General features: G+C 39.1%; 3 protein-coding genes across 6 annotated transcripts; 1 reads left to right on the top strand and 2 right to left on the bottom strand.

Annotated features, from left to right (window-relative positions):
* Positions 1-12954: 12954 nt before the first annotated feature.
* On the top strand, positions 12955-50751 carry ITGB3BP (integrin subunit beta 3 binding protein). Of its 2 annotated transcripts, XM_087960406.1 has the most exons (10): positions 13413-13533; positions 21717-21759; positions 24212-24347; positions 25917-25955; positions 29185-29260; positions 31172-31250; positions 32898-32991; positions 34900-34959; positions 44744-44797; positions 48383-50751. In XM_087960406.1, the coding sequence occupies exons 1-9, from the start codon at positions 13526-13528 to the stop codon at positions 44794-44796; spliced, it is 588 nt and encodes a 195-aa protein (XP_087816532.1). In that variant the 5' UTR covers positions 13413-13525; the 3' UTR covers position 44797; positions 48383-50751. The 2 variants fall into 2 exon arrangements, with proteins under 2 accessions (XP_087816531.1, XP_087816532.1); XM_087960405.1 differs by lacking the exon at positions 25917-25955 and having other exon boundaries at positions 12955-13533.
* A 1769-nt stretch (positions 50752-52520) lies between these two features.
* Positions 52521-81195, bottom strand: ALG6 (ALG6 alpha-1,3-glucosyltransferase). 3 transcript variants are annotated; one of them, XM_087960401.1, is made up of 16 exons: positions 81124-81195; positions 77610-77711; positions 72887-72971; positions 69470-69559; positions 66868-66956; positions 63344-63426; positions 61775-61839; positions 61282-61467; positions 60636-60771; positions 58966-59051; positions 58511-58595; positions 56228-56298; positions 55684-55752; positions 55353-55551; positions 54808-54831; positions 52521-54359 (listed from the first exon to the last, which is right to left on the bottom strand). In XM_087960401.1, exons 1-16 carry the CDS (start codon positions 81179-81181, stop codon positions 54186-54188), a joined length of 1602 nt encoding a protein of 533 aa, XP_087816527.1. In that variant the 5' UTR covers positions 81182-81195; the 3' UTR covers positions 52521-54185. The 3 variants fall into 3 exon arrangements, with proteins under 3 accessions (XP_087816527.1, XP_087816528.1, XP_087816530.1); XM_087960402.1 differs by lacking the exons at positions 77610-77711; positions 81124-81195 and adding exons at positions 70934-71047; positions 72109-72186; XM_087960404.1 differs by lacking the exons at positions 77610-77711; positions 81124-81195 and adding an exon at positions 70934-71047.
* Positions 81196-94785: 13590 nt separating this feature from the next.
* Positions 94786-97339, bottom strand: FOXD3 (forkhead box D3). The gene has a single exon (XM_087960400.1). It carries the CDS (start codon positions 96857-96859, stop codon positions 95528-95530), a length of 1332 nt encoding a protein of 443 aa, XP_087816526.1. The 5' UTR covers positions 96860-97339; the 3' UTR covers positions 94786-95527.
* Positions 97340-121759: the final 24420 nt, after the last annotated feature.

The raw sequence follows: 121759 nt of genomic DNA, 5'->3' as shown, positions 1-121759 counted from the left end.
AAGTATAATCTGAATGCTGCTAAGTTTCCAGCATAGTTTGTGAGAAGACTTCAGTTATGGAGGGAAAAAATCCTCTAAAGGCCTGACAGCATTTATATCTACTTTCCACTGTTCATATTTTGCGATTAACCATTACATGGTATTTTTTTTGCTATATGGATATTTTACTTACCTGAAGAGGTTGCTTAGCTTCCTTCTTTGACACAATGTTCATTAAAAAAAAAAACCTGGGGAAACCCCAACTCTCTAGAAAGATACTGTAAAATTCTGTTACCTGCATATTATTTGTACTTCCTGGGAACTATACTTTCTGTGAAATGCTAACTTGCCTCCAAAGACTTTTAAAACAAGGTCTTTTACATTACTCTTTAAATGTACTTGTAAAGAACAGTTGGATGCCAGTAAATGCCTTGAGACATTTTCACCTAGTTCATAACCTATTTCAGCAAGTAGTTACAATTCATTTATGTACCTCTATTTGAAGAATATTGAAAGTTTGGTGTGGTGGATAAGGCATCAGTCTAGAAACTGGGATCCTGGACCCTTTTAAAAGTTGAGTGACCTTGGGCTAGTCAATCCTAGGAAGGAAATTATGGCAAACCATTTCTGAAAAACCTTGCCAAGAAAAATGCAGAAATTTGTCCAGGTAGTCTCAGAGAATCAGACGTGATTGAACGGGGGAAAAGAATTGAAGCATACCAGTTATACATGTTATAAATTATAAAGCAGAATTTATTTATCCACCATCATGTATTCTATCGATTCTCGTAATTTGACTCCTTATTGGTAATTTAATATAAACTAAAAGATGTTCTTCAGACATTTCTAATTATATAAAAAGCTTGAACTCAATACTGTCTGTACTGTATAGATCTTCAAATGAGCATTGGCAAATGTTTGTCATGTGATCAAGGGTGTTGTGGACAAAGATGAAAGAAACATCAGAGAAACATTCACACCATTCATCTTTAATATGCAGATTACCTAATGCTGATATTTGACAACTATTAAGTGTAAAAGCCACAAATACCTACCAAGTAAGGAGAATACAAAAGAACTTTTGACAAAAAGCTATTTTTTTGTATACTGGATAAATATGCCAAAAATTAAAAAATATGTATTTCTTGTTTGTTATACATCAATTTCTTGCAAACTCAGCATGTTCTTATAAATGAGGGATAGACAACTTATGACCCCAAAAAACTGTAGGAATACCATATGCCAATTTGATTAGTGATTTGCAATGATTTGTGATTTGTAGAAAATGACTAATTTGGGGCAATTTTTTCTCCCCCCACGGTTTTAAAATGAAATAATCCACAGGTGTATTAACCATATAATGGGCTTAATGCATTTATTTATATTGTCCTCTGCATGGGGCATATCTAGCACTTGGTTGGATGGGGAAGCAGAAAGTAAACATCATCTGAAAAAGGGTTCTCTTCCTCTTTGGATCATTATGTTTATCATAATTAATCCTTCCCAATGTGCTCCTGATAACTCACACTTAAGATCCACCAACACTGTATAATAACAATGGAGAGCAGATAAGACAGAGGCTGATGATCCAAAATATGCTACAATGGTTTCAAAGTATGAATCTATGTTTCCCAGATATAATATAAAATGATGAATTAAACACTCACATGCTATCCACCACTGATACACGGGTGTCAAACTTGCCGTGTCACATTGCCGTCACGTGACATTTTGTGACGTTTTTCTCATTTGCGGAGCTGGAATGGGTGTGGTCTGTGTGTGACTTATCCGACCTGTGGGCCGCCAGTTTGACAGCTCTGTTAAACACATTAATATTTACATTTAAAAACACCTACATACAGCTGTTCTTTTGATTCAGTTTTCCAAGCTATTCATAGAGAAAGCTAAAAAAGCTTCTCTGTAATCTTTATAAAACATTTCCTCTTCATAACGCTGAATTTTTTTTTTTTTTACTTCAGAATTTTTAGAGAATGGCATTTGCTTACAGTATGGCAATGTAGTGCTCTTCTGACTAAGTCGCCAGATATCCTGTGAATAATGCAAACATATTTAGAGCCCATTTCTTTTATTTGGAAGCTTCACTACATATCACCATCTGTCCATCCCCTCTGGTTATGGGAAATACATTAAAAAATTAGCCATTGTACTTCCGTTTCTGTAAAAAGAAATCTTCACAAACTTCTATGTATATTTATAGTTCCATACAAAAGTGCAACATTAGTATACTGCTATTAAACCACAGTGGTTCTTGAACAGTTCATTAGTATCAAACTCGTAGGTCAATCAGTCTGCCAAAACCCAGATTTTAGGTGCAATTCCAAAATGAATTTCATTAAGATAAATCACAGTGTCATGATAACATGCAAAAATGAAAATCCATGTAATTGGTACAAGATAATGTTATACACTGAATTGTTAAGTCTCCCAAGACAGAAACCTGAAGGTACCAAACTCTCTGTCTCCTGGGGACTTTACACACACACTTGCTTTGGAGTAATACATAGGTAATTCCTGCTGCAACCATGGTCATTAAAGCAATCATTGCAATTGTTAAGTGAATCTGGCTTGCCCCATTGACTTTGCTGATCAGAAGCCAGTTGGGAAGGTTGCAAATGGTGATCATGTGATCCTGGAATGCTGCAACCGCTGTAAATACATGCCAGTTGTCAAGCAAGCAATATTTTATTATATGATTTCCAGAACACTACAATCGTCGCAAGTCTGAGGACCACTCATGTTTTTCAGCACTACCATAATTTTGAATGGTTGCTAATTATATGTCAAGGACTATCTGTACCTCACTGATATAATTTCCCTAATCTGAGTGTATGAGAGGTAGCGCTCACACACTGCACTACCTTTCTGAAGACTAAACAGCCAGAATGCAAAAATTAAATACATTTCAATTGTGCCAACTTCTGGTCATGTAGCACAGATTCCTGGAGATTAGAAGCTTCTACTCTTCTTCTCTACCACAATGTTCCATTGGCAAAATAGAAACAGAATGCCGTCCAAAGTAGTAACTACTATTGACAAACAACTGCTAGGTTTCATTCTCTCACTGTCTAGATTTACATATTATGCTAAATCATGACTTCTTCTGACCATGGATTGAATAAGCCCCAGTTTTTGGATCTGCATAACCTAAATTGGAAACCATAACTGACAAGCTACCATGGTAAGCTTTACATGCTAAGACCAAAACAAAATACTTTATAATTCTTTACAATCTAATTTAATGTATTTAATTAATAATACAAACTCCACTACACTGAATGGAATTTGCCTTTTAGAAAGAATGTTTAAGCGTGCAGTTCTTTTTCATCTAGAACTGGCCCAGATGTTGTGGCCCGCCAGCTGCCAGTGGAGCTAGCGGCAGACTCGGACAATGAGAAGGTTGGGGAGGAACTTGGGCCAGTCCTGGAGTCTGGGGAAGGCTCTGATGGGTGCTCTGCATCGGAAGCACAGATAGGGCCAGGGCCATCTGACATTTCCCAGCTGCCTACGGAATTGGAGATAAGTGGGGAAGAAGAACAACTGGAGCCTGTTCCAGATGCGCGTATGCGCAGAGCTGCCAGGAGAGGAGAACAACTAAGGAACAGGGGTCAACTCGGAAAGAAAGGCACATGTAGATGCTGAATGGCTCCTCCCTGGGAAATAAATAGAAGCAAAAGGGGAGTGGTGATTTCAGGAGACAATTAGTTTGCTTATTATTATGAAGATTTGCTTATCGTAGTTCATGCCTCCAAGACTCTTTGCCAGGAATTAATTTACAGCTTTGCAACAGGAAGCTCTGGCCTGGCAATTATCCAAGGGCTGATAAGGTCTGTTCTTCCACTTAACCCTTGGAAGAATTATCGCCGTGTGTGAAAATTATTTTCTGTGTGTGAATGCCATGAATTCACAGTAACTAAATAAAGACGGAGTTTGGGGGACAAGGAGTCTGTTTCTTGGTTCTGCTAAGCCTGGGTCAGAATACCAGATTCAAATTCCCAAACAGCTATGATTTTGGATCACTTACTATACTTCTCCTACAATATTATTTAAGTAAGAAATTCTCTAGAATTCTTCAGAGGAAAGATGAAATATAAAAATAACTGTAACACCTGAATGGGAATTTTTGTGGTACATTTGCTCCAGTAGATCAGTGAACCCCAACCTTTTATAGTTTGGCAGCCCAGTCGGGGGAGGGAGAAAGGAACAGGAATGCACAAGTGGCAGCCCGCCATGCACACTTGCGTGCAGGCCTGCGCTCATGCAAACTGAGCTGCGTGCACACCAGCCTGCCACTTGTGGAAGTCGAGCTGCGAGCATGCACACTGGCCTGCTGTTTGCACAAGATGAGATGAGCATGTGCGTTGGCCAGCTAGTCGCGCGGCCCAGATGCAAACAGTCCAAGGCCAGTAATGGACCATAGTCCAGGGTTTAGGGACCCTGATGTACATTATTGAATTGCTAAGCATGCATCAATGAAAATAGGTTTTGTTAAAATTATTGTAAAAGTTCAGCTAATTCTTGCCAGAATTTGATTACCTTTGGTGCAGAGTTAGTTGTGGTTTCTTTTTTCCAAAAAAAGAGTCAAGTGAATGTAAATTCAGTAGGTCTATGGAAAACAGCAGTATATCATCTACTACAAGTGACTACCATTACAGCATTTCTTTTTAAACAGTTATAATTGAGCAAGTTTTTTTCTCGTGTATAACTAGTAGAAGTCGAGTGTTATTTTCTTTTTTTAACCAAAAGTGATTTAAGATTTTAGAAGACCATCACAAAGTACATTAAACTGTAGCATACTGTATTGTCGATAGAACAGCCTGTAAAATCATTTTATCCAGGAGTGACTTTTTTTTTGTAAGTTTTATTTGAGTTTTCACAAAAAGAAACAAGTAAAACATCTTTTTTGAAAGCAGCATAATCCCGGGTTACATCTCTTCGTACAGACACAAATTCAAGTTCATGCTCATTTTTATATTCCATTTCATACCTTATTACTATTCTACATTTTCTACATAGCTTCTCCCCTCTTTTAATTTTCTTAATTTTATTTTATTTATTTCATCTCAATTCAAATCATTGTACTTATATTCTTTGTCTGTCCTATTTCAACTGTCTACTATCTTTTCTCATTACACAAAATTTCTCCTGTAATCACTGATTGGAGTATGACGCCTTTATATCTTTCCCCTAAAATTATAACACTTAATATAATACATAACTTCCTTTCCAATTTTCTAAAATTATTTCTATTACAAATATAACAATACAATCTTATGTACCTTCACAGAATCCCTTTTTCAGTTAGATTTTTCACCCATTATCTATAAATAGGTCCTGTTTCTTTACATCTTACTCCAAACCTTTGTAACTTCTCTTCCTTTCCTTCTTCCCTCTCTTCTTCTCTCTCCCCTTTTTACCCCCCTGTCTCTCCACCTCCATTTCCCTCTTCTGTATTCCCCTTTTCTGTTGCTTTCCAACATTATATCCACTTTTCAAATTATTTTTCCCTTCTTTGGCTGTTTTTTTAGGTCTTAAATTCTCCATTCTCTTTCCCCACCCTTTCCCCTTTCTTCCCCACATAGAGTTACTTGTTCATTAAAGATGGCTTCTTCTTTGTCCCAGTCTTCTTGTTTTGTAGTCTTTTCTTGTTGTTTCTCATAGTTGCAGATCTCCATTTCTAAGAATTGAAAAACAAAGCCAAAAGAGCCCTTCCCTTCTTGTGCATCTTCTTTGTATTTTTTAAGTTCCATTTTCAATTCATCCAGAAGTGGTGCCATTGTAAAAAAATTTAAACAACCACCCAATTGATTATAGTCATTCAAATATAATAACCAAAAGTCCAAAAGTCACCAGACAGTCCAAATACACACAGCTGTTTCTTTTTACACTTTCTTTTTTTTCCACTTTCTCTTCCTGGGGTTACTATTTAGTTGCAAAATCTCAGTTAAAATGTATCTTTTAGAAGTCATGTTGAAGTTTTACTTTAGATTCTTTTGAAATCCAGGCAGCCTCCTCCCTCCAGATCCTGCCCTTATTCTTTTCCTCTCCCTTCCTGCTTATAAAAGAAAGAGTTTTTAATGTCCAGAAATCTTTATTGTCCCTTTGGCATTTAGTTATATTTTCAGCTCAATTGCCTATTGATGCCAAAGCGGATTTTTCTAATTTCTTATTCCAATCTCTTAGTTGTCAATGTAAGGAAGGAGAGAGAAGAAAAAAAAACCTTTCCCTTTTCACTTTCTTTCGCTGCTTCCAACCTTCTTTGGGAGCGATGTTATCTTTTATAAAATTTTAATTCCAGGATACCTTGATTGTTGTTTTTTCAGCTTAACCCAGTCAGCCAAAACTTTCACTTCTTATCTTCCTCCTGCACTTTCTTTTCCGGTTGAGTTCTTCTTTGAGGCGGCCATTTCTGACCGCCGCTCCTACCGCCTTTGGGAAAGGGAGTTTGGCCAGCTGAGGAGGAGAGATGCGGCTCTCCTCGACCCTGCTGGCAGTCTCCCCCTTCTTCACCACCTCTACGGGGTGGCTTTGCCCTGAAGCCAACCGGCTCAGGGCGCTCCAGCGGCGAGCCCAGGCAGAAACCGCACACGATCACGGATTCCTGTCTGTCGCCGAAGCCCTTCAAACCGGAAGTCCCCAGGAGTGACTTCTGAAAAATATATTCTGGTATAATAAATTGAATGCATCAAGTTCAGTAAGAAGACAACAGTAGGTAGGGACCCTTTCAGGACTTACTGGAGCCTTATTTGAGAGGCCTAAATCACTAGCAACTTTTTGAATTATATAGGGCTTTTGCACTTGGGAAAGAAAGATAATAATCACTTATCATGGATAAAGTATCCTATTTATAACAACTGTTTGCCTTGCTTGACAGTTTCATACTATAGTGGCCAAGGAGGACCCCAGGGATACAGTCCAGTTACTGCAAACTTATGTCACTATAATAATTAAGAACCAGTGTTAGCACACACAAAGGACAGTGAGTTCTAGCCAATGAGTGAACAAAAGAATGTTAATTTTACAGCCATCCACTCCATCAAGTATGAACATGTGTCTCTGCTCATGACCTCTGTCATTATTTAGCCATTTATAATTTGGGCAGTTATATAGTATGCAGATTATTTAAGTGGAAGAAAGCTTTTTTCACTATGGTTATTCAAATAAAAGCTGCATTGAAAGCTCAATAAAAAATATTGCTAGAGATAATTTTGGCGAGGCTAATATGGTGTGAAGCCAGATGTGGAATTTTCAAAGTCTAATTCCTATTATTTCTCCAGAGTAATTATCTCATATTTACACTTAAAACTATTTCCCCTTCATACTGCTTTTCTGAGTAATTTATTTATTTATTTATTTATTTTATTTATTTATTTGATTTGCCAATTGTTTACAAGATAATAAGTATAAATGTATACATAGTTGTGAATACATGAAATGGGTACATATAAGAAAAATAAAAGAATAAGAGAAACAATAGGACAGGGACGGTAGGCACGTTGGTGCGCTTATGCACGCCCCCTACAGACCTCTTAGGAAAGGGGTGAGGTCAATAGTAGACAGTCTAAGGTTAAAGTTTTGGGGTTTGGGGAAGAAACTACAGAGTCGGGTAGAGTATTCCAGACATTGACCACTCTATTGCTGAAGTCGTATTTCCTGCAATCAAGTTTGGTGCGGTTTACTTTGAGTTTGTATCTATTGTGTGCTCTTGTGTTGTTATGGTTGAAGCTGAAGTATTCATTGACAGGTAGGACATTGCAATGTATGATTTTATATACCATGCTTAAGTCAGACCCGAAGACGGCGTAATTCAAGGTTTTCAAGTTCTAGAATTTCAAGTCTGGTGGCATAAGGTATTCTACAACGAGTAGAGGAGTGGAGAACTCTTCTTGTGAAATATTTCTGGACTTTCTCAATTGTGCTAATATCAGATACGTAGTGTGGGTTCCAGACTGATGAACTGTATTCGAGTATTGGTCTAGCAAATGTTTTGTATGCTCTGGTTAGTAGTGTGATATTACCAGAGAAAAAGCTACGTAGGATTAGGTTAACAACTCTTAATGCCTTTTTGGCTATGTAGTTGCAGTGGGCTCTAGCACTTAGATCATTAGAGGTGAGTATTCCAAGGTCCTTTACAGAGATTGGGTCATCAACAAGATCTTGACTATTCAGCTTGTATTTTATTTTCTGATTTTTTTTGCCAATATGTAAGACAGAGCATTTGTTTGTTGAGATTTGAAGTTGCCATTTGTTTGACCACTCTGATACATAGTCAAGATCTTTTTGTAGGGTAGCAGTATTGTCTGTGGTATTGAACAGCTTTACATCATCAGTGAAAAGAACGCAGTTGCTCTTAATATGATCACAGAGGTCGTTTATGTAGAGTATGAAGAGAGTTGGTCCTAGAACACTGCCTTGGGGAACACCACTATTGACAGGTACTGGATTTGATAGTACGCTCCCGATTTTGACCATTTGTTGTCTGTTTGACAGGAATGCTTCTATCCAGTTATTCAGTTGTCCAGAGATACCATAGGATTTTATTTTTAGGAGTAGTTTGTCGTGTACCACTGAATCAAAGGCTTTACAGAAGTCTATGTAGATTGCGTCTATTGCTTTGCCCTGGTCGAGTTGTGTCGTCCATATGTTTTTGCAGTGTAAGAGTTGCAGATTACAGGATAGTTTTTCTGAAACCAAATTGTTTATTGGAGAGTAGGTTATTTGTCTCTAAGTGAAGGATGATGGATTGGTTAATAATTGATTCCATGACTTTACAGGTGACGCAGCATAAGGAGATTGGCCTGTAATTTTCAACTAGGCTTGGCTCTCCCTTTTTGAAGATGGGGATGACTGTGGCTTGTGACCATAGGTTAGGCAAGGAGCTGGTTCTGAAAGATTTTTCAAAGATTATGCTTAGAGGTTTGGCTATGGCAGTGGATAGCTTTCTTAAGAAGTAGGCACATATTCCATCCGGTCCAATAGATAGAGATGGTTTTAGGTTGCGTAGTGCTTTTTCAACATTGTCTTCTGTGAAATCGATATGTATTAGATCATTGTTGTTATCTGTGAGTACGGCTAGGAAATACTGGGCATGATCCATTGCTGTTTACAAATACTGAGCGAAGAATGTGTTAAAGATGTTGGCTTTAATGGTGTCGTTGTTGCAGTCTTTACCATCAGGTCCTATCAAGGGAGGGATGGACCTTGAGTCTTTAGTTTGTTGTTTACAAAATTGTAAAAGCACGGGTGGAATTGGTGCTTAGAAGGTTTTCCTCTTGTTTAATGTGATAATTGGTGCATTCGGTCTTTATCTGGTGGCATAAATTTTTGTATCGGTTTTTGAAATTGGCAACGTGACCAGATTTGTTTTTCCGCCAGAGTGATCTCTTTTTGGATTGAAGTTTCCTTATTGATATGGGTAATCTGCTTTTTTGTTTTGTTTTGGGAGTTGTTGTTGGTACATATAGTTTGATGACTCTTTTGACTTCAAGTAAAAATATGTTGTAATGGTCTTCAACAGTATTGCATCCAGTGAATAGAGATTGCCAATCAAGGAATGAGAGATCGTTGTGTATAAGATCATAGTTGCCTTTTTGAAGTTACAATTGGGAATTACATCATTGTGGTGATTTTTGTGTGGGCGTATGTTGAGACAAAAGTCAATCATATTGTGGTCGCTACTGGAAAAGGGTTCTTTAGTTTGTATTCCGTAAATTAAATTCAAACTATTGCAGAAGATGAGATCGAGGCAGTTGTTTAGTCTAGTGTTGTTGGTTACTAGTTGTTCCAGTCCTAGATTTGTAGTAGCGTTGTAGAAGGTTGTGTGTATGATTTCAGTTGTACAATCATTTAGGGTCCAGTCAATATGAGGTAGATTGAAATCACCAAGAAAGATAAAAGGGTATGGGCAGGATGCAGCCCATGTTAGTAATGTATTTAGCTTGTTTACATGTTCGATGTCATAATCAGGTGCTCTGTAACATAGTAAGAATCGAATTGTGATATTTAAGGATAGTTCACAGATGATGGTCTCAGGAAGAGCAAGCTCCTGGGTAACTTGGATATTTTTTAGATGTAAGGATTTTTATAGAAGATAGCAACACCACCTCCTCGACGATTTTCACGATCTGATCGGTAAACATGATAGTCTCTTACTGTGGTAATGGAGTCGGGAGAGATGCATTGAGCCATGTTTCACAGACAAATATAATGTCAAAGTTAGCCATATTTAGGAGGATGAGAAATTCAGGTATTTTATTCACGAGGCTTCTTGCATTGAGTAGTTTGCATTTAAGGCCGGCAGTAGTTGGAATTGAGGTAGTTGGGCGTGCGTGCCTAGTCTTGGGTGATGGTGGATCGGTTGAGGTAGGGTTGTGGTTGAGGGTAAAAGCTGAGTATTGGGTTGCGTGGCTTACTTTTGATACAGTCAGCATGGTAGTCAATGTACAGGTCCTTCTCTCCATTGTCTAGACGGTTTTGAGTTCAATGCGGAGTACGGGGCGGGCACGTTGCTGTATGGTTAGGTCAGGGCGGCAACGGAGGTTCTTATGGTTGGTGTTGGTTTTGGCGAGTGAGTTTATAGTATAAATGAATTTACGTTTGCTTGTTTCATTTTTGCAAATGACTCTGCACAGGCGTGGGGCTACAGAGCCGTCACTGTTATTGAGCTCTCGGCCAATGCGTGAAATGTCAAGTATTTCATCAGCGGAGATGGTTGATGCTTGATAATCCCTGATGATGTTTAGGACAGTTGTGATGTCATCATTGTTATTGGTGACCTCTAGACCAAATAAGATGGCGTTTGGACGTTTCCGTTCACGCTCAACAGCTTCTCTGATGAGGATTGGGATATCAATATTTGTCTGGGTTGTGTTTATTTGTTTATTAATTTATTTATCTATCAGCAAGACTAGAACACAACCATGCACATCTAATAATTCATATTGAATATTCTGCCATATAGTCCTCCCAAGATGTTATTGATGTCATCTTGATATACTAGGGTAGTAAATCTGTTTTGTACTAAAGGAAACTCTGTTAGTTCCTATAGTTCCTACACTTGTTCATTCTGCACAGTTGAGGTGTTGCAGGATTAGGGAGTAGTTGCTATTCAACTCTCTCAGATACTACCTACAATATGGCTACAAGTGAATGAAAATGGCAAACAATGTAAACATGATTCTGTTATGCTTCAGATTATACCACAAGCCTGCAGTCTAATGAAGATCTATGCTTGCAAGTATATTGATTGGAAGCTGTCCAGAATTGGCAAAAGATGGGCAGCTATATAAATGTTTTAAATAAACCTCAATAAAAGAAATCAATTGCATCTGACAAAAATATTACTCAAAAATGATGATAATTGATAGCCGGGGGAGAGGGAAAACCAATGTTTATTCCATAGTGTATAAGAGAGATGAGTGAATCACAGGCTCATTGAAGGAAAAGGATAGTTGGAAGTTTGCTGAGTTGCTTTAATGAGAACTCTCTTGATATTAGCGGAGAACTAATTTTATGAATTGAGAATCAGTAATGGGATGCGTTGGCTCAGTGGCTAAGACATCGATCAGAAAGGTCGGCAGTTTGGCGGTTCGAATCCCTAGCGCCGCATAATTCAGTGAGCTCCTGTTACTTGTCCCAGCTTATGCCAACCTAGCAGTTCGAAAGCATGTAAAAATGCAAGTAGGAAAATAGGGACTACCTTGGTGGGAAGGTAACAGTGTTCCGTGTGCCTTCAGTGTTTAATCATGACTATGGAGACATGACCATGGAGACGTCTTTGGACAGCTTTGGCTCTTTGGCTTTGTAATGGAGATGAGCACGACTCCCTAGAGCCAGAAACAACTAGCACGTTTGTGCGAGGGGAATTTTTACCTTTTACCTTTAATGTCGTATTACTGCATAGAAATGTTGATGTGCTCAATAGGTAGCCAGAAATAGGTAAGGCTGTGTAGGCTCAGATGTAATGACTCATTTAACATTTAATTATACCTTAAGTTTACATATAATTGAGAGCCAATGTGGTATAGCGAATCATTCTGGACAGCAAGATGGGTAGGAAGGAAGGTTATCTCTCAATCTGCAATGATCCAGTGTGGCTGATGACATTCTATAACAGGGGGGGTCAAACTCATGGCCCGCGGGCTGGACAAGGGCTATCTTAACGCATGGGCCTGATGGGAACCTGTGGGCCCCACGAGCATAAGGCCCTATACTAATCTGTGTATGTTAACCCTTCAATGCACCTTGTATCATATCAATACAGCAACATATTTATTACATATTTATTTGTTGGAAATGCCAATAAAATAAATATATTTTATTTTATTGACATTTACATTTTTATTCCAGTGAGTACTTTCCATAGGGCCTCTGGTATACTGCTTTGCCCAGAGCCAATAATACTATTAAGATAGCCCTGGGCTGGATGCGTTATGTGCTGGCCACACCCATGACTGGTTTAGCAAAGGTGGAAAAAGTTGCAATACATCATGTGATGCTGCTTTGACACTGCAAGTTTGACACCCATCATTGAATGAAGAGGGTTTTGTTCTGCTGTGCATTGATTCAGGGCAGCACTAACATATGATTATTATTACAAGCAACTATTCTTGTAGATTCTTTGGCCATTAGCCACAGTGCCATTCTTGAAAACTTATACCAAATCCCATTGGGGAAACTGCAAATTCTTAATCTTTGTTAGAAAACAATTCCAACCCCCCCCCCCCCTTTTTAATACAAAATTAGTATTTACACTTGGAACTGGCAGAGTAAGTCTAAACATTTCAAGGCACGTATAGAGTTTTTTTTCTTTCCAGAACATAAGCATGACTATCCTTAGGATATCTGAGATAACATTCACTTTTTATTTACTACAGTATTTTCCCACAACTGGAAAAAATATAATTTTCCTTTGTTGTTCATGATGTTATTTAAACCTTTGTTGGTGCGCCCACGTGTGTATAAGAGTAATGCAATAAATGCTCAACTGAGAACTGAATATTTGCAGAGTGCGCTGGTCTTCTAGGAACTTTAAAAAAAAATAGAGAATGAAAGGAGAAAGATATTGAAATACCAGACAGCAGCCTTAATTTCATCTGTGAAACACCAAAGGACCTAAGACACTGCAATTCTTTTCAGGAAAACGTATAGCTTGGCAGAATTCGTCTTAACCACTGAAGGAAAAATATCAACCCAAGTCTGGTTATTTTCATTGATCTTTCCTAAAAATAAAATCCAGAGTTTTAGGACTGCCTCTTTTCTCTTTCTTGCCACTGCTCGCCTGCAAATAACTACGGGGAATTTTATCTTGGTGAGAATCTGATGGTATTCGGAAAAGGGCAAGAGGAGAGCAAAAGAAAAGGAAAACGATAAAGAGCCTCGGCCGCTCACGCGAAGCCAAGCAAAAGGGAACGCTGTTTTTAGGCTTAGGGTTGGTGTTCCCGCCCGGCCACTTTTGAGCGTTGCACCGTTCGGACTTGGGGCGGGAGTCTCAGCTTCGCTGCCGAGGAAAAGCTTGGAGGTGGTCCTGATGCCGCGGTAAGAGGGAAATTAGGCGGGGGAAGGGGCAGCGGAGGGGCACCATTGCAGGCGGGTTGGCTGGCAGCGCAGGGCCGAGGTTAGGTTTGCTAGTCGCATTTCAATGGAAGCATGTTCTGAGAATCCTGTTCGCTAGGTCTTGCGAACACAGCCGAAGACCAACGGGTTCTGATGGTGCCAGTGTCAGTTAAGAGTGTAAGTTAGCCGGAGAGCGGACAGAGACCTCTCCACCTATTGCAGAGGTCTCCAAACTTGGCAACTTTCAGACTTGTGGACTTCAACTCCCAGAATTCTCCAGCTAGCATAGCTGGCTGGAGAATTCTGGGAGTTGAAGTCCACAAGTCTGAAAGTTGCCAAGTTTGGGGGACCCCTGCCCTATTGCATTAATAACTGTCTTCCACTACACTGACAGAAGAGTGTAGGTGCTGTTGTTGTAGGTGTTGAGATGTTGAGACTCTAGAAAGAGTGCAGAGAAGAGAAACAAAGATGATTACGGGACTGGAAACTAAAACATATAAAGAACGGTTGCTGGAATTGGGTATGTCTAGTTTAATGGGAAAAAAGGAGTAGGGGTGACATGATAGCAGTCTTCCAATATCTCAGGGGTTGCCAGAAAGAAGAAGGAGTCAAGCTATTCTCCAAAGCACAAGAAAGACAGGACAAGAAGTAATAATGGATGGAAACTAATCAAGGAGAGAAGCAACCTAGAACTAAGGAGAAATTTCTTGACAGAACAATTAGTGATACAACTTGCCTCCAGAAGTTGTGAATGTTCCAACACTGGAAGTTTGTAAGAAGAGATTGCACAACCATTTGTCTGAAATGATATAGAGTTTCCTGCTTGAGCAGGAGTTGGACTTGAAGACCTCCAAGGTCCCTTCCAACTCTATTATTCTATTCTAGGTAAGGTGCTAATTTTTGCATGCGTTTGCCAAGTTAGTTTTTCACTCTTGGCAGTGCCTGGAAAAATCCCTGCAGTTTTCTTGACAAGGTGTTTCAGAAGTGGTTTGCCATTGCCTGTTGCTTAGATCTAAAGAGCAACTGACCCCAAGGCCAGTCCATTGGCTTTGTGCCTAAGGTAGGACTAGAACTCATGATCTCCTGCTTTTTAGCCTGATGTCTCAACCATTACACTAAGCTGCCACTCAGAGTGCTATTAATGCAGGAATAACTATGGCACTAGTGCTTTGGAATTATGTACAGCCTATGAATTTCCTCTCACCCGTCATAATTAATATTTCTAACAGTGAAGAGCCTCCACCTATCTGGTGTCCTCCAAATGTTAGCAGCCCAATCATTTCAAGCCCAAGTGACACCGGCTTTTCTATCTGGAAATGATAAGAAAAGGGAACTAGATTGTGAAAAACTTCCATGAATATATAGGATAAATATTCAGATGAAAAGTGATTTCCACCTGCTTGTTAGAGAGCCAAATGGGCTTTAACTTGATAAATTAGGAAAAAGTCCTGCTGAGATTTATAATGATTAGGTTGAGGATTTGCCTTTTTTGTGTACTTGAAAAGGTAATAAATACAGCACATATACCTCATTTTGTTTCCTAGTATGAAATGAAGCATTCTTTTCCACCTCTCTTCATTTGATAGTACTTTAGCATTGATGAAAATTCCCATTTAAATGCTTGTCTTAAACACTTACTTTTGAGACTTTATATTGTTTCAGAAAAGTTTATATATTTAGCATAATAAAGGATATATGAGGTTACTCCTGTTTTTTGGGTTCACACATCTCATTAAATCACGGTGGCTTAGCTCAATGTTATTAGGATCTTCAGCAACCTATGATTAAATATATGATTTCAATTATTTAAAGTTTTTATTTTTGAACCAAGCATTCCTCTTGACAGCTGCTGCTGCTGCTGGAAATTACACAATAATGATGATCCATTGAGTAAACATAACTTATTCATAATTTTCACTGACCATTAACTATCAGAGTTGGATTCATACCACATACTAAACTATAGTTTATGGTTTAGGCAAATGTACAATAGATAGTGCTATCTTAGTAAGATGTGCAATTAAAGTAAAAAGTGAGCAACATCAAACTTTGAGTTTATACAAAATGCTAGACCATAATTTATTTGACAATTTGGTTGATTTTAGCTTTAAATATTATGTGAACCCAGCCATAATCAGCATATGTATTCATTAGCAAGAGCTCTAAAAATGATCAGGCACATGTACATGTGTGAGCTGACATATATGTGATGGACTTCTATTAATTCTCCAAGTAGTTTATTTTTGGTTAGTGGAAGTTCTACTTAATATGATGGAGGAGAGCTGAGGACTAAATTCTGAACTAATAAGGCAAAATTGCTCCATTACGCAGATAAATAAGATTTTTTTTTATTTGGACCTGATACTGTGAGGAGTTTTTACTTTTAAACTATGCTAGGTCTATTTCAGGATTTGCTGTACATTTTTATAGTTCTTTAAAATCAGAGAGAAAATGTGGCCCAAAATCTGCAAAATTGTGCACCAAAAGGCAAGACAAGAAGCGATGGTTGGAAAATAACCAAGGAGAGAAGCAACCTAGAACTAAAAAGACGTTTTCTAACTTGAGAGCAATCAACCAATGGAATGGCTTGCCTTCAGAAGTTGTGGGTGCTCCATCACTGGAGGCTCAAAAAAGAGATTGGACAACCATTTATTTAAAAAGGGATAAAAAAAAAAGAAGCAATTATCCCCCCCTTTTGCCCCCCCCCCCCTCCCCCCCCCAGCATGGCTTTTCTGGCGTTGAAGTCCATTTATCTGAAATGGTATAGGGTCTCCTGCTCAAGCAGGGACCTGGACTAGAAGACCTCCAGGGTCCCATCCAACTCTACTATTCTATATTCTATGTTGTGTAGGTGACTCATTAATATTTCAGATTTCCCCAGAATGACTTGGATCAAATTCTAGATCTTGTATTTCCATTGCTGAGGGATTATGAGGTGTGCAGTATAATGGATTTCTGAAGTATTTCAGAAGCTTAATGTATCCATAGAAATGGTGATAGTAATAATTTATTATGGTTGACCAGAATTCTCAGAGTTATTCACATAATTACTTTCTATTTTGAATAAAACCAAGAACATAAAATTATAACTAGGTCACTGAGGCAATCAGGGCATATTTAATTTATAGACAGGGTAACAAAATCTTAACTACATTCAAAGAACTAAAATTTACAGGTATGATCAAAGCAACTGTACCAAAAATAATTCAAAATTGTCTGGATACTTTGCAAACTAGGAAATTATGAAACAAGCCCTTGAGTGCTTATAGATGTCCTTAAACTATAGGCCATGAGCTATAGTTTCAGTGGATCCTTTCCCACAAGGGTACAATCTCAACTTGTAAGAGTTTTTTTTTTTTTGTAGAATATTTGCCTTGAGATTAGCTTTTGAAAGAGCATTGAAATATGTTAATGTTCTTTTGGATTTAGGGACCCTTATTTGGTTTAAATATCTTGCTGGTTCAAAAAAGGCAGTTGAGTACTCAGAAACACTTTCTTGTGTAGGGCAGATTGATATGATTGGGCTTCTGATTTTGTAGCACTTTAAAACTATATGATCGTAGAAATATGAATTCTAGCTGCTTTTCATGTAATGCAGATTATACATATTTTTCATGTTGATATAACATTGGTAGATTCCTTGAGGTTAAATGAGCAGAACAGCTATACTATATGTTGCTGTTTTGGATTGCTGATTCTCAAGATGGCCAAAAAATAAATATACCATGATTCATAACATAATATGTTTCACACTGCTAAGAAGGTTATAGGATTTTGTTCAGAGGAAAAAAAAAAGACTATTGCTGGAATAGGTGACTTGGTGCCTTAAGATATAAAGGGACGCAGTGGCTCAGTGGCTAAGACACTGGGCTTGTTGATCAGAAAGGTCAGCAATTCGGCAGTTCGAATCCCTAGCACCACATAACAGAGTGAGCTCCTGTTACTTGTCCCAGCTTCTACCAACCCAGCAGTTCGAAAGAATGTAAAAATGCAAGTAGAAAAATAGGGACCAGACTATTGCTGGAATAGGTGACTTGGTGCCTTAAGTTAGAAGTTAACTGTCTCCAGTCTTGCTGCTGAGACATGATGATGGAAAAGCTATTCAAAATATGCCAAATTTCAAATATTATGTTGTCATGCTGGCTTTAATGAATGGGTTTATGTGCACCTTATCTCATAAGAACACAAGAATTCCATGTCACAATTGAGCCTATGCTCAAAAGACAGAAAGTGGTTCCAAGGCTTGTTAATCGTTTATAACAGGTTCCGCTGAAATCATCTGAGCAAGAGTGTGATGACTTTCACATCACTGGATTTCTTGGGAAAATAAATTTAATTTAAACAGGAGTATGTATTTTTACAGGCTCTATATTTACGGGGACCTGTATTTAAAAAGGGAACATGTTGCTGAGAATTTTGTGAAATTGTTTTAGCTTCACCAAGAGAAGAAAATATATGTAGCTTAAGGTTGAATAGTGGAGTCCTTGGTGCTCTCTGAGCTTAGTTGTTTGATCATAGATGTTTCATTACCTGATTAGGTACTATCATTGATACTAGTGAGTGTGGTGTTTGCTTTGGGTTTTCTCCTTAGTACCCTGATCCTGATGGTCTGTGAAGAATTAAGGAAGTCAAGGAATAATACTGTAATCAAAGGAAGTATGATTGAGAAAACAATTCCCCCACCAACTATGGCAAAGCAAGTTTCTGTTTATAAACAGGGAGCAAACACCACACTCAGTACCACTGATGAGTGTGTACTCTGTACACTGTACCTAGTCAGGTAATGAAATATCTGCAAGCAAACAAGCTCAGAGAAAGACTCAGCTGTTCAGCTTTGATTGTCCCTTGGCAAGAATACAAGTGGCTCTTACCATGAAAACATAAATACCATATAATTTAGCTTATTCTTTTAATACACAATTTTTTTTTCAGTAATCCATTTTCAAAATAATCCTAAAATCAAAACCAGTAATATAAAGTCATGCTTCGAAGATGTCCTTAAACTTTTCTCATTATATTTCATCTCAAGAGAATAAAGTAAAAATATTTTGTTGACAGCTCGAGTGTTGGCCTTGCTTGTATATTTTTACATGGAAACATGTCTCATTGCATGCATAAGACTTAACTTTTGAGAAGGTGAGAATAAGCTACCTCCAACTAGTAGGCAGCATTAGCCAAAGCACATCTTGTACACTGTTATACATTTAATTGATTCACTGTCCCATTTGGCTATTTGATCTGAATGATAAACCAGTCCTGCTTAAATAAAATGTATTTTCTCCTCCTATAACTATGATATAGAACAGGGGTGGGCAAACTTTTTGGCTCGGGGGCCGCATTGACTTTTAAAATTTGACAGACGGGCCGGGTCAGCACAAGATTTTTTGGGAATCCCCCCCTCCCCCCTCTTCTCCTCCTTCCCCTCCCCTCGGAGGCCCCCTGAGTCAGGAGTTGCTACCGCCGGCGCGGCTCCGTGGGCTCCAGTCCCGCATTGCCTCGGGAAGGAAAGGCAAAAAGGAAGAGCCGCGGCGGTGCTTTGCAACGGAGCAGCGGCACCGGAGGCTCAGGCTCAGCGGCTCCTGGTTTTGCCTTTTCCTTCCCAAGGCAATGCGGGACTGGAGCCGCACGAAGCTGCGCCGGCGGTAGCAACTCCTCACAGCCCCAGCCAGACACCTGAGCGGAGCCCGGGCGAAACTGCCTGTTGCTGCTGCCGGAGCACCGCCGGTCGCCTCCTCCAAGCAGCTCGCCTGCCCGCCGGCTTCCTCTGCCCGCGCGCTCAGGGCCAGGCGCGCGCCGAGTTAAAAGGAAGCCGAAAGTTGCTGGGAAGTTGCTCGGGTGCTGGGAGCAGGCTTTAAAGTGCCGCCCGAGCAAAGTTTAAGCAGCCGCCTGCCCGCTGGGCGGAACCCTTCCTGCTCCTCGGCGGGAAGACGCTCCAGCCTGCAAGCTTTGCCTTTGCAAAGTTTAAGCCTGGAAGCCCCGGAAAAAGGGGGGATCGGTGGGGACTCACCTTCGGAGAGGTCGCACTCGAAGGTGATTTCGAACTCCCAGCCGAGGCCTTTGCAAATTTCTTTTCTTTCCTACCCCTAGATCGCTCCGCACTGTTTTGCAGCTTTGGGGCCACGCCACACCCAGCGATTTTTTTCAGGGCGGGCCGCATTGGACAGACCAATGGCAGTGATTTTTTTCAGGGGCATTGGACAGACCAACGGGCCGGATGTGGCCCCGGGCCGTAGTTTGCCCACCCCTGACATAGAAGAACGATACAAAAGAAACATAATAAATGCTTCTCAGATTATGCTTTCTTTTTCACAATATAGCCTTGAATTGATGCTCCTTCACTTTCCCATTTAAGAAATGTCATTCCTTAAATCTGTAAAGGTCTTTGCAACTGTTGAGTTTTACTACTATTGCATAGGGGAAATATGTACCTAAAATAATTGTGTAACAGAAATGTGGCAACACGAATTTTCTTCTCCTGGTAAAGTGGTAATTTCTTGAACTGTGAATGGCTAATGAGTTCAATTATTTCCAAGTTTTCAGCATCTCCACAGGCAGAGGAAAGAAAATTTGGGTATGCTGTAACTCTGCTGCCACCCAAAGTCTCTGACAGATTTTAAATAGCATACTGCTTGGCCAGTCTAACGTTTTTCCTAGATTTCCGCCCCCCAGTTTGCTATAGTTTAATGGGATTTTCATGTAGTTTGCCATTTATCCTAATCATAAAGCTATCTTGAGTGCAGATTCCACTGTACTTTTGCTTCCAGCTTTCTTTGAAGTCCACCATAAAAACTTCCATCATAACATGCCTTAGTGTCGAATGCAAATACATGCCCCCTGCAGCATCTTTGCAGAGAGAATGTATTAATGTACACAGTGTTTCCTTGCTGCTACTGAGATACAGAAGATATAATGGAGTCTACATTCTTTAAGAAATACAGGGCACTATGTATTAAAAAGAACATTCCTTTAGGAATTTTGTCAAATTCTTTCAGCTTTGACTGTATCTTGCCAAGAATGCTTTTAACATGCAAATACCATATAGCGTTACTTGTTTGTTTTAAAGACAAAAATGGTTTTCATTTTCATTTTAAGCGAGCAATATAAAGTCATACTTCAAAGATGTCCTTAAACTTTTCTCATATGTTTCATCTCAAAAAAATAAAGTAAAAATATTTTTTGGGAGATTAGTTTGGGCTTTGGCATTGCACTCAAGTGCCGTTTATGCAGGTAATTTTTTGTGAGGTTTACTCTTTCTAGCGCTGTGGTTGTTTGGAAACAGTAAAATGGCCTGTTTCCAATGTGATACCTGTAATGTTCTTTTCTGAAATGAAAACCCTCTGCAAACGTTGTTTAATATAAAATTATCTTCTGATGCATTTATTAAATGATTCTTAGTTCCTTTACAGGGAAAAAAGGCCGTTTAAATATTGTTAAGATTTAAGAAGGTACATTGGAGTTGTCTCTGGGAACAGTAGTCTTAATTTATATTGATCTTTCTTTCTTTAAAATATTTAGTCTGCATTCAATAAAATTCTGATGACTGCTCTTTAGAAGACAGCTGTACAATCTAAAATCTAAAATATTATAAATATTCAGCTTTTCATTTCTAGTATTGCCATTAACAGCTGGGCATCCACTTCAGGAAAACAGATTTTAGAGAGGAAGCTGGCACATTCCTGAATCAGTACAGTGAAGAATGCGAGAAAATATTGTCTTATGGTTTAGGGACCTGTAAAGTCATAGAGCATCTGTTCCTTAATTCAGTCGTAGTCTAGCAGCACTGAATCATGTTAAGAGCGGAAATATAAGAATTGCTTTTTTCACCTTGAAAAATAACGAGGTAAGTTACTATGCAGTTCCATGAACAATGTTCATTATTACCGGTAGTACTTTGTAGTTAATATATATTTTGGGTAATCTGATATTGGTATTCTAATCAAAGTGTTTATTCCAGTTGTATGCCACATGTGAGAAAACAGCACAAATGTGATCAGTTTTCAGAGCAGTATTACCAACTTGTTCAATGTATACCTGTATGAGGTTAGTTCTTACTGTAAGAAAATGTTGTTTGCATGTGGTTAGGGTTAGTTAATGGGGATTATTACTAGCTACCAGTAAAGGATGTTCTTAGATTAACATTTTCCTTTGCTTTCCATCTTTTATAGTGCTAAAAGAGCTTTGAAGCTGGAAAATCTTATTCCAGAAAAAGTAAGATTTTTGTTTTTCTGTCCTGTATTTAAATTATTTTTAGGAAATTTTTGATGTGTGTAAATGAACAAGATTTCAGAGAAATTATAAACAATTTAATAATCAATGATACTGTATATCTGAATGTATAGAAGTGATTACTAGAGATCTTTGAAGGCAATGTTATTTTATATAATATTCTGACTTTGCATGAAACAATTGACTATAACTAAGGAAATATACTGCTGTTCTTTGTTTTGTTTTATTAAAATCTCTCTCCAGCACCAAATGTTTTTATGACATTGTTTATTAGAAATTAGTTTTATAATTGGTGAAGCAAATGCACTGCTATCTGAATGTACATATAACAATATGCAATTATGATAATACTATAATCTGCATATTATAAACTGCAAAATTGAAAGCCAAATGAAGGCATTTTATGATGAGAATGTAATTAGCTGAGAAAAGTAATTCAGCATAATATACTGTAACATTGTAATAAATTACACATTCAGTTATCACAATAAAAATGAAATTATATTGTTTCTGTGTTTCTCTTTTGTTCTCTCTCATTGGTAAAATGTGGCACTGTGTGTTTCTAGACCCATTGTGCCATGACATATACTAGTTTATTTTCTTCCAATACTGATTATGGGTGTTTCTGTGAAGCTAAACCAGGTAGCTTGTGGGAGAGAAGAAATAATAGGAAAATATATCAAAATGTAAATAAAATGATTTTTTGTCTGCATGTGCCATTTTATTTTATAGAAGATTTGCTATAGCTTAGCTAAACTGAAAATTTGACCGTTCTAAAATATGTATATTTCTCTTTGTTTGGATTGAAACAAAATTCAAGCCAAACAAATAACAATCATTAGCAATGTAATTTGCAATTTCATTTTCTATTATTCATTATGTGCTGTAAATACAGCTGTGACTGTAATTTTGCATCTGCTTTCTAGGTCAGAAGGGTGTTTTTGGAAACAAGTGATCCAGCTTGAAATTATTTTATTCCACCCTAAAGTTGCTTTTTCTTCTGAAATGGAAATTTCAAAGGGGGAAAATGTTTATTTTAAGAATAATTATTTGGCATGTTTGCTCAGTCAGATCTCTTGCTGCAGGTTTATAATTTCATTACTTTTTCAAAAATCAGAGGTAAAATTAATCATGAAAATTAGAAGAACTACCTTTTTGCTGAGGGTGAAAACTGCATTCCTAAATGTTGCAAGAAAGTGTTCAAATTACAAGACTGCTAAAATATATCTCATCCAGTAGCTTCTGTGGTCTGTTTTGAGAATCTATGTAGGTGATGGAAACTTTAATTTGTAATCTTAAGAATTAAATCCTGAGTGTTCTTTATTTCTTATTTCATTCTACTTTTCCTCCCTTCCCTCCACTTTTCCATAAATTTGGAGTAGCAAAACTGGAGTTAGAAATGTCTTGCTCTTTATATGGCATTTAATAAATATTAGGTTAATAATCATAATAAAAATCTGCAGCTATCAGGCCCAAGTCTAAGGTTTAGACAGCAAAATCCAATTGACTCCAATCCTTTATTTGCTTATACCTACTAGACAGATTTTGCCAGATTAAAACTATAACCTTCTAACGTAATAGAAGTACCCCTAGAGATTATAGGAGGTTGCTTCTTGAATTTCTTCCTCTCTCTCCCATCCAGTTCAGAACTGTGCAGTCTCTTATTTTGAGTTTTTTTCTGGAGTGCACTGTCGCTTCCCTAGTAAACCATAGTGCTTTTGCCAAAATCCTCCCCCTACACCTTCTCCAAAGTTGTACATTCTATTACAGATGTCATGATTCCGAGTAATGAACCCAACTGAATCAGGACTCTGAGACTTCAGTCAGGCTCAAAAGACCTTTTATTGAGTACATCATGTCAGCACGTAGAAAGTTGAAGCTAGCTCTAAGTAATTCCCATGCCTTAGGGTAGTTAAAAGAATAGAAACTTCCCACCCACCCCCCCTCAGGTGTCTTAGGTCATGTTAACCAATCAGTTCGTCAGCAGCTTCCCTCTCGATCTCAGCAGGTGTTCGTTGCCATGACTTTGGTTCTTACGCTGATTCTGGTCGATATTTTGTCTAGAAGGTTAGGGCACCACATTCCAATACCTTTTGACTCCCACCCCCCAAGAGTGGCAACTGAGAAATGAAACAAAAGTAAGCATGGCCAAAGTCGTTTTGAGGGTTGACACACTTAAGATCAACTATATTTTTCTGTTGTGACACCCATAACTTAGATCACCCTCTTGCAAAATTACCTGAGTTGACTTTGATGTAACACAGAATTATGCTGAAAATATTAAAACATATGTAACTCTGGATCGCAAGATAGGTAGATTATAACTATTTTAAATAATAAGTATATCGGCATTGAAAGGGAGAATATGACAAGTGCTTTTTTACTGCATTATCCTAACATACAAAATGCTTTTTGTTGTTTTTTGTTGGTCCAGGTGCCAGCAACATCGCCAGTAAAAGGAAAGAAAAGCGGCCTTCTTTTTTCACCAACAACAGGAACATGTCTAATAAGTCCATTTTCAAGTCCCAGGAGTGATCATGCCAAAGAACAGAGAAATGACCTATCAAATGGTTAGTTGAATATTTTATTCCACTTACTGTGGAACTTTTCTGGTTATTGATCAAGTCAGATTCTTGATTTAGTCATTTATGTCTATAGTTACATAAATAGCTATAATTTTTTAATTTTTTTTCTCCTCCCTACCCCCGGTAAAATTGGATTATGAGAGCCAATATTTTTACAACTTTTACAAGCATGTTTAAACCATTTTCAATGGGGAGAATCAAAAACTTGCCAGATTTTGTGCCACTTCTTTACTGTACAATGAATATTTGTAAACTCCTTTGACTGACTTCCTTCAGAAATCTGTAGGAATTTTATTTTATCCTCTGTGCATTACTCATTTAAATGTGCAACAAAACTCAAGGCATTGTTTTAAAATATACATTGCAGTTAATTAACTGCAAAACAATTTCATGCCTTTGTTAATTAATGGAGTGTAACATACAACCTAACGATTTAGAATTCTTGATTAAAAACAAGTTCTGGAAGCTCTAAACATAGAAGCCAACAGTGGTAGAGACATTTCTGAGGCAGAATGTTCTCAAATGAACACAGAGCTCTGTAAATTCAGCCATGAATAATTGGTTGCATTCCTTCACATTTAAAACTCAGATGGGAAAATTCAGATGAGAAACTCCTAAAGGGGAAAAATAATTGATCAACTAGATTTCCTTGATAGCCTTAACTTAGAAAAAGTCCTGTGACATCTGTTTAGCTGTGGTACTGAAAATTGTATATCTTCTGAAATAGCTATTGCCGAAAGATCTTAATATACGGTAAAAAGAGAGGGTATCTCTCAGATCTGCTCACTATTTTACTCAAGTCGATTTGCAAATATTAGGTTGTTAAAAATAATAAACATAGAACAAAAGGCTAGAAACTTGAAAAAAGTCTCAGAAAAATGCAGTGGCAAAAATTAAAAAATTCTGCGTGGACCAGGAGTTAAGCTAACTTTGAAGAAGCCTTTGTTTTGTTGGTCAAGTACAGAAAGAAAATATCATTTGGAAATGTATGGCTTACTATGGACCAATTAAAATAAGGAAAATCGGTACTCTTTGTACGTCATATTGCAAGTTAGAGCTCCTTTGTAATAAAACAATTATACAAATTGAAGAATTTATATTCACTCAGTAATTCCCGTCTTCTCAATTGAATATTAATAATAGATTTATCTATATTCATAATCTATAGTGTAACCCTAACCCTAACCTAACTTCAAAACTCCAAACACTGGGTTTCCTGAATGAATCTTTCATTGACAGTATACAAAGTATTGGCTTTTGACAAATCTATGATTTTTAGTTTGTGTAGCACATATGTATATGGCCTATAGATTGACTGCATTTTTCATATGCCTGTACTCTGAGTGGGGAAAAAAGGAGAAATGCCTGAAGTAAAATCCCTGAACATTAAGTATCAAAGGCAAAAGTGAGTGTGTGCTATATTTCCATGCTGTAATTAAGTACGGGCATAAGGGAACAGTCCGTTGGCACATAAAAGAAGGAATCACATGTTCACAGCTGACATTTAGATGGATAATTATATAGTAAAGCCTCAATAGCTTTCCCTTTTTTTAGTTCTACCAGGCTGCAGAAATAATGGCAAAGAATCAGATGGTAAGCTGTTTTTTTTAAATTCTACTCTTAATTTTTAAATTTAATTTCCTAGAAATAGTGTGAGCACAAGTAAGCTTTATGTGTGTATTATGATAAAGATGTCATAATGCATAGTTGGACATTGAAACGGATATTTTAAAAATCCTAAATGATATTCTCTTCAGTGTCTCTGTATCATCTCTGTTTTGACATGTTACCTGCTTTAAGGCAAGATTTTAAATAAAAAGCCCTTATTGTTCCACATGCCTTTTTAATGCATGTTACACGACAGGAAGTCCTCATATAACAACTGCAGTTGGGACCAACAACTCCATTGTTAAATGGCATGGCTGTTAAGTGAAACTTCAGATGATTGCGCCAGACTTTGTACATCTTAGTTCTGCTGATATAAATGAATCAACTGCTGTTTTTTAAGCACAATGTCACATGAGCACAATTTGCAGCTTACTAACAGCTTCTCCATTGATTGCTTGTTGGAAGTTGGTTGTGAAGCTCGCAAATTGTGGTTTTGTGTTGCAGGATTGTAAATGTGTGCCATTTATGAAACACCCAAATTGTGGTCCCATGACCATGGATACACCATGATACTTGTAAGTTTGAGGACCAGTTATAAAGCTACTTTTTCAGCACCATAATAAATTTGAATGGTTGCTAAAAGAGGGAAGCCATTAACCTGTATTTTCTATAGCTGATCCCACACAGACTCTAAAAATTAGATTCCCCCTAATATCCCTTAGTTCCCATCCTGATGACATTCAAGAAGGCCTTAAATAATTGGCTGATCTCCCAGGCCTTGTGCTAGGGTGGCCAGTGGGTTAGTCTTTGGTTCTTATTTTTTTTATCACTTTCTTACTTTTTTTTATAACTGTTATATTTTGTAACTGTTATATTGTGTTTTCTATTCTATTTTGTTTTATTATGCATCTCCCAAAGTCAGTTTAGAGCTGGCCGGTGCATAAATTGAATAAATTAAAACAAAATAAAATAAATTAATATATGATCCCATAGCTAGTATTCTGTCTATATTAGCATGAGATAATAAACAACAGGTCATTTTACTAATTTAATTAGATTTCTAAGCATTAATGTTTTAAAAATTGATTTTAATCCTTACAAATCCTTTAATGGCTATACATAAATGCGGAAATCCATGAGTGCCAAATTCAGTGACCAAACAGAAAGATAATTAATATACTTTGATGAGAGAAAGCTTCATTTCTGTATCAAGTATGGGAAAGTACCAGGTTTCTCAGGCTAATAATAGTTATTCAGGAGCCAGGAGGACACACTTTGCAAATGTTCAAGAGCATTTTTTTGAGGATGCTCAGGGCATTCAGTGTAAAAGCCACTGTGTTGTTCATGAATCAAACATAAGGTCCATCTGATCGTGTTTAGAACACAATTTAAATTTGGGAATGGGACATTATTTGTTGTAATCTGCCGAGAGGTTGTAATCTGAAGAGATCCTGCAGCCTTTTTCTACTTGAGTTCTGCACTTAAGCTATATTCCTGAAGGAGTAAAATAACAGTGTTATCCACTGTAAATTTTAAGTCATGACTTTTGACATTGCATATAATCTTTAGATCCAGTGCACTGCAGGGAAACACTTCTAGTGATATTCACATGGTACTTTAATCATCTCCAACCTCTTTTGCTTTCAGGTAGCCTTTTCCCTTAGCTGGAATCATTTGGTGTCACAAGACTTGAGAGCAAGCTGTGCTCAGTGGATCGCCACCTCCTACTTGTGCCCTATGCTAAGCACTAATTCTGTTGCCTCTTCTTTTAAGTCCAGTCCATCTTGTCTCCCAGAGGGAGGCGACATAGACCACACAGTGAATATCTCTCGTGTTTGGTTAGAGAGGGCAGGAGAGAAAAAATAATTGAACCAAGCAGGCTCCACGATGGAGAGATCACATGGGCCCAGTCATGTTGTCTGTATTATCCCTTCCTGTTAATTTGAACACAAAGCAGGTTATGACATTTTACTTTTCTGAACACAACTGTGTTGTGATTCTTTTGAATGAATGGTCATTAAGCTTCATTCACGTGTGAGTGAATGCTTGTTGCTTGCTTTTGGCTTGATCTGCACATCCTGTGTTAAGATATGGGCATCTACTTCATATTCAATTTGCCATCGAGACAGACTGTAAGGATAATATTTGGCCAGAAGATCAACAGCAGCTATTTAGTTACTTGGATTTTTATGCCTATCCTCTCATGACACTCTCTCTGGGCAGCTTCTATAAATAAAAAGATAATGCCGTAATCCTTAAAAACAACCATGTGCAGAGTGCATTACAGTAACCTAAGAATGAGGTCATGAGGGCATGAGTAACCATTGCCAGAGCATCAGCTCCAAGAACAAACTGGTGCACTAGTCAAAACTGAACACGAGCATACCGAACCTTTTCACACTGCACGTGTGTTTGTTTCCAAATCCCCTTAAGAAAAGAATTGGTTTAAAACTAATCAGAGAGTAAGGCAATAAAGAGAGGGGTGTAAAGAACCCCTACAATGTTCTTTATTGCTTTCTTGCTTCACGGATGGCCTTTGGGGTTTTGAGGACAGAAAATCCCCATCTCTTTGATGCAAAATGTTTTCGTTCTCTACAATGTTGAATTCCTTTTTCAGATCCTTTGAACTTTTTCTGGATAGAGAAGGAAAATACATTCCTAACTTAAAAGCCACTGTTTGGCAATTTAAACCTCTCTCCTCTAGAAAATGTTTGCCTATCTTACCCAGCTATTGCAATGAGAGTGACTGCTAAAAAGTCTTATGGTCGCTAAACATTGACTTGCATAGGGTTTTCTCCATTTTGGGGTGATATTGCATATACTAGATGATGCAGTGACATTGAATTAAAATCAAAGTTGTGTACTGTTTCTTTTCAACAGATGCAGGAGGAAGAACATTGCTGGTTTGCTCTCTCTCTTTCTCTCCCTCCCTCCCTCTTTCTCTCTCTCTCTCTCCCTCTCCTCATTATTGAAGTAATTTGTATGTATATATGTATGCATGTATCTGTATATGTCTGTCTGTCTATGTGTGTATATTAGATATTAGATATAGGCAGTATATTAGATAGACAGACAGACATATACAGATACATGCATACATATATACATACAAATTACTTCAATAATGAGGAGTTTCTATTGATCAGAAAAATGGGAAATGTTCTTTATTGAGAAAATAAATAATTTATTCCTACTTCTTTAATTATCTTTCTAGAAATGAGAGAGTCTTCCATAGTCTTGCCAATCCAATCCAATAGAAAGGAGCAACATCAAATGAAAAACAATGACAAGTAAGATTTTCTATTGGAGTAATTATCATGAAGTTCCAACTCCAGGTGATTTGGGAGTGTTCAAAGCATTAGCACTTCTAGATGCCATATATACAAATACTTTTTAGTACTAATATTTCCTGTGCATTTCCATGTTTTAATGTTTTGAATGACACATTCATCCAAGGGATTGGAAAGAGAGATTAAGACCCATACTTTATCATGCTTGCCATATTTTTTCTTGGTATTTTATGTTTTATTGGGTTTTTTAAACTTGTTGTGAGCTGTCCAGAGTCATTGAAAGTTGTGAACTGTGTTAAAATAATTTATTTGTACAGGTAGTCCTTGGCTAGTGATTGGAACCGGAATTTCCATCCCTAAGTGACGTGGTCGGAAAGCATTACTTAGTGACAGAAATCTCAGCAATCCCCCTTGGTTTTGTTAATTGAATTATCCTGGTGCGGACTCACTCCAACCCAAGCCATTACTGACTTGCTTCCTCCCTGCCCTGAGTTTCAATAAGATAAGGGACTTTCTCCTTTTGAAGTCCCTCCGTCTGCCTAGCTCCCCATACTGTTCTTTTGGCCACCCGGGATTGTGACATCCTTCAGCAGCAGTGGTAGCTCTGGGACTGGAGTAAAAATCCAGTACCTTCAGTAGATTCTACTGGCTGTGGCTGCCTTGGGCCTCTATTTCAGCCCCAGCACAGCCAGCACCATTGCAGAGTGTTGCCTCAAGCTCCATGCTGCAGTCAGCAACCCAGCACTGCAACACAAAGCCCCGGCTGCCCCCACCACCTAGTATCTATTGTATCTTATGCTCCACCAACCCTACTGCACTTAGGTGACATTTGCTGTCTTCTCCCTCCCTCTGCTACTGAGGCATCTCTGGCCTGGCCCTATGCAAGGCGGCCACTGGCCACCCCAGCCTTCTTCCTTTTTTACAAATTGCATCTACTGTTCTCTAAATTGCATATGTCCTTCTCACGATTCTTTGGAAGGCCTCTACTTCAGCCCCAGTGCAGCTGGCACTACGATCTCGCTGAAGCAGCACTCAGGCAGAGGTGGGGCCACTGGAAGAGTCCCTGAGGCCATTAGTCTTGTTAGTGTGAGTGAACTACCATGCCTGAATTTTGATCATGTGACCACCACTGTGCTGCATCAGCCATAACTTCGGGGGGGGGGGGCAGGCATAAATACTATTCAAATGGTTTTTGAATAATTTCAACAATTATACAGGATTACCTGTATAATAGGTGGCCTAATTCTGCAAGAAACTGTTATTCCTTCCAATGTTGTTGAACTGGATTTGGCAGCAATGCCATCCAATATGGTTGATGATGAGAGAGTTTAAGAGTTGCAGTTTAGCAACATCTGTGGAATCCTCATCTTTATCCTATAATATCAGTTTGGTTGTTTCAGCTGTTCGGAGCAAGCAATTGCTACTTGAGCTTTTACTTAATGTATTTGTGCAGTGTAGTCCTTCTCTCAAATAGCGACCTTCTAATGGCCTTCAGAATAGTGCTGGGGTTTCCATTGTTCTTTTTTCTCTGTTCTTATATCCACTGTTTACTTTCTCCTTGATCTTGAACAACCACAAATTTGGAATGTGGCTTGGTTGGAATTCTAATGTACAGTTCTAACACTGGGATATCTGGGTAAGTAGATACTAAATTAGTTCACTGAAGCATGTTTGCAATCTTAATGCAACCAGGAAGAAACCTGAAGAACTAGAAATATTTTTCAGATGCATGCCATAATGTAAATAGTTGCAACTTTATATGGCTGTTGTTTTAACCTTAATTGGGATCGGGAGAAGTTGTTTGCTAAAAGCACAGCCTTACATGGAAGCTCTAGATTTTCCTTGTTTCTATTTTGCTTATTCTTGTTTCAAGTATTGTGCCATTAATGTTGTATTTGTCTTTTTACACAGACTCTTGGTATTGCAGTCTGAAGTTGAACATTCCGTGGAAAGATTCCTGCAAACCCGGAAAAAACTAACCAATTTGAAGGTCCATCATTATTCTTTTCCACTTTATCAAATTAATTCAATTCTCTTGATTTCCCCCTCCCTTTATTACAGCTTAGTCCTTAGGTTCTTCTTTTTCTCATTGTGAATTGAGTTTGTTAGGAATCTGTCCACCAATTAGTTGGGTTGGCAATATATAAACCAACAATGTATGTTTGTAGCTTTAAGACAAAATCACTGTAATGATTTATACTATATTCCGATTGGTTGATTATATTGCAAATTACCATAAGAGGAAGCTAGAGATCATAGCTTGCTCTCTCTGACATTCTGTTGCTATCTAAGGTTCTCTGTTGTATTTATGCTGTGCTTATACTTTGATATTTTTGTTTACTGTAAATGACAAAGGCAACCGGTAAGAAGACTTTGTAATTGGATATTCTTTGGACTGTAAAACGTATATGACCTGGACCGTTTATTGGACTGTGCTATTTCTTAAAGTAAACTTTGACTCAATTTAGTGTATCTGTGTGTGGCTGAATAATTATTCATAACTACTCTCATAATAACAGAGTTCAGTAGAAATACTAAGTATTCCATAGATGCATATGTATGCTTGTGCCATCGCTTCAAGGTAAACCAGACTAAGGAACCAAAGTCATGCACACTAATGCTACATTTATTATAAGTTTATATGAACAGAATGTTGCAAGTCTGAGTGCATTTCCTTGCTCTCTTCCTTTGTCTTTGTGAGAACTAGAGAAGGTCTTTTTCTGAGATGCTTGCCTAGGCTACAGTTTGCTCTGAATTTAGATTTCTTTTCTGACTATAGTCTTGGTTATGGATCTTCATCCTGTTCTTCAAGGTGACTCTTTTTTCCCATTACATCTTTGTAGGAGGTCTGAAACAACTCTCTACATTCTCACAAATTCTTTGCTAATGCTGCCACTTTCTACATTCACCTGCTACTTTCACTGTCTGAGAGGTGTATATGTGTAAGAGGACTTGGGGGTGGCTTTGCTTATACTTTTAATTTTGTTCAAAGTTAGTAATAATTGAAAAATATGGGGATTCCTGTCAGTGAATATTTAAAATGTAACAGTGGAATAATTGAATTATAAGTAAGTAATAGTACAACTTCTTTAAAATATGTAAGTAATCCTATTCTTTTGCAGTGCAACCTCTGATATGCTTTTTAAAAGTCTGATGTTTCCCTTAGCCTTAAAAATGTTTGAATCTTGATATAGTGGCTAAATATGAATTTGGACTGGGGATATCTGAGTTAAAATCACTGTCCAACCATCCCTGCATTTTCATTGGGAAATGTTGGTGCATGATATTAAGACAGTGTTATGGGAAACTCTTCATTTTATCTGATTAGCTCTAGGAGAGATAGTGAAATAATCCAAAGAATACCACAACAGGCAATCTTCAATTCATATCCAAAATGGAATTCCTGGTTTTCTCGGTTCTCCAACCTATCAAATATAGCCAGGAAATTAACTTTCAACTTCATGAGGCTGATCCTATTGGGCATATTTCTAATATTACATGCTAGTAACATGGTATGTTTGTGTAGCCATTATGAATTGTGGAAAAAAATGGAAGGCTTAAGGAATGTTGTTTTTAGGTTAAAAACCTTAGCACTGATACTGACTTTTTAAAATAAATAAATAAATCTGTTTTTCAGGCTTTAGAGGGCACCAGAGAGCTGGAAAATATTCTGGGCACTTCAAACAAGTCTGGTAACTTAAAAATGGAAGTGAAAAAATCCAGGAAACTGAGTAAGAAGGATTTTATCTCATTCCAGTTCTTTTGACAGAATTTAAAGTTTACATTTTGTAGCAGGGTTTGGAGCTATAATTGTATTATGTACTATCTTCCCTTCATTGGTTTATTTTTTATAACTTTTGAAGGCTCTTAAGACACTTTACATGGAACAAAACAATTACAAAGATAAGTGGCAAGATATATATATATATATATGTGTATGTATGTATGTATGTATGTATGTATGTATGTATGTATAATTTAAGGGAACACAGCTCAATTCTGTGTTTATCTAGTTAAATACAGTATAAAAATTTAGTGAACTCTTATGCAAATAGGATTATACCCATAAATTAAAGTGTTTTGTTGAGGAAGTTAAAAAGTAACCTGATGAAAGCAACCTTCACAGATGAAACGATCAAGTTTGGCATCCTATCTGTACTTTTCAACTTACTAACCCATTCATACATAAGACTTTCTGGGTTTTAATTTAGACAATATTAATATTATGGCTATTAGTTGCATATTTTCTTCTAATACTTGTCCTTTATCGGTTCTTGTAATATTAGAATTTTGTTTAGAAACTTTTTAGTGTATCCTAATATCCTTATTACTCATGTGTGTAGTAATATATACTATATGTAAGATTAATTGTGTGTGTGGGTATTTCCATATGTTAAATTAAGTTATATTACTGCCATTTATATGGAAATTTACTAAGATTCTATTTGCTGCTTTTCTTTTTTGGGTAATATAGAAGTGTTATAAGGTCTAAGGGAAGGGTGATTTCCCTTCTCATTTCCTTAACTAAGACGAGAACATTTAAAAAGCGTAGAAACTGTCATAAAATATAATTCGAATAAAAATTGCAATAGTGAAAATAACTTTTCAAAACACACAGACTGGATTATTAAGGTCTATTAAACAAAATCTCTGAAACCTTGATTAGTATTTAAAATTTGATTTTTATGTCTGCAGCTGGTCATGTAAATAAAATGGCTTGATTTCCTGTCTACCTGGAACCATCTTTTATCATTCCTGATCAGGGGTGGGATTCAAATTTTTTAACAACCAGTTCTGTGGGCGAGGCTAGGTGAGCGCGGCTAGGTGGCCTTGACCATGTGACTGGGTGGGCATGGCTTTTTTTGGGTAGCACACCCCCACCCCCATTTTGGCACCTTCTGGGCCTCAGGGAAACCTCCTGGGGGGCATTTTTGCTCCCAGAAGGCTTCCCTGGGGCTCAGGAAGGAAAAAAATGGAGCGGGGGTGCATAGCACCTTCCATGCTCTATTTTGGGGCCTTCTGGGCCTCAGGGAAGCCTCCTAGGGGAGCGTTTTTGCTCCCAGGAAACTTCCTGGGGGCCCAGGAAGACAAAAATGGAGCAGGGTTGAGTGGGGTGCTGTGTGCCCCCTCCATTTTGCCTTCCTGGGCCTCAGGGAAGCCTCCTGGGTGAAGCAGTAAGACAGCAAGAGGAATCTTGGCACAGCTGATCATGGGAACAGCTGATTGTCGGGAGGGGAAAAAAAGAAATACCTTAAGGAGTGACTGGGCAGGGAAGAACACAGTCAGCAATGTTGGGCTTCCACGCGATGTTGCGCATGTGCGATGAGAACTGACTGGGTGGGGAGGGGAGGCACAGGCAGAGAGGGGCAGGGTGGGGCCAGCCAGGGGCATGATTTGCTGGTTCTCCGAACTAAGCAGAATCATAACAACCGGTTCTATAGAACCGGTCCGAACCGGTAGAATCCCACCCCTGTTCCTGATGCTTTCTTAGAAAACATTCAATCTGTGAGTAGAAATCTGCATCCAATTTAGCAGTTTTTAATATAATGATTTCATTGGGTGTTCTTTAACCACCATTTTATATATTAGAATCACACAAGTAGAGTTCTCATTATATCCAAATATTGTTTCTTCTCCAGTTGAGCAAGTCAGAAAGAGAAACCTGCGAAAACCGGGTGCTGTTAGATTTTCTACTCAAGGTGAGGTTTTTATTCCTTAATATTGTACAACATTTGCTTTGATGGCTAACTTACTAGGGAACTCCATTTCGTGACACTCTGTTTCGCAATGCGCCATCCCGCTCCCAAGCAGTATAATGTAACGTTCTTCTCTTTCCCAAGTTCTTAAGCAGATAATATAAAGACACATTGTCACATATAAGGGTCTAACTCGAGGTGTCCAACCTTGGCAACTTTAAGAACTGTGGAGTTCAACTACCAGAGTTCCCCAGCCTGCCATGTTTACAGGTCTTAATATTGCCAAGGTTGGACACTCTTGTCTAACCAAAGTGATATGGTTTAAGGAGCCATGTTTGGTATTAGTTATTTTGTAGTTTATCAAAGACCAAGAAGCTACTTACATTGGACTGCAGTTTCATTTTAAAAACTGTAAATGGAACATTGAATATGCTTATTTACATACTTTCCCCCTCTGGCTAGCGAGGTAAAAGAAACATATTGCTGGTGAACTGGAAAAACTTCATTCCCATTTTTTCACTCTAATAACAAGCTTCCCCAATTGGCGCTCTCTCCATCAACACCCACCAATATACTTGGTGGGTGTTGATGGAGAGAGCGCCAATTGGGGAAGCTTGTTGCGATATGGAGTGGTGGAGTTGAAGTCCAATATAGTTGAAGAGACCACATGAAGGAAGTTGGATTTATCTTTGTAACAGGGATGATTGGCTGGTGGGGAAGCAACTGCTATCACAGACTGAACCAATTGGTGGAATATTTATTTATTTATTCATTCATACATATATATCTGCAAATTCATTGGAAGCCTTGAGTGGGAACACTTTAGAACATGGTTGTCCAATCTTTTGGCTGGCCTGTGCCACAGAGTGAAGAGAAATGTTCTTGGGCCACACACAAAATACAGTTAATGTATATAAATAATAAACTTCCTTTATTTTTTAATATTTTTTATGATTTTGTGGGGCTCATTACAAACCGTCGGGGGCCGCATGAGGCTCATGGGCCATGGGTTGGACACACCTTCTTTAGAGGATGAAGAAATCAGGGATAATTTTGATTTGTATTTTGGCTTTGCCTTCACATAATAAAATGATATGAAATCCAGCTTCCATGAAATCCTGTTATATTCTGTTATATCTTTGGAAAATTTAGTCTTATAGGATGAGCATTGATATAATTGATATTTATTATTTACCGAGTCTGCATTAGATCTGCAATAATTTGACAGTTACAGTGGCTCTTGACTTTTTATTTATTTCTTTGATTGCCAAATGCCATTATTTTCTAAAATGAATTTTGCAGCAAGTTTTTTTTTAAAAGATACCAAGGCGGTTCAGAGTTGCTAAATAATATCCAGTGAAATACAATTATATTCTTCCCTGTGGAGCCCGTACATTGTCCAAAATATTTTTATAGAAGACTGGGCCCTTATAAAACAATGGAAGTGTGGGAGAGAGGTTTGGAGAGGGAGGAGAAAGTTGGGAACATTTTGCACAGATTTTGATAGTGTTCCCCCCCCCCATTATTTTGAAATCGTTTGGGGCTTTCCAGAGACCCTTACGCAAACATGCAGCTTACTCAGAAGTGTTTCTTATGAAATTATTTTCCTACCAAAATCTTTTTCTTTGCAATATTGAATCCACAGAAAAGAACCAAATGTACACCTTTGGGGAGTGGCTTTCTTTCTTTTTCTTTTTTCTTTTTAAAGTGTGATCTTTATTTTGAGACTCACGCAAATATATTTGTTTCCCATTTTGAAAGAGTAGACAGTATGACAAAATGCAAGAAAATGTGATTCAGTGATCAAGGTCATAAAGACTCGAGAGCAGTGGTGTCCAGCCTTAGCAACTTTAAGACCTGTAGATTTTAACTATCAGAATTGCTGGCAGTTGCATGCTGGCTGGGGAATTCTGGGAGTTGAAGTCCACAAGTCTTAAAGTTGCCAAGGTTGGACACTCCTGTTCTAGAGGCTGCATGTGATCCTAGAGCACCTTCAGTTGCGACCCTTTATGCTAAGGCAATGGTGCAGTTTTTCTGCAGAAGAGTGATAGAGCATTTGTGGTGAGGAACACTGTGCACAAATTCCATTCTCTCTATTCTCCTGAAATCCTTGGCCTTTAATACAGATTAAGCCTCACTTAGTACTGCCATTTTTCTCCTCAGGCATCTTTAATTCACTTTTATTTTTGCAGTGTTCTTTGGGGGGCTTACAAGAAGTTGGAACCAGAAAATACAATGTTTTTGGTATTCTTAACACCATGAAAGCAGCATATTTCAGGGGATTATAGTCTGTTAATGCCTGGATTTACACACACACACACACACACACACACACACACACACACCTGTATGTGTCTTACCCACATCACCATTTCTTAACTTTAAATCTTTCAGTGTACAGTACAGCCTTGGTGCCACCCAAGGCTTTAATAATGATAATATTTCTCTAATGTCTATTACTGGGGGACTTGAGAGCACTCAACATTTATGAATACAGCCTTGCCACATTGCAGAGACAAATGAACTCTATTTTACAAAGTCCAATCTCACCAAGGGACTTAAAAAGATGAGATGCTTAACTGACATCACTGCTTAGCTGACCCACCTGAAGGTTTAAGTATATCTTATTTAAAAATAAGCACCTTATAGTTCTGTTTCACATTATGCACTTCAGTGGCTTAAAATCAGGAGGTTATGAGCTAGTAAGATAAATGATCTTTTTCCACGGTCTTAAGGAGTATTTCTGATCATCGGTTTTTCACAGAGATTCTTCTTAAAGTTGTCTATGTTTGACTGATGAAGGAAAAAGGAAATCCACCTTGAAAGCATAAATATATCACGTGCTACACAGATTCATAGAATTTGAAAGACTGTTTAGACCAAATCCAATTCCTTGTTAATGCAGGAATCAAAATTAAAGCACTCAGCCTGTCAGATGACTATATGCTGAGCATATCCAGCACCAGAGAGCCTTCCACTTCCACTTCTTAAGGTTATTTGTTCCATTATCTTACAAGCTGCTTTTGCTCTTAGGAAGATTTTCTGAACATTCACCGTCTCTCTTCCCCCACCTTCTCTGTCTCTCCCCCTCTCTCTCTCCTCCACATAAGAGAAGCTGAAAGGCAGACCTCTTCTTCCCTATCAACACTGATTGGTCCTCAAATGTGGAGGAGATCTACAATATATTTTGCCTTGTCACTCCTAACCTCTGGAGCTGGCCCAAAAGGATATCATGGAAGATAGTATTGAAGGCTGATGAGAGATCAAGAGAAATAAGAGCGCAATACTATCCCTCTAGTGGTCAAACAGTGTGACCAATGTCATCTCAGTTCCATACTGAATCCTCAACTGCAAGGGGACTGCACGATTCGCTTCAAACAGGGCCCTCTGAAGCTTGCTTTAAAAAGACAGAGCAAAGGCCCCTTACCACTGCCTCATATCTAATGGGATCATGTTTGCAGTGGCATATGTGCATGTTTGGTTTTTTTTGCTATACTGATCGTGTTTACAAGAAGACTTGATCCCAATCTGTGGTTAGTCAATCATTTAGAAAGAAAATTTCCATCATACACAGTATAGCTGTCCATATAGCATTGTGTCCAGAATATTTGGAAATGCACCCACATAAGCTATGAGCCTAATTTTATTCTTGGCCCTGTACTCACTACTTAAAAACATGTGAGTAATGGCTATGAATTATCAGGAGCAAAACCTCCGACTGATGCGAGGATAGGAAAAACAGCATGTGTGTTTTCTTTCACAAAGTTTGGTTAAAGGTTAGGAAGATAAGTAGCTTGTCTGTCCTCAGAGGCAAAGAGTGAACTGGGGGAGACAGCTAGTTCCCAGTCTTGTGTCTTAAAACTCAAGGCAATACTTCCTTTTTCCTGAGCTTGAAGTCATTTCGCATTTCTATTGATATCGGAAATCTCCGTAGCTCAGCAGTGTGTTCTTGGTGCCAGACAGGCAGACACACATCTTGATCAAATAGATTAGTTTTCCCTTGCGGTTATGATTTAGTTTTTAAAAGAAACAGAATAAAGGACATTTCAGCAATGAAGACTTAGCTTGCTGGGTGTCAGATGTGTTGAGTAGGGTTTTCTCATTCTTTATTGTTAACTGAACGGATAACATTCTTGCCTTGTTTTTCCCCACCTATTTTACTACATTTTTTTATACGTGCTTTGTGTCTGTATATAGAAATTTTTAGGATAGATTTTTCAATTTTTAATCAAAACACTGTATTTAGTAAACGGTGTTACTGTTTAAAAAATATTTTAACGATAAGAACACCACAGTAGCAGTTTGTGCCTTAGTTTAAAATGGAGTGTGGTTTATTAGAGAGTCCAGCTACATAAAGCAGGAATGAGTGTGGCACAAAGATTAAACACAGCCTCTGGTTGATATGTGTTGCTTGCTAAAGATCTCATAACTCTCTGTGGATCTAGGAAGCCACTAATCCATGGATGGCTGGGGAATTCTGGGATCTCTTCATACTGCACTAATCAGTTAGTTGCACAAACCTGGAGCCCCATTTGTGGAAGCCAACAATGGCTTGGATTCTCTTTCTCTACCTTTGGTACTTTTTGTGCCCCCCTCCCCGATTTTTGCTTCCTCTCTGTCACTATTGCTTTGCTGGGAGCAATGGGAAGCCATGAGGGCTCCCATCTATTCATAGCAGACAAGACTAATTGCTAAAATCGAATTGCTGGCTTTTGTGTAAGAGTGCTCATCTTCTGTGATGGGCAAAGGCAGTTTCTAAGGTGTGACCTGGAAACTGCTGGAGCCTTCAGGACACCAAAGGTTGCTCATGTGTAGAAGATGATCAGTCTGAGCCGGAGGGCGGGGTCAAACATGTCATGAGTTTGAGTTTCGCTATTCTCCCACAAGAAACCTAAATCCAGCTCCCCATGAATTCCGTGGACGCTTATCTACTACCTACTTGCCTTGACCATCAGTAGACCAGATTGTTGTGTATAGGCAGCATGAAATAAACTCAGGAGTGATGGAAAGAGAAACCATACAAGCTTTTAGGATAGTGCTAAGTCCACTTTTCCCTCTCTCTTGTTCACGGGGGGTGGGGGTGGGGGGATGGGGAATCATTTATTAATAGCTATGAGGAAAGTAAATCCATTATATCATCTATGGCAAACTGAATGTCTCGAACTGGATACAGTCCCCAATTCCTGTGTAGATAAAAACAGATCAAAGTTTCTACTTGAGGTCAAGAATGTTAACATGATGAAAATCTTCTGGTCTTGAAATCAGAGGTTATTTTAAAAACTGGCCATTAGCTAATGAAAAGAACTAAAAACTTAAACAGATCCCATCTAGCCCAGCAGTCTGTTCTCACAGTGGCCAACCAATTGTACAAATAAATCTTCCACTAATCTTCCATGGCCTTCGTGACATGTTTCATCTAGGCCCATAGCCATTGATCTGCATGACTTCCATGAATTGGTCCAAACTTTTTGTTAAGCCAGCTAGGCTGGTATCCTGCATAACATCTCGTGATAGTAAATTCCAGGGTTGTTTATCAATACCATAGTCTCTTCAGAACCTCCTTTCAATATAGTAGTCAATTAACACAAAAACAAAACAAAGCATTGAGTGTTTTGTGTTCAAGAACAGCTATTAATGAGATGTTGAAATGAGATGATTTCTTCAATTTTGAATGCTAGAGGCATATTTGACACTCCTTCCACTAGCCCCACTCCCCACCCCAAAAGCACATAAAATTTAGCATGGTGTACGAAATTGGCTGTGAAACACAAAAGATATTTTTAGATTTTAACAACATTGATTTTAATTGCTGCAATGGTATCCTTTTTGCTGTCTTGATAAGAATGGGTGTGTCAAAAATAACTGCAAGGAGGGAAGGGCAACTGAAGAAGGAACATAGTGTTTTATTTTGCTTTTTTTTTACTTTTGGATGTGGTTTTCTATAATGATTTTTAATTAGTTACGCTCAGGATATAAAACTTGTGACTGTTGTTTGGCTTGGTACTGATGGAATGTCACATTATTATCACATGGTGAGGCATTAAATTTATTTACTTTACATAAACAACCTCTACTTAAAACAACTTGATTCAGAGCATTCCTTCATCAATGGACAGCATTATGTAGATCTTAGTATATCATTTTATGTTAGCAGCATAAAAAATAGCACCATTGTTTGCCCATGACTAGCATTTACAGTAAACAAAATGTTTTTTGAAGACAATGTAAGCAAACTTGAGAGCAGCTGCCAGGAGATGAAATCGAGTTGTGTTGCTGCTTTGCCGTGACTCTGTGTAGGATGGGTGCTGCATATTTCCAAAGGAAATTTTTCTTTCAGCATATGGAGGAGCAAATCCAAGCACAAAAACCTTTATCCCGCTGAGTCCCGGACAGTACTTGATCACTTGTGGAGAGGCTTGTACTGTATCTTGTGCCAAATAGAAAAAGTGGTGCTTTATCCACTGGGCAAATTCCAATTGATTAGAAAACAAAAGGATCTGTTACAAATGGGTTTGCCATGTCCGTGACAAAGCAGTGGAGTTTTACAGTCTTTTTTTTTTTTTTGTCTTTTTTTTTTTTCTTTAAAAAAAGCTGCCCTCTGAGTTTTGCAATATTATTATATTGCATTTAGCCTGATTTAGATAAATACATCTAATCTAGCTTTTTGCCATGAAGAGATCAAGCAATGTGAAGCTATCAGACTTTGCTTGCCTCCCAGTCAGTTTGCCATTTGCCACAATTGTATAGTGCCTCGGTTGCAGCTGGCTGATCCCAAAAAGGTAGAATGGAAGTCCTTGGACAGGTAGAAGGCAAATTGTGTCTAGGCCTGATATTCAGAGCAAGATAAATTGCAATGTACTGTATACCAAGTATTCTGGACCATTATTTCTCAACCTTTGCAACTTCAAGGTAGGTGGACTTCAACTCTCAGTATTCTCCAGCCGGTGTTAAAGTTGCTAATAGTGAAAAGCACTGCTCTAGACATTAGGACATTTTCATGTGGGAAGCTAAAAAATGTCACATACTAAGAGACGATTAGTCCAGCTTGTTCAGAGCTACCTACGTTGATTGGTCATGTTTTCCCCACCCAAATACTCATCCAGCCTAACTCGGCTTGACTTCCCAATCTAACCAAAGTAGGCCAAGTCCTACATCATCTGGAAAGTGTAGACTGCAGACCTGCTGGTCATAGGAGTTGCCTTATACACTATTATTTTCTCCATTAAAAAGGTATATTCTGAAATTCCTCTGTAAGGGATTCAAAGTACCATTGGCTGGAGATAATGGGTGTTGTAGTCCCACACATCTGGATCATGGAAAACTGGATCAATGTAAATCACTTTGTAGCTTAGTAATGCATTTTATAAATTTAGTCAATATAAGAGGGCTTTAAGAATGTTATTATTTAATGATCTTTCTGCACTTCTTTCTGTCAAAGGTTTTTTCACACTTCAAATTGAACCTGGTTATGTATAAGATAGGATTTGTTATCTTTGTTACAATGTTTTTCTTAATTTTTTTTACACTTTTAATACATTCCTAGAGTCAATCCTATAAATGTATATTCAAAAGTAATCCCCAATATGTTCAATATGGCTGATATTGTGATTTATTTCTCAGTAATAAATTCCAATAGTATGATGTAAGATTGAAACTTTGCATTGCAACCCCATGCATGCCTATTCAAAGATAAACTCTTCAGAGTTCAATAGGATTTCGCCTCAGAAAAGCGAAAACAATATTGTTGTCTCACTTGCCTTTGAAGACTGAACCACTCTTGAAATTATTTTGTAAGAAACTAAGTTTGGGCTGTATTGATTTTGTGTGGCATCTTTTGCTTTAGGTGAGATTTTAATCTGTCTAGCAGAGAAATGCTTCTTAGTGGGAAGAAAAATGATTAGTCCTCCATTATTCTTTTGGCCTCTGAATATTGTAGGATATAATGCTTTATTCACTGTATAAAATTTGGTCATCTTAATCTTTGGCGTAGCAGTAGTTAAGATGTCAATTTTAAAATACAACATTAGAGGTATGTAACATCATAGTTTGCAGTAATGTTAGATATTTTGAAAGCAAACTGAATGCTTCAAGTGTAGTTTAATGTTCTATACTTTCTAGGTTAAATGTTACTTATTAGGTTGGCTGTGATACTCATTTACAGAAAATATATACCTGAATATCTTAAATTATATTCAAAATCAAATATACAAATGCCAGCTTACCAAATTGCATTCCTTATAGGCAAACCTTTCAGAATTGCCTCATGAACTCGGATCCAATTGTTGTAGGCTTTTATTTCTTATAGTTTTTTTTTCAGTGAGCCTTACAATAATATAGGAATATGAATATCAAGTGAAATGAAAACTTAAATTATAAAATGTTATCAGTACTGTGTTCCTACATGACTACAAATGCTCAAAAAGAATACCTGTTTCTTTTCTTTCAGACATGTAATGGTTATTTAAAATAAAACAGGGTGTGGGAAGGCACAACTGAGGGGATTAATAGCAATTACTTTTAAAGAGGTGTAAATAACTTGCTATCCAGACATTACAAATATCCAGGTGCTCTCTATGTGCTGATGACAACAACATTGAAAAGAAAGACGGTAATAATTCTGACTGGTTTTCTCTGCAGAAGATATTGATTATTTGTGTGTGGTGAGAGATTTGGAAAATTCAATTAAAGGAGTTGTGCAAAGGTTTCATAAATTTTCCTTGTACAGCGTGTACACAGACAATGTTATGTATTAAATCAATGCAGCACTTCACAATATATTTTCTTTGAAACATAAAAATAAATAACATTTAAACAGTTCTGCTTACTACAGAAACAAGTTTTATTTTCTGCGAAGCATTTAGTCATGTGCTATCACTGACTCATACACATTTGCCAGCTGTAACAAATTTTATAGACATTTTCTCCAGAGACATAGTTCATGTACTATGAATTTTTAAATGAGCAAATGGTGAAGAGGAGATGTCAGCAATATAAAAATTGATCAGTTAAAAGATAAAAGCATAAGTAAAGAGATTTGTATGGTAGTCTTAATAGGTTTTATTAAATAAAAATACTATAAAAAGAACCATAATGAATAGTCTAAAGATTTTAACTGTGCTTGAGGGTTATGGAGAAAAATTATTCTGGCACATTTAAGAAAGAGGTTTTATATCAGCAGTCAAGTGACCATTTTTTCCTTGTCTCTACTTTCCCTATCCACTTTGGAGTTGCACATGGCTTTAAATGCTCTAACTTTGCATGCATTTGCAAAAATCAAAGCAAAAATCCAGAATAAACTTTTAGAGAGCTCGTGGTCTCTTGTGATATGGACCAGATTCTGATTGACTTCACCCAATACCACTTGAAGTTGAATGTCCCATGTTACTTCTAGAAAATTATCTTACTCTTTCTTGTGAAAGAGAGAAAAGGGGGGAAGGAAAGTGCGAAAAAAGTTTTAACAACATAGGTCCCTTTCTCTGTAATTGTGACTATTAAAAAAACAGGACAAAATGACTAATGCAATGGAAATGGAATGGGAATAACTTTGACAGTGTACTAGATTTTGTTTTTTGTTTATCTACCTTCATAGTTATAAGACACTAGTAATCCTTAAAAAGTAAATAAATATCCATTCTGGCCACTGCTGTTCAGCTGAAAAATCTTCAGCCACATGTATTTGAATTTAATAGGAAGTTGTACTCTATAAATGGCTCATTTATAAGTGGGAAGAACTGCAACTTGAGTGTGTTAAAACATCATGTTAAGTGTAAATTGTCTTGTTTTGCAGAGAATCTCCAACCTGCCAATAGCTTTGCATTCCTGAAATCTCTCATTGGCTAAGGTGAGAAGACATTAATGCTTTAAACATACAATATAGAAAATCATGTAATGGGATCTTTTGCGGGGATTATCAATCTCTGTCAGTATTAAATTTTTAGTGTAACATAATTTATAAAAAAAACTATTTCAAAAGTGTTCATCTCATTGAATTAGTCAATGGAAAAACAACTCAAATGTGATAATTATTTTCTCTGCAAATTGGTGATTCTCAAATGGCAAAATGTTTTGCAAAAAAAAATTGTGCTGTTTCAGATATGATATAATAAAAAGCATTCTTTAATCCAATTGTATATTCATAGGTTTTAATTCCATACTTGCATTATTCAGAGGGAATCCCATTTTGTGTGTATTTTAATGTGTATATAAATATTTGTTAGGATTTTTTTTAAAAAAAGATTGGATGGTCATCAAAGTAAAGTTGATAAGGATTTCAATAATTTTTGTGCCATATTCAAGAGTTTTACTTTTACATGGGTACTCAAGATGGACCGTTTGATATTTGTTTTTAGAAATGCATTTCGTTCAGCCCTCATCAGATAGATGGTCATATTTCAGAACATATTTCAGTTTCCTTTTGTAATTTTTTAAAATCATGCTGTGCTAGACCAGTGCTAGTTAGAACAAATTTTCATGAAGTAATCTTCATCAAATTGAATGTTATTTATTCCTTACAGGATAAGGTTGTACTCATTTCAGTATATAGTATTTTCAAGACCATGGTTTTAAACAAAATTTACATATAAGTGCAGAATCGGTATTGTATCAACCCAGGCTGATTTATATTGGAATTTAAGGTGGCAACCCTGTGCTTCAGTATCAGTGAAAAGTGGATGGTTCTGAGTTGCATAGTGGCCTGCTCACATTCTCATTCTATGAAATAAATATTGCTCCCTTGTTTGTTACTGTTAAAGCACCAGAGCAAGTGGACTGCAGTTTGTACTGCAGCTCTGATGCTTATAACTCTTATATTAATAAATATACCTTTATTGAAGAGTACAGCTGTAAGAAAAACAACAAATAGCACTGTCTTAGGTTGTTCAACTAGAAAGAAAAATGCACTCTGAACTGCTCAGGGGATGAAAGAAGCATATATACTTGGAGCTGAATCAGCAGAAGTTGAACAACAAAACTTAGTGCAGCACAAAACAAAAGCAGGGTGGGTTTTTTTTTGTTGCCAGTGAGAAAGCAATAGAGTTTCTTCATCCTTGGCGTTTTGAAACACAGTCCGAAAGCTCAGCAGGCCAGCATAAGAGCATGCACAAAGTGCATCCTAAACACCCAATAAGCCAAGAGAGGTTTGGCAATCTTAAAAATATCCTGAAGCCCAGCTTAAGATGCCAGATACTACTCAGAATAGGGATATTTACCAAAGCTCAACAAACAAACCAAGACAGAATTAGTAACACTGCAAAGCACAGTAATGCATGTATGAACACACAGACGTTTTACATTACTTGTCTGCAAAAGCAGGAATGTATGCTTATGAACAATGTAACTTGTTTATCCATGTGTACTTTTAATGCAGAAAAGATTTTTTTAAAAGACCGAAGTGATTTCACAGCACCCCTGCAGTAGTCTTATTCTTTTTGGCCATGTACTTTCTTTTCAACATTCTCCCCCTCTTATTGTATTCAATGTAAACCAGTAGTAGCAGGTACAATTCTGTGGGGTCCTTGGTGTTCTCTGAGCTTGGTTGTTTTCTTGGAGCTGTTTCATTATCCAGCGGATGCTGAGGATGCTGATAAGTCATCACTGATGATGCTATTTAGTTAGGTAATGAAATGTCTGCAAGAAAACAACCAAGCTCAGAGAACATCAAGGACCTCACATTTGCACTAATAGGGTTACCAGATTAGGGTTGCAGAAATCTGGTCAGCCACTAGGAGGCAATCAAAAGAGGGAAAAATCTACTTCTTTGCTGGACTCTATTAGTCATCCAGATTTTTGCAACCCAGTTCTGGAGGCATTACAAATAAGTAATTGTTTCTGGAATGAATTCCACATTTTCCTTCAATAGCAGCCTCAATTATTAATTTAATCAAAGTTGGGGGGGAGATTATTTTTGATATTTGTGTTGGATTTCCCCTGATCTGTTTTTCTGCTGGGCTGAACAATCCAGAACACAGCACTTAAAATGGCCAGGACATTGAAAACAATGAAAAAGCCAAGTTTTTTTTTAATCACTCACCAATTATTTTATTGAAACTATTTAGTGTCAGAGCATTTTACATATTCTTAACACAAATCAGAGGTATGTTTGTCTCAGGTGAGTCAATAATCTGTTATGAATGCAATCCAGATGAGTTAATGTCTAGGAGGCAGCATTCCCATTGGCTTTAAGAGGTAGGCAGAAGGCTGCTAGGGATCTACCAATGAAAAAGCAGCCAGCTTTCAGTCCCAGTAGAGATCCATAAAGGCAATTTTGTCTCAGAAAGCACAGGATAACTACTAAATCGTGGAATGTCTCTACATAACCTGTTCCAGAGAATAGTCTTGCTCAGGATGCTGGTACAGACACAATCGTTGCTCAGATCTAGTTAGATGGGCGTACTGATTGCCAACAACTTGTATCTTCTCATCTTGCTTAGGTAGTGTAAAGTATTTTATTTAATTTACTATTTAAGCCAACAGATGAACTCTCTCTTCTTGTTAATTTTCAGCTTTCCTCGTACATCGAGTATGAGGATAGTACATGCGAGTTCACCAATAATAATCCTAGATAAAGCAAGCAGGGTCCTGGTGGAATCGAGTGGATCATCTGATGAATGGCTTATCCTCTTCCTTTCCATTGGGAATACTTCTGCAACCAGGAGTGCACCCCACAGAGGAAGTTTGATTAGCAGAGTTTGTTAATATGGTTATGTTTCTCCTTACTGTCAGAAAATTCAACAGGATTTGTAAACTTTTAAGTACCACTGGCTACCTAATAACAATAAAGGAGAATTCCAATAGATTATGAGTTATTGTCAGGCTGACAGTTGGCTCTGTGGCCCTCCAAAAGCAGCAGCTGCAATAGTAGTAGTAGGAATGTGTGTTCTCACTGTATCTCATAATCCTTGAGTTTTTATTAGCAGAGTGCATAATTAGAAAATAGAAAAATAACCTCCATTTATTGTAAAAAGGGGAATTTGCTGAAGAGACAAACTCATTTGTATTATTATAATAATCCATAATACATGTTTCAGAATCCAAACCTTTCAACATTTAAGTGTTATTATTGGTTCTTTGGTAGCTATAAATTGCCTGTTATCAAAGCAATTAAGAGCATTTATTTATTTGTGCCACAAAGACCAAATAATCAGCATGAAAACAACAGTGTTGTGTTAAACATCATCCTCTGTATTTTCTTGAAATATTTGGCTGTGCTTTCATTTTAAATAATAAGCTAAAATAGTTGTGAGCATTTGTATTGTAACAAATGTTTCCTTTTACATCAAGGAAAACAGGATATTTTCTTTCCTAATAGTTTGTATATGCTTGTATGTTGTATCTTTTAATTGTAATAAAAAGCAATGGTAAACTGTGTGACATTGGTGCTATTTCCTGTTATTTTAATTGTGTGTGTGTGTTTTTTTTAAACCCACAGGTCTTAAGAATATATCAAGCTTGGCTGCAAGATTCTCCAACTGCCTGATCCTACTTAAAAGGTTAAAAAAAACCCCTCCTGTAAATCTATCTCTCCAGCAAATACCAGCTAAGGATTGCTCAGTGTACCAGGCAGGTGCACATCTAGATACAGTTTCTTGCATCTAATTTAAACTTTACAATCTGTACAGCTAGTTAATCTCAATGTAAATAATACACTTGCCATAGCTTTTTATGCAAATATGTAATGGCATAAATTGTATTCTTTCTATTCCTTTCTAAACCTAAGAAAACTTGCCTGATGTGGGTAAAAATTCTTTAATAAGCTTTTCACTACATTTTTAAAGAAGGCCTGCTTTTAGAGATGGATGCTATTTCCCAGGCCTTCAAAGAAACTGCAAATTTCACAGTAATTATATGCTTCATGCTGCCTCTGATGGCTTGCCAATTCTACCACAAATAATGAAGATGCCTGGCCAATTTACAGCACATTGTTTATCTTATCAGCACACACAAATTCAAGCAAATATGCCATTTATCTTTGTATATAACCCTTCATTTGTTAATAAAGACTTATGAGATCCAAACATTTTATATGCAATTAGTTTTAGCAATGTTGGTTTCCCAGTGAAGTTCAGGTTTTTTGGTTAGTGAAACCATCTAACACTGGTATATGTTTTGTGTTATTGGAACTCAAACTGCTAAATACATTGAAGCACAATCCTTAAAAGGTTAAGTATTTTTGTGAAATAGTGTTTGCAAGCATAAACATTAAACTAGTTCTAATATAAGTTAAAGTTAAAGGTTCCCTTCACACATACATGCTAATCATTTCCGGCTCTAGGGGGTGGTGCTCATCTCCGTTACAAAGCCGAAGAGCCAGTGCTGTCCGAAAATTCTTGCTTAATGTCCACTTGTTCAGCGACCATTTCAAATTATGGCACTAAATGAGGGGTAATTACCCATGGATCCTTGTAGTTGTGACCATCACAGCATCCTCATGGTAGCTTTTTTTTACCAGTGCTCAAATTTACAACCATCCCAGCATGATCATGGGATCATGATTCAGGCACTTTGTAACTGGCTTACAATTACGTTGCAGAATCCCAATCATGTGATCACCAGCTGTGACCACTGCTATCACCGTCTAGGGAAGCCATCACAAATGGTGGTCACATGACTGGGACGTGACCACCTGGGATTTATCTAAATGACAGCAACACTGGGATCACTGGAATTAATGCTGTAAGTGCAGTCATGATACCACACATCTTATGATTGAATATCAAAATAACAGAGTTGGAAGGGAGCTTGGAGGTCTTCTAGTCCAACCCCTGCTCAAGCAGGAAACTATACCATTTCAGACAAGTGATTGTCCAATCTCTTCTTAAAACCCTCCAGGGATGGAGCACACACAGCTTCTGAAGGGAAGCTGTTCCACTGATTATTTGTGACCCCTAGTCACAATTACTGTTGGTGATGACTACCTTTAAATGCATTGGGACCCATAAATGATTTCACATTTCAGTTTGCATATTAGAGGTACATTTTTAAGGCAGACAATTTTGAATGGAAGTAATGAAATGTTTTGTTTGCTTTATGAAAATGTATACTTTTCTAAGTTACTGATAGCTTAGTTTAGGAATAGCAAAGACTGGGGACTTGAAATTTACTATCTAATCTTCTTTAACTAACAGTCTTTATTATTTCTTTCTCTTACAAAAAAGAGAAAGAAAATAGATTGCTGCAGAAAACTTATTACCAAGAAATTATCATAAAACAAAAGAGCAACGCATCTAAGTCAAATGTTTTGTGTACTTGTACTCAGTAAAGGTATTTGACAACCTGGAATGTAAATTAAGAATTGTCATCTCTTTAAAAAAAATAACATAACATTTAAGAACCGCAGTGGTGCAGTGGTTAGAATGCAGTATTACAGCCAATTCTGCTGACTGCTGGCTGCCAGGAGTTTGGCAGTTCGAGTCTCAATGGCTCAAGGTTGACTTAACCTTCCCTCCTTCTGAGGTTGGTAAAATGGGGACCCAGATTGTTGGAGGCAATATGATGACTCCGTAAACTGCTTACAGAGGGCTGTAAAGCACTGTAAAGCGGTATATAAGTCTAAGTGTTATTGCTATCTGTATGATTCTTAAATTTAGAAATAATTAGGAAGGAAAAAAACACATCTCAGGATACCATATTTGGAACACATATGTGTCTCCCTAGAGCCATCCGGACAGTGTCTCCAAGAATAAGGTTAATGAAATCAGAGGATTACTACAACAAGCTTTAGAAAAGGCCCATCTATATTTACTCAGGGTTAAATTGTGTAAATACACTGCAACAGATAGCTTGTAGCAGTCTAACACTGGGTGCTAACGTTCAGGAACATGGATGAATGCTTTACCATTGCACAGGCCTCCATAAGATTTAAATAGGCTATATATTCAGTAGAAAGAGCAAAACTACATTATTCTTCCATACAAGTTTGATACCAACACAATCAGTAGCTATCTATCAATCAAAGAGAGAACCGGCCTGGAGATGACTGGAGCTTTAAATTTGCATTTGCTCTTTGTACATAAACCATTATATCTTATAGCCCCTTTTTCTTGTTTTTCATGTTTAGCTGTTTGTGCCTTTTGAAAAGCTGCTCATGAGAAGGCACTATAGAAACAGCATTAAAAAAAAGTAGAAAGGGCTTCTGCTTGTATAGAACTATTCTGTACCATATTAGCATGCTTGGGAAAAATCACCATCTGCTTTCAAAAGGTATGAATTAGACTAGTTTAGTGTAGTGGTTCTGGTGTTGGACCAGGAGTGGAGGGCCTCAGTTCAAGGTCACTGAATGATCCTGGTCCAATTACACTCTCAGCTCAACCCCTTTCACAAGATGGTTATTTGGGGCGGGGAGAATGAGAGGGATGCTCTGTATGGGAAATTGTCTTCCTGTGGGAAAGCAAGATATAAATCTGATAAATTATAATAAAATTTGGTTTTAATACAGTCAAATTTTTATTTGATAATTTTCCATTTACTAGCTTTTTTCATTTGACATTTCAGTGTTAAAATGTATTTTTTCCCTAAAATGTATGTATGTTGTATGAAAACATACACATTGAAGGACAGGATTGATCATAGTTTTAAAGGCAGGAAAAAGGGATTATTCATAAAAGGTAATTGCTAATCATGCATATCAACATGATTCCAAAGAGCTTAATGCTTTACACCAAGTTGTAACGCAAGTTTAGTATACAACAAAGCTAGTTCTAAATTTCTTAATGACAACTTGTTTTGCTGATTTAGTGGAATTTACTTCTCTACAGGTTTCCAAAGGATGTCAACTACTAAAACATTATAGTTACCAGTTTTAGGCACTTCCCCTTTTCAAGCATAGCTGTCTAAATAAACAACCCTTTTATATTTCTATATAAGTAAATATCAGATAATTCTCCCTGTACCGAAAGCCATCATAAGGAGAAAGGAAACAATACATATAATACTAAGCTTTTTCTATGCTAATAAGCACTTGCTCTTAGCCTCTGATTACTAGGTGAGAAAAAGGATAGCATAGGGCAGGGGTAGGGAAACTTGGCTCTTTTATCACTTATGGATTTCAACTCCCAGAATTCCTGAGTGAGCCATAAAAGTTTCCCCATCCCTGGCCTACTGGTTTCTCAGTTGTGGGGGAAATCAATTTTTGACTTGAATGGGACTGTTTAATATACAAATGTAGGACATATTTTAATATACAAATGTAGGACATTTTAATATACAAATATATATTTCACGGTCCCATTCTGGGAGTTGAAGTCCATAAGTGATAAAAGAGCCAAGTTTCCCTACCCCTGGCATAGGGTAATAAAAACATGAGATCAATACAGGTAGCCCTTGATTTATGATTGGCCACTTTGCAACTGTTCAAGTTATGACAGATCCCCCAAATTAAATCTAATTTGTGTGCAACAGAAAGATATCAAATTCAATGGTACTATTTAATTGGTATGGTTTAGTAAGGTTAAAATGGAATATTATTTTTTCATACATGTATTTCTAGTAGGTAGCTGAATCTAGAGAAAAATCTATGGCAAGTGGACCTATTGTGTCTGTATTTTAAAGAACGTTACCCAATATAAGAGTTTAAATTTAAATCTGATAATATTTCGAATAATGCTTGAAATTCCAGTGCAGGCTGAGAATGGTTATGACACATCAGTAAAAATCAGTATTACATGAATAGATTAGCCCACGTACACATCAATCTCTCTTTCCTACCACTTCTAAATGAAACTAAACCTTTAGGAAGGAAAAGAACACATACAAATATGCATTTACCATTACTGTAACTCAACCCAGCCCCAAATCAGTTATCTGGTCACTTTTACTTACCATTAATGCTAGGGATTCAAGCTACACACGATGAACCCCATCCTAATCTTCAGAACTTAGAAGTTTATAGTTGTCCCAGTTGAAAGCATAGGGCAAGCTAACAAACAAGTTTACTAGTTACCTAGCAAGCAAGCACATATACATACATACCCATTGTATACCTTGAGGAAAAGGGAAAGAGAAGTACCGAATGATATCCAAAGTCAACTGAACATGACTGACTAAGAAAGATTTACTGTACTTAGTTGCATTTCTATTGAGGATATTCAATGATATGAGGATATATAACAGAAAAGCAAGACTGTTTTAAATTTTCCATTGTTCAGAATGGAAATCTGATTAATCAAAGAAACAATATTATATTTATTTCCTTGTATTATAAAATTGCTTTCCTTGTATTATAAAATTGCTTTCAACTGTCACATGAAAAAGCAAGTGTCTTACAAGATAATATACAAAACAACCAGATTTTGCAACATGATTTTAGCTTTTCTGAGTGATCTGTTTATTAAGCATTCTAGTTTTAGTGCTGAACTGAGGTTCTATTCTCTCAGTCTGCCGAAGGATGAAGGCCTCTTAGTTCAACACATTGGTAGATTGATGTGTTTCAACTTCCCAGTATTTCAACTTTCCAATCCAGAACAACAGTCTTATACAACCAGTTTCCATGCCTATGAAAAGAGTATAACCCTAATCCTAAATCAATTATCTGAATCCTAATGACAATGACTCATATGTCCCAATACTACAAGGTTTGCATGTTAATATACTGTACATGGAAAGTATTCACCATAGCTATACACTGTAATTCCTGTTATGGCCTTCAAATATTATTGAGGTTAATACTGAAATAAGACTGTCAGGAAAGCATGAACGATAACACTGAATCACTTGACTCTTGACCTTGATGATTTTAAGCTTATAATAGAAAGGATATTGAAATTTAGTATAACGCAATTTATTATGTGTAATCAAATACACTGTAAGAGATAGCACTTAGTAGCAATAGACATGAGTAATTGCTATAACATACAATCAGTAACGTCAACATGTTTTATTTTGGGAAGTATATTAAACCAATTCAATCATAACATTATTAAATTATTGGGGTATTATATCTGTTTAAAATAAACTTGCACAGATTGTTGAGATGCTTCTTATTTTCTGGATTTATTTTGAACTTACTGTCAAGTGTCAAGGATTCTTTTTTTACTTCACAGAAAAGAGCAGTAAGCACAACTCTCTTGGGAACAGCACATATTAATCTGTAAATATTTTTTTTCTGGTTTTTCTTAGAAAATGCATGAAATGACAAAAAGAATAGCATTCCATTATAGAACACTTTAAGGCAAAGGTCTATGGAAAATGCTATATACAAAATAAGAGCTATTAATTTTCCAAGTTGGCACTTGAAATTAATTAATTTTTTTCTGATTTCGACCATCTTTTGATTCCCACATTGCAATGATGTTAAAATACAGTAAGAAAAAGAGAAAGTGTAAGCAGGATACAACAGAGACAGCTACTGGAAATATATCTGGGAGATGCGTTGGAGGTTCCATCGTAGCACTCATTAAAGTCAGGATGCTATAAAGTTACCAAAAGAAAAAAAAAAAATTGGGGAAAAAAAAAAAAAAAAAAAAAATAAGAATAAGTTTAGTCCCCAAAAAAAAGGTTTATAATGGGGAAAAAAAAAAAAAAAAAAAAAAAAAAAAAAAAAAAAACAACCCCCCCAAAAAAAAAAAAAACAAACAAACAAAAAAAAAAAAAAAAAAAAAAAAAAAAAAAAAAAAAAAAAAAAAAAAAAAAAAAAAAAACAAACAAAAAAAAAAAAAAAAACAAAAAAAAAAAAAAAAAAAAAAAAAAAAAAAAAAAAAAAAAAAAAAAAAAAAAAAAAAAAAAAAAAAAAAAAAAAAAAAAAAAACCCCCCCCCCCCCCCCCCCCCCCCAAACCAAAAAAAAAACCCACAACCCCCCCCCCCCCCCCCCCAAACCCCACCCCCCACCCAAAAACACCCCCACCCAAAACACCCCCCCACATCAGAGTTACTGAGATGAAAAACTGAATGTTGGGGTAGGAGAAGAGAAAAAGCATGATGGTTACTACAGTTTTGCCCAATAAGTGGTTTCATTGGGTGGTATATAAATTTAATAAATAATTATTTCAATGAATTCAATGCCTCCGCAGCATAACATATTTACCAGTTGCCAGGATTGATGCTAATAAAATACCATTAAATATACACATTTTCAAGTAGAAAAATAATCCTACTATTGCTATGTATATAAAGTGCTCACTGCATTACTAACATGGTAATGCACGGGGTGGAGGAATTCATTTTATTAGTCAACTTGAAGGTTTATAATTATAAGATGCTAGATGCTGCTCAGAAGTAATGCTGAAAAGTATTAAAGCAATTGTTTGTAACAGCATTACTGAATAATGTAATTCAATAGTTTAACTGAGGAAGTTTGGCAACTTAATATAGTGCTTTGTGCTTTGGTAAGAAAAACAAATGCAAAGCATGCATATGCTCTTAGTAAAATTAGTGCACATAATATATTTTTGTAACAGTTACTTACTAAACTCTTCATAAGTTTTGAAAATGTCTTCAACCAAGTAATGTATTTCTTTAAGTAACTGGAAAGTTTTTTTAGCTGCAGATCTTCTTCAGATGTTTTTTCAAATATTGAAAAAGAAGTTGTACAGACCAGGAGGAAAGCCAACATTGTGACAATGTAAGACAAAAGAAGGCCATCCTTTAATAGAAGAGGAAGCATGCTGTAAAGGGAAACATGAATTACTGTGAAATCTAGCAAGGTTATACAAGCCAAAAAAATTACAATGTAAAATAAATCTTAAAATGTCTTTTCAAAGTACGAAGAATTGTTTAGAAATAACATTCAAACTCACCTGAAAGTTGAAACTAGAAGAAACCATGTAGATATAAAAGGAATTTCATGTATAACTAAGCAAACTGGTCTAAGGGGAAAACAGAAATATAAGCTCAAAAGCATTGTTTAAGAAACATAATAATTTTTTAGCTGCTGCTTCCTTGATAATCATAAAAGAATATTAGGACAACAAAATAAATGGATTAACGCTCCAAATAATGGATCTTTCTATGGGAGTAAGCAATACTTCATGTCCTTGATACCTCTGCAATAAAAGAATCTCCCTGCATGATCATTGCTAATCAGCTACAACTTCAATGCATACTCAGTATTCTGGGACCTAAGAAAAGTCCATGATTTCACTTTCCAGATTCTATTAGAATGGGAGAGCAGAATTTCACGGATACACAACTCACATGTTATACAAATGTACTGGTCCTTGTGTAGGAGCTTGGATCTTATTTTAGAATCTTTTTGTCAGCACTACAGTTTTTCTCACACATATTTCCAAGTACCAATTTTTATAGAATAATTAAAGTATTTTAATATAAAATATTACTTACACCGAAACAAGAAGAACAGATTTTTCATGCGCTTGGAATGAGAAGAGAAAGAAAGACAATGAACAGCAAACCTTTGAAAAAGAAAATTAAGAATGTTAAAAGCAGACAAGATCTGCTTTTACTTTATTGACAGGTCTATGTAGAGCATTTTTGTGCTATTAATCATGGCCAATCAGTTCCACACTTTTATTACCAAAAGCTTTTATTTATATCACAAAATATGGCTACATGGCCAAGGCTCACAATATGATAAAATGCTGTAAATTAGTTGCATGTCCACTTGGATAGCTTTATTAGCTGATTAGTTGTTGATGAGAGCATGAACCATCTACCAGGGAAGTGACTCACCAGGGCATCTAAACAAATTGACATAACTGTCAAATCACTGATATAAAACTTAAGCGATCTAGACAAATTGAGAAGGATTTAAAATAGGCTTCTGGTATGGTAGAGTTGTACTTTCTCTCTGGTCTGAAGTACTAAATTTGACTGATAAGTTTTATGATCAGTTTTTATTATACCTTTATGTTTTTCAGTGTTCTGACAAATATTGCAGGTAGCAGTCCAATGTCAAAGACCACTAACAGTGCAAGAGCCTATCATTTAGGGTCTATGACAATTTGGCATGGCTAACTCGTCATGGCCAACTTGCCACGGCCAACTTGCCATGGCAATCTCACCAGAGGACAACTCACTGCTGGACAAGAGTTACACTCATACCAAAGAAATGGTGGAATAGAATCATTAAAGAAAGGATGCAAAAGGGGGGACAGAATGAAATGTGAATGACAGAAATTCAAATAATTTTTATTTATTTAAAATAATTAAATAGAATTATAAAATTGTCCTGCAGCGAGTTTTCCTGCAGTGAGTTGTCTGTGGCAAGCTGTCCTGCAGCAAGTTGGCCATGATGAGTTGGTTGTGGAAAGTTGTCCCATTCCTCTCATTTAAACAGGTTATTCATTAGCTATGTTTACTGTTCAATGAGATATTGTGTGAATGAGGCTAACATGGATAATTTTATTGCCAAGTAACTCCATGGACATTATAAACAGACTACTATAATAATGTTTATGGAGTAAAATATTTCCCAACTTTTTGTGCATGAGGTTGATGACAGATTAGAGACCATAGTTGAAGATCCTTAAAGAATTGATGGAAAATAGCTAGCTCCAACAGAAGAGAATATGTGTGGTTCACAGGATTGAATGGTGGAGTTCTTGATGCTCTCTGATCTTGGTTTGCTTCAGGATAATTCTTTAGCCAACTAGGTAACTTCATCACTACCATCATTTGCCATGATCATGATATTACCTAGGTGGGTAATGAAATGTTTGCAAGTAAACAACCAAACTCAGAGAGCATCAAGGACTCCACAAATCAATCTCTCATAAGCTGCCTTATAGGATATTTAAAAAACTTGATAAATCTTTAAAAATGGACAAGTTACTATAAGATGATAGACAAAGCATTATAAAAGATAGATTTCGGGTATTTCTCCAACTCAGGATTTTTTTTACCAAAATAACCTGTAAAAACCCTTCCACTTTATGATGATTCCCAATACTACAGTATAATTTGCATTTTTGCTAAATAAATATTTCATTCCAGAATTGTTTTTATCAATTTTACTATGTTACTTTCCTTCAATAATGGAAAATTAGAAGAATTCTTGGCAAAAGAAAAAAAAAGAACAAAATATGGAGTTATAAGTTGCCACTGATGGCCTCCTTTGGAAAGAAATGTTTAATTTATTTTATTTTGTTTATTAAATTCCTACCTCACCTTTATTACTTTTTAGGTAACCCAAGGCAGTGAGCACCCATATTACACATAGATAATACTCCTTATTCTTCTATTTTCCCCACCACACATCCTGTGAGTTGGGTTGGGCCGAGAGAGAGAGAGATTAACCTAAGGTCAGGACTAGAACTCATGGTTTCTTGGTTTCTAGGCCAACACTTAACCACCACACACACACACACACACACACGCACACACACGCACACACACAAACACACACACAGAATAAAGGAAGCACGCAGAACATAATTTCTTAAATTCTTTCCAATTCCTAATCTCCATCTAGATCACATGAGTTAAGAATGGAGAAGTCAGCAGCATTTTGCCCAACTGATTGTTTTATAGGGGATCACTGATTGGAATTGGTCTTTTTTCCTTCTCTACAACCTTATCAACCATAATAGAGATAAAGAAAAGAGATTATTACATGTTACAAAACTATGACTTTTTATGTTTAAATATGTGTTATTATATACTTACCAAGCCATATTTAAATCCTCTGAGCGAAGGTTGCAGAGTCAGTTTTATGCAACTGGGAAGTACAGTCAGGAATGTTAAAGCAAAACTAAAAATAAAGTAATAATATCATATTAAAACCATTGATTTCAATAACCAGATTAATTCTGAATCAAGAATCAGATGAGAATTGGTATTGCTCAGTTTTAATAAGATTCCTTTCATAATGATGATGATGTTATTGATTCAGCTAAGTCCGACTCAATCACAAATGAACAAACCAGCAAGCAGAGAACAGCTCCACAAAATGTTGAAATAACCTTTTTTATTAAGGCCGTTCGACTATATAATTCTTTATAGTTCTATATAACATAAATAATTCTAAATCTAAATAATTCTAAATTATTTATGTTCTTTGAAATGCATCTTTTGCTAAAACGGTAACAGGAAACTGCTTGGGGAATTTGATAATTACATACCTTAATTTAAGTTGTGTTTCTCTTGTCAGGATTGTCTTTATTTTGAAAAGAATGCTTAAAGAGCACCAAATATTGGCTACTTTATCCTGAAAATATATTTAATGTATTGCATTATTTTGAAGGTAAAGCATAATTTTATATACATGGAATGGAAGAAATCATCTACATGAAATTAAACGTATCTGTGTAGCCTAAAATCATAGATTTTTGAGGAGACCACAGACTGTCAATGCTACAAAACTACCTATAACTATGTATTATCTACTTTTTAAAAAGCAACATGAAACATTTTTTCAAATGTGAAGCCATACTACATTCTGCCACATTCTCTTACTAGTACATATTTAGCACCACTTGCTAACTGCCAGCAATGATAGAGTTAACCCCTAATAAATCACGAAGTCTAAAGACATTAGCAGTTGTGCTAGGATCACTTTCCAAATTAAATTTGTAACCACACAGCTAGCATACTCATGAAACTCATCCCTAAACAGCTGCTTGAATCACAACTGTGTAGACATAACAGCAAGAAAGCTACTACAAACAACCGAACAATCTCCTTGTTCTCTTACAAGAATACAGAATGCACACTGCAAATTTGCTGAAGGTGACAAGTGCTTGGCAGCACCACCAACATATAAGGTGCTAGCTTAATAGCCATTGAAGTTTTATAATTATCAGCACTGAAGACATGTCTGTAAATGGGAATCAATTCAAAGAACCTGTCATAGGCACCCCAGGATAAACTTATTGTGCATTGCTTAGTAGACAGTTTCTTAGTTTACTGAGATTAATATCCCAATCAGCCACTCCTGTGCCAGCTCTAAAAATCTTAACACTAAATAAACTGTGTGAAGTTTTTAAATCATACAGACCCATTTCATTAAAATCTACAATGTGTTTCTTTTGCTTTTAAAACATAAAGTGAGATTAACAATCAGAAAAACAAACTTCTTGACAGTCCTTTGGTTTATGAATTTCTATTCTTCATGTCACATTTCTATTTCTATTTCATCGTATAACATTTCAGTTAGTATATGACTGGGGAATAAGATCCTAAGTGTTTCTTATGATGTGCCAACACCATTGCTGTACTTAATGATTTTCAGATGTGAGTCTGCTGCAAAGTATATATCACTGTTTCTCTGTCTGGTGCAAACAAATTAATAAAAATAATACCAGTAATAAAACCATCCAGTTTATGGTCAACATCTTAAGGATTTACCTCAGGCAAGCAAACTATAAATTTTCCACCAGGACAAATTAAAACCATGCAAACTTGAGCATTAACCCAATGTCTTGGAAGATTAAAAAGAAAAAGAAACATTAATTTTTTTCCATATTGAATTATTTTTTAAAAACCTCTAGATTGTGCAAGGACATTGTTTATTATTGTGGAATATATTTGAAAAATGTATGCCTGAACTATAGATCTGACGATGGGATTAATTCTATTTGTATAATATCCTAGAAGATGCCAGCTGAGCTTGGGGTTAAATGCTGGATTAAATAACTGGCAAGAAATGACAGTCAGAGAAGCCAGATCATATTACTAGCCTTCTGGTGTATCTTCCACATGAAATCCCTAAGGGTCAAAGTGAAGGTTTCTCAAGGGAGCTAAAAATATAAAACATTTACAAGATGCTTGGGAGGGGGAACATGAGGCATACCTCAAACAAACCTCGATCTACTGGAAAGAGCCTTCTGAGCACTTGCAAAATTTGTTCAATGTCTGTACAAAATGGGAGCCAGCAGATCGCAAAAGAAAGAATGACAATAAAAGACAGTTTCATCAACAACCATAACCTGTTAAGAAAAAAAAAATCAAACCTCAAAGAAAGATAATTTTTATGTACAGTACTTTCAAACTTAAGTTTCCTTTTCCAAGTAGGAAATCTGTTAGAAAAGTTAAAACTGTTAAATATACTGTTTATATGTTTATATATTTATACTGTTTATGTAAATAAAACTGTTAAATATCCCTGCCACCCTCAAGAAGAAGAAAAAACATTCTAAACTCTTATCTTCTAAATATGGGTGTACATTTGTGACCTGTGCTTAACTAATGACAGGTGTTGAAGAGAAAAGATAGTTGTGTGTATTTTGATACACTGTAGACACTCTTAAAACTATTTAGTATGTTATTTAATGACTTAGGAGAAACATGCTTCTCTGGGGGAAGGGGGATGATAATGACACGAATCCCTATTGCAAAAGCTAATCAAGAAATGAATGACATGCACAAATTCCCAAGGCAAAACAGCCTAAGTGCATTCCAGGACTATTTTCTGGATGTCAGCTTGTACAGATACTCACCCTTTGCCCATCAGGCCTTTCTTGAAGCACTTTCCTAGTAAGTAGCAGAAGAAGGGCAAAGCGTGGTAGAGCTCCATTTGTTTGTAGTTTATAGCAAAACAAAATGCTGCGGAACCCAAAAGGTCAAAGTCGTAAGATAGAAACAGCACTCCCCACAAAGCAAGACCAAGACTCACGGAATTATATATGTTTGTTCTGTTAAGGACAACAATGTGTATAGAGCTTGCTAATAAAGAATATGTAACTTTTACAGGATTCTGTTGGTTGTCCACTGCCACTAAAACCTACTTGACGAAATGAGATGGCATGAAAAGAATATTTATGTCTTAAAATAATAAAATGGGGCAGAAAAATGTACTTTTCACTCTAGTTGTGCCACATACTGCTTTGACTTCCCTCGCCCGTCCCACTTTCTTACCCACACAGCAACAGACTTATTCCACGATATCCACGCATTACAAAAAATCGTCTTCACAGAACAAAAAAAAGATACTGAAAATGTCCATAGTCAATCAGAATTAGACCAGGATAAAGCAATGTGCAGAGAGCACTAGAAATCTGAGAACAACAACAACAAAAATAAAATCAATAGTACAGGTAAAATGTGAATATTCATTTTCTTTAGAAAGATTATACTGGAACTGTCAACCCATTGAACTTCTTCCATCTAAAAAGATGCAAACAAAGAAGTGTTAAATCTATTGCAATGGATAGTATTTTGTTTTTTATTGTTTTTCAAAAGTATAACTCAATTACCCCACATTTTTTAATGTTTGTTTATTAAATTTATATTCCAACCTTTGTTCACAAACTCAAAGCGCTTCTGACTCCCATTTCCCCCCAACTATTGTGTAAGGCAGGTTGGAACAAGAGAGTGGTGGTCCCAAAGTCAGCCAGTGAGCTTCAGAAACATAAAATGATCACGACACACAGACATTTTATTACAACAAGAGCTGAGATTTGCTTGGCCCAAGGAATTACAAGTTATCTGATAGAAACACCCACTAAACAAGAATGACATATCTCCTTGATGATTTTATCTATTAAATCATTCACAACTGCTCTGAATTGGATGCTACATGGACAGAGATCTCATGAGATGACAAAGATAGTGTCTTGTAATGGTACCTGGGAGGTTTTTGAGCCAGTGATTCACAAAGAAATAGATAAGGTTCTCTGTAGGCTTACCACTGCCATTTTTGGACTTGACCCCCGGCCCTATTAGCTAGTTAAAACAGGATATCTTTGAGATTACCTATCCCATATAAAACTTCTACTGCCAGGAATATTATTATATCCTCCCCAGGGGTGGGCTGCTGGGGGTTCGCAGGGGTTCGTGAGAGGCCCTAGCTAAGATTCTGTGCAGTTTGGAGAACCCCCAAATCCCACTCCTGGCTGGCTCCCCCCCAAACCACCACCCCTCCCAGGAGTCTCCACGCAGCCTGTTTTGGATACAGGTAAGTGCGGGGTGCGTGTGGAGGCTCAGGGAGGGCGAAAAACGGGCCTCCCGGAAATTCAGAAAGGTTGGAAATGGGCCCGTTTCCGGCTTCCAGAGAGCTTTCAGAGGCCGGGGAGGGCAAAAACACCCCTTTGCCATGGTGCAGGAGGCCAACTAGGCCACGCCCAGCATAGTCATGCCCACCCAGCAACCAGGCAGAAATTTTTGAAGCCAACCCCTGATCCTCCCCCTATGTTCTGCACAACAACAACCCTGTGAGGTAGGATGGACTGAAAGAGTGTGACTGGCTCAAAGTCATCTAACTGGCTTTCACTGCAAAGGTGGGACTAGAACTCACTGTCTCCCACTTCCAAGCCTGGTACTTTAACCACTAGACCAAATTGGCTCTATTTTATAATCATGCTATATATTTTAATTGTAAACCTTGTTTATTTTACATAAATAGATCAACATGTATTTGTTTATTGTGAAACACTGTAATAAACACTGTTAAATTAATGTTTTTAATCATAATTGGACTAATATTTTTTATCTGATTATTCACTACATTCCTTACTTTTTCAGATAGAAACATTGTTTTTGTTGCAAAGAAAATATACTAACCTTCTTTTTTATCGATATCTCTTTTAAATAACAGCAGTATAAGAATACTGCAGGAATATAAACTAGCATATCAGCAACAAGAACTGCAAGACAAAAAAATTATATGCAACAATCAAACCAATATTTTTCATAACTCCAATTCTGCTTTTCCTTAATTGTTATCATTATGAATCATCTACGGATTTTCCCTTCATACTTTTCCCCTGCATGTTATAGCTCAGGAACCTGATCAAACTGGCAACATCCACAGCTAGAAGATTGCCACTTTCCTCTTTTTTACTGAAAAAAAACCAACCTAATAAACATTCCATTCCATTGAAATGATCTAATCAAGATCAAACCACCATGGCCAAAATGAGGAAGGCTTATCTTCTGCCCAAATTTCATACACACCTAGATGACTGTAATATGTGCAAACATGGCTGTTTCTGTATGTGTTTGCATGTATGTGTGCCTATGTGCATACAATGAAAGAGAAGGCACTACTAATACTTAAAATGCTAGGAAAAACAACAAAAAACACCATTGTGTGTTTGGTAGGGCCTCTGGAACATGGAGACCACTGGAGTGCTTGATGGGATTGTTCTTGTAAGGGCTCCTCTTCCCAATTAATGATTCTGGGTGGCTGCTTGGTTTAATGAAGAACTAAGGGAAATGAAATGACTAAAACGACACCCGCAAGTAGTGGTCACAGAAAATCCAGAAATGCATCAGACCAGGTATTGATAAAGGTTCATTTTTAAGCTGCACGTCAGTGGCAAGAGAAGCATAACATGATTTCTCTGCACTTAACTGCATTCGCAGATTTTCTCCTAGCAGCCTCAGTCAGAGGTTTTTAGGGAAATATGGGTGGGTTAAGATACCCACAGGCTCAGTGAATGGTTTTGTGGTTTTCTGGGCAGATAATATTGCTCATATGGGCTAGATACCAGTTAGACAGAACCCAACACAGTGAGCAAATCTGAATCCCGTACTGTTATCTGGGATTATTTTGAGATTACTTTCAATGAAGTGAGCACATTTTACTGGTATCTCAAAGAGGGGAGCATGTTGTTCTAGGTCTTTTAGGATCTTTTATTGGTGTTTGATATCATACATCATTGTATTCTGTTGGGCTGCCTGAAAGAATTGGGAAGTTGTAGGCTATCAAAGTATCTGGAGACTATCAAAATCTGGACTATTTTATTTCCAGAAGGATCTATTTTGAAGGAGGTGTTTAGAATTCATTTATTGTTCTGTATTTATTTTGTTGGAATCTATCCAGAGTTCTCTGATTGGGGTAGGCTATAAAAATAGAAAATACAATAACAAAAATTCATAACAAAAGATATCAAAACAAAACAAAACAGCAGAAGCTGATATTACCCCAATGAAACTGTTGACTAGTTTCTAACACACACACAGACACAGACACAGACACACACACACACACACAGAGAGAGAGAGAGAGAAGTACAAGTGGTATGTGGGACAGAGGTTCATTTTCATAATGACTTTCATAATTTGATTATTTGATCGTTAGATTATTCCACTATATCAGCCACTTGAGTATGTACACTTCATTTGTCATATAATGATTATAAAATTATTGTAAACACAAGGTTTAATTTTTTAAAAAATATATTTTATAATGCCAAACTATGACATGAGTGATTTTTTCAAAACATTAGGGTTTTTTCAGTATATATACTCACTAGAGGGAGAATTTGCTAAAATGGATAAATGGTTAACATTTAACATTATTGAATTCTGCAACCCTGATAACACTCATTTAATGACTATTGTTAAAAAATGTCTATCCATTTGTTTGGTTTATACATCAATGATTTATCAGGCGTGTTGACTTGAGCATTATTAAAGACTATTTCAAGGGTAATTTGGTTCTAGTGATTTTTAAAATGCAGTCAATTACTAAAGACCAGATGGAAAGGTTTGTGGCCAGCATAAGAGGTGAGGCGGAGGAGTGTCTAATTCTGCCCAAGTTAATCAGCAATAAGAAGAAACCAACATTAAGATTTTTTTTGCACAACTCTATTCATTCCTGAAGAATGAATAACACAAACTAATTAATTGTTTATGATGCTTAATAAAGAAGTCATATGACATTGCTGGGTTTGTTTTTCTTTCATTACTAACCACTATATTAATATCAATTAATGTGTTTATGAAAACAATAATCATTTTGATTTCATTGTAAAAGTAATCACTACTAAATGTTATGATTCTGTATAGAATACTAGCAGTTTTTAAATGGCTGGGAAAAGCTATTACAGAATAAAAAAATAATTGTTATTCAGTAAGAAGCATTTAATCTTGTATTTGAATATTAGCATCCATTTCAGTTGCACCCTAAAAATATAGGCTGGGTCCAAATTAGTCAAATTCTGAACACTTCCAGCTCTACTGCAAGAAGAGCACTGGACAAGCAATCCAACTGTCTGTTTGTTCTTCCTTTGCTGTTGCAATCCTCCAAGTCACCAAATCACTGACAATAACATTTCAGGAAGTGTGGAGGGTAACGTCTACTCCAGTGATAGCCAACCTTAGCAACTTTAAGACCCATGGCTTCAACTCCAACCTGGACAGCAGGGGAATTTGGGAGGTCTGCCATAGTTGAACACTCCTGGTCTAGTCTATCAAAGTTTTGTCTAGTATTTCCATAAAAACTGAAAACACTTGAAGGAAGAAGAAGCACTATATTATATATACTATATATATGAAATTAGAATTAGTTAAAGGTTCTATTTCATTTAGCATTGTAATTATCTTGTAAATATCATAGATAATTATTGACATGAACTTCAGTGTTATCAAAAATTTAGTTTTATTTAATAGAGGACAATATGCCATTATTTATTGATCTTTTTGTATTTCTAATATTCTAATATTTCTAGCATATTAGATGAAGCAGATTTGATTGTACAGTATAATGTAAAATAAAGTAACTGCTACTATATATAATCGTGTGTATCTCAAAAATATTTAAAAATATTTACTGTTAGCCACATATTAAAATAGTTTGAATAATTGAAAACCATTGAAAACCAGATTTATTGCTAATTATTCAACATTTAAATGACATTTAAATACTGAATAATGAGCAATTAAAATTACTTGTTACATTAGTCAAAACTGGATAAAGTCAAGTACATAGTTACCACAAGAAGTTCCACAATATGGAGAATATTGAAAAGTCCAATATCTTTTTCTCACTCAGTATAATTAGTTTTAAAACTGAATCTAGGAAAATTCCTCTATTCATCTTGTGTAATAAAAAACTGTTAGTATTATCTGTGGCAAGTTATTCAGAATCCTGTAATGTAGCTCCTTACCTTGAACAATCCCTTTCATTATAGTATTTTGTTAGTAGAAAGCTGTATAAATATTAGCAGAGTGATGCCATTAAAGATTATAATTACTTCTATCAAACTCTGCAAACTCCTCTTATAAGGAGTATCTCCAAATACATAATGCAGGATCAGATAAAATGCCTTGTATAGTTACATTGGGGGTGAAATTCCTACCTGATGCACGCATAAATAACTTGTGTGATTGGCTCTCATACCCACGAGATGTGTGTAGAGTAATCCAACTGGGATTTATTAACTTTGCCCTAAAATGTTACAAATAAGAAAAAACAGAGAATTCTCTTAGGTACATATTTATAAGATTTATAATATGACAAATTAATCTAAATTTGCAATAACTGTTCATTTAATGGTACTTAATCATCAAACGTAAAAAAAACTCTCGTAGTTTTTCTTTTGAATGTTGTAAACATATTCTTCAGATTTTTAACAGTATAAACAAGGTAGCAGAGACCATTCTGAATAATATTCTTTACCTTAAATGAATTTACAAGAATTCTTTACTTTTAGTCCAGTTTCTGAAAACTAAAAGCAATAATAAAACACTGTTGATAATTTCAACATATCTATCCAGTGGATTTTTTAAAGACAAAAATTAGCTATGTTGACCACAGAAAAAAGGAAAACTGTAATAACAGTATTATAAAGTCAGTTCAGGGTAATAAAATAGCATAGAGCCGTGATGGCAAACCTATGCCACGTGTGCCAGAGGTGGCACGCAGAGCCATTTGTGCCGGCATGCGAGTCACAGGCAAACTTACCTCACTGCACATGCACACGCCTCCCAGCTGATTTTTGGCTGGTTTGAGGCCTCCCAGGCTTGAGGAAAGCCTCTGCAGCTTGAAAAATAGGCCCATTTCATTACTTCCTGTATTTCCGAAAATACCGGAAGTGACAAAACAGGCCCTGCACGAAGCAGTGCAGGTAAGGGGGCGGGGGATTGTGTGTGCATGCGCAGGGAGTGTGGGGGGCGTGCGCATTGCCTTCTGGGTGCTGGCACGTGAGTGCGCATGTGCAAGCGCGCACACAATTTTTGGCACAGGAGCCCAAAAAGGTTAGCCACCACTGGCATAGAGTTTTCTAGATCTACACAGAGCTTTTGTTAGCTAGTTGTATTTCTTTTATAAAAGTAAAAAAGGAAATTGTACCCATTAATTTGTTTGTTATAATTTTGTAAAGAATAGAATAGACAACCTAATGTCCTCTTGATATTTTAATTTCAGTCCCTGTCACCACAAGGCAGTGTAGCCATCTACAATAGAACAGCAGTTTTAAACATCTAGAGAGATTGTCCATTTCTGAGACAGAATATAACAAATAAAGTCTAAAGTCTCTTCTGTTCTTCAGCACAAGATTTCTGTCATTTTTAAACTTTAAAGTAATATCTCTTCAAAGCTGCTTCTCAATTGGTCTCTGCAAACTAGAAACATGGGTACATATTGATTACTGTGAACAAATGTTCTTTATCTTGCTACCGATTAAAACAGAGAAGTTCCATTTAAAGCCTATCCTTATTATCATGATAATGATACTAATTATTTATCAAACTTGGGCACCACCCAACTCTCAACACCTCTGGGTAGCTTGTGATGGTGGATTGTATGATCACAGCTGTAAAATATTTCAGCATCTTAATGAAAAATGACGTGGCCATTTATAATAATATAAAATCCAATAAGATACATGTATTTATATTAGGGGTTGCCAACCTTTTGGACCTCAGGGACCACCAAACTCATAATTTTAAATCCCGCGGACCAGGGACCCTGGAAAATCCCCCCAAAAATCTGCAGGAAAATTCCCCACTCTGTTTTCCTACCAATCGATCATTCTTTATTTGGGATTGCAGGATACTGTCTCCAGCGGGGAGGAGAGAAAGACTTTTGGCATCATGCAAGGAAAGCAGCAGAACCAGCAGAAGTCGTTCTTTCTCTCCCCCAAATTCTGCCAGAATGAGTCTTTGCCAGCGCAGCCTCTTGGAGCAGGATGCCTTGCAGGTCCCAAAGACTCATTTCTGGCGGAGTTTACGGGAGAGAAAGACTTTTGCTGCTTTCCTTACGTGCAGCCAAAAGCAGAAGAAAAAGAAGCGGAAAGAAGCAGCCTGGTGGCCAGGTGAGGCGAGTGGGGCAAGTTTCCCCCTCCGCCCTTTCCCCTCACTACCTTGTGTTGTTCACAATGCAAGTGATGCAAGCCTTGTGTTCCTGCGGGCCATGTGGGTGGCGCAGCCTTGTGTTCCTGCGCAGCCTGGATTAATTGCTTTAGGACTAATGTGTGTTTGTTAGTGTCTCAATAAGCCTTGGTCAGAACACAATGTGAATGCCTTAACTAATATATTATATAATAAATTGTACGGAGATGGGCGACTTGCAACTTACAATTGCTTCCTGCACCCAAAGCATGGTCTCTAGAATTCTTCAAAGTATCTGGAATGTTGGGGAAATATGGAGGATTTATATTGAAGGGCTTTCCCCAATTTAGAGGGGGAACAAAAGGAACAAATAGGCATCAAGTCCCTGCAACTACAAATATGGAAATAATTTCTTGATGTGACCCCAATCCAATGATCCAGGAATTCAAACATTGTATATAACATCCATATCCAATCATTTTCCTTATTCTCCATCACATTAAAAAAAAATCTTATTAGGAATGTTAATTTCTGAATATACCACAGAACACTTATGGATATAAGTTCTGAATTAGTGTACTTTTTTTAAAGAATTATTTTAATCAATTGGCTACATAATAATTAACTTACACATAAGCACACAGAAGACTGTGATAAGCAGTAAGAGGTGGGTAGTCAAGGCCCCAATATTGTAAATTATTGTCACTGGTGTTAAAGTACCTGAAAGATAAAGTAAAATAAATAAATATAATATGTTTGGCATATTTTAGGGACAATATCTCTTTTATTTTCTTATATAAAGCTGAAGCTATTTTGTGACAGCTTCTGAGAAAGCAAGCTTTTTTCTTCCCCCAAATCATCTTTGGACAGTTTTCTGAATAAGTGTTTCTTAAATAATAGTCTTCAGAATGATGATGGAAATAAAATTTGTTTTTTATATTAATTATACATAATAGTACAAGATGCCATTGTGGCTTTAAAATCTTCAATATAGTTATAAGATTTCACAGGGGTTTTCTAGTCTTCAATATAGGTTTTCCTATATTTAGGAAAAACCAAGATCTAATTCTCTTACTTTCATTGGAAAAAACACACAAACATCTGAGATAAAAAGGAATGATTGACTGCTTTTGTCAGTACACAAACTGGTGCCGTTAGAAGAAAAAACTTCTCTATGTCAAACATGTTCAGATGGTACTCTTGTCTTATAGAAGGATGAGCTTTTGAAAACTAATTGCACCTTAACAAAATGTAAAAAAATTGTTGACTCTACAGAATTTGAACACAATAAGTGACAAGCATCACGAACCTGCTCAAGACTTATCAATAGTAACAAATTCAACTGGTTCTGTAAATCCTCTAGAGAACAATACAAAAGTGCACAGGCAAAGAATGTTCATTTGGGGTGAGCCTTCTGTATTGCACCATTGAGTGAAGAGTAACCAGAATTTAGACACATCTTCAAGTTGAAAGACTTCAGAAGATTTTATGCAATGAAAATAAAAATTACAAAAATAAGATATCAGAACCTTTAAATTTGTGTGAAACAGAATGATTAGTATTTTATAATTGCCAGGGGCAAGTTCTTAGTTTTTCCAGTCTATCCAGTCAAATGCAGCCAGTTTCTGACATTTATTGCAATAAATGATATTTCTTGAATACCTTATAAGCAGCCTGAAGTATCTTATGAACAATTCATGATAAATCATATTTCTTAAAGCTGCATCTCTACCCTTTTATCCCACTATTTAAATTTTCTCACACTGGGACAGTTTTAACTTCTTCATTACAGTATTAATATTCTGCATTTTACTTGTTAATATCTCATTTATTCATCCAGCATTGCCCTCTAATTCAGTCTTAAACTCCATTAGAAAAGGTTCGTGCATACTGATGAAGAGAAGGCTAAGAAATTCCATATTTCTAACTAGCAATAAGGAAGAAAAGATGCTGTCAAGATTGTCTTTGATAAATATATGCATGGACTCCAAAGCAAGATAGGGAAGGCAGAAAGATTTAAATTCATGCCTCTGGCTCAGGAAAACCACATATAGGAAAACTACATACAAATCATATTTCTAGTTTATTGCCCACCTTTTTAATATACTTTGCTTCTGAACAAAGGAGGCAAACGTGAAGTACATGCAATATCACTTGAGTATATATGCATAGTGTTGTCACTGTAGCCTCTTCAAAGGCAAAGACTTTCTAGAAATACCAAGTTGCACGTATTATAATGAATCACAAAATATTTGATGCTGTTGTAAAACAAAGCTAATATAATTGCTGCCAAATATACTTTTGATACTACTATACCCTATTATTCAGCAATACATGAAGGAAAATTCTAATTACCCAAGAGTAAACTAGTGGAAAGGATTCAATAATTGTAATTATACGTTTTGATGGCAGCTAAGTGCACTTTCACTGACTCTTATTCTCTTACTTGTAAATTATACAGATTACAGATTAACAGATACTTATTAATCTTTTGGAACTAAACAATTTTTTTTCTCTCTCCTATCACTTCATCAAACCCAATTTGCCCATAATTTAAATATATTATTTATTATTAAGTATAAATAGAATTTACACAAATCATTTCCCTTTATTCTATATTGAAGCCTTATACTGAGACAATATTAGCTCAGCTTTTAGACTGTGTGCTCTAGTAAGGAACACATCCCAAATTTATTAGTACTATCTTTTGTTTTAACCATGGGAGGAAATGTTGAGTCTGAATCTTCAGAAATTAAAATAATACATTTAATAAACATTAGTCTTTAGAATATTAAAGCAATACATTTAACAAACATCAGGGCTGTGCACATTTTGAAAATTTCATGTGCATGCAGCCTCTTTTTGCCATTCATTAAAACAGCCCAGCTTTCTTTAGAATTTTGTGCGGGCCTGAAAAAGGCATATTTGCTTTAGAAGAACTGAATTGTTAGTGTTATCCTGACTCTTAAGCACCTTCAACTTTGAAATAGAAGTTTGAAAAAAGAGGGGCTACTGGCTGTGACTGCATTCCTGCAATGTCCAAAACGCGGCACCTTTCAACCAGTGGTGGGATTCAATTTTTTTTACTATCGGTTCTGTGGGCGTGGCTTGGTGGGCGTGGCAGGGGAAGGATGCTATAAAATCTCCAGTCAAAGTGGTATTTGCCAGTTCTCCAAACTACTCAAAATTTCTACTACTGGTTCTCCAGAACTGGCCAGAACCTGCTAAATACCACCTCTGCTTTCAACTCATTTGCAAAACAGGCATACCTTAATAAGGCAGAGTGGGGGAAGGACAGAACTTCTATATCACGGTCTCTTTTTTTCTTTTTGAATACTTTATTACATCTGGAAGATGAGAAAAACTTGACTTTCTCCTTCAGGCAGATTCTTCTATTAGCATACCCTCCCAATCATTATCTGTCCTGAATCATAATCTTCCCTCATCCATGATATGTTGAGATAAAAGAGAAATACTAGATTACTAGTTTTTCCTAACTAAAGCTTCAATGCTTCATCTTTCTCTCTGGTGCTTTGCTCATCCAATGGGTAAACAGGAATGTAATACACTTATCATTTTTCTCTTCTTTTCGGATTCCAATCAAACTAGGTTTCTTAAAGAGAAGCAACAGCACAGAAGAGGCCTGTACATCTATTCAAAGGCAGAGCATAAGACATCAGATATAAAACCAAAGATGAGAAACCAATGCTTTTCTACTTCAACTCCATATTTTAGAAATGGAATTTCTAAACTATGTTTCTATAATACTTGCAAATCAATTTAATAGTTTAATTAATCTGCCTAACCATTATAGATATAGATACTTGATATGATTACAATGACATCTTTTGAGATAAATCTGAACAGACATAATGTAGTATAATGGGTCTGAAAAATAATTACATTCCTATAATACTATTTGGGATATCGTGTTGAACAAAAGTTATCTTATTTCTATATAATTATGTACAAATCTATATGGTCCAGCTAAGATTTTTCCCCCATAACCTATGGGCGCTCCTTATATAAATTGAAATAAAGACATACCAGTGTTTGACTGGCAGATTATAAGTAATTTCTTGCCAGTGTCTTTGAGCTTCATAGTCTCCATACATAGGTGGTTTTCCTGCACCTAAAACACACAAGGAAGAAAAGATGAGAGATATGTTTGTGTGCTTATTTGTTAAACTACATGCTATCCATTGTTATGATTCTACTAGTATTTTTATTAAATGCTTGAGAAATGATGTTTTCTATTCTAAATGTGTGTCCCTGTTAAAGAGAAAATATTTCAAATCCTTTCAAATGCAAAAATGAAAACAATATTGGTATTCTGCTGTCTGAAACATACAATCATACATGATAGTATACATACAAAATCCATCTTTGGTGTTTCTTAATGCAGCACCCTGTCTCCTCATTTCAAAGACTTATCTGACCAATAGCATGCAATATATAGCTTGATCTTCTGATCTTCAAGAAAAAAAATTGGGGTGCTACAGGAACGCAAAAAGACAGCCCTATAATCTCTAATTGTAATTTTTGGACCTAATATCTGGTTTCCTCAAAAATATGGTCCCTGCTGCATACCTCCATTCATTTACTAATGTAAATGAAGGAGATAAGTCTCTTTTTTTTCTTTAAGCTTTATACAAAAAAAGTGTGTTCTTTACTATTGTAACATTTTATGCTTGAGTCAAATTCAGTTTGAAGTTGTACCAATTTTGTATGTAACAAACTAGGTTCCATTTTGCTCAATTCTACTTGCTATTCTCCCAGCCAGTACTGAATAGGCTTCTTTTTAAACAAGATATAAGATATATGAAACAGTATAATTGTTGCAGCATCCAAGTAAATATCTAATATATACAATTATTCATTTCTTGTCTACTGATTAATGAAACGACATATTTCAGCTAACAATTATAACTTTACACAAATCGAAAAGTTTCTTTTAAATCTAGGAAAGACTTTTATCATTTTTTAATATAATTTATCTTTTAATAGTTCATACATTCAAGAGAAGGGTAATATTTGTCCCTTTGCAACATGGGACAAGTTCCACAAGAAATGAACTTCTGGAGCAACTAAACATCATTATTGCCTGAGCATAGGCAGACAATTATTGCCTTGCCTTGCTTTTTGGTGAAGAATTGCTTTTAGTGCAGACAAACATATGCACATATAACTCTTTTGGGGTGGGGATTGGGAGAAAAAGCTGCCAATCAAAACATGTTAAAGTTATTATTAAACAGATGCAGATCTTCAAAATAGCATACCACTGTTACTTTATTATAAGTAACCCTAACCCAAAGTATAAAATACAAATTATAAAACCTCTCCCCGCCAAAATCAGTTAAATACCAGCATATTCTAGCCAGCTGCATTAAAAAAAAAAACAATGTGCAGACACAATAAACAGTGCTATTAACTTGTGCAGACCCAAGTGTCTGAACGAATGGTTGCAGGTTGAAGATTACTTGTACTATGCATTTGTTCATGCTAGATTTTATTAGTGAGTTACTTTAAGAATAATAGATTAATCTATTTTATTACAGATAGTTCTCATTTAGCGACTGTCTCATGCAGCTATTATATACCCTTGATTGAAGATTGATACACTCTTTCTTTATGGGATGGTCATCCTCTTCCACCAAGTGTGCAGCTTTCAGGAAGAAGTACATGGAGTGGTGAGGGAGGAAAGAGGCACCTGACTAGCCAGTTAGATCAGAAAAATCAACCCTGGTGATCAATACATGTCATAGTTAGAACACCCTCACATCTGCCTCATATAACAACTATTCACCATTACAATCTTGATAAAAAGGTGACCAATACTCACAGTCCTCATAATTCTATAAAGCAAAGGCAAGCTGAAGTAAGTTCATAAGCATAATCATTTAACTATTGACTATTTCACTAACAACCGAATAGCCAGTTCCAATTGTGGTAACTAAATAAGGACAAGGAAGAGATAACTTCAATAAGTCTTTTTATTTATTTTACTACTAGTCTGAGCATAAGAAATACACTGCTCAAAAAAAAATAAAGGGAACACAAAAATAAGACATCCTAGATCTGAATGAAATATTCTTATTAAATACTTTGTTCATTACATAGTTGAATGCGCTGACAACAAAATCACACAAAAATTATCAATGGAAATCAAATTTAGCAACCCATGGAGGTCTGGATTTGGAGTTACACTCAAAATTAAAGTGGAAAAAAACACTACAGGCTGATCCAACTTTGATGTAATGTCCTTAAAACAAGTCAAAATGAGGCTGAGTCGTGTGTGTGGCCTCCACGTGCCTGTATGACCTCCCTACAATGCCTTGGCATGCTCCTGATGAGGTGGCGGATGGTCTCCTGAGGGATCTCCTCCCACACCTGGACTAAAGCATCCCCCAACTCCTGGACAGTCTGTGGTGCAATGTGGCGTTGGTGGATGGAGCGAGACATGATGTCCCAGATGTGCTCAATTGGATTCAGGTCTGGGGAACGGGAGGGCCAGTCCATAGCATCAATGCCTTCATCTTGCAGGAACTGCTGACACACTCCAGCCACAAGGTCTAGCATTGTCTTGCATTAGGAGGAACCCAGGGCCAACCGCACCAGCATATGGTCTCACAAGGGATCTGAGGGTCTCATCTCGGTACCTAATGGAAGTCAGGCTACCTCTGGCGAGCACATGGAGGGCTGTGCGACCCCCTAAAGAAATGCCACCCCACACCATTACTGACCCACTGCCAAACTGGTCATGCTGGAGGAAGTTGCAGGCAGCAGAACATTCTCCATGGCTTCTCCAGAACTGTCACGTCTGTCACATGTGCTCAGTGTGAACCTGCTTTCATCTGTGAAGAGCACAGGGCGCCAGTGGTGAATTTGCCAATCTTGGTGTTCTCTGGCAAATGCCAAATGTCCTGCACGGTGTTGGGTTGTAAGCGCAACCCCCACCTGTGGACGTCGGGCCCTCATACCACCCTCATGGAGTCTGTTTCTGACCGTTTGAGCAGCCACGTGCACATTTGTGGCCCGCTGGAGGTCATTTTGCAGGGCTCTGGCAGTGCTCCTCCTGCCCCTCCTTGCACAAAGGCGGAGGTAGCGGTCCTGATGCTGGGTTTTTGCCCTCCTATGGCCTCCTTCACCTCTCCTGATGTACTGGTCTGTCTCCTGGTAGAGCCTCCATGCTCTGGACACTACACTGACAGACACAGCAAACCTTCTTGCCACAGCTCACATTGATGTGCCATCCTGGATAAGCTGCACTACCTGAGCCACTTGTGTGGGTTGTAGACTCTGTCTCATGCACCGCCAGCATTCAAAAGTGACCAAACCATCAGCCAGAAAGCATAGGAACTGAGAAGTGGTCTGTGGTCACCACCTGCAGAACCACTCTTTTATTGGGGATGTCTTGCTAACTGCCTATGCTTTCCACCTGTTGTCTATTCCAATTGCACAACAGCATGTGAAATTGATTGTCAATCAGTGTTGCTACCTTGGTGGACAGTTTGATTTCACAGAAGTGTGATTGACTTGGAGTTACATTGCGTTGTTTAAGTGTTCCCTTTATTTTTTTGAGCAGTGTATTTTTATTTAAGTATTTTAATATCACAACTTTCAGTTTTTATTCCAGAAATGTCTACTGTTGCAAGTCTTCATAATAACATTTCCTGTTTAAAAGATGATTACCATAAAATGGATAGTGTCTGAAGAACAGAAATATATTCAGGTGTTAAAAATATATGATTAGAATCAGTGGCGTATGAGAGAAGAGCTGCCTTTACTAAGCTCATATCCACTAGAAGAAGTGAGCAGGAAATTCTACCCTATAAGCATAGCATTCCAATGGTAGATTTAAAACTATGATCCAATAGGCTAAATATATTAAAATGAATTCTCCCCCCTCCCCCCGCCCTTCCTCCAATCTTTTCTTTTAGCATATAATCAATGGCAAAAATAGATTTATTGAATAAATAAGGTCAGCAAGTCTACGGAGATTATCAGTCATCCAGGTCATGATTATCCCAAAGGTGCTTTTTTAAGAGGCAACTGCACTTTCTGGTTATTCTTTGAAGATGTTTCACTTCTCATCCAAGAAGCTTCTTTTGGGACAAGGTCAGCAAGTATGAGCTTATTTTCTTCTTCACATTAATATCATTGAAATATGATTTCAATCATGTTAAAGATATATTAAAATAGTGGGGGGTGGGGGGGAAGAGGCAGAAGGCCATACAGTACTTGACCTCTCAACTGTATGCCTCCCAGACACAATTTAAAGTGTAGGTGAGATAAGACCAGCACAATAGTAAATCTGCTTTAATTTAAATTTAATTACATTAAATATTTCATTGTTGTATTTTTACATAAAACAGTTCAGCTAAGTGCTTCCTGGACTTAACCCTATGTAACTATTAACACAATAATGAAATATTAGTCTGTTCATATGAAGATCATTTTTAGATCAACTAAAAATGATCTAAGTTTTATAAGATGCTCAAATAATACAGCATTTGTTTATATCAAACAGATATTAAACATGAAATGCTCAGGATATAACTGAATAATATTGAAGAATGAGCAAAGATGAGATATATATTTTATTTCTATAATTTTGTTGATATTTGCAGTTCTATAAAAATACAAAATAGCTGTTCATATTTCATACATTTTGTACAACAATCCCATATTAAGAGTTCCCACTATCACAACCTGAACTTTTAAAGAAAATTATCTCCATACACTAGCTCAAATTTTGAATGTGTCTTACCTGAATAAGGACCAAGTGATACAGTCCAACGAACAATAAGTCCAAGTAACACAGTAATTGTGATTAAGCTCCATTTTTCCATAGCTGGTCTTCGGTCCAGACCTCGAAATAATAACAATAATATTACACACTGTTTTACATTAATTTAGTCCTAGTCTATTACCATAATAATACCATTTATCTATGATATGCACAACTCTGTTCCAAAAGGCAATGTGGGCTTTTTATAATATTATTATGGGGAAAATAAAATCAGTGAAAGGAAAGAGTGAATTCAGCACAGTATCAGAGGGCTATTCTGCAAAAGCCAGAAGTGCTATTGAATCATAGCAATAGCACTTAGACTAGATGATTATTCCTTTCTCTGCTCCTTTCCTTTCTCTTTCCTCTATCCTTTTCTTTCCTGATGCAAAATTGCCTAGTAAGAGCGTAGAGCCATTTCTGCTTTACCAGGCAGCCGACTGGGTTTCTCAGATTTAATTGCAAAGACACTTGACAGCCAGTCTATGGCATGTGGGAGCTACCACAGTCCAGAATAACTGGCTTCTGTAAGACTGAAATGGGCAGTGGGGATAGCAAATTTTGTGCTGAATTTAGTTATCTGCTGGCTCAAAAGCGGATGAATATCATTTTAACTGAGTCATAGAGAAAGGGCCATATTACACAGACTACCCAAAGTAATGGGTAGTGGACTATAGAAGGAACAGATCAGACATCCAGCCCTTGGTTATCCATGGAAACTGAGTGGAGCAAGTGGCCAGTTTTAAGTTTCTGGGTGTTACCATAAAAGAGCACCTGACCGGGGGTGCTCACATTGCAGGACTGGTCAAAAGGGCCCAGCAGAGATTATACTACCTGAGACTTCTCAGAAAGCAACAACTGAATGAAAAACTGCTGGTGACCTTCTACCGCTGCACCATAGAGTATCTTAACTTACTGCACCTCTGTATGGTTTGCCAATTGCACAGTGGCAGATAGGAAGGCACTCCAGAGGGTTAACGTCATTGCCCAGAAGATCACTGGTTGCCCTCTCCCCTCTTTGGAAGAGCTTTATAGCTCCCGCTGCCTTAAGAAAGTTCAAAACATTCTCAAAGGTCCATCTCATCCTGGGCACCCTTTTTTTTGAACTATTACCATCTGGCAGACAGTACAGAATAATAAAAACAAGGGCAAATAGGCTGAAAAACAGCTTCTATCCCAGGGTAGTAGCTCTTTTGAATTCTAATGTATAGTGCAGTGTTGGGGGTTTTCGGTTCAATGTGTGGAGAGTGAAGGATATGTGGTTGTGTTTATTTTCATGGTCATGATACGTACTGAAGATGGTGTTTGATTTCGTTGTACAAGGTGCAATGACAATAAAGTAAACTTAATGCATTTTAGAAAAATTGCCAATATAAAATTTGTCATTCAGTGTATAATATGAAACCAGAAAATTGGGTTGAATAAACCAATGTCAAGTATACCATGGGTACACAATTAAACCAAAGTATCTATCTCAAAATATTATAGACCTAAATCATATTACATTTATCATTCCATATTAAACCCAATAATTGTCACCTGAAAACTGTGGTATAGCAGCTTGCATGAATCCAGTCTCTAATTCTTGTTAAAGCAACCTTCTCCAGTCAGGAATCATGCAAATTGAAAGTCCCATCAATCCCACATGCCATAGCAATGACTAAATTCATGCAATGCAAAGAACCACAAAGTACTCAATCACTTTTAACTATGTAATTATTTTATGATTCAGTTTGTATAAATGCAGAATACGGCAATGAAGAATGCATGAAAATAAACAGAATTATTAGCAAAAGGTTTGACATTAAAGAAGGAATAAGACAAGGATGTGTAATTGTCCTGAATTGTTAAATATATTTATATATAAATGTATAAGAAATGCTTGTGGAATTATTAATGGGAGGGGGCTTTTTCTTGCTTTTAGTGGTTTTATCTTATAAGTTTTATCTTATTTGAAAGACACCAAGAGTTTGATTATATTGCAGTGAGGCAATAGTTAATAAGTACAATGTTAGGCAGAATGTGCAACATAACAAGGAGTATGGCTCTGAAAATTAAAGAATCAAACATCAGAGTTGTTGTGTTTGGCAGGAAATGTGGAGTGAATGATTGCAAATTGTAGATGGTAAAAAACTATAACAAGTAGATGAAATTGCACACTTGATAGCATGTGGAAATGGTTGGAGAAATATTGGTATAAAAATAGGTGATACATCAATACGTGTTTCTCTCAGGAAGAAACATTTATCAAAAGAAGCAGAAAAAATAGCAATGTTTGTACTCTCTTATTGGGCAGTATAAATTTGATATCAGGAAAAACAAAGATGAAGGCAGCAGAAATGCAGGCAGCGGATATGTAGTATTTAAGAAGTATGTGTGGAAACTGAGTGTTAAAACAAGATATAAAAATTAGAAAAAAGTAGGTGCCAAATGAACATGAGTCAAATAAAGTAATTAATTGCCTGCATGAAAGCAGTATATTGAAGTGACTTGATTGTAAAGGAAAGAAAGAAAAAAATTGAACTTCAAAGATATTTGAAGAGTTGACTGAGAGGAAAGGGAAGACTGAGAAAGTTGGGACTGGATCCTCAAAAATGGAAATGTGAGAAATTTCTGAAAGGCAATACATAGACATGGTAGAAGCAAGTTTGATTCACATGGATAGAAAGATAGGTAATATCTTGAGCAGCATTGATGCAAACTAGTTTCAACTATACTGTACACTATTTCCTTCTATTTCACATTTTAAATTGTTTGCCATTTCCCTGCTGATGGCAAAAAATTACATACAAGAAAGGGACTAGCGTTCAAGAATATGCGTTTATACAAGACTGTAGAAATATTCCAGACTGCAGGAGAATTATTTAGGAAGGATCGTTGGTATTTATGAAAGGAAACCAAATAAGGGTTCCTGTGAATATTTAACCACATGCAACCTGCGCATGCAATTACTTTTAATTCAGAAAGATTTCCTATGTCACACCCCACACTGATGTTGGTGGGAAGCACAATCCCTATAGGTTAAAAAAAAAAAAAAAAGCTCTTGAAGAGGAAGCTGTTCACGATCTCTGTCCTGCTATAGTCCACGAAAGCTCCTCCCATCCTCAATGGAAGATTCAGCTCCGTATCCAAAGTCGCCCTTGCCTCTGTGCCTGTAGCACAGCCTTCCACAACAGGGCGCCCTCCAAATCAGCACATTGATGTAAATCCCGGCCGTTGGCGAGGCTGTTGGGAGTTTTTATCAACGGTTCTGCAAGGCAGGAAGCTGAGCACCCACAAGGGGGGGAAATGCAGTCCCTGACTTCCCCCACCCCCACCCCGAAGGGACACAAGCGCTTCTCTTAACAGGAAACGCCAGGCCCCATCGAGCTATCGAGCGCGTGCTCTACTCCCCTCAGGAGCGCTTATAAATTATAACTCCCGCCTTTGCCTCGCGCCTTGCCTGCCACTACCACCGACCTCCCCACCCGCCATTGGACACTCTCCGACTCACCGAAACTGACAGGCGCGAGAGGGGATTCAATGGGCGTGCGCACGACCGGCCCGCTCATTGGTCCCGCCTTACTGGCCGGCGGCATGCGCAATAGATTTCCTGAATGGGTGACGTTGCGTATTCTCTGCTTGTTCAGTTCAGGCTGAGTTTTACAGCCGAGGCGTCAAAATCAGTGAACGTGGTTGCTGATTTTAGATGAGGCTAGTCTCGCAGGACATGCAGATAAATTTCTGTGTCTTTACAGTTACGACATTAAGCTGTTTAGTTTGTAAACAATAAAAATATAGCTCGCTGTTTTTATTTAGACTGAGATCGCACATTACACTGTACTAAGCTATGGATTTATTAATCATGATTTCTTAAATAAGCCACGTTATTGTAGTTGAGTATCATTGTGCACATCCAAATGAGAGCAATAATACCCAAGGAAAAAAATTAAAAAGTATATTAAAGGTGGTTTGGCACACACAAGAGAGGCGCACAAACAATTCCACTCCTGCCAAAAATCTCTTATCGTATATCTTCAGGCCGTATTTTATAATTACAGAACACGACAAGCAGAAATAGATCACAGTCTGATCAGATATATAAGTCATTTGTATTACATTGGCCAGAGTCTTTAAAAGCCTGTGGAAAAAGTGAAGCAAAGTAAGCAAAAATGGCAAGATAATGTTTCATTCATTCATTCATTCATTCATTCATTACACATTTACATAGCACCCATCTCACAGTGTACAACTAAAGCATAAAAACCATATAAAATTACACTGCATTAATAAAACTGAGTCATAAATAACAAATATAAGCTAAGTTTAAAAAATGGGAGGGGGGGCTTCAAGGTGCTAACCAGAGGTGGTATTCAGCAGGTTCTGACCAGTTCTGGAGAACCGGTAGTGGAAATTTTGAGTAGTTCAGAGAACCGGCAAATACCATCTCTGGTTGGCCCTGCCCACATCTATTCTCTGCCTCCCGAGTCCCAGCTGATTGGTTGGGTCTTCTTTTGTTGCCCTGCACAGGAGAATGGAGCTGGAAAGCAGGTTAGTGGGGTGGGGAGATAATGGGGATTTTACAGTATCCTTCCCCTGCCACGCCCACCAAATCACACCGTGCCATGCCACACCCACCAAGCCACGCCCACAGAAGATTATTTACGCAGGCACCAGCTGAAGCTTCCAAAAATTCAGGGGTAGACCCATGCAGAGGACATTGCAGTAGACCGTATGGGAAATGACCAGGGCATGAGTGATTTGAGATAAGGGCTTCCTAATTCAGGTAGAGGCGTAACTGCTGCACAACACAAAGTTGAACAAAGGCCACTATTGTCACCTGCTCTTTCAGCAGGAGTCATGAGTCCAGGAGGTCTCTATTACATACCAGGTAGGTCCGGGGCAGAGCATAGCATGTTCTGCTATGGCTTATCTAGTCATATTTCATCTCCTTTTGCCTAGTGATTTTACTTAACGCAATATTAGTATTAAAATTACCTTTGGTTGGGCCCTTTGTAAATTCTGCTCTTTTATCGTCCTATATGAGATTCATTTATGGTAACTCAAGTGTTGATTTCTATTTGTATTGGCTCTATTCCCCTAGCACTGTGTTCCTAATCCTGTTTGCTGAACCTCAAGATTAAAATAGAAAATAACTGCTTGACAACTTCACTTTAGAAGGATCTAAGAGAGTGGATTTCTTTAACCTTAGTTCTTTTTCTTAAGGTTAACGCTGATAAACTGATAGAATGCATGAAAACATTAAAAAGTCCAACTGTTTATCTCTAAGTTGGTAATATGTGTTTTAATGCATCTCCAACAGAACAACCTGGCATTAGCCAGGTTTTCTTCCCCAGTAATCAACTTGGCTAAATAGAATAAAAAGAGGAGAAAAGGGGATATGAATATTAATGGGAAATATTTTGATTTCATTTCATATATATGACATTTCAAGTAATCAAAATCCTAGTCCCTGTTCACTAAAACAGTTTGGCTATTATATTTATGTATATGAGATCAGTATCAATGATTGTTGTTTGTTTTTAAGGCATAAACAGGAATATCTAAATTACATTAAAATTGCTGTTTCAGAAAGATAATGGGGCAATTGCTTGGAATATGACTCAGTACATGATTCAGTACTTGAAATAATAAGATGGAACAATATTCATGCTGAATACAACTCATTAGTTAGTCAAGAAGTAATTCATTTGTATCAACTTTAGTGGGAAAATATAATGGAGGGAAAATCATTTACACAGCATGCAGTGAGAAAAAGGGAAAGTTGATAGTATCATTCAGCCTCCAATCTTCTCACAATCTTAGAAAGCCCATATTCTGAAATCTCCAGACACTGAATTATGGGTAGCTATCTAGCAAAACAGTTGATGCCTGCATATATATTCCATTAATGCAATATGATTAAGAGGAAGTTGTGAAAGTTGCTATTTATGGAAAGATTAATTCACTTAGTTTGCTTATGTTCTTACACCCGATTTTTCTATAGGGTTAGAATTATTGTAATCTTTAAATTGCTTACTGATAAGGTCCAGTTTACCTGGCTTTATGTTAACTTACTCTTATCCGTGCATGTGGTGAATCAGTAAATATAGTCACTTTCCTTGTGCAAAGTTTAAAGAATTGCAAAAATATGGATTGTTTCTGACACAAACTCTAGCCATCTCTTATCTTCTCTCTGATCTTCCATTTTCATACTTCCATCTAATTTTATCCATCCAGCAAACTTCTGCAATCATCATCTAATTCACTCTTTAACCTGATTATATGAAACCCTTGTCATTTATTTATTCAAATTAGAAAATGATTAGTTGGTCTGAACTAAGACATGCTATAAAACTGTGTTTTCTCATTTGGAACACATGCCATCTCAAATAAGTTTGGAGATATTAGAAAGACAAATGTTTTCTTCATGGTCAAATATACTTATTAATTACTTGTATTTATTAACCATCCTTCCAGAAGATACTTAGACCAATTTAGAAGAGAGTTTGAGAATATTCTAGAATAGCAATAAAATGGTTCTGCTTAACTTTCAGTCATTTAAGAGCTGTTAGTTCTACTGTGTGGTGTGAATCAGGGCTGAAATGCAGAGAATAAAATCCCATCAAATTTGTTTCTCTCTCCCTTTAGAATTTGTTGCAAAATCTGTTTTCCCAGACAGGAATCATCATTTGATGCCAACTCCTCCTAATTAAGCCAAGGATGCATATAATTATCAAAATCTGAATTGTACATATTTTTGTTCAAGAGAGCAACACATTTGGAACTTTTTATGATTATCAGTTTTTCCAAGCACTAAAAGAGTGATATCTTCTAAAAAGATACAGAGCACTAATAGTATTTATACAGAGAGTATGTATGTTAGTAAGTGTCCAGTGTGCAGTGTAATGTAGATAGATATGAACTTAACCTGGGCATCATATCAGAGAGAAAAACAGACTTTTCAGTCATAACACTGGTGAAATCATTGAAAATATATCCAGTTAATCCAACCTCTGTTTTTTTTTTCAAATAAGAAATTAAAAATTTCTAAAAGGTCATTAAAATAGATTGCCTTCAGCATCAAACGATAGTAATAGAGAAGGCTACTTGTTTATAGTGGTGTTTGACCAATACCTGTTTCAGGCAAGCAATTCATCACTTGATCTGCTTTGGGCAAAATGAATTTGTCTGAACAATTAAGAATTATTTTCAGGAATATAGTCTGGCCTTACAATCATGGATAAACTTCATCAATTTGATTTCTTTTACGAATACTGCTTGACTGTCATCACATCTTTAGAAAATAAGCCATTGTATTATGTTTTTTCCCCCAGAGAATCAACTATACAGTCTAATATAGGACTTCTCACAACAAGTCCCGTCTGTATCAAGACAATTTGTACTTCCCAAGAAGTCAATATTTTAGAATTAGGATATACTTCTTTCAATCGACCAGACTCTGCTAATGTCTGAACCCCCAGAGTCTGTTTGTTAATATATTTATTTTGTTCTCTGCTCCCACTACTAGGAGTGCTCTAAATCCAAGAGAAATTTAAAAGTGATCTTTGCTACAACTCCACCTCCCACCTTTCTATGATTTACAAAAGTTATTATAAAGCTTTTTTTGCTGGTCTCCTAGATTAGATGCATTATAATTGAATTTCATTTTGGAAGATTGACATCTTTCATCTCTCCATCACTTTAGCTGAATTATGCATCCAGGGTGCATAAGTGGACTAAGGTGGGGATGGGAAAAGGAGGACAGGTCCAGAAAGTGACGCAGTGTGTGGAAAAAATTGTTGGAAGAAATATCCATCTGGTTCAGTTCCAAGTGGGGAGAAAGACAGAAACATGGAGGCTGATTGGAAAGATGGTTTAATGGAGTAGAACCATCAAGCACATGGTCCTGGTGCAGCTGAACACATGGAGCACTGAGTGAGGATTATTTATACCCTCTCTGGCCTTGCCCTTGACCTTCCTGTTCCTTTGGCAAGGACATGTATTCTATTGGTTGCTGTCACACTCCCATGGGGCTATGCAGGGGCCATAGCTGATTTTGTAGATTGTTTTATCTGAGTCAAGCTTGGTTGAAGCTTGGGCTGATGCAATGAAGGGGCTTGTTGTGCAGTTTCTATTGTGGCTGAATGGCTTTGCTCTGAAGGATAACCCCATCATCCTGGAGCTGAAGGTCTTTTGCTTTGTAGATAGGCTGGCCCAGTCCTTCTCAATGGGCACCAAATATCTGCTGGGGGCAGGGGGCTGAATCTCTGATTTTCTGTCTTTAGAAATATGTTTCTCCTTTAAGGAAAATATAATATTCTTCCTTTTAAATATTTCCTAAAATATCTCATTCTTCTAAGAGGGGTGGATGCAATCTTTCTACATTAGCATGCAGTGGCTGCCTTTCCAAGTCATTTCTCCATTTATTGCCTCATCTTCCTTGAGCAGTGCTCTGATGTGTCCTCCTTAATCTCCTTCCCAGATCACCACAATTGTAATTGTTAGGCAAGCAATCCAAGAAAGATTTTAGTAGTCCTAGTATACCCTTGCTTAAATGTACGCCAGCAGTGTGCTGCAGCTGCCAAAAAAGGCAACACAGTCCTAAGCTGTATCAACAGAGGAATAGCATCAAGATCATGAGAACTGGTAGTACCACTCTATGCTACATTAGTGAGGCCGCACTTAGGGTACTGTGTCCAGTTCAGGTCACCATGATACAAAAAAAAAAGATGCTGAACCCCTAGAAAGAGTGCAGAGGAGATCAACAAAGATGATAAGGGACCTGGAGGCTAAACTGTACAATGAAAGGCTAAGAGAAATAGGTATGTTTAGCCTAATAAAGGGGAGGCTTAAGGGTGACATGATACTGTAGCTGTCTTCCAATACTTGAAGGGGTGTCACAGGGAATGGGTGGGGTGTCAATTTATTTTTCGAAGCATCTGAAGGCAGGAAAAGAAGCAATGGGTCGAATTTTGTCAGAGGAAAATCCACCCTGGAACTAAGGAGAAATTTCCTGACAGTGAGAACAACTAGTCAATGGAACAGCTTGCCTCCAAGAGTTGTGTGTGCTCCATTGTTCAAGGTTTTCGAGACAATATTGGACAACCAATATTTGGAATAAATTGGAATAAGCAGCCCTATGATTCTCCCTGCAGTCAGAGAGAATGCAGCTGCCACAGACTGACAACAGGCAGATTAAGACTGAAATGAGGCTCAAAGGCATAAGAGTCAGGAGGGCAGGTAGAACAGGGTTCAACAGCCTATTAGACCTGAAAAACAAAGACAAAACCATAGGAACCTTTAGGATCTTGTCCCACCGTAGTGTCATCCCTTCCATTCTTGAGTGAGCAAGAACCATATCAGATGATTTTTGTTGCCTCTGCTACTATCCCTACCTGCCTCTTCCCAATCATTCAAAACTATTAAGGTTGCCCTTGAGTGATGTTGGAATGAGGGAGGGGGGAATAACCACTTTCGCACCAAGGATAACTTAAGCCTCTGCAGTGTTAAATACAAGTGTAAAAAAAAAACCAAAACTCAATGCTTGTCCTCTTTACTGTTATCACAGCTCAGTAATGGCTGGATGATCCTATAAGATGCAATAAATCACAAGTGAGGAAAGGACCCAAGTTATTTAATCCTACAGAACAGGTGGTTGTCTTGATGATTTGCAATAGATTGACAAGAAATCCTGGCCCAAGTGTTTAGCAGTGCCACAACAGAATAACACCCATGGTGTTACTGAATTGGGGAAAGGTTGGGATATTGTAACCTGCTGTTTGGAAGGCATCCCACATGATTGGGCTTGGAATTCTTTTAATATTAAATGTAAGCCCTTGCATCAGGTTTTCAATGGATGGATCACAGTCCTCCAGTAATCAAGCGAGCAAGAAAAACAAAGCCATAATGAGTGATCTCAGAAACTTGAAGCTTATCTTGGCTGTCGTAGGACAAGTTACAGAGGCAGGCTGAACGATTACACAGTTCACATTCACAGACATCTTAATAAACTACTAGGTCAACTTCCTGCTGCTGTCCTCTGCGTATCTATGGGGGACAAGGACCTATTAAACAAAATGGCACTGGTTCCTAATTAGGTACAAATCACTTTGTAGCATAAATCAATCCGTCAGTTTATTGGGTGGGGAGAGCCAATGCAGTCTAACGGATAGCGTGGCATGCCATAACATCCTATTCTTAGCTGATGAACAATGTATATATGCCAATACGTTTACATGTGAGCAAGACCACATTTATTTGGGGGAGAGGGGAAAGGCCAGGATTTATGTTGCTAAGTGAGAAATTTGTTAAGTGAGTTTTGCTCCATTTTACAACTTTTTTTGCCACATTTGTTAAACAAATCACTGCGCTTGTTAAATTAATAACACGATCGCTAAGTGAGCCTGGCTTCTCCATTGACTTTGCTTCTCAGAAGGTTGTAAAAGGTGGTCCCATGACCCAGGAACACTGCAGCTGCTATAAATGTGAGTCAGTTGTCAAGCATCCAAATGTAAATCAAGTGACCATGGGGATTCTGTAACAGTCATGTTTTTCAGTGCTGTTGTAACTTTGAATGGCCACTAAGTGAATTGTCATAAGTTGAGGACTACCTGTAGTTTACTCCCTTGCTGTCTTTCATCCATTAGAGTTAGGGGTTCAAAAATAATTGGGAAACTGGAAATATTGAAATAGCTCTTGGCATTATGTTATTAATTGATTGATTTTAATGTCTTGAAGTAAAAAAAAAGAGATCTGTCTGAGCATTTCAAACAGTGAGCTCTACTTACTATGAATCCCTTCTGTGTGGGGAATCTGGGATTATTGTTTCATTGCTTCTCCCTCTGAAAAGGATCCTGTATACCTTTATGATGGAAGGCAGAATAGTATCACTTGTTTTGTAAATAACTAAAAATAATTGCCAAGGGAAGGAAAATGGATAAAAAAATTAACAGGGAGATCCTACGTTTACTTAGAAGGATGGTCTGTTAAGCTTAATGAGGTTATTCCCAATCCTAATTAAAGAAATAACTGAAATTCCCATGCTCCTAAAGGTTGGTCGTAAATTATACCACTAGCAGAAGTAGCTTAGTGGGAAATCTCAAATGCATTTGGAGGCCAAACTTGTTCCTTGGGTTTAATTCCAATGTCAGCTAGACATCGTCTTGTTTTAGGAATTGGTTATTATAACCAATTTAGGTTATTATAATTTTCCCTTTTGCAATATGAATTATGATGCCTTTGGCACAATCTTCCAATGCAGATCTATCGTGAATGAAGTATCAGTTCAGTACAGTGAATTCTTAGTCTGTGTGCATGAGGATGGTTTTTCTCAGGTATGTCCATTTGATATTGATGGAATGAAACAGCACCTATCCATCCTATCTGATTTGAAAAAACAACAACTCTAAACTGGGTTGGAAAACTATCCAGAAATCTCAGGGATGTAGGCTAAACTGGGAGATGAAAAACATATTGGAAGAAGGTAAGACAAACCTTTCTATACTGACATCTACTATGTCAACAGAACTACAAGGACATATGCATGTAAATTGCCAGGAGTCAAACTAGATTTTTACTTATGAATACTTACATGCTTAAAATTATACTTTTAAGGGGAAAAGGTATCACTGGGTCATCTTTATTGAACCAAAGAACAGCACAACAGAGACTTCAACAATGCTGGAATAAAATATAAGCAATTTCCTTCTGTCTGATAATGGGAAATATAGCGTTCCATCCAACAGAGAAATCTCTTCCATCTCCTCCTGTGCTTCCATTTTATTCTCTGAAAGCCACATTAATCTCTAATTTCTCAGAATAACCACACAATGCAAAGCGGAAGGGACAGACTGTCAACTGATTGTATAATCCGGTGCATGTAGATTTTGCATTCATGACACAGATAGAGGAAATAGAGGAATTGATTTGATTTGATGCAAGTTTACACATGTCTTTTGGGATGAGGGTATATTCCATTTAATTAAATTTGTTTCCCATCCAATCCTTTTGGTATGAAGTGCCCTGGAAGTTTCACATAGCTAGTATGAGAAATAGAGTAGCCATTACCCTAAATGGATATGCCACAAAATTTTGCAGCGTATATTCTTCCCAGTCACCTAAGAGATTTGAATGAAGGTTCAGGCTCAATAGCTAATCCTATCTTTATATTACTATGAAAAAAATATCTTTATGTAGTTCTGTTATCTTTACTCCTTGATCTTCAGTATTTCCTGGCTTTTGAAAAAAAAAAATCATGTACAGTCTACCTGTTTCTTGTCCAGTTTTATGACTTTTAATTCTTATAAATAATCTGGGATTGCATTTTCTTTCAATAATATCAGCAAATTCATTATGTGGAGGGAACTGATAGAACTCCTTCATGAATTTCCTGAGTGTCCTTTAAACTCCATCAGAGCTAAGTCTCATCACCCTCACATTTGGGAGTAAATCCCATATATTATGTATTATGTAAAGAAGCATATGATTTGCTTGTCTTGAACCTAAAACTGTTAGTTTGTTTCTGCTATGAATAATTTTATGAATGTTTGTTTGGTTTTCTAGTCATATTTGTTCTAAACTAAAAACATTGCCTGCACTTCTTCATAGGAACTTTCTCCATCTGACCTGATCATTTTGGATTCCTCTTTTTGCACCTTGTCAAAGATTAGACTGCAAAAAAAAAACAAAAAAAAAACAACCAACCCCAAAACCAAAAACTTCTGTATGCGATGATTAAGCAACTTAAAAGGTTTGTACCAGAATGTAATTCAAAGTTATCTTTAACAAAATACACCTTCTTCCCTATATTAATGAACAGATGCTTTCAATAGCATTATCAACAATAGAATAGAAAGCAATATTTGCAATGAGGTATGATGGTCATAACTTGTCATAAAGCCTACCATCAGAGTCCTTTGTAACTATTATTCCCAGTTAACCGGCAAGAACAGGATTGACTAGTGTTATGATTAATTGTGCTTCCATCATGCCATTCCTTGAAGAAATTCAGAAATGTTTGTTTCATAACAGTCTTTTTTGATAAGCCAGGCTGAAAGAAAGTGACACCTATGGACCCACTGAAATTCTTCCTAGAATTCTTCCTAAATTCTTATTTGCAGTCATCAGTTATAGTTTAGAAGTGTGGTAAACCTTTTGCAAGTGATTGAGAGCATTATGTGAAAATATTTGCAACTTCTATTATTTTTGTGTTTTTCCTTTAACATACATAAAAAGGAAGATCATCCATGTCTTTTAAATTGGAATAGATAACACATGCACCCTTTTTATTTATGATGCATCTGTGTAAATTGGACTGGAAGAAGCTTCAAGAAATAATTTTGAGAAAAAGCTCCAGAACTGCTGTTATTTCCATTGTCCTTTTTGTCATAAAGATCATGCAAACTCTGTACATTGGACATAAGGACAACAACTTTCAACCAGCCTGAATACTTGCTTTATTAGAGGTTAGTGAGGAAAGTATTGATGTATACTGTAATCCTTTTGCCCATAAAGTGGTCTTAGAAATGATCTGTATATTTTCATGTTGTCAAATCCTCCTTTCCATCCATTGCAGTTCGCTGCCAGACTTGCAAAGGATGCCTATACATTCAGATCAAAGCAGAGTGGGATTCTGGGTTGATCTAAGGCTTACAGCTTCTTATCAGATGATACCCATAGAACCCCCTTGTTAGCTGTTATCAGCCATAGAAACTTACCAACATGGCTTTTAAAAAGCAAACCCAAAAGTTTCTCTTGAGCTTTAAGTGGCATTCTAGTGATCATTCTCCCCTCCCCTCCAAAAATAATGGATGGAACCACATCAAAAGTTAAACATGTCTTGCAATAATTTACATATAAATGTAATTAAAATCACTTTTGATTTTTAGAAAGACTTTCTAGTCATGCTTTTAATCATTTCCTTTTTTATCATTTTAGAAGTCACAAATTAATATCAACTTTTGGATATCTCCAGGGATTGCACCCAAGGCTTTCAAGGGCTACCAATAGACCTTAGGTTTCACACTGTGAACAATGAGATTATCTGATTTCCGGTTTTCACTGCAGGCAGCATACTGGCTGTGAGTTGAAGTCCTTCAAATGTGGAAGACCCCACCCCCATATTGGGAGAAATTCCTTAATGCCTCTGATATCAAAGAAGGCAAAATGAAGGGATAAGATGCCCTCTTCCAGCTTTTCCTTCAATGGGCTTCCAGGCTGAGTGGGACAAGGAATTTTTTTAAAAAAGCAAACAAACACAACACAGCCCATCTTGAAAGAGCCTTAGGGTGCAAGCCATGCCATCACACCAACAGTGCCGCCACTTCAACTGCTGGTTTCTTTCATCTTACTGCCTCTTTCATTTGACCTTGGATTTTCTGGGTTTTATCAGTAAGGGCCCTTCTTCTCTTTCTCTCTGTCTTCCCCCCTCCAATCTTTCCTCCCTTAAACTCAGAACCTGTCGCTTATTTCTGCTTCCCTAAATGGAGCAGTTAACTAAAGCTAATGCCAAGGAAGGAAACTCGTTTTAAGCAGCTGAACAAAGCAGGGCAGTAATTTATATCTGATAAAAGTTTAGCGGCTTCTGGACTTGAATACGCACTCCTTTCCCATCCTTAAGTTGCTCCCAATGCACCAAAATCATCTATGGCTGTGTTAACACCGCATGCCAAACTTGATCCAGCAAAAAAAAAAAAAAAAGTGGTTAACTTTGATGATTATTCCTTTTTAAAAAAAAATGCTTAGTGCATTAGGTGAATTGAAGCCAGGTGACTAATTCATGGGCAATCACATCTTGCAAACACAGAAGAAGCAAAGCAAGGCATTCAGATCAAGAAGCTAAAAAAGGGTGCTTTTACCTTCAGGGAGCATCTCCCTGCCTCCCTCACCTGTCAGCCTACCTGCCTACCCATCAGTTGCCCTCAGATTTACTCATCCGATCCACGCATGGGGTTGCCCTGAAGCTTGGAGGGGGGGGGGACAACCTGCTATTCCACCCCGAATCTGAGGACCAGGCACAACCAGAAAAAGGTGGCCCACTTCGGATCCCTGGAAGGCCAAAGGACCAAGCCTCCGGTTGTCTTCCCCAGAGGAAAGGCGAACGGGGAACTTTTCCCGCACCTGAACCTGAGGCCGGAGAAGCGAGCCACCCTTCACGCCTCAAGAAAAAGATAAGAGACGCGCGCACTTGCCCAGGCCGGCCGCGCGGTATTGGAGCTATGCGAAACACGCGGAGGCCGCGCTACTCTGCCTAACAAAAGGCTCTGGCCTGGAGTGAGGCCTGGCGATCCAATGTCACGGCCGAGCCTGGAGAGCCCGCTGGGCGAGTCAGGAAAGGCCCCTGCTCTCTTTTCCCAGGGGGATCAGCTAAATATAGGCCCTCGGCCTGGCACTGGTCCCAACTTCCGGACCGTGGGCCGTTGGTTGTATATAAATAATAATAATAATAATAAAAAAACCGATGAACGAGGAACAACTGCGAAGCGCCGCGGGACTTCTAACGGCGACGGAGGTGCAGCCCTTTCCCTTCCCCCCTTACACCCCCACCCCGTCCGGCCTCGGAGATTCGGTAACTCGGAGGGCCGGGAGGTGGGAGGAGGGATCCGCGTAGGGGCCTGGCTGGACCAGGCTGGACTGACACCGAATCTCCCTGCTCGGTCGGGAGGCCACCTGGCCTGCCTCGGAGTGTCAAATGATTAGCAGGTCCTTATTTATAAAGTTCAAGCTGTTTTCCTCCCGCCCCCCAAAGTCAGCGGGCGGCTTACTTTATTTTCGTCCGCATATCCGCGGGTATAAATGTTTACTTAGGGTGGAATAATATTTATGGTTTCTCTAGAAAACAAATCGGGCCCCCGGGCAAGGCGCGTCCTCCGGCCCTTGTCCAGAAGGCGCGCTCCGGCCCGCCGGTTGGTTAACGGGAAGAGGGCAGATTCGGCAGCCGAGCGGCTGAAAGGCGTCTTCCTAACCTCCCTCTCTTCCTTAGGGCAAATGCTTCGTATTTTGGGGAGAATAAAAGGGTGGGTTTTTTTTTTAATTATTCCAGCGGCTTACTAAAAAAAAAGAAAAAAGGAAGGAAATGATCCTCCGTTCTTTGATCTGACCTCCCTTTTATTTTACAGAACTGAAACACAGACCTCTTCCAAATTAGGGATCATATCCATGGGTTCTAACGGTTCGACGCTGAGCCCTGATTTCCCAGGCAGATCCCGATTTAAAAGATGCCACAGATCTTTGCCTGCGAGACTGATACATAACACGAGGAAGTCCCCCCTATTAGGCCCAGAAGGCTTAATTAATTTAAAGTCGTTTGGTACATCAAAGCATTTGTCCACAAGATTCAATTAGAATATGCAGTTAGAATCTCTCCTAATTTTGCGGAGTGGCAGGCTGTCATCAGTGGCATATCAGTTAGTAACTGAGCATTGGTATCAAATTCTGAGTCTTGTGACTTTGATTGCAGTTCAAAAGAAATGAATTACAAGCTTTATTGAACTTGATTCCAGAGACTAAAGTTACATGCTATTTCAACAGAAGAAAAACATATTTAATTTAAAGACAAACAGAACCCTAATACCTTCTGCACTTCTTTGAACATGGAGGAAAATGCAGTTAATAAAAAAGGAGAATTCCAGTTTTTAAACTTATTAAATTTAATTAAAAAAGAAATGAGATTGTATGGTTCTGTATTAACTCAGAATAATTCCTTCCTTCCTTCCTTCCTTCCTTCCTTATTTCCTTCCTTCTTCAGAATTAATTTTTTATTACCAGATCATCTGACATATTGCCCCAATCATATTTCTTTATTATGGAAGTTACTTTACCATCTCTATCTTAATTTATATAATATACAAATAATTCATCTATTAGTGTGATCCAATCTGTAGCAATTTCATAACGTTTTTAGAGAAGTGTCACTAGATATATCTAGATTTAGATATTGATTGATGGGAAAGGTAAAGGATGATCTTTGGGAAGGATCTTGCTCTTTAAGACATTAAAAATTTCAGTCTATTGTATTTGTAACAGAATAATTGTGTCCCATGTATAGGGTCTATTGATTTTTTTTTTGGTTGAAAAAGCTGAATGACTACAGAATTTTCCCAATGGAGCAAAATCGTTTTTTATAACTCTCTTTCATATGGTGTACTAACTGGAAAGCAAACACCAAACGTGCCATTTTAAAAATTTATTTACAAAGCTGTGTACAACACGAAGGAATAACATTTAGAATACATATATTCATTCATATATAAACAGACTTCTATAATAGAATGACAGGGACGACTCTCCCCTTCTTTTTTTTCTGCTCAGTTCTTTCATATTTAAAACGCCTTTCCTTATCGTTTGCTGCAAATTTGGATTCGAAGAAAATTACCGGAGGAAAAATGAGAACCTTCAACAAAAGTGAAAGTTCGAGACTCCTAAGCTTGAGCGTTCTCGACTTCCCGTTTTCCCTTTTTCTCTGAATTTTTTCTTTGCTCTTGCTTTTTTTTTGGGTGGGGGGGAGTGGCAAATATGGGCCGTTAAAAAAATAAAATAAAAACTGCAAAGGAAAGTCCGCCATTGCCTCTCGCCCTCCCCACTACCAATATTGAAGAAAGAGGTCGCCGCGGGTTGCGTGTCAGCTTTACCTGCAGCGTCCGAACCCTTCTTTCCTATGCGTTTCGCCAGCCTTGTTTCGGGGCTCCGAAGCCTCCGGGTTTACCACCGGCGAAGGCCACGGACTAAGGCAGAGATGCGGCCACTGGAGCCGATCGAGTCCGCAGAGAGTCCCGTGGCGTGAAAGGAGTCTCTGGGCGAAGCGGGAGGCGACCACGAACCCCCCCCTCCCACTCCCCTCGATTCTTTCGCAGGATCGGAGAAAAAGGCGGAGAGAGGAAGGAAGGAAGGGAGATCGAGTCCCGCGCTCGCCCGCCGAGCTACTGCGCCGGCCACTTGGCCTGGACCGCGCCGGCCGAGGCGGCGGGCTGCAGGAACTGTCCGGAGAGAATGTTTGTAGGCACGCTGAGGATGGGCGCGATGGCCGCCGTGGTCCTGGCCAGCGCCAGCGGCTGGTGGCCCAGCAAGCCCGACTGAGCGGTGACGGGCGGCCGGAGGAACGTCTGGGCGCTGACGGCCGAGGAAGAGCTGGAGGCCGGCCCGCCGCCCCCGCCGCCCGCCCCGATGATATTCTCGATGCTGAAGGAAGGCCGGCCGCTGGGCTCGGCTTTGACCCCGCCAGCCGCAGCGCCGGCCCCGGCCACCGCGCCGAGGCTGCTGAGCTGCAACTGGAGGCTGGGGCTGAGCTGGGCGTTGAAGGCTTTCCGGCTCAGCTCGCCCGAGGGCAGGAGGGGCACGGCGGGCGGCAGCATGGGTCCGACGGGCGGGATGTAGGGGTACTGCAAGGCGGCCGGGTGCGGGTAGGCGCCGTGGGGCAGGCCGTAGGCTCGGCCGTAGGGGCCCGAGGAAGAGGCGGCGGCGGCGGCAGCGGCGGCGGCCAGGCTGTAGGCGCCGAAGCTGTGCATCATGAGCGCCGTCTGCTCGCGCAACTGCTCCTGCTGGTGCCGCTTGAAGCGCTTGCGGCGCCGCAGGAAGGAGCCGTTGTCGAACATGTCCTCGGACTGCGGGTCCAGCGTCCAGTAGTTGCCCTTGCCCGGGTTGCCCGGCTCGCGGGGGATCTTGACGAAGCAGTCGTTGAGCGAGAGGTTGTGCCGGATGGAGTTCTGCCAGGCCGGGAACTTCTCCCGGTAGTAAGGGAAGCGGTTGCTGATGAACTCGCAGATGCCGCTCAGCGTCAGCTTCTTCTGCGGGCTCTGCAGGATGGCCATGGTGATCAGCGCGATGTACGAGTACGGCGGCTTCACCAGGCTGCTCTTGGGCTTCCCGCCGCTGGAGGCAGCAGCCGCAGCGCCCGCCGCCGCCGCCGCCGCCCCGGACGGCGCGCCCGGCGCCGAGCCCTCCTCGCTTCCCTTCTCCTCGACGGGGCTCCCGCCGCCGCCGCCGCTACTGCTGCTACTGCTGCCCGAGCTCATCTCCACCGCCTCTTTGGCCATCAGCAGCTCGGCTGCCTCGTCCAAAGCCAGCGAGGAGGGCAACCTAGCCAACCCGCTGCCGGGGCTGCCGCCGGCCTCCAGGTCGCTGTTGCCGCCGCCTCCGTCCCGCTCCTCCAGGCAGTCGTCCCCCTCGCCCACCACATCGATGTCTACATCTTCCGCCGTCAGCACCGTCTGGCCGGACATGTCGTTAGCGCTCAGGTTGCCCGACAGAGTCATCCCAGCTCCAGGAAAGGGAAAGAAGTGGAGGGTGGAGGGGTCAATTAATGGCCACGGCGAAAATCGGAAGAGCCGGGAGAGAAGAAGGGGCTCCAAGTGCCTCTGTCGGGAAGGGACGGGGAGGAAGGGAGAAGGGGGCTCCTGAGGACACTTGGACCCAAATCCGGCCCCTCTTCGAGCAGGGTGCTTCTCCAACAGGTAGCGGTGTCAGCAGCCAGAGAGGGAGCCCCCCCCTTCCCCGTCCCCAGCCTTCCTCTTCTTCTTCCTGCTCCTCCTCCTCCTCCTCCTCCGCTACCTGCCGGCCACGGGGGCCTCCTCCTCCTCCTCCTCCTCACCCAGCTGTCGGCATCCGAGAGCAGACTGCAACCTTTGCCCACCTTGGCGGCGACTGCGCTGAGAGGCGCCCGCCGATCTGCGGGCCAAGCCTTGCACGCAGCTCGAGTGCGACGCCGGCAAGCTTTCCTTTCAGCAGCTTCTCCCCGATGGCCAGTCAAGCAGCAGCAGCAGCAGCAGCAGCAGCAGCAGCAGCAGCAGCAGCGACGACGACGGGGCGGCAGGGAGCAGGCAGAGGCCGAAGGGGCGGCGGCGGCGGCAAAACCGAGCGAGCGATTCGAGCTTCTGCACCGTTTTTCGCTCCTGGTCTGGAGCCCTTTAGGGTTCCACCGGCCCGGACGGACTCCCGGTTTCCAGACACCTCCGGTGTTGGACGGTGCTGCTGTGGTTCTGGACGGTGCTTTCCCCCAAGCGAAGCGATTGGCGACCGGCGACCCTCTCCCGGCTCATCGGAATGGTTGTGCCCGTCACCGCCGAGGCTATTGCTGCAGGTTAGCTCTCTTCGGCTGCGGGATCTCCATCTCTCCTCTTTGCCTTCGCTCCAAACCTCCCTCTTTCTCTCTGCCCCCACCTCGCTGTTTTCAAATCCCACAAACACCCCCTTCCGTCTTCTCTGTTTAGGTTCCCCCCACCCTTTTTCTTTCCTTTTTCTATCCCGAAAAGGAGGATGGGCGGAGGGAGAAAAGGTTCGGTTTGGCAGCCCAGCGAGCAGGAGAGGGCGGGGAATCCACGGGCGTTATAAGGAACTCGGTTGCCACTTGGAAAGTGCCTTAAAAAAAAAAAAGGCTGCCTGATAGATTACTTTCCAGTTAAAGATATACTAGGGGGCGGGGCCATGTGACGGCTTGACGTCAGCGCCCCCTGGCAGGCCAAGCCCGGCTCAAGTTGTTTCAGGGGAATTGTCAACAAAGAGACAACGGTGGCTTCTTTCCCCCTTGATCACCGCCAAGTGATCGGCTCTCGGCTCCCTTCAGGGAAAACTTGCCTAAACAGTCCTCGGGACAGGTCTCCCCTTAAAAGCAAACATAACACCTGCCCAGGTCGCCAATTTTATTCCAATAGGAATGGATGGAGCATCAAAACAAATCAAAACAAAACAGCCACGCTGGAATTCGATGAAGGCACGCACACACGCGCACACACAGGAGAGAAAATGCCCCGTGCAATCTTTTCAGAATTGGGCATTTCCACGCACACGCACACCTCGCACCTGGGAAAATATAATATTTTCGAAAGAGAGAGAATGGAAAGCAAAGTAAGTCTTCAACTGTGCCAGTCAGACTGCATTAGGAATTAAATGGTAGAGCCAACTGTAAAAATACAATTATTATGTTGCCCTGGAATGTTTTGGTTTTTTAGATCGGTTTGATGTTTTTTTTTTTTTTTTTTTGGAGTGGTGGTGGTGGTTTGAACATCTCTATCCTCTCCACAACTTCGGAGAAAATGTTTTTGTTTTTGTTTTTCTATTCTTTTTTTCTCTCTTTACCAAATAAATACCATCATCCGCTGGGTAAACGAAGTAGGAAAAGATGGGTATCTATTCATCTTGTAGGTCAGTTGGGGATCGAAATAAGACCCAAAGACATAAACTAACCACGCCTCCCTCAAAGAAAAAAAAATGGGAAGAGAAAGAAAAATAACCAAAAGAAGAGAGAGTATGTGTACGCTGTAGCTTTATTATTATTGGTGGTATCTTGCAGAGGTGTTAACGACGTAATAATAGCTCATTAGCATATTAAAAAGTAGGAAATGGGGAAGGAGGCATGTGTGTGAATGGAAATATTTTGGTATTCACCTCCAAGGTAAGCCTTGTCCCAAGAAAACAAACTCCAGGAGGTAGCCAGTTCTCAAAGTTTGTTGCAAACAGTCTATTTCCTCCTCTTTAAACAAAAGCCTCCGTTTCCAGAGAAAACAATTGCTTGGGGTTTAGGTAGGAAATGACTCGCTTGGTAGGTGGCTTTTCTTTTTTGTTTTTCGTCCTATGTATTGTTGCAATGATTGTTGTGACTTAGGAGAAATGTTGATAGGAACAACAACAACAAACACAAAAACAACAGTCATCAGGGGGGGAAAAAGATGTGTTTTTTTCGGAATCTCCAAAAGAAACGCCCAAATCCACCTGCCTGGTCTGCCCTTGTGCTGCGGCTTTTGTTTTCATCACAACATTTTTACAGCTTTTGGATAAAATAGCGAGGCATCTTTATATTTAAACGGGAGCGAAACCCGCGAACCCAAAAGGTGGGTCCGTCTTGCGCAGCAGAGAAAAGGGGAGTTGGCTTTAAGACTGAGTGTCGAAACGTGCTAATGAAGACAAAAATGGCAATAGTATACAGAAGGCACCGGGTGTGTGTGTGTGTGTGTGATTTATGCTCTGAGCAAAGGGAAAGTAAGAGGGGAAGAAACCTGGCTCTCTGCATGGAGACCATACCTCCAGATCAAGGTTCACACGAGAGAGGCTTGCAAGTTTTACCTCTGGAAAAACCGGCACCCGTAAGTTACATTTCTCTCCCCCCCCCATCCCACCTCTACCGCCGTCGCCCCGCCAATCGGTATGGCATGGAGGGGCGACCGCCCTATTGGGTGATCTGCCACAGGATGTCCTCTCACCCTCGAAAAAACAAAAAAACAAAACCCCAAGCGGAGAGGACTTCGAGCAAAATGCGACCCTGTTGTAATTTTGTCCTTCTCTGTTTTGCAAAGGTAGAGGAAAAAGGGACTTTCCGTGGCTCCTTTTCGGAAGCTCACCTTTTGCAGAAGATCTTCGGTGCGGTTCTACGATCGTTGCTTTGGAGCGATTTCTTCCGGCTCCTTAGCTAGTCAGAGAAAGCGACTGTTTCCCGGTCTTGATTAGATGGGGGAAAGAAACCAGGCGTGACCAATTCGGAAAGGTTATTTAGCAGGTGTGAGGTTCCTGTTCGCGGGAAGGATTCGTAAACCAGGTTTATATCCCACCCCAACAAACACGCGTCCTGACCATGGGAGGCTTTCTCTGTCCATTTTGCTTTCTTTCTTTCTTTTTTTTCCCCCCTTGGTCTCTTCGTGGTGGAGCCTTTACCTTTCAATGGTCCCGGGGTGAATTCCGACCCTTGGACCTTTGCAAAACCTTTGGAGATCTCCGTGAGCGCGTGTTACAGCAATGAATACAAGGAATCCGAGCAGGAGTGGGCCGATCTCGTCATTCCGTGGAGAGAGAGAGAGAGAGAGAGAAAAAAAACCCCTTTCTCAAATACAGACACGCATTCCAAAAACATCCGTTCCTTAGGTGATTTTCTGTGAAACCTCACCGGGGATTGTAACAAGGTGATGAGAGAAAGAGAGAGAGAACATCACTCTAAAAAGCGTCGCCTTCATTTGTTGAGCTTTTGCTTTGACACAACTGAAGTCAAATTAATTGATTCATACCATTAATTACGGTGCTTAGCGTGGAAGAAACGTATCCCTTCGATTAGGACTCTATTGTGCTAATCTCTTGTTCCATCAGTGTTACCATTTGATGCTGGAAGGAAGAGGGAGGGTGACTGCCGGAGGGTGGTGTGTGTGTGTGTGTTGTGTGTGTGGGGGGGGGATAGCCGGGGAGAGAAAAAGGAGGCAGAAGAAAGTATGGAGGGCAAAGTTTGGGGCTGGGGGGGAACAAATAGAGCAAGGCGCCTGAGTTTGAAGCCAGGCACCACCCACAAAACTAGCATTCATTCGCTCGCGGGCCTCCTGCAGGAAGGGCCAAACCTGGCTTTGGGGCCCATTTTTGATTTGTCTCCTGTTCGCCTTTTCCTGTACTGCAAAACAAACAAACAAACAAACACACCCTGTTTTTTATTTATTGGATGGGTGCGTATGTTGTATCTTCCCTTAAAATACTCCCCCAAAAGGAGGGGAAGGAGAGGAAAGCAGTTCGCATCTGGAAAGGTGTCCCGAAGTACAAAGGCCGGTGCTCACATCCAAAAGCTAATTTGGGAAAGAAAGGGACAGCTTCTTTCTCTCGTGTGTATATGCGAGTGAGTGAGTGAGTGAGGGGGGAGGGGAGAAGAAAGAGAGATGGAAAGGAAGACGCGGTTGCCTGAAGGAAGGATGAGCCAGGACCACCCATTAGCGATTGGGTATAAGGGAACCCTTCAGTAAAGTTTGCTCTTTATAACCCCCCACCCCTAAGAAGTTTTCCAACTTCTTGGCGAAACTTCCCCCCCCTGCGTCCACTTTGGTGACTGTGGAACACCCCCCTCTCCCTCCCTCCCTCTCCCCTGAAGAAAATAATTTTAGAATAATAGCTAAACGTTATCCGAAGAAATGTTCCTAATTACTCTCTCCTGAAGGAGAAGGCTGAAAAAGAGGTATTTTTAAAAAAAATTGAAACGGAGGCGAGAGCCGATTCATGCGAGAGAAAAGCTTCTTGTAGATATGTACAATAATGCACAGGCGCGATTTAGCAACTACTAAATCGGAAACTACTGCCCAGATCGATAGAGAGTCAGATAGAGACGTAGCTGAGCTTGATGGGGAGGAAGGAGGGGGAGACGCAGAACGAACAACTTATGATAGGAGAGGAGATATTAATTACAGTCCACTTGTAACCTAGGATGAGCAAGTGAGTGTCTAGCCCGCAAAGTGAGTTAAAAATGAATCCGGAGAGGAGGTAGGATTGAAAAGGAGGAGAGGGAAGGACGGCCAGCTGCTTTGGGCTACGCTTCTTCTCCCGGAACCAACTATATATTTGCCCTTCTCCTGCGCCCCGTGACTTTCACGGAATAGTTGTAGAAATCGTTGACCTAAATCCTTAACATTTTTTTTTTTTAAACCAGCCTTTTTAATCGAAAAGGGAGTAAGTCAATAAAGAAAGGGGGCCAGTACAGAACCAGAAGGTGTTCTGGTTTCTCTAGGTTTCGATGAGGATGCTGTGAAGTCCCCTTAAATCGGACTGGGCGGGCAGCATTTTCTAGCAGCTCAGAAAATGAATTGGGGGGGAAAAAGTCGCGCTCCGACCACGTTTATTATACGGTGAAGGGAAGGAAGGTAGAAGGCAAGGAGAGGAGGAGAAGGAGGAAGAGTGTGGGGGGGTATAATCTAATTAAACCCTCCCCCCGCAAGAGTTTCACGGCCACAGCCTTCCTTTTTCCATCCAGCTTGGCCCTTTTAGAAAATACCTGCCCCTCTCCTCGCTTCACACACACACACACGAAGCCACGATCCCATCGAAATCTATCCAATCCGGCCTCCGTTTCTGTGCGTGCGATGAGGATGGGGGGATACTGTAATACAAAGTTGTTGGTGCTCTAAATGGAATAACAAAACCGCGCGTAAAAAATCGCCAAACGAAAAACAAAACAAAACACGCGAGACGTTTGAATACCCAAACACAGGGGGGAGGGAAGAGATGGGGGTTGGAAGACAAGAAGCAGCCTCGTGTTTCCAAACGGATATCTTTGTCCTGGGGAAGAAAAAAAAAAAAAGTACAAACATCCCTTTTGTGAAAGGCAACACGTTTAATTAACGAGGAGAGAGAGCAGTTATGGGCCAAAAAAACCCGACTAAAACGGTGTGATAAATTTATGGCATTGTTAGCGTGCTTTTAATTATGGCTATTATGTTAATTATTGCCCATTAGCCGGGAGTTATCAGCGGCGTGTCAGCTTTAATCAAAACGGGGCTTTTTCTTGAAAATGGTTCTTTCCCATCCGCCGTCAGGGACAGCGAAGAGGGGAGAACAGGCAAGCAGAGCTGAGGCGACAGAAGAACCTTCCGTCCGTCCGTCGGCCTGGGTCGACAGGGGAAACCAAATAAAAAATGACTTCCTCTTCGAAAAGAGCGGGTTTTTTTTTTATTTTTTAGGACGCCGTGGTCCTGCTCTGGCTTCTTCCCCCTCCGGAGATTCCCGCGCCCCCTCCCCTCCGGGCCACAGAGGAGAGAAAAAGAGCGCGCTTTAGGCCCCGGCCTTTCCCCAGCTTTCGCCTCACCGCCCCTCCTTTTCCGCCCCTTCTTTAGAGAGGCCGCTTCATCATGCCGGATCACTCTGTCAAACAAGATGTTCCGGCTCGTTTTTATCCGTCCCGTTTTACAAGACGTGTCTCTCCCCCCCACCCTCCCTGCCCCCTCGCGCTTCCCCACGTCGTGCGGCCCGGCCTCAAGAGCGCTCGCCAGACAAACAACCTGCAGCCCCCGAAACCCGAAGCGCCCGCAGGCCCCAGCCCAGGGCCGGGTGGGGTGGGGGGGGGTGAGGAGAGACCGGGGAGACCACATCCGCGGGAGAGGCGCCCCCTTTGAGGGAGGGGCTGGGTTTTGGCCTCGACTGAGGGTGCCCCTTGCAAAAAATGTGGCCCCAGTTTCCCCCCTCCGCGCGGTCTTGGATTGGAAAGAGTTCGCGCCCCATCGCCCCCAATTCCCCGGTTAGGAAACCGGGGAGTTGGAGAACTAGTACAGTCTAAAATTCAGAGGCTGATTGGTGGGGCTTAGATTTTTTAGATTAATAAAGTTGGAAGGGACCTTATAGGTCATCTAGTCCAACCCCCCCCCCCCAAAAAAAACAGGAGACCCTACACCATTTCTGGCAAATTTGTCAAAGGGTTGAATCGCCCTGTGAAATTATTCTGGCACTGGCCAATGGGGGGGGGGAGAGGACAATAAAAGCCCCCCAGCCTCTCTATCTGGCTCGGGGAGGCTTCCGAGTAGACATCTCCCCACCTCAATAAAGCCTCGGGTAATAAGGGGCGCTCCTGCCTGCCGGTTAGGAAGCAGAGCCTCAGGCCCGGGGAAGCAAGCCTTAGATCAGACAGCCGTCTTGGGGCAGGCCGAGCAGCGCACGCAGGGGGTCTTTATTGCCTGAAAAAGCCACTTCCTGGACTCTTTTTCTCTCAGGAGGAAAAGTCCTCGATTTAACGGCATTTAAGCTCAGTCTAAGCCAGTCCAGGATTGTTGCCAATTTCAGCCTGCAGACCCACCCACAGATGGGTTACCCCCAACGCGGGCTCGCTCCTTGTCCTGGACTTCAACATCCTAGTCATCACTAACTCATCCAGGGGACAATAAGGATGTGTAGTCCAATCTACTTATGTAGGAAGGCTCTGCTTACCTGGAAGTGAATCTCATGGAACTCGTTCTGGCTTCCTCTTAGCTTAGAGGGGATTTGGGCTATAAAGTTGCCCATTATCTTAAATTCAACAGGGATTCGAGAGTGGGTCTTGTCACTTGTTTGGACTTACCCCAGAGGGGCGGACCCAAAAGAGAAAACTCTGAAGTCCTGTTGACTAGCTAGACCAGGGGTCTCCAACCTTGGCAACTTTAAGCTTGGAGGACTTCGACTCCCAGAATTCCCCAGCCACCTTTCCAACTTTAAGCTTGGAGGACTTCAACTCCCAGAATTCCCCAGCCACCTTTCTCTAGCCAACCTTGGCACTTTAAGCTTGGAGGACTTCCAACAACTGGGAGTTGAAGCCCTCCAGGCAAAGTTGCCAAGGTTTGAAACCCTGAGCTAGACAATTTCAGGCAAATTTCCTTCCCACCTACACACTTCCCAGCTAGGACTGGAACAAGCACCGTTCTCTTACCTCCCCCCACCCCCTTTGGCAGGGTTTCCAGGCATACCAGGTCCTTCCTGTAGCCATCTTTCTCCTCTCCTCTCTATACGTTCGGAGCAAGACTCACGGCACCCCTTTCCTTACCCCCACAACAGAAACCCAGTGAAATCAGTTGCTCGAAGATAGCGAGCATCTCTCAAAGGTGGACTTCCACCGCGGAGGCGGGGTGGGAAACCTCTTCCGATTTCTGAACCTTGGAGAAGCCGTTTGTCTTGTTTAAGAGGAAGTTCAAGATCAGGGGCAGCCGCCGAGGTTTTTTGTTTTTTGTTTAAACCGCCCACCCGTTCCCTCCTCTTGCTTTAAATTGAGGGTGATGGATCGGTTATTGAGATTTAACACCGATGCCTTCCTCCAGTCGCCGGGAAAGAAGGGTGACCCCGGCGAGTTCGCCACTTCAAGCACCCGGGGCTTCCTGGATAACAGAGGTGGGAGATCTCTCGTGGTCTCCAGATGCTAACCATGCCCACATAACGCCAATCAGTGGGTGGCGGGGGTCGTAGTCCCAACAGCTATTAAAAGCACCCCGTTTGGAGGCAGCCATAGCTGCCAGCATCCCGCGCTGACAAAAGCAAGGACGCGTTAGCCCAGCACAGAATTCTGTTTTGTGGCCACTTCCGACAGGTTTGCAAAGTTCTGGGATTCCTTTTCCAATGCAATGCAAGTATCCCAATTGCCACAAAAAGGCACCCACATCGAATCCAAACAAGAGAAGCTAACAATGTGGAGGGGGGGTTACTAAAAGGAGGGAGGGGAGAGCACCGCCCAAGCCCCTCCCAGATCCCGCCAGCTTTAACATGTAGAGCAGAGATTGAGTTGATTTCGATTATAAGTCCAACACAAGGAAATAAGAATTATATCCGATTTCCCATTGCCTTACACTGCACCTCCGTTTTGTTAGCGGATTCTCCTCTGCTCCATTCCCGCCCCTCCATTTAAAGGGATATAGAGTTGTTTCTTATCTTTCCAATGTCACATTTCTGGGAGGATGGGCGGTTGTGCATTTAATGTATAACTATAACTATAACTAGGGCAGCGGAGAGGGCGCCCCATCGAATTCCACGGGAGGACTTCCCCCAGATTCTCTCCAAGAACCGGCCGCTTCAAGGCCACTGGAAACCTAGATAAAAGGGGATTGAAACAATGGCCACGATTTTAAACCCCTGGGTACTAAGGCTGCTCTTTGTGACACGGAACTGCTGTGGGATAATTTGTAGTTTTCTCCTTTGAGGAGACCCTTGATCTTCGCCCAGCCGGATGCTTCCCTTCAACTAGGCACGGGAGCTCGGCAGCCTCTAGAAGCCCGGGAAGAAAAGAATCGAAAGATTGGCAAAACAGGATTTTCTTTCTCCGCCAATAAATCGGGACTCCTCTGCATAATTACAATACTCATTTAGGAGGGCTCTATAAAGAGCAATGCTCTTTATAGGGGGAGGGGGGAATGATTTCAGCCTCTCCTGCAGAAGGGCGATTTGGATCAGAATCTGGCGCGGTAGAGGCTGGTTTTAGAAGCTTAGTCAAAGAAGTTGTTGGGAACGAGAACAATGTATTATTCCCTCTGTGTGTGTATGTGTGTGTGTGTGTTTGTGTTAACCCTTGTTATATTTTTAGGACGGGTATTATCCTTATCACGATAAACCCACTCGAACCCACCCAGATCCAAATAAAAGTGACCTCCCCTTTGCCCCCTCCCCAGCGTCTCATAATGGCTTATTTTCACTGCTCTCACTTAGGCCCCCGGACGGCTCCTTCCCAGACATCTCCGCCAAAAGGCACCTCACCCACCCACCCACCCCCGGATTCGGCTGGAAGGGAGGATTCGCGGCTCCCTCGCAAGGAGAGAGAAAAGAAGATTCGCCTTCCGAAGCGGCTGGGGCGGGACGCCCAACGATTTCGGGATGCTGGTTTGGCCTTCGGTGGAACCGTCCATTGGTTTGAGCGGGTTTCCGCCAGAGCTGACTTCTTCTAACCGCGTGCTGTTTTGTTTGAAGTGGCACAAGTTGTATACCCCACCTTTCGTTTCATTACCCTAAATCAGTCCTTTCTCAACCTTGCAACTTTTAGACGTGTGGACTTCGACTCCCCCGGGAAGTTGAAGTCCATACGTCTTAAAAAGTTGCCAAAGTTGAGAAAGAATCAGACTCAGAATCGAGTGGGAGGGGATGCTGGAGGTCTTCTAATCCAGCCCCCTGCTTAAGCAGGAGATCCTATACTTATATCATTTCAGAAAAGTGACTGTCCGGTCTCTTCTTAAAAAAGAGTGATGAAGTGATGAACCACCCACAACTTTTGGCTGCAAGCTGTTCCACTGGTTGATTGTCCTCACTGTTAGAAAGTTTCTCCTTAATTAATAAACCCTGCCCTAGATCAGGGATCTCCAATTTTGGCAACTTTAAGACTTGTGGACTTCAGCTTTGCTGGCTGAGGAATTCTGGGAATTGAAGTCCACAAGTCTTAAAGTTGCCAAGGTTGGAGACCCCTGCCCTAGATCACAATGGTCCAGCTTGATCATCTCCCCTCTTTCAGGAAAGCATGGTGATGCCCTGTGACCAATATAGTTCTAAGGATAAAACCTTACCTCCCTCTCTCTCCTCTTCTACTCCAGTTTTCTGTTGGCTGCTCTTTACTAACACAGGGTCTAGTGCAGAGGTGGTATTCAGCAGGTTCTGACCAGTTCTGGAAAACCTACCGTGTTTCTCATATAATAAGGCCGGGTCTTATTTTTTTTTGAGCCCCGAAAAAATGGCTAGGCCGTCTTTTCGGGGGTGACTTAATTTCCCCCCCCCCCTTGCATCTTCGGGTGGGCGGGCGGCGATGGCTTGGATGTTGACCTTGGCGTTGGTGGGGCACTTCGTATTGGGGTCAACGCAGGCAGCACCATATCCGGGTGTGCAACAAAAGTACTTTCTAACGGCAAGGCCCCCCCACCATTCCCACCATTTCTCATGTTTTAATATAGGCCTTAATTTGGGGGAGGGGCTTAATTTCATTTCATGCCTATAAAACATGCTGGGACTTCCTATTGGGGGAGGCCATATTGTTGGAGAAACAGGGTAGTAGTGGAAATGTTGAGTAGTTTGGAGAACCGGCAAGTACCACCTCTGACTGGCTCCACCCCCATCTATTCTCTGCCTCCCAAGTCCCAGCTGATCGGCTGGGTCTTCTTTTGTTGCCCTGCACAGGAGAACAAGGAGCTGGAAAGGAGATTAGTGTGGTGGGGAGGGAATGGAGATTTTGCAGTATCCTTCCCCTGCCACCAAGCCATGCCCACAGAACCTGTAGTAAAAATTTTTTGAATCCCACCACTGGTCTAGTGGAGTCTAGTAGTCCCATTTCCTGTCCAGCCAGTGGCTGGAGCAAGTATATCCCAGGATATCCTTTCTTTACCCTTAAGGCTTCGATCCAGGATCAAATCAGAGAACCAGTTTGTTCTAATGGTTGAGATGCTGGCCTAGAAACCAGGGGACTGTGAGTTCTAGTTCCACCTCAGGCATGAAAAACCAGCTGGGGGACTTTGGGTGGGTCACTCTCACCCCAACCCACCTCACAGAGTTGTTGTTGTTGTGGGAAAATAGGAAGAGTATGAACTATGTTCACCCCCTGGAGTTTCTTATAAACAAGACTATTTATTATTATTATTATTATTATTATTATTATTATTATTATTATTATTATTATTATTATTGTTGTTGTTGTTGTTGTTGTTTTGTTGTTGTTGTTGTTGTTATTATTATTATTTTGTTATTGTTATTGTTATTGTTATTGTTATTGTTATTGTTATTGTTATTGTTATTATTTCAGGAAGACATCAGCTCTCCCTCAGCCCCTTCTCTTTCCCTCTTGATTCCTCTCCCATCTTTGGAACTCCAGATCCCATCCTTTCAATTGCAACACACACAGAGCACACACTATTCTTTTTGATATCTCCAGCCACCCCCTCCTCACCCCCAAAAGAAAAAGGAGAGAGAACAACATAACACCCGAAGAAGATTCCCCCAGCCAAGAGCAGCCTTCCCCAACTGGCGGAAGGTTGGATCAGCCACAGTCATTTTCCAGGAGCTGAGACAGGTGGGAGGTCCAGTCTAAAGGATCTGCGGGACTCCAGGTTAAAAGCGGGCTGAGAATGGGCGGCTTCAGACAGAGATCAAGGCAGAAGGGACCGCGGACTGACGACGGCTTCCCACCTTTATTCAAGTTCCGATTCACTTGGATGGGGGTGTCGGGGAGGGGGGGTGGGCTTTAGGTTTCAGCAGAGCCTCTTCCTTTAGGAGAAGAGAGATATTTCTGGAGACGCCATTGGAATTACGCCTCCCACTTTTGTGCCACTTATATGCAGCTCCCTAAGACATTGCAAGGGTCTCCCTGTAGGGAAGACCACTAAAAACAAGAATCAAAAAAGAGGGGGACACACCAAGGAGCACTTGGTGAGTGGGGTGTGTGTGCTACTCAGCCTTTTTTTTTTGTTTGTGTGTGTGCCAGTGAAAAGTTTACTATACTGTTGAGGGAAATTCTTCCTCCAAAGAGTCGGGTGGGAGAGATGCATTTGGGAGCTTTGAAGCAGCCCTGAAACTGGGGCGGGGTGTGTGTGTGTGTGGGTGGTGGGTAGAAAGAGGGGCTGCCACCCCTTCTCCTGACCTTTGTCTTCTCTTGCGACTCCACCTGCTGTTTGTAAGGAGGGGCAGCACTCCCGGATACTGAGCCAGGAAGTCCTGGGGTCCAAAAGGGACGATCTTGGCTTGGACTAATTCCTCTCTTCCCACTCCCCCTTCCCAAAATTCACAGCTCTCCAAGGCCAAGAGTGTCAGGTTTCCAAGTGATGAAATCCATATAAAAAAAAGAAAAGAACAAAGTCCATCTTTCTTTTATTTAGGAAAACATCAAATTGGCAAAGTCCATGGTAATTCCAGATCTGACACAACCCGGAATTACCCCACAATATTAGAAGTTAGAAACAACCCCCAAAAGTCACATTCTCCAACAGAAGTAATTCAACGTTGCTTGATGTCATAAATCTCCACCTCAAGGGGCCTAACCATGGACAGCTCAAACCCACGGGAAGAAGAATCACCTAGCCAAAACACTCTCTTTATCTCCATTCTTCCCCCTTGACAAAACGCACTTGAGACCTGCAACCTCTGATATGTCTTCCTGTGCTCAGGAGAGACCCCTCCAGAGATGGGAAATGCCACTATATATACTTGGCCAACTGACCCAAACCAGGACTCTCATCCTTCCCAGAATTTCACTTTGACCCAAATAATATGCACAGTTTTAACTATTTTCATCAACAAGGGTTCTTTTTTTTCCTTTTGAATTTTCTTTTGGGGGGGGTGGGTTTTTTTGGTGGTGGTGGTGGGAGGGGGGGAGAGAGACCCAGATCAGTTTCAAAGATCAAGATTTCTGGAAATTCCGTATGATGAGTTGGTTGGGAAAGTTAGGGAGATGCAGAGAATAACGATGTGATGGAAAGCTATCTTCTCCAACTTTGTCACCTCCACATAAGACTTTACTAGTCTAAAGTGAGATGGGCTTTACTAATCTAATACATGGAAAGCACCAAGTTGGATGGGAGACCACTGGGAAAGCTCAGTCCTACTTGATAGACTAAGAAGAAAATCCCCTGGAAGAAGGCAATAGCAAAACACACTGATGATGTTGCTGAAAGAAAGGCAATATATGAAGCCATCCATAACTGAACGTGACTTGAAGGAGACTTAAAAAGACTTCAGATGCCTGCTGAAATGGCCAAACCAGATGTGCTTTATCCACAGGTTGACCCATAATAAGTAAAGTTCATTAATAGGAGGCTTTGAATTTGGGTAGAAATCTACTCATTATTCTCCAAGGTTGACGTCCAGCTTCCTGCCCACAATTGTAAGAGTAGTCCTTATTTTACATGATAGCAGGGGTAAAGGCTGATGCTTGGGTACAGTCCCCTAGAACTCCTTCAAAAACTGCTCTCTGATAGTCATTTCAGGGTGGGTCTTCAACGTCTGGTTAAAAAAAAAAAGGCAACCTCAGTGGTGTGATGGAAGCTCCACTTGCTTTTTATGTGCCATGGTTCACTGCAAGTCAAGGCAAATCCCAGATGTGGCAAAACTAAGAGTGCTACTAAGAAGCACAATCCAACACATCAGAAGAATTGTGGGGAGAGAGTGTTCAGCCCTGTGTATGACTAAAAATCTGCAGCATAATTTAAACAACCGAAACATTAATTTGTAGAATCCACAGAATAATTCATTGAAAAGAAACACCAGATGGAATGGATGTAGGGTCTTGCAAAAAGACAGAAAGGGGCAATGGGAATCTTGGAAGAATGATATAATGAATTACAATGACTTTCCTGTCCTCTGACCAAAACCCTTAGATGAGATCACATGTCCTTGTTCAAAGTGGGCAGGAGTCACTCTATAATGTAGTACAATCCACCATTAACCATGGAAACTTGCTGAATGATGAAAGTTTTCATGATGATAGGCATTTAATCTCTCTCATGCCAGTCTATCACACAGGGGCTATTAGGGTGGCAAAAGGAAGAGAAATCCCAGGTAAGTTCTTTGAACTCCTGGCGAACATGCTAGATATCAATTGAATACATTGTTGATCCTTATTAGGTATGGAGCAGATACCAGGTCACACCAGAGATTCCCCCAAAGGTTGCTGACAACAAAAAGCAAGCAGACACTATAAAGATCATTTCCAGTTCTTGAAATGACCCATCCAGCTGCTAACAGTCTAGCTTGTTTTTGAGTTTGGGACACAGCAATGACTGAAAATCCAAGTATAGACACATTAGTCATGGGCAACAAGTAGACGTCTCTTATGCCTCCATCAATTACTGAACAGGTGAGGGAAATGTGCTTTTGGCAATCCCTCTGGTTGGAGATGGTTCTGCACAAACTGTATCCATGTATAGTTTTCTTCTACAATTCCGTGCAGCAAAGTTATATTTTTGGAAAGTTACAGTATACAGTAATACAAGAAGAAAAAAGAAGGATAAGTTACCTCTGTTCCTTGTTTTATTCTAGGACGAACAAAGGCAAATGTATTTTTCAACAAAACCTTTCAATTTTAACTTCACTGGAGACTCAAAGTTGATAAATTGAAACAGGGATGGGCCTGATTTTGAGAGCCTGATTTAGAGTATACAGTATGCACATATGTTTGTTGATGTGTGTGTGTGTGTGTGTGTGTGTGTGCATGTATTCACTAGTAGGCATTGGTAATTATTTGCTTTAATGTGAGGCACAAGGCTATTTCTAGCATACTTAATTTCAAAATACCTCATACGAAGCGATTAAAGTAATCCTTGTCACCACCTTGACAATTAGGAATAATATTATCATCTCCTTTGTAGAGAAGGGATTTAGGATGAAAGAGTAATAGCTTACCTTAAGACTGGTACAATGTGAATTTATGGATGATATTTCCTAGTGATAATTCCTTGACGTCAGTTCCCACCACTTCCAAGGTCTCATATTGGCTGACAGAATGCAAATTGAGCGTGTACTTCCACATGGCATAAGACAGGAGCTTAACCTCAATGTCATGGGAACTTAAGTTTACATGTGGAATTTAACATATGGCATCTACTTCCATATCCTTCTCAAAACTACATTTCATTCCTTTTTGTTTGCTTTGTTTGTTTTCATTTTTGGCGATGGGTTGGAATTATGAAGTCAGAAAGATTGTGGAAAGAGGGGGCAATTAACGCTGTTCTTATTAACCATTTAAAAAAATACCTTCAAACTCCTCCCTCAACAAATCTCAAAAATGTTTCAGGGAGTGTATGAATTTGTATTGTGGTTAATGTGCTATGTGAAATAAACTACATATTGTTCATATTCTTGTGGAATTCCAAGATTAGTTTTAGCTGGCTGGCTTTTAAACCTCTTCTCTTCTCTTCTCTTCTCTTCTCTTCTCTTCTCTTCTCTTCTCTTCTCTTCTCTTCTCTTCTCTCTTCCCTTCCCTTCCCTTCCATCCAGTCCTCTCCTCTCTTCTCCTTCTACCCTCTCCCTTCTTCCCTCCTTTTCTCCCTTCTCTCCCCCCCCCACTGCCACATTCTCCCATTCTCACTTATTTTTTTTTTCCTACAGTCTTTTGAGAGCAGCAGGCCAAAGTTCCAATGCAGGCAGCTCTGCCCTTTCACATGTTCCCTTGTTTCCCTGGGAGTCAATGAAAGCTTTGTGTGTATTTTTCCAAATACATTTTTGAGCCTGTAGCACTGCCACATTGAGAACATCCTTGGTTTCTTTTTATGACCCAGAACAGAGCATGTGTTGAAAATGCGAAGCCTATAAATGGACAGATTCCGAATACACACAAAAACATAAAAGGGATACAATACAAGTCAATATTAATTCATGCTGAGTAAAAAAAAAAAAATCCATGAACATAGCATCACCTCCCAGCCTTGCCTCGCAGGGCTTCTTATCAAAGCCACTGGGTTGTATGCATGTTTTCTTAGAAATGTCCCCAAAGATGAAAGGAAAACACATTTGGAAGAAAATATGGTCAGGATTGCACAGTTGTAGCCTTAAAGCCTTCAGTGCAGAGGCCAATCAAAAAGAAATTCTAAGAAAGTCCTAAGAAAACCAGAAGTTAAAATAGAACAATCCAGTGATTGTTCTATTTTAACAAGCCACTCAGTACAGATTCTGACCACACATCCAAAAGCACACCATGTTTATTTGAAAATTGGTCACAAATTCAGGAGTATTTTGCCAAAACTGATTATGAGGTTATAATCCTCCTAGTTCACTTTTTTAACTGAACATGGATTTCAACACAGAAGACAGATACAAGGTGTGTTTGTTAAATGGCTGGTTATGAAGATGTCCAGGTAAACTTAGATTGTGAGGGTTATCAGGAAAAAAGGGAGAAAGACTACTGAAGGTATAGTGTACTGTTCGCCCTCAATTTACAACCACAACCGAGCCCAAAATTTCTGTTGCTAAGTGAAACATTTGTTGAGTGAATTTTGCCTCATTTTATGACCTTTCTTGCCACAGTTGATAAGTGAATTACTGCAGTTATTATGTTAGCAACATGGTTGTTAAGTTAACCTACCTTCCCTGATGACTTTGTTCATAAGAAGGTCGCAAAAGGTGATCACAAGATCCCGAGAAACTGCAACCGTCATAAATATGAGTCAGTTGCCAGGCATCTGAGTTTTAATCACGCGACCATGGAGATGCTGCAATGGTTGAAAGTGTGAAAAGTGGTCATAAGCCATTTTTTTCACTGCTTTTGTAACTTTGAATGGTCACTAAATGAACAGTTGTAAATCGAGGACTACCTATAGAACTTTTGATACATTATCATATTATCCTTGGATGAATAATTTCTAATCTTGAACTTTCTTAAAAAATAAAGATATAAAAGGAGGGAGATTAATCAAAGTTAGAAAATTCTCTTCAACTTTTTATAAAGGACAGGGCTTAAAAAGCCAGTCATTTATTCTGAAACCAATCTGCACCAGTCTGGGGTCCTTCAGGTGTTTTGGGTTTAACCTCTTCCATAATTCCCAGACATAAACTATGCTGCTGGGATTATGAAATTTGACATGAATTCACAAAGATGTGTTAATCCTGTGCCTAATCTGATGTCATTTGGGAAGAGAGTAAATTACACAATATATACATTCTGGCTCAATCTTAAAAAGTCTGAATTGGTACTTGGTCAACTTTTAGCCTAGAAATCACTTTGTCCATAAAATATAGACATTTTTGAATGGAGAACTTATGTTTATTATAGCTAAAACAAAGGGATAATGATGTCAAAATAAGACAAATAGCTGCTTTAAGGCTTTCTATCTTCTTATGTCCCTTTTTTATTAGGTTATAAAGTGTTATAAAATGCAAAATACGAAAGCAAATAAAAGGGCAGGAATAGGGCAGAGAAAAGTGAGGAAGGGTAAGGAAAGATAAAGAAAAAGAAGCATTGACTTCCAACTCTATCTGTTACAGTAGAATAGGACATTAACAACAATTACAACTTTTTGTTTTACCATAATAGTATAGACCAGTCATTTCTACAAAAATCTATCCGTCTAATCTGTAAAATGCAGAATCAAAGTTTCATTCTTTTCCACATCAAGCACAAAGCTCAGAAGCGGTTTCCCTGTGGAAACAAAAGTACTTATGTTCTTTTCTTTAAGCAAAGTAGTCAATTTTGCCATTTCAGCCTTTCAAGGCTTTCTACCTTATATCTTTAGCAGTTTCTGGAGTCCCAGATGTTTAACAAGTGATGCTTCTTTTGACATAGTTGGCCAAATTAGAAACCTCCATTCAGAAGCTGACATTTTCAGTGTTTGTACCCTGTTTCTCCAATAATACGGCCTCCCCCAATAGGAAGTCCCAGCATGTTTTATAGGCATGAAATGAAATTAAGCCCCTCTCCCCAAATTAAGGCCTATATTAAAACATGCGAAATGGGAATGGTGGGGGGGCTTGCGGTTAGGAAGTACTTTTGTTGCACACCCGGATATGGTGCTGCCTGCGTTGACCCCGATACGAAGGGCCCCACCAACACCGAGGTCAACATCCAAGCTGTCGCCGCCCGCCCGAAGATGCAAGGGGGGGAAATTAAGTCACTCCCGAAAAGACGGCCTAGCCATTTTTTCGGGGCTCAAAAAAAAATAAGACCCGGCCTTATTATATGAGAAACACGGTAGTTGTGTTTGGATAACTAGGACAATGTATGGATCCTAGTAATGTAACTGTCCACCTCTTGTATGGCAGTTTCTCTTCCTGAGCTCGTCTGCACAAAATCTTTTATGGGAATATTCTACCTTACACCCTATCTTACAGTTCTTGTTCTAGTGGACTTCATTAAGGTCTATGTTGAAGTTTCCAGTGAGGAGTGGTTCAGGAGTTCATGTCCACTCTTATAGTAATGGACTTTTCCAATTGTTATCTGCATCTATGTACCAGGCAGGCTATATACTGGATATAGCACATTATTTGGTTGGAACCGGTGATGTGAAAATGTAGGGGTGTGTCACTCTCTGTTCAGTTTTAGATATAGTCCATTGGTACAAAACTCTGTGGGGGGAAAGGATGATTGCTTTAAATCAGGGATGTCCAACCTTGGCAACTTTAAGACTTGTGGACTTCAACTCCCAGAATTCCTCAGCCAGCAAAGCTGGCTGAGGAATTCTGGGAGTTGAAGTCCACAAGTCTTAAAGTTGCCAAGGTTGGACACCCCTGATTTAAATGTTCCAATCTCAGCAGCTGATGGATTTCATAATTTTTATAATGGACTAGATAAACTGAAATTAAACCCCAGCAGAAGAGAGTCTTCGCATGAAGGTAAGAAAAAAGCTAAACTTTGGGACCGAGAGAAGGGCTGTTCTGCATGGGGATATGCTTCCCATAAATCTCTGGGTTTAGCCAAATTGCGTTTATTTTTCTGCCTTAGAATACATATTTTTAATTGTAAGCCCCCTGGGTCTTGCAAAAGAAGCGAGACACACTTTTAATTAAATAATTAATTAATTAATTTTCAAGACCCCTTCCTCACATCTCACTGTCCTGGAGGCAAGACATATTCAGAGGCTTTTTAAATGTAACTCGGAACCAGGGGTGGGATTCTACCAGTTCGCACCTATTCACTAGAACCAGTTGTTAACATTCTAAGCAGTTTGGAGAACCGGTTGTTAGAAGAAATTACTGGCCTAATCCTGTAAGGAAGGCAGGAAGGAAACGTTCTGGTGTTGCTTACAGAAACTGCCCCTCCGTTAACCCTTATTACATTCTTGGCAGGACTAGACTTCCTGTCTCAGGAACTTCTCTGGAGTTTTTTTTCCACTCCTTTGCTGGTACTTTACTTGTATGGAGTGACCATTTAAAGTTACAATGGCACTGAAAAAAGTGACTTATGACAATTTTTCACACTTACGACTGTTGCAGCATCCCCACAGTCATGAGAGGCCAGGCGAGGAGATGTGTGCCTCGATGTGATATTGAGTTGGCCACACCCAGCCAATAACATGAGCCATGTCCACCCAGTCACATGACCACCAAGCCACACCCACCACCTAAGCCACGCCCACAGAACCAGTTGTTAAAATTTTTGAATCCCACCCCTGCTTGGGACCCTCAGCCCATATGTTTTTATTAGCTATTCAAAGGGCACTATTATATAACTTTACCGCCTCATGCTTTGAGATCATTTTTTTGCTACCTTTCAAAACATGACTGTCGTGATTATTTTACAGCATCCTTGTATTCTGAGCTCAGTTTCAAGGGTTGCCCATAATAAATGCTCATAATGTGAATTACATAATACATTGTAATAGGGCAATTAGTATTATAAGAACACAGTCTAAGCTTTCTATTCCATTTATAAGAAACTTTTCTTCAGAATAAAATGGATACACGAAGAGGGGAAAATGTTTCAGCTTATTAAGATTTAAATAGTTGCATTAAATGTAGATCTGGTATCTCTATATAATATTATTTATGCCTCTCTGCTTGTAATTGAGAATGGTTGCTTACAAAAGCAATCAGGTAATCAGTGTGATCCAGAAACAGCATCTTTTCATAAGATTCCATTGGTTTGCTTCCAGTAATCCTTTCTTCTCCCTTTTGTCATTCTGATCACTCTTAAACCGTGGCTTTCTTTGTATAGCTGGGCAGAAAGCAGAACACTGATAAAAAGGGACTCAATAATTACTTTGGTTTCTTTTGTGTCTTACAGTTATTTTTCACAGATAAAATTATGGCTGCTTGATATCCAGAGCTTTCAAGTAAGTTGTCTTTCAAGTTGCCTTCTAAAACTGAACAAGGAACAAACAAGAGAAACCAAAACTAAAACCTAGTCTAAATGTGCATGATTAAGATGATTGTAAAAAAGACAAAAGCTGAACAATTTTACCCAATGTTTGGGTACACAGTTGTTCACTGGCTTCATATCCTTTTGTAAATCATGGTCTCCTTTTGAATTCATGCAACACTTTAGGCCACTGGTCTACAAACCACAGTAGCTGATTTACAAAGCATATTAAATTTATGTCAAAAAACACCCCCTCCACATTATATGTTTTTGTAATATGCTGCTCATTCAAATGAATTCCATATAAAATTAACTTAATTAAATTTGACAAGTCCCACTTTTTCCTCTAACAAGTTTCGAGATCATAGTTACGAATTCCTTCCTATTTTATCCTCACAAGCAACCTGAGGGATTTAACCGAAAGACTACTGGTAATATGGCAATAGCCACTAAAGAGATCTCCAAGACAGCAGAAATGTGACTTTAGATCCCACCTGCCAAAATATCAGGTGTTGAGTTCATGATGACTGAGTGAAAACTCTCAGATTTTCCTTTGACTATGCTTGAAGTATCACCTTCCATAAAGGAACAAGTGCCTTCCTAGATAATTTGTGCCATTCTCTGCTTCCATCATTTACCATAAGTTTACATGTCAGTTGTGTGATTTGCACTAGAATGGGCAAACCTTTGGTCTGGTTTCCTTAACAGGTATCTAGTCTGTTGCCCAAATTTACAAGCTGCTTTTATGCCTTCCACACAATACTAATCTCTGAACACTGATATTTGGGTTAGCAAACTCTAATTTCTCTCCCAGGTAAGTGTCACCTTTTGTTTCATTCCCGAGCTTTTATTTTTCAAGCACCACACCTGACCCCTGAACTCAATTTGCACTTGCCTATTGATGCATAAATATCTATAATATCACAGTAAATTAAATTCCATTTTGAGGGGTTTCTATTTAACACTCTGTCAGAACTTTCACAGTATTTGATTTCTGCTTTCCTCTACCCACTGACAGGTTTATCTCAATATGGTATGATTAATGAAACCATATATTTAGGGAAAGCATGGCTGGCATTACCATAATCTCTTAATGCTTGCTTAGGCAACATTGTATTTTGCCAGCAGGGCTCCAAAAACTTCCAGCCTCCTTAGTTCTAGCAGAACAAGTAAGAAAGATTAGCAGGCTGAGGGAATGGGTAGGATTGTAATGCATAGCAGGCTGATGGCTTACTAAATTGGACAACTTTCCACTTAAATGGCTCTGGCAAAGCACCATTGAAGTGTCTGTGGGTTTTAAAATTAAAATTTTCTTTCACTGGTGAAAACACCAGGATGTTTGAGAAGGCAGGTCTTTGTCAACTTTTAAGGATTTTCAAAGGAATAGCACCCATGTAAAATAACAAAAAACAATCCCATTTCATTCTGTGTAACAAGTGAGCAACTGAGGATAACACAGAATTAACCCCTTAGCCTACACAATCTATGCCAAAAACAAATGTGTGTTGATGTTTGAGGCCTTAAGAAATTAGGTATATTTGCGCAACATGTTTACTTATGGTTTATTAAACCACAAGTTTCCTCAATTATTTCAGTTTGGCAAAGGTTGCACAGGTACTTCTCAACTTATGACCACAACTGAGCCCAAAATTTATGTTGTTATGTGAAACATTTGTGAAGTGAGTTTTATAATTTATATTTATAATATAATTTATAATTTTTCTTGCCACAGTTGTTAAGTGAATCATTGCAGTTGTTAATAACACATTGCTAAATGAATCTGATTTCCCCAATGATATTGTTTGTTAGAAGGTCACAAAATGGGATTATATGACCCTGGAACACTGCAACTCTCATAAATGTGAATCAGTTGTCAAGCATCTGAATATAAATCGTGCAACCAATGGGGATGCTGCAACAGTCATAAGTGTGAAAAATAGACATAAGTCACTTTTTTTTTAGAATTAGAATTCTTTATTGGCCAAGTGTGATTGGACACACAAGGAATTTGCCTTGGTGCAAATGCTCTCACTATACATAAAAGAAAAGATACTTTCATCAAGAGTCAAGAATCATAAGGTACAACACTTAATGATAGTCATAAATCGTAAGGATACAAGTGACAAAGTTACAGTCATCCAGTCACAAATGGGAGGGGATGGGTGATAAGGAGCGATGAGAAGAATAACAGTAATAGTAGTGCAGACTTTGTAATAGTTGAAGAGTGTTGAGGAAATTATTTGTTTAGCAGCGTGATGGCTTTCAGGAAAAAACTGTTCTTGTGTCTAGTTGTTCTGGTGTGCAGTGCTCTATACGTCATTTTGAGGGAAGGAGTTGAAACAGTTTATGTCCGGGATGTGAGGGGTCTCTAAATATTTTCACAGTCCTCTTTTTGACTCCTGCAGTATACAGGTCCTTGATTGAAGGCAGGTAGGTAGTAATTGTTTTTTTCTGCAGTCCTAATTATCCTCTGTGTCTGTCCTGTTGAGTTGCAGAACCAAACCAGACAGTTATAGAGGTGATAGACTCAATAATTCCTCTGTAGAACTGGATCAGCAGCTCCTTGGGCAGTTTGAGCTTTCTGAGTTGGCGCAGAAAGAACATTCTTTGTTGTGCTTTTTTGATGACGTGTTTTTGATGTTAGGTGTCCGTTTTAGGTCCATTTTTAGTGCTGTTGTAACATCGAACAGTCACTAAATGAACAGTTGCAGATTGAGGACTATCTGTATAGTCTACTGTATCCAAGATATGTACGGTATCTGATCACTTTTTTCCCCTTTATCTTCGTACCATCATATTTTGGAATCTCCCACTGATATTCATCCTATTCTTTCCCATGCAATATTGTAGGTTGATGGCAGATGGATTAACTCTACAAAATGATAAAGGGGTACAGAAAATGATGCTGAAGGTTTTTAAAGACCTGTATTTAACAGACAAATAACAGGTCGACTGGCTTTACATATCGTGTAAAACTTTGGGGTCCTTGGGGTTCTCTGAGCCTGGTTGTTTCCTTGCAGGCATTTCATTACCAAACTAGGCAACATCATCAGGGCAAATGTCTGCATGGTATGGCTCCAGGCTACTTGTCTCACCCCGATGGGACTGGCCTGCCCCATCTGCACCGGCAGGGGGGGCATAATGTGGATCTTGTCAGCCAAGGAAGTTCAGCTGGCGGGGTTCCAGGTGAAGAGCCTTCTCTGCTATGGTTCCTCTCCTCTAGAACATCTTATCCTCTAAAGTGAGATTGCCTCCCACCCTAATTTTGATGTTTTTAAGAGCCTTAAGACCTGGCTCTTCCAGATGGCTTAGGACCCAATGGGGGAGCTTCATCCTGGAGGCGGTTGATTAATTAAATTCAACCCCACCTCCTTCCCCATGGGTCTGGCTCCCCTTTTTGCTATCTTGGGCCCATGATTTTATATGTTAATGTTTTTTATCTGGTGTGTGTGTGTGTGTGTGTGTTTACAAAGTATGACTTTAACATTTTTCAATATTTCTATGTTGTAAGCTGCCCAGAGTTGTTGGCTTCAAGATGAATGGCAAATAAATTTTATGAATGAATGAATGAATGAATGAATGAATGAATGAATGAATGAAATGTCTGCAAGAAAACAATCAAGCTCAGAGAGCACCAAGGATCTCACAGTTCAACCCCAAGCTACAAATGTTGAGACTCTAGAAAGAGTGCAGAGAAGAGCAACAAAGATGATTAGGGGACTGGACGCTAAAACATATAAAGAACGGTTGCTGGAACTGGGTATGTCTAGTTTAATGAAAAGGATGACTAGGGATGACAGAGATTGGACAACCATTTGTCTGAAATGATATAGAGTTTCCTGCCTGAGCAGGGGGTTGGACTAGAAGACCTCCAAGGTCCCTTCCAACTCTGCTACTCTACTCTACTCTACTCTACTCTACTCTACTCTACTCTACTCTACTCTACTCTACTCTACTCTACTCTACTCTATTATATTCTATTTCATTCCATTCCATTCTCAATGTAAAACTTTGTTTTTCTTGTGGTTTGTTGAATATGTTTTTCTTATTGTTTCATGATTGTTTTTCCCACTTCAAGTTCAGCACAAGGTGGTGGTATCTAGTAATGGTGGTGAGAAGAACTTTGCAAAGTTCCCTTGACTAAGCAATGCCATCTAACGGGACCCAGGAAACATACCTTCATTGTCACTGTGCCTGCCCTCCAGAATAGCATATCTATGATACTTGGTTT

This window comes from Notechis scutatus, chromosome 3 (assembly GCF_049901735.1).
Source record: "Notechis scutatus isolate UNSWTSFEM ecotype Mainland chromosome 3, rNotScu1.2, whole genome shotgun sequence".
In the NCBI taxonomy this organism is placed as follows: domain Eukaryota; kingdom Metazoa; phylum Chordata; class Lepidosauria; order Squamata; family Elapidae; genus Notechis; species Notechis scutatus.
Note: the sequence above shows the minus strand (reverse complement) of the source record. Positions and strands in the feature narration are given on the sequence as shown.

What these genes read in the sequence shown, in the direction of transcription:
- FOXD3 (XM_087960400.1), bottom strand. Translation starts at nt 96,859, where the DNA reads ATGACTCTGTCGGGCAACCTGAGCGCTAACGACATGTCCGGCCAGACG.
- ALG6 (XM_087960401.1), bottom strand. Translation starts at nt 81,181, where the DNA reads ATGAGCGGGCCGGTCGTGCGCACGCCCATTGAATCCCCTCTCGCGCCT. An exon ending in TAGATCGAGGTTTGTTTGAG is followed by an intron (nt 59,052 to 60,635) that starts GTATGCCTCATG and finishes ATATATTTTCAG; the next exon opens with GATAAAGTAGCCAATATTTG. An exon ending in CTTCTAGTTTCAACTTTCAG is followed by an intron (nt 55,552 to 55,683) that starts GTGAGTTTGAAT and finishes TTCCCTTTACAG; the next exon opens with CATGCTTCCTCTTCTATTAA.
- ITGB3BP (XM_087960406.1), top strand. An exon ending in TAATGGCAAAGAATCAGATG is followed by an intron (nt 25,956 to 29,184) that starts GTAAGCTGTTTT and finishes TTATCTTTCTAG; the next exon opens with AAATGAGAGAGTCTTCCATA. An exon ending in CAAATGAAAAACAATGACAA is followed by an intron (nt 29,261 to 31,171) that starts GTAAGATTTTCT and finishes CTTTTTACACAG; the next exon opens with ACTCTTGGTATTGCAGTCTG.